We start from the raw sequence: 139,042 nt of genomic DNA, 5'->3' as shown, positions 1-139,042 counted from the left end.
CCTTCCTTTCCTCTACACTCTCAACTACGAAGCTCATATAACTGGTGCACCCATCGCTAGACCGCTCTTCTTCTCGTTCCCTGACTACAAAGAGTGTTACGGCAACAGCAGACAGTTCTTGCTTGGAAGCAGCTTCATGATATCCCCTGTTCTTGAAAAAGGCAAAACAGAGGTAGAAGCATTGTTCCCACCAGGTTCTTGGTACCACATGTTCGACATGACTCAAGCAGTTGTGTCCAAGAACGGGAAGCGTGTAACTCTCTCAGCTCCTTTGAACTTCGTGAACGTTCATCTTTACCAAAACACTATATTACCAATGCAACAAGGAGGGTTGATTTCCAAAGACGCCAGAACAACACCGTTTAGCCTCGTCATCACTTTCCCTGCAGGAGCTTCTGAAGGTTACGCCACTGGGAAGCTTTATCTAGACGAAGACGAGCTTCCGGAGATGAAGCTAGGAAACGGACAGTCCACGTACGTTGACTTCTACGCTTCTGTCGGAAACGGGACTGTGAAAATGTGGTCGCAAGTTAAAGAAGGGAAGTATGCGTTGAGCAAAGGATGGGTGATTGAGAGAGTGAGTGTTTTGGGACTTAAAGGAACAGGACAAGCTACTGATATTCAAATCAACGGTCGTCCAGTGACGGAGAAGATTGTGGTAAGCTCAAAGGAGCATGCTTACGTGATTGGTTTGGAAGATGAAGAAGAGGAGAACAAGAGTGTGATGGTTGAGGTTGCTGGACTTGAGATGTTGGTTGGTAAGGACTTCAACATGTCCTGGAAGATGGGTATGCATTAATTTACATGTGAGAGTTTGGTAAATTATTGGAGGAGGAGAATGAAGATTATATTTAAGAAAAAAAGTATGCTTATTCTTCTTTTACATTTTCGGATTAAAAAAAAAAAAAAGAATAGAGGTTTGGTTTTTTAGATTGTGTCTGTCTCTTTTTTATTAGAAGTTGTTTTTAGTCTGAATAAAAATTGGAAGCATAAGTATTATTATTATCTTTGGCCTTTGACAATAGCTTAAGTTAGGTTTGTGATTATATCCTGACAATGGATAAGCTTTTGTGAATTCCCAAAAATATATCAGACTTGAGAGGACCATATATGTTTTTCTGACGACATATACAAAATCGATGCACAGAGAAATTGGGACTTTCGAAAAAGTCATGATTTCATATGGTTTGTGAATTGTTTTCACACCTTTCAACAAGGTTTGGGCTTTAACGTTAGGGTCAAACAACAACACTCGTATACTTATGGAGTTTCAGGACCGGACAACAACTAATTCGGATCCATAAAACACATCTAACAATAATACTATTACTTGATCGTACAAGGCTTTGTTATATTACTGATCACTGATAGAATTAGGTGATCAGACTTACTGATCGTCAGACTAACACTTTCCACAGTAACTGTGAGATAATAACTTGACAACAATATTATTATATGTATCTCAACATTTACTACTCCATGTCCACAATTTATCTGTCGAAATTGCATATTGTGTAACCAACTCAACTCACCATTAAATGTCGTATAGTTATGTTCTAATTCTTGTATCCTTGTGTCATCATCATGTTGATATGTTCTTACACATTTCGTTCGCTTAAATCTTCGTACCTAAGGAAGGATGACGCAATCGCTTGAATATGTCATGTAACGGTCGAATGAGAAGGTTTTTCTCATACCCAACCATTGGCTAACATAAAGTAGCATACTAGCATAAATTATTAAACTTGTCGCCCTCTTGATGGTCTATGTCCTTATCAGAAAAACACATGCTAAAATCTTGTAATAAAAACAACAGAATCTAACAAAAAGTTAGGCGAAGATCTATGAGACTCTCTCTCTCAACTAATTCCAAAAAGCCTAGGTGAAAAGTCCAGCCCACAACAAAGCCTCTACGACTTTTAATATTCTCATTTGCTCATCACACACACACACACACACACATGGATCAATAATTTTATCATACTACTGTTTGCACCCTTTTGACAAGTCGTTATTGTAATTAAACTTAGGTATTAGTTTAAATTTCTGTAGCTAAAGAAGAAGTGAGAGACTGTACATAGTCATGGTTAGAGAGGTGGGGGAAAGAAGTTTCCACTGCTACTCTCCAACAACTTTTGTGAAATCTATCATCATCAAACTTGTCGGCTTTATACTTCACACACTTCGTTTATTATTGTTATAGCTCTGTCAAAAATGTTCACAATTATTTTACACACACTATTTGATAGGTAATATCGTAACGAATTATAAACCTAGGCAAAGTAGTATGAATAATAATACTGTTAAAACATATTTTTGTTAATAATATAAGGTTGTTTCGGAGTTTTGACCACATTTCACATCATATCAGAAAAAGAAAATGGTAAAAAAATGAAATTAGTAAGAAATTGGTGTAAACGTTGGGAAACGAGCTAAGAGAAGAAGAAACAGAGAGACCCATCGCACAAGACAAAAGGACACGTGGCGGGGGTTGATGACGTGGCAGGAGATGAGAGATGGTTAGGTGTGGCTTAACAGTTTTTGGGCGGGGAAATTGATAATGGCGGGAAAAAAAAAGAAAAAGGAAGAGAGTACAGAGGACAAAGAGTGGACCGGCGGTGTGTGCTTCGAGCCACGCGCCACCGTTTACGTGCCCCCACTTTTACCTTCTTCGTCCTTTTTTTTATTTATAATATTGTTTTATTTTTCTTTCGTATAATAGAAAATTTCATTAAAGTAAAAATTTAAATTATTAGTATAAGTTAACCGACTAATCATTTTGTTTATTTTGTTTATTATGGTCTTTATGCAAAGCAGCCGCCGACCTTTACACCAAAACCAAACCGCCGTTTAGTATGGGGCTTTTTGTGATCGCTACTTTGTAACATTTTGTATATTTTCAGCCTTCGTTTTGTATTCAGTTGATTGGTACCGTTGTTATAGTGAACACATACTAAGATGAATACTAATATTTTATTAGTTATCGATGTACTAATGAAATTAAAAAGCTAATTTACGGTTACAGAAATCTATAAATTTTTGTTTGTGATATTATTTTATATCAAATATTAATTTATAGAGGTTATAAAAAATCTAGAAAAACGAAAAGTCTCAACAACGAAAACTTGTTTTTCACAAAAAGAAAAAATCTGATTGCTTTGAAAATTTATAATGATAATTTGTATTTTAATAAAATTTGGAGACGGCTAAAATCCTAATACTTTTTTTTTGTTTTTTTAACATGAAAACTGCTTATTCTTACAAATGAAATCATGGATTTTGTGCAAGTGTGTTGTATATGAACAAGTGTTAAGTTGATGATACTTTTTAATTTTATTTTTTGATATCGGTGATAGTTCTTTCAAATAACAATCGTGGTGATGCATTAAAATGTCGTTTTTAGCGTTTTCACAAAAGATTCAATGAAAATCATATTGAGTTTGAAACAATGTTTTATACATAGCTAACACACTTCACATAGAAAAGAGAAGTTCAAAATTTCTTACGGTCGGAAATCAAAAAGCCAAACACAAATAAAGTTATTTTCTTGATTCGACGTAATTTGAAAGGAAAATTATGGTACGTACGTGCAGAATGTGCAGTGTGTTCCAGAGATGAGTGATTACTACTAAGCTAATTAAAGAAATTATCTGGCAATTTTAAAAATCAATTAGCTTTTGCTTAATTAAGACTAAATTACTACAAATAGAGAGTTGTTGATCATGAATGCATGCACTGACCTAACACATCTTTAATTAAAAAAAAAAAAACGTCTTATCACACACCCAAAAGAACATTCAATTTCGTAACGTGACAACCAAAAAAAAAAAAAAAAACATTTGCTAACATGATGCATGTTATAATAAAAAATATTAATAGATTTGGATTTTGGAATGAATAGTACACTTTTTATGGAGGTCACGTGATAGTACAGTGCAAAGGACCATTACAGAACCCTTTCTGTCCTCTGCGAACTTGGCAGGTGGCGATGAGTCCATGTTTCTTCTTCTTACGTGCTTCTCACATGCCATAGCCATACACACTTAGATTCTCTCTTTACTAATCTTTTTAATATAGAGATTTGCTAGTTATTATTATATAGGGTCATGTTCGTGGCCCTCATTAAATTTTGTCACACATCTAGATAGATACATACATCGTTAAGAAATTTGCAAGTCTTAATGATAAATACAATAAGATAAAACAAAAAAAATGAATTATTCATCTTTAAGTCGTATTAAAATTAAACGGATTTTTAGTTTTTTTTTTCCTTTCAAAAACCGATATGAAATCGATCAAAATTTGACATCTATTTTATCAAAAATCGAATTGAATAGTTATAATTTCTTTACCCAATTATCTAAATCCAAAACTTTGAATCAAATATATACAAAAAGTGAATACCATAATCTAACTCGAGTTTTATCGTGGATTTCTTAAATGTTTATTCGCCTTAGTACAAATACCGAATAAAAAATGAAAGAACCCCAATTTTTACAATAAATTTGATAAGATAAAAGGTTAACTTCATCTTTAATCATTGGTTATATAATACGAATGAAAAATAGACTATTAGGTTTTTGCATATTCACAAATACATTCTTCTTTTGTAAGTTCTTCTTATCTTCCTGATTTCACTATCACTTTTACCAAAGAATAAAAAGGTATTATGATTACTGTTATGAGGTTAATTGTGTATGATTGATGATAGTACTACTAAAACTCGCTTTTAGTAAGCTTGAAGCAAAACATAGGAAGGATCTTTTTATCGTACACGTGTCGCATGTGTCATAAACATTCTTTGCTAAATCTAATACCAAAGTTTACTATTTAAAATTAAGCAGTTTCGTTCCACACCTCCATTTGAGAGATAAACTATATGATGCTGTTCCTTAAAATTGACAGCTTTGTTGATTTATTTATTTTTTAACTTCTGATACGTTTGTTCCACGACCACTTCACTACTTTGTTTAGAAGATTTAACAATTCTCACTATATTGAAGTATATACTAATTATAGTGAGTGAAAGTCAAGACTCATATCATGCATTATTTCTGAATTTATATTTTTATAACAACGCTCAAGATTCTCTAATTTTGGAATTTCAATCTCAATTTTATGATTTTTTTTCATTTAACTCCGTAACATTTTTTACATAAAAATAAACCCTTTTCATAAGTCTCAATTCCTAGTAGTGGACACTAACGTGAGATGCTTGTTCTTAGACTACTACAACTTGGTTAAGCTCAAAATAATTTAAAATTCAACCAGAATCTAAAACTAAATATGGAACTATTTTTTATTCAGTTTTATAAAATGTAAAAATCTAGTAGATTACCCCCATTTTTATAATTTATATATATAATAAAAATTTAGAATGAGACATTATTCCAAATGTAGTTAAGATTCCATACCAAAACTGAAAGATTTGAAGATATATATCCAAATAAGTTTACACACAAAAAGATATTTACCCAAATAAGCTCACATATATAATAATAAAAAATTATAGAAAAATTCAAAACACTAAAAATGTAAAATTTGTTTATTAGTAGTATATAAAAAAAAAGAGAGTGAGAAACACGCGCTAGGATTCTTAGGCAGGACATGATAGATGCATGAGTAAGAAAGAGGGAGGGAGAGAGAGAGTCATGCGCCATTAATGTTTTTTTTTCTTTTTTGTCCCTACTTCTTTCCCACCATGCCAGCTCATAATAATCTTTATATTTGCATTTTAATCATACTTTTATATTTATATGTCTCCCCAAATGAGAAAATTATTATTTTATTTATAATTATTTAATACTCCAGGAAAAAATATGTAACGCAAAAAAAATTAAAGTCAAAAGCAGCCACTAACAGTAGTAGTCTGTATCAATTAGTACTCTTATTTATGTTTAAGTTTATAGAAACCGAAGATTTAATTTTATACATTGAATCTTTTTAATTTAGTTGGGTCAAATATTAAATGTAATTTTTGCTATAAATTAGGAATAACTTGCAAAGGAAGGTTATTATTTTATTTATTTCTTTCCTAGTTTTTAGTTATTTTGTTTTTTAATACTAACATTTTACTGGCTGTTACAATATTTTATATTCCTTATAAGTCGGTCTTCTCTTTTGACCGTCATTGAAAAAAGGGAAATGAATCAGTAAATCAAGAATATAAAGAGCGTGAAAGTTATCATTTTTATTCACAGAAGAGAAAAAAAATTAAAGTGAGAAAGATAGAGAGAGAGAATCAGAAGAAACACACACCAACAAGGTTAGATCACTTTCATCTTCTTCCTCTTCTTCTTCTTCTTCTTTGTGATTTGTTTATTGTTCTAGAGATTTGCGTCGTCTCTCTGGTGTATTTTGTAAAAACCAAAGCTTTTGTTTTTTTTTAATTATATAATTTTTTTTTTGTAACAACACTTGTTTACTGTTTTTTCCTCTGTGAAATTTGGTCACGGATCCTTTGTTTCTTTTTTATATACTCTTTAAGAGAAAAAATAATCTCATCCCCAGGTTTCTTACCCATCTATCTATCTATCTTTCTCTCTTGTCTCTAGGGTTCTGGGTTTTAGCTGTTTGGGTTTTATTTGGTTTCTCACTTTCTCTTGTCTGTCTCTTTGTCTTTTTTTTTTTCTTGAAGAACAGGGTAAAGGAAGAAGAGTTTGGTTTTTTTGGAGGTTTTGATTAAATCGGAGTAATCAACCAACAAAAAGGCGTTTATAACGCTTTGATTTATGTCGGCTGGGTTTGAATCGACTGTGATTTTGTCTTTGATTCATCTCTCTTCTCCGATTTATTCATCATCATCATCTTCTTCAACGCCATCGTCTTCTTTGAAATCTGGTCTGCTCAACGCTCTTCACTTCTGCTCTAAGCAGAGGCTTGTTCTCCAGACTCCTTCTCTTTCCATGCGCTTAAGACCCAAAAGGTTTCATCTTTTTCTCTTTTTATCTTTCACTCCTTTTCTCATCTTCCGTTTTTGTATCTCCCGATCTGAGATTTTATTGCTTTGTTTTGATTACAGGACTTGTTCTGGTGTTGAAGTCTTTGGGGGTTTTCACATAAAGCAGCAAAAATTTTCTTTTTTCATAGTTCGCTGAGAGTTTTGAGTTTTTGATTCACAAAAAGTTTTGACCTTTTGAGTGATTTTTTTGTTCGTTCTGTTTTCTTGGGTATATTGAGGAGTGGGGTATAAACAATGGTTGAGGTTAGAAAAGATCAGTCTTTGAGTGGTACTACTAGTGTGGAGATGAAGAAGAAACAAAAGAGGAACACTTTATCATCCCTTCCTCAAGAAACCCAACCTTTGAGAAAAGTCCGTATCATTGTCAATGATCCTTATGCTACTGATGATTCCTCTAGCGATGAGGAAGAGCTTAAGGTTCCTAAGGTTCGGAAAGTGAAGCGTATTGTTCGTGAGATTAACTTCCCGTCTATGGTAGTTTCTGAGCAGCCTTCTGAGAGTTCTTCTCAGGACAGTACTAAAACTGTTAGCAAGAAAGCTGCGTCAGCTACTCCTGCTTGTCCTATGGTGTTGACTAAGAAGCCTGTTGGTGTTAGGCAGAGGAAATGGGGGAAATGGGCTGCTGAGATTAGGCATCCCATCTCTAAAAATAGGATTTGGTTGGGTACTTTTGATACTCTTGAAGATGCTGCTAAGGCTTATGATGTTAAGAAGATTGAGTTTGAAGCACTTGCGGCTTCCGTCTCTGTTTCTGGAAATGCGTCGACTAAACCTGCTGTTTCTTCATCTGAGACGAGTCAATGCTCTCGTTCTTCACCTGTTGCTCCTGTTGAGCAAGATGAAACTTCAGCTTCAGCTCTCACTAGTGTCAACACAACTGTTGAAGTCTCTAAAGAAGTGACCACTGCTCCAACTCCAAACGCTGCTGCTGGGGGAAACAAGGATCTGCTGTTCGACTTCGACTTCACTGATCTACAAATCCCTGATCTTGGTTTCTTTGCGGATGGTCCAAATGGGAACGACCTTGACTTTGATTGTTTACTCAATGATGATCAGTTTGATGGCTTTGGCTTGCTTGATGACATTCAAGGATTCGAAGATGATGGTCCAAGCGAATTGCCGGATTTCGACTTTGCGGATGTTGAAGAGCTAGCTGATTCTAGTTTCGGTTTTCTCGATCAACTCGCCCCTCTCAACATTGGTTGCCCATTAAAAAGTTTTGCAGCTTCATAGGATACTTACTTCAATGTTTTCAAGTGAGAAGAGTCTTTCTTTTTCATCATTTTTTTTCTAATTCGTTTTTATGTTTTAGTATTCAAGACATACAAAAGTGTGTGTTCCGGAGAGTGGTAAGATCTTAAGACATAAGGCCGGGTTTTGCAATTAGGAGTGAGTTTATTTTCTAATGATGTTTTGCTGATTCTGTGTTTTTTTCGGTCTCTCTTCTTCACTTTGGGTTTTTCCATTGTGCTTTTTAGAGCCGTCCAAAGTTGAAGAAAGAGTTTGATAATTTCCATTATCAGTTTTTAATTACATCGTTCTCTTTTTGTTAATGATGAACACAAACGTTATTAATGAAACGAAGTTCTTATTTATAAATCTTGATATTTGACATAGTTGTTATCGCTTTGTCTTCCTTCAATTTAATCCATCTATACCAGTTGGGAGTTAGATTCTGACGTGTTGCGATTCTAAAGAATCTGATGGAAAATGACAAATGCATGAATTTGGTATGGTCACTGTTTCTCTGCTGATTCGCCGCATCATCACAAAAAACCCATTTATATAAATTTGATTAGTCTTACATTATTGTTCTGTTTAAAGAAAGGTTGAATAGTAAGTGAGTAGTGAAGGAGAGTGGGGGAATTAAAGAAGAGAAGACACGGAAGTGGCAACAAGTCAGAGGAGTTTGGTTTTGTCAGGTTTTTTGCTTATTAACTTCCAAATATATATTTTTTATACCACAGCTGTATCGCATTTTGGAATTTAATTATATAAAAAAGAGGTTGGTGATTGGGAATAAGGAAAAGTCAAAGGAGGAGTGTAGTAGTATACTTTTGTATGGTATTACTGTATTAGTAACACTCTCTCCCACTACTTTGTGGTTGCACATGCTCTTGTGATATCTTTTTCTGTACGTGCGGTCGGTCAAGCATGTCTAGAGCACGTGAGATTACTATAAGAACGAGAGGTTGAATTGCACATGAAAGTAGAGGATCTTGTGATAAAGCTTTCAATATAGTATAATGAACCCAAGTGCGAGAGATTGTATTATTTTTTTAGTATAAGACTTATAAGTCACTACCTTTCTGTTGAGGTCTTTTAACCATGTTGGTCATGTATTAGGTTTCCGGCTAGAAGAGAGCCCATTTGCTTGATTTTTAAGCAATTCGCAATGTCTCTCTCATGTTTATTGCTTGATCTTAAATGTCCTATGCAAGTTAGATGACTCAATGTATTAACTTGATTATAGCATTTTTCATGTATAATTAATTGAATGAAGATGTTCAGCTGTGAGGCTGTGTCGGGTGTAGATAGCCAAATAAGAATAATGAGACCAAGTGTTGATGAGATGCTGTCCTGAGCTTGTGTGAGTTGTATTAAGTAAAAAACACTTGTAAGTGTATTTAAAGAATTTCTACTAAAATCCTTTTTGTGAATCTCTTGTCACAAAAGTAGTATTACTGCATCATTTTTGCTACTTGGATCATTTGGCTAATGCTTAAAAGTTCAAGATTAGAACAATTAGTTGATCAAAACCAGCTTATTACTAGAAGCAGAAATTAAAAACCAGTTACTCTTCTACATCGATTCCATGAATCCACAATATATATATATATATATATATGGAAAGCTATATATTCAGAGCAAACCCTTCTTCTGAAAACTGATGATACAGTCATCAAACATCTCAGGTAGTGACTTGAAGGAACCAAATCCCAACTCATGTATCTTCTTTGTGTCCATACTATGTGGAATATTATCCCCTTCTTTGTTACTACACCTGCAAGAAAACACAAAGAATCAATCAACCAACCAACCAAATGATGAAATCTTGTTAAGTCTAATGAGAGTGAGAATCAATACTTGTTCTCAAATGGGTAATTAGGATACTTGTTTCTCATCAACTCAATGATCTCAGACCAATGAGCAACGGAGCTCGAACATATGATTCTCCCTGATGCTTTAGGCTCTTCCATAGCCAATACATGTGAAGCAACCACATCATCTATATGCACAAACCCGACCGTGAAATTCGGGTACTCTCCAGCAAGACCCTTGGCAATGGCAAGAATCATAAGAAGAGTACTTGTTGGTTTTGGTCCAAGCAATGGACCAACCACAAAGGAAGGATTCACAACTACCAAGTCTAATCCTTTCTCTTCAGCTATCCTCCAAGCCTCTTTCTCACCTAGAGTCTTTGCATATCCATACCAAAGCTGTGCATCAACCAAAATCAATGATCATCCTTTATCAATTTCACCAAAGTCATAACAGAAACCATATCTAAGCAGACTAAAAGATAACACTAAAAGATAACAAGTGTTATCTCACATTGAAGCGTTTGCAGTATTCAGGATCACTCCAATGAGACTCATTGAGAGGAGAAGCTTCAGTGGCATCAAAACGATACCGTATCGAAGAGCAAGAAGAAGTAAGAACAATCCTTTTCAATGTGGCTTTGGACTTAGCACAAGAGCTCATCACATTTGTTGTACCCTTTATAATTGGATCAACCAATGTCTCTTGAATGTTATGATCCTGTGGAACAAGAACAGGAGAAGCTGTGTGGAATACTCCATCAACACCATTCACTGCTTCATCAAAGCTTCCTTCAACAGTTAGATCAGCTTGAAAGATCTTTAGCCTCTGTTTTGCTCCTTGAAATTCCCATAAAAATCCAACCTTTTCTTCATCACCTTCAACATCAATTCAAATCAAATCATATTAGAACCAAGAAACCAAAGGTGGAGACTTTGAATGTAAATGCGTGAGAAAAAATCGGGGACTTACGAGGGTTTCGAACAGTGGTCCGAACGGTGTGACCGAGTTCGAGTAGTGATTTGATGATGTAAGAAGCAATGAAACCGGTTCCTCCCGTTACCAAGTACTCTGGCATCGTTGTCTCTGCTACGAAATTTTGATTTTTCAAATTGCAGAGAGATGTGATTAGGTTTAATAATAGTAATCTTTGTGGATAGAAAAGAAGAGTTGGTGATTCATCACATTCGTGCTCTCAAATTCACGTTAGTGAAATGACAGTTATTCGTATAATATCAAGAAGACAAAGAAGTGCCGTTCAATGTGATCTGGACCAAAATATGACTTTAGACTGTTAAGTGGAAGATGACTTTTGTAAAGGCCCATTGGGCTTCATGGGGTTCGATACTCATTTTCGCAATTTAGAGGTCCATGCGTTTGTGATGACTGATGAGTATCCCAATATATAGTCGTTACTGTCAAATAGTTTTGCATTAAGATTTGAAACAATAACATAATCCAATTTCTTTACAAAATTTAACAGCTCTACTTAAATAATCTAACTTTAAGATTAATTAAATTGATCGAGGTACGGTTTACTATTCTTGTCCGATTTATCGATATATAAATATATTTATGAATTAATATATTATAATGACCGTGTTATTATTAATTTATCATTTGTAGAAGTGAATTATGAATAGCAAATTTACAAATATAAAAATGATTTTTTTGTTCAAAGGAGATCGTCCTAATAAAAGCTAGGAATGGGGGAAATAAAATTAAAGCAAAAGGACAAAAATTAAAAGTGTAGGTCTATTTTCAATACTCATTTGCATAATTGATATTTGAAAACAGCATACAGTAACAATATGATAGGGAGATTTCTGTTCCAATATAGTCACAAATATATTATTATTAATAAAATCAAAATCAAAATTAATAGAAAGATATATAGTTGGGAAGATGTCCTTAATGATAAATCTTATCAAATACAGTACACTAGAAACCCTTTAATTTTTTTTTTTAAGTAGAACTCAATAATATCTAACACGTCATTTCATCAATTGCAACTTAAACTATTTTTGTTTTCTATATAGAACAAACGAAAAATCACCACTATTATCAAATGAAAAATACTTGGGTTCACTCCTAAAGGTTTAATTGTTTTGTTTCCCATAAACTTTGAAGAATGATATAAAATCCTTTGTGTGACTAAAAAAACAAATTCCCTTACAGGTTGAGATCACATAATTAAAGAAACTAATTTCACAGAACTAAAGTAATTTCCTTATAGGTTGTGTTGTATGATAAACAAACCAAAAGCAGCTTGTCAAGTCAAGTGTTGAGGAGAATTGTGAAGTTTACCATGACAAAAATACAAGAATAATGTGCAAGAAACAAATTTATATTGCATGCGGACACATATATAGCATTACAATAAAATTTTCTACAATAAATACAAAATATCAAAATAGTTGAGAGTTGCAACGGATTCCTACAATCAGAAAATTTTGTTCAAGAAACACACACATGATTATAAACATTTATGTATTTTTGTTAAACGTCTTAATAGGTGGTTGGCCGCTGGTTGGTCCGACTATACGTGTATTGATTTTTATGACATCACATTGTCTTTGTGGAGGGACCGTTGTATTTTACTTTGTTGTAAGGCCATGGGCAACGCCGTATCTATCTTTCGTCCTTCACCTTACAACATTTAAAAGAAAATGATAAATACATAATAAACGAAGGACCGTTCTCTCAAACGAGACAAATAATGGCCGTCCTTCGGGCCACATGGCAGGCGTTTATTGGTTGTTGGTTTAGTGAAGGGAAAAAAAATTTGGGGTCTGTTCGTGTTTCAGTTTTTCTCCGCAAAACGCAGACGCATCCAAAATCAAAACTGCTTCCTCTCTTCTTCTCTCTCTCTCTCTCTGATCGATTTTTTGGGTTTTTCCGATCATTCAACGGTAATCTCCGCCGTTTATTTCATCAGCGGAGGAGGATCTAATCTCCGTCGTGATTACGAAATTGACTTAAGAATTTGTAGGTTGATTTTTTTGTTTACTTGTGTATTTTTTTATTCTTCTTCTCCCTCTTCTATGAGGTTTTGTTAATTCATTTTGTATCCATTAGAATTGATCGCTTAATTCATAACATGAATAAAATCATAATTAGTTTCTTCCGTATCTGAGTTTGTTTTCGATATGCTCTTCTCTTCCATGTGTTCCATTTTGATCTGTGTATATTTCGTTATACGAATCTCATATCTTATTTGGATTGTGTTTTTTTCGGTGTGCTTACTATGATCTGTTTCTGCAGGGTTTATTTTCGGTGTGCTGATCAATCTTGTTGCTCTGATCCTGAAGTAATCAGTATAATCAAGAACTCAGAAGCAGATAATACAATTGAGGAGACTTTGGTAGATGAATCTGTGATATACCTTGAAGAGAGGGCAAACATATATGAGGATGAAATCAATCTGGTTGCTTTGATTCTGATGTCATCGATATGACCAAGAACTCAGAAGCAAATAACAGAATCGAGGAGACTTTGGTAGATGACTCTGTGAAAGAGATCCAAGAGAAGGAAGACAAAGATGAAGAGGAAGATGAAGGTGCTGATCAAACTAGTTATTTTATCTCAGAAGTTATCGATATGACAAAGAACACAACAGCTGGTAATGCTACTGAGGATAAAGATGATGTTGGTAAAGATACATTAAAGGATAAAGCTGAAGACTGCAAAGAGAAGTCTCAAGACCAGACTGAAGTTATGTTGATGACAAAAGAAAACACAAAGGTTCCATTTAACCGTACAAGAAAACCCTGCAACCAAGAAGAGCCAGAGTCTACCATTTCATGGACAATCATCAAATGTAAGAAACCCGTTGCAGAGACCGAGGATTTAAGAGCATTCAATCCAAGAGAACCCAATTACCTTCCAATTACAGTGGAGGAGGATCCTGAAAAGGTGGACCTCAAGCATCAAGACATAGATGAGAGGAGAAGCATTTGAGTCTGTTTTAGTTCTTTATTTTTGAGTCTGTTTTAGTTCTTTTCTTAAATATTTCCACTCCACCAACATGATCAAAGATGGAAAAGCATTTGTAGTATGATTATATTTATTTGTTGTATAAAGCTTGCTAGTTTTCATTATCTCTTCTCGTTGTTGACTAGATATAGTGGCCAAGTCAATTTTAAGTAGGATGTTTATGACCATCTCAAACTTGGCACCAGGAATAAACTTGTTGTATTTGTCTGTATAAAGTGATATGATTCTTGTTTTGATACACAATGTCACGGATAAAGCTTGTCACAACTCCACGGGTAAGAATATTGCTCCACCAAACCTTAAAACTTTTGTCTATATATATGCAAGCGAGTAGAGAAGCCATTCCTTACAACTTCAACTCAATTTCATAATAACATTTTTCAAAAGTTTTGTTCTTCCTACCACTTTTAATGTCTTTATTGTATGTTTTATCTTTTTTATGTTTTTATAACTTTCTAATTTTTTTTTTTCCATTCTTAATATGTTATAAATTAATCTAATATTTCAAATGTTTTTACTTATAAATTAAAATAAATTAAATAAAAATATAAAAAATTGGTGGTTTTTCCGTGGGACGAATTACGTAGGACACCAATGCTCGTACCAAAATATTTAACATTTGTCCCTTGCAAAAAAAATTGATAAAAAAATATTGGGACCAAGGAATGGGTCCTTGCAATGCCCATGCCCTTAGGAATTACATTGGAGGACTATGTTTGATATATACATGTATTGCAATTTCATTGCTAATTTGAACTAGCTAGGGAGGTCGGTTGATAGAACAAAATGTGTTAACTAGAGAGGTCTGGCTTTAGTGATCATCTACACATAATTTAGAAATTGATTAGTAAAATTTGTTGATCAAGGTTTGATTCATCCAACTTGGGAGTGTGCTGAAGAATCCATGACAATACACGATCAAGGTTTTGCCATGGAAGAAGACCGGCTCACAAAGCAAACCAACCCAAACTTAAGCATCCTTTACACAACAATCATTAATCTTACAATATCTTTTTAACTAATGCATAATTTGTATTTCAATATTATTTAACTAACATGTATATTATGGATCACTATAAAAATGGTGTACGTGGCTAATTAATGGAATAGTGACACACTATACTCATATTAAATGTACATGTCAATCTTGTGAATAGTTCCAAACTAAAACTTCTTCATCAAATTTTGTTGGCATTAATTAATGATATTATTGTGGAACTTGAAACTTCAACCATGTTCATTCTTTAGTTTAGAAACATACCCTTTTACTATATCATGCAGGTTTATTAGCTTTACGAGTATTTTATTAGGTCTCGGTTTATATATAAGGAGCTTACAATCTTATTCAAGCATGGAATAAAATTTCTGTCTGGCAAAAAGAATCATATATAGCAGTAAAAGATTTGGACTTTATTTGAGGTTTTGGTGGGGATTGTGTTCTATATGTGAAACCATAGGATCTCAAGATTTGTCTTCTTTTAGTTTACAAGTCAAACATAGTAACTACTGTTTGATTTTCTCATGCTCTTTTTCGAATTTGCATGGATCTCAAGATTTGTCTTCTTGCACTTTCCAAGTCAAACATCGTAACAACTGTTTGATTTCCCCTCGTGTATTCCCTCTTTCGAATGACACTATTGGACCCAACTAGAAGAACTTCATATATTAATTACTCAAGTTTAAAAGATTAATTTGGTAATTCACAGTCGTATTTTGATGACATTTCTTTTTCTTTGTTTACATTTATAGTGAACTATAGAGTTTAATACTCCATTTTAGCTGTTGACGATTAATTAACCATGCAAAATGAAAAGACTGATTGCGATTGTACATAAGAAAACACATGCAACTATGTAACCTATGCTGTCTCTGATTTTCACGCTACCTGCCACGTACATGGGTGATAGGTCCAAACTCACAAGTAACTTTACGTACAGTCAATTCATCTTTTTGGGTATAAACGTACATTTTTTTTTGGTTTTTAAAAGTATATTTTCTTTTACCTTTAAAGAAAGCATTTCAAGAACGGACTTGCTAATTCTTTCATCTATGGAACTAGACCGAGCTAACGCAAAAAAAAATAAGATAAACATAGACAATTTGATGACAATGTTTTTCTTGGATAAAACATTATTTAGGGGTGTGGACACAAGGCAATATATATGCTTTTTATGATATATTTGCTATTTGTATCACTTTGCTTTGCACTTCAAGATTACTTTAAATACATACTTGTGAATGTCTAACTTATGTTACTGCCTTGATAACGACCGATTTTGTTTTTTCTCTAGAAGCAAATATTAAGTAACATGTACGAGTGACAAGTACTAAGTATTTATGTCCACCCATAGTAACAGTACTATATGACGCCTACCGGGGGCAACGTGAACGTGATCATCAAATCAAAGTAGTTACCAAACGCTTTTGATCGATCTCTGATAAAAAAAACCAAAAAAAGCTGACACGTCTTTGCTCTTTTCAATTTATTTCCCTCACAACAACAAAGTTCTTGAGATATGAAAATTTTTTATATATCAAAAGAGAAACAGTCCTTGTCATTTGCTACCATCACTTGCTTTTGTCTAGTTACAACTGGAAATCGAAGAGAAATTTGTATTACTCACAAAACATTTTTATTTCCTTCCTCTCATACTAATAAAAAAAAATTGACAAAAGAAAAATTAAATAGATAGGAAAAGCAAAGCAAGAGCGTTGGGTGACGTTGGTCTCTTCATTAACTTCTCTCATCTACCACCTTTCTCTGTTCGCCTTTATATCCTTCACCTTCCCTCTCTCTTCTTCATTAAACTCATCTTCGAAAAAACCCTAATCACATTTTGCAAAAACAGTAACACGATTATACATTAAAAACTCTCTCCCGAAGATGCCTGATCAGGCACCTATGCCAGAGTTCTCTAGCTCGGTGAAGCTCAAGTACGTGAAACTTGGTTACCAATACTTGGTTAATCATTTCTTGAGTTTTCTTTTGATCCCGATCATGGCTATCGTCGCCGTTGAGCTTCTTCGGATGGGTCCTGAAGAGATCCTTAACGTTTGGAATTCGCTCGAGTTTGACCTAGTTCAGGTTCTATGTTCTTCCTTCTTTGTCATCTTCATCTCCACTGTTTACTTCATGTCCAAGCCACGTACCATCTACCTCGTTGACTATTCTTGTTACAAGCCACCTGTCACGTGCCGTGTCCCTTTTGCAACTTTCATGGAACACTCTCGTTTGATCCTCAAGGACAAGCCTAAGAGCGTTGAGTTCCAAATGAGAATACTCGAACGTTCTGGTCTTGGTGAAGAGACTTGTCTCCCTCCGGCTATTCATTATATACCTCCAACACCAACCATGGACGCTGCTAGAAGTGAGGCTCAGATGGTTATATTCACGGCCATGGACGATCTCTTTGAGAAAACTGGTCTTAAACCTAAAGACGTGGACATCCTCATCGTTAATTGCTCTCTCTTCTCTCCCACGCCATCTCTCTCAGCTATGGTCATCAACAAGTATAAGCTTAGGAGCAACATCAAGAGCTTTAATCTTTCCGGGATGGGTTGCAGCGCGGGCTTGATCTCAGTCGATCTAGCCCGAGACTTGCTCCAAGTTCACCCCAATTCAAATGCAATCATCGTCAGCACTGAGATCATAACTCCTAATTACTATCAAGGAAACGAGAGAGCCATGTTGTTACCAAATTGCCTCTTCCGCATGGGGGCAGCCGCCATACTCATGTCAAACCGCCGCTCTGACCGGTGGCGAGCCAAGTACAAGCTATCCCACCTCGTCCGTACCCACCGCGGCGCTGACGACAAGTCTTTCTTCTGTGTCTACGAACAAGAAGACAGAGAAGGACACGTTGGCATCAACTTGTCTAAAGATCTAATGGCCATCGCCGGTGAAGCCCTCAAGGCTAATATCACCACAATAGGTAATATTAATGAGACAGATCATATTGTGTCACATTCATACCATAGCAATGATATAAACGGTGAAATAAATATTGAGGTGTGGGCGTACAACTATCATTGGTCGGCTCGGTTTGACATAAATTTCTATTTTAAATAAAAGAATAGTCATAACTTTATATAATTTAGTAGTATATGGTTAAGTGTACTTTCTTGGTATATGTCTCGTTTCTATGAAAGTTTAGGTTACTCGAGTCGGTTGCATTAAATTCTATTTGTTCGGTAGAAATTTTTATAGTAAAAGTTTGGTTTGGCTTAAGTTTTAAGGTATTATGGTACGGTTGGGTTTGATAAATGAACTGTGGTTTGAACAGGTCCTTTGGTCCTACCGGCGTCAGAACAACTCCTCTTCCTCTTGTCCCTAATAGGACGTAAGATCTTCAACCCGAAACTGAAACCGTACATACCGGATTTCAAACTAGCCTTCGAACACTTCTGCATCCACGCTGGAGGTAGAGCAGTGATCGACGAGCTCCAGAAGAATCTACAGCTATCAGGAGAACACGTTGAGGCATCAAGAATGACACTGCATCGTTTTGGTAACACTTCGTCGTCATCGTTGTGGTACGAGCTTAGCTACATCGAGGCTAAAGGGAGAATGAGGAGAGGTGATAGAGTTTGGCAGATTGCGTTCGGGAGTGGTTTTAAGTGTAACTCTGCCGTGTGGAAGTGTAACCGTACGATTAAGACACCTAAGGATGGACCGTGGTCTGATTGTATCGACCGTTACCCTGTCTTTATCCCTGAAGTTGTCAAACTCTAAACTGAACGGTTTTAAGTTAATGGGTTTGGTTTTGTGTTACGGTTTAGGTTGATGAGATGGTCTTCTCGGGATTTGGGTTAAGAGGGGATTGAGAAATGAAAGTAAGAGGAGAAGAAAAAGCAAAGCAAAGCATAAATGTTTGTATTCAATTGCTCTGCATATACTTTAAAATCTCTGCTTTTCATTTGGGGTATTTTTTAGTTTCTTGTGCTGTAATTAATAACTTTGTGGTGTATCAAATAAGAAGAATATTTTCTCTGTTTTATAATTTATTTTAATTCCGAGGATATGTTTCTTTGTTTTCATCGCTCTGTTCTCCATATTTGCTTATTCCATCTGATTTGGTGTTTACTATATTCAAAGTCAATAGTGTGAAACTTGCTAGTTGATTTTGTGTGGTGTTACTGTTACTAAAAGATTGTGAATGTATTGTTGTCATGAATTTTTGTGATACATGTAGGATTCTGAGTCGTCTGTAGAAAAATTCCTTGTGCAAGTGTTGCATGAAGTTGACATGTTAAGTGGTGCATAATTCATGCTTTATTAATACTTAAAAATAAACATTGAATTATTTGAATATATTTTCCAACACAGCCACAAAAATGTATTGGGCCTATAATAATAAGTGAGCCTGAAATTTCCAGCTTATGGCCTTAGTCTGAAGTCTGAACTACTTCGACAGAGATTTGACCTTCGAACCAACGCATCAATATATGGTCTCTCTTGCACATCTTTGTCACACGACAAACAAAAAAGGTAAAAGAACACTATATATTATATAATATCATCTCTTTTTATGAAATAAGAAAAAGTATAATAAGATTGATATATAAAATGACGAATTTGAACCCCAAAACAAAAAAAAAAATTGACGAAAATATAATAAACTTAAACAAAAATTATATGATATATATAGCCGAGAATAAATCTAGTAGCATGGGAGAAAGAGGTTTTAATTTACATTTTAAGAGCACCGTCACATTTTAATTCTCTCTAGTGTTGCAACTTTTACAATAATTATACTATGTAAATATGTAATCATCATGTTGTTCTAAAAGAATCAAGACACGTGATTTTAAGTTATAATGAAGTTGAAAATTAATTTCGTTTTTAATTTGAAGAGAATTTACAATGTATATAAATCACACTGAAAATGAACCACGGCTGTGTGCAATCATTTTTCTGCTTTTTAGTTTTGAGAGTAAAGATTTCGAACACAATTCTAATCAATACTATGAATGATACATACTATATGGTTTCCTAGATAAGACAAAAGTTTAAGGTTAATGATCTCTTATCGATATAAATCAATGATCAGTCTCCAAAATCTTAGTTCTTACAAATGCCGAAAACAAATGCAAACATCATTTTCCAAGTACACGAATAGTGCCAAGAGTGGTACATGTTGTCCATCGAACCTCTTATCTTCTCAAGAAAAAGGTTGATGCCTTTGTTTTTGAAATTTTCTGCATATTGATGTGGTCCATACGTACACCATAGTTATCCATTATATCTTTTAACCAAACGTTTTCGGGTATCTCTAGTTCTCCATCTGTGTTTTGGGTTTAATTGATGATACAAGTAAACTAGTATACGAGATGTATATCTAGTTAGGAACGATGAAACATATAGTAACTAATAAGACTATTGTGAATTTAAAGGATTCTTTTCCCTATATGTGTCGTAAAAATATACACTAAAGATTTCAATACAACTTCATTTTATATGGATATGTATAAAGCTTTTAAAAGAAAGAAGATTAACATGTAGATGTAGATATATCAAAACTTAAAAACCGACATAACCAATCAAGATCTCGCTTTCTCCAAAATCACGAGGATGATTACACACTGTTTAACTTTTCCATGGAAAATCCCAGAGTTATAGCAAAAAAAACGAAAAGTAACAAAATCCAAAAATAATGAGTGACTTGGCCAGCGAAAACGACTAGTGGACCATAAAGATATCCATCTGATTAAGAACTTAGCCAATCAAAACACTAAGAAGAGGATCAACTTGTAGAACTCGGCCAATCAAAGTCGAGATAAGACCTCTCCATGGCCCTCATGGGGTACAAGCGACCAAAAAGTGCATACTTTTTTTTTTTAACCTTTAATTACACTCAAGAAACAAGAAAAAAGATCACATCGTGTAGGACATGTACTAGCTTACAATGCCTCTAAACTTAGCCCTTCACTGCCTCATAAAAGAAAATGTAGTCTCTCTCTTTTTCTAACCACTTCTCGAAAACTGAAACCTTTGTAGAGGGAACTCATAGTTCGATAAAAACATTCTTTTTGTAACTGAGACTTGGCAACTTGTTTTTGCTCCAAAGTGTAGCTTCTTGTCGTTGATGGTGATAAGTATATAAGACGATGAAAAGTTTGGCTAGTGCGGTCGGAGGGAAGACGGCGAGGGCATGTGATAGTTGCGTGAAGAGGCGGGCACGTTGGTATTGCGCAGCTGACGATGCTTTCCTTTGCCATGGTTGTGATGGTTCGGTCCACTCTGCGAACCCTCTTGCTCGTAGACACGAGAGGGTCCGTTTGAAATCGGCTAGCTCTGGAAAGCATCGCCATGTCCCTACTTCCCCGCCGCCTACGTGGCATCAGGGATTTACACGTAAAGCTCGGACCCCGCGCGGAGGCAAGAAGAGCCACACGATGGTTTTTCATGATTTTGTGCCGGAGATGAGCACGGAGGATCAGGCGGAGAGCTACGAGGTTGAAGGGCAGCTCATCTTTGAGGTGCCAGTGATGAACCCGATGGTTGAGGAGCAATGCTTTAACGAGTCCGTGGAGACAAAGATCGAGTTTCCGATGAGGCCCGTATGTTTCAAGAGCAGCGACGAAGAAGACGAGGACAACGCTGAGAGTTGTCTGAATGGTTTATTCCCAACCGACATAGAACTGGCTCAGTTCACTGCTGACGTGGAGACTCTCCTTGGTGGAGGGGCAGAGCGAGACTTTCAACCCACGGGTGAGCTAGGGTTAGGTGAGATGATGAAGATCGAAAAAGAAGAGGTGGAGGAAGAAGAAGGAGTCGCCACAAGGGATATGTGTGATCTTGATGAAGTTGATGAGACTTCTCCATTTGAAATAAGCTTTGATTACGAGTCCGCATCCAAGACCAGCACAAACGAAGAAGAAGAAGAAGATGAAAAAGAAGACGTGATGAAGAATGTTATGGACATGGGAGTGAATGAGATGAGTGGTAAGATTAAGGAAGAGAACAAGGAGAAGGCTCTTATGCTTAGATTGAACTACGAATCGGTGATTTCAACTTGGGGAGGACAAGGGATCCCATGGACTGCTCAACAACCATCTGAAATAGACCTCGACATGGTTTGTTGTCCAACCGATTCCATGGTATGTCTACCTTGCTTTGTCCTTTTATTACTATTCAATATTGGTAAAAGAAGAAAGAATTGTCTCTAATCAACAAAACTTGTTTGTCTTGTGGATATTTAAGGGTGAAAGTGGAGTAGATCAAGCTCATCATTACAACCACTTTCGTGGCCTAGGGTTACGCATGGGAGAAGCTCATGGTGATGGGGGAAGAGAGGCTAGGGTTTCAAGATACCGAGAGAAAAGGAGGACGAGGTTGTTCTCCAAGAAGATAAGGTATGAGGTACGTAAGCTTAACGCAGAGAAGAGGCCTCGAATGAAAGGAAGGTTCGTGAAGAGATCTTCAGTTGTTGCTGCTCACTAAAGAACTTGATTCATTATGGAATTTTAATTCATATGCTCTCTTTTTTGCTTTTTTTTTTTGCTGCTAGTTTTTGGTGATAGTTGTTAGCTTTCTTTTTACTGCATTGATAGAGATTTTTGCACGTTTTGTGAGCTACATATGTACATATTTATATATATCACCAAAAAAATTTGATTTCCTTGTAAGCATTGATCTATAGTATAGTTTATATACCGTGAATTTTGGTTGCTGGCTGTTACTAATATGCTGTCACCAAAACATAACATATGGGATTGTCACAAATATCCTACTGAAATATCTAAAAAGCATTAGTATTTTAGTTTTATTTCAATGATAAATATTAATATATTTGTCGGCAGTCAGACCAATGAATCCGACGACTCCAAAATCTTCTCAAAATATCACATTAAGAAAATTTCATTTAACATAGAATATAACAATAAATCGAATTGTTGCTATGGAAAACACTGATCGGGAGATATCTCTATCAAGTTATTTGAAGAGTTCCATAGAAGACTTGGCTTGGAAAAGTAACGATTATAAGAAAAAGAAAAAATTGATAAGATGAAATCATGTATATAATTTGTGTGGTGTTTTTTATTTTCTGAATTTATTGGGTTATAGAATATAACACATATTGGACATTCAAAACCATCTACATTAATTTTTCTTGTTTTTTTCTTTGTTTGTTTTACAAAAACACTCATTTTCATTTTTCATGTGTAATTGCACAAAATAGCCTAATATTCAAAATATATATGTATGCAAAACCAACAAAAATGTCTTAAAGCAACAGTTATTTGTCAACACTAAGAAGAAAATATCCTTCAATATCTTCGGTAGGAACAAGCCCTTGGATATATTAATGGTGACAATTTTGAATTTAGAAAAAGAAGTTAAAGGATTTGTGTATTAGCCTGTGTGGTCCTTCTTCATAAGTCATATATACGATTTGAGTTGCTTCCGAGGTGGTTTAAAGTGGTACACAGAAATTACTCAAAAATATGATATCATTTAGTCCTCCATAACAACTTACCATATTTATTGATAGAAACCGGTTAGAGATTCTAGACCGAAACTCATACATTCCTTTAGCTCCGAAATCAAAGTATGTTATATGGTCTCGTCCAAGCGTTACTCGAACCAGCGATCTCTAAGTTTTTGCCAGAAATCTTTACCAATTAAGCTAGCAATTGGTCAATTAATGTATGTTATTATCTTAATTTATGTATCTATTTCTTTTTATTATTTGAACAACATATATAAACACATATTTTACTCCCTTTATTCCTAAGAATATAATTTTAAAAACTAGGTTTTTGTCCATAATAATTCAGCAAAATTAGATATTTTCAATGAATAGTCCTTGCTGAATTATTATTGGTTCATTTTTATGAGAAAATGTTGAATTTGAAAAAGTATTTCACTTATAAATTATAACTAAAGTAGAAGATAACCCAGCAGAATAATTTTTTTTTGTTTCATTTTGTTTTATAAATTATTATTACAATGTATTAAAATTTTCAGTGTTTTCATAAATTTATCATTCGACATTCGAAGAATAAAAGAAATTCAAGGAATTATACATTTGTTGTGTATTAAATATATTATATACTATTGGTGGTTTGAATTGAATTGGCTATGCAACCTGTCAAATGAATACAGATTTAATTAAATAATGGTATATTTGTACTTCAAATAATCTCAAAATTCTCAATTTCATGAAGAACACAACTTTTAGAAACACATACGCTCAAAAAGTCACTAGCAGGGATATCAACAATTCTTTTAGCTAGGCGTTGATACTTCGTTCAAATATACCATAACCTCACATAAAAGCCAAATTTATACACTTTTAAACCAGTAGACCAAGTTTGATTTGCTTTTCCTTTTTTTTTTTACTCCTCTTATATAATAGAAAGTGAAATTATTCAATTAAAAAGACAGAATTATGATAATAACGCTATCTATTTTGTCTTTGCAAAGCTTAGCCAAGTCTGAGCTCTAAGCCAACCTCGTTGATATCGACTTGAACTTGATCATCAAACCCAACATTCGAAGAACTTTGATTAAATGGAGCAGCTTCCCCTCGAACCTCCACAGTCTCCAACGTGAAGTGACCATAGCCATGCGTAGCACCAGAACTTGGGAATTGCCACGTGTCGTGACTACATTCGCCTAGTTGGTTCACGGACTCAGCAAGGCGTTTGAACCGGCCAGTTTGTGTCTTGCTCTTGTTAGCGTTAGCACGTGTAGCCAAACCCTCCGAACTGTCGCCGCCGGGTGCTGGATCTTTGGCCACGTGGCGTATGTCGTAAGTCCTGTGTGGAGGAATGATCTGGTTCGACGCAGATGCACTTGGAAGAGGTGTGTGAGTTATGGGTAAGCCATTGAGTACGGCGTCAACGGCTGCCTGACATTGGGCCCAGTTCCCAGTCCACATCAAACCCACCGAACCATCCACAGGGTTCACGATCCGACCACACGCCTCGTACAGAAGGGACCTAAATATTGCTACAAAACACAATGAAGGTTTTGTAATCAAATCCGCAAAAATTGAAAAAAAAAAAAAATGTAAATTACAGTGATGTGATGTGTGTGTCTGTGCATGTAAGACTTTTGTGACAGAACCTAAAACACTCATTTCAGATCCTTGTTTGATACTCTGTTACCAAATCTTGTAGATCTCTCGTAATCCAAGATACATTATAACTTTTCAGTACTACATACTCGCTAGATAACTCAATGGACCGATGTATAAAAGAGAGAATTGTCTTTCAGAGTTTACCGGGACGAAGGTGGTCAGGACCGGACTCGATGAGGTTAAGAAGACCGGCTCGGCCATAGAACTTGGCAAGGAAGAGTGTAGCATTGGCTTGGGAGTCTGCGGATTTGATCCATTGAAGACATGGTCTTATGGTGCAATCTTGGTTGCAACCTTTGCGTAAGACTCTACACCCATTGCAGCTGATTCTCATTTTATTCCCCCTTTATATGTTTACAAGTGACATATACACGTATGGTTGCGTGTTTATGCTCCGAAGTGAAACTCAAGGAAGTTGTGAACAATCTGAATTTATAAGGAAGAAGTTACTCATGACTCATGACACATCATAAGTAAATGAGCTGGTTATTTTTTTTTCTTCAACTTTTGCGTTTCTTGGAGAAAGTGGTGGAAATAAAAACTGGTGCAGTCCAGGCTTTTATGGTTTTAAAATTAAAAACAAAATACATTTAAGATTATTACTGTGATTTTTTTTTTTTTTTGTGTTGAGTTCTCAAAAGATAAAAAAGAAAAGGCCAAGAAATGAGGGAGAAGGAGGAGGTTGTGTGTTTCAGTGAAGTTGGCATTTTGTTTTGGCAAAAGTTGGGGAGAGTCCTTCTTCGGGAATACCAACTTCTCTCTCTCTCTCTCACACACTTTTTTTTCTTCTTCTTTTGGATTTGCCATCCATGCATTCCAATATTACGACACTTACCACTAGCTCAACTTTAAACCTATACTAGTAAAGTAGTAATTAATTACGTCTCACCCAATCAAAGCCTCACTCTTCTTTAACGCTCGTTACTCAATCCTCATCATATTATCATTAATTTCATGGACTCATGACTCTATATGCAATGCAAGCTAATTTTGAAACTCAAAGTAAAGCAAAAGCAAAAAGAAGAGGTTAAAAGACAACAAAATAAGAAATGAAAACGTGAGGGTGGTTACGTAATTGAGAGTTAGCCAGAGAGGGTTCAGAGGAGGGGGTGGAGATACGAGGAAACTTTGGAGATGAAAAGTGGGAGACATGCACGAGAACCACCCCAGAGATGATATACCGACAAAACAACCAAAACCAAAACAAAATCTTACAGTTTTAAAAATGGTTTCTGAAACAAACAAAAGAAAAATGTGGCACACGGGAAACAAAAACTACTCACAATGCCTCTTTTTTTACTCCAGGTTTTAGGGAGATTTTGGGCCGTAAAAATACAGTATTTTAGCATGTAAAGACAATTTAAGTATGCGTTGTTAATAGTAATGACTTTGAATTTAAATTTATGTTTTTTATTGCAAAACAAATTACGATACAAACGTTTTACAGCTTTGCTTTTTAAGAAGAAAACAAACATCACAAGGCACCTGTCCAAAAATGTGTCACTCGTTTTGATGGTTATTGGCTCTTACAATTCTATTTCAAGATTCCTTGAATTTTCTGAAAAATGTTAATTTACAAAAATGTTTAAATATATTAGCACCTTTCTACGTCATTCATAACATTTCAAACTATAAGTAAGGATTTTGTTGTTGTTACATATTAGTCCACGTCCGAATCCACTACGTACTATGAGGTGACGGAGATTGATTAAAGCCCGACTGTGATTGATTATGTACGCATATTCAATTTTGACGTTAGAAAATAAGATTGTCATTGCCATTTCATTAAACTGATTTATTTTATTTTATTTAGGCATTAAAAATGTTAAGTACACTTACAAAATCATGTTCGAGCTACATTCCTATATACTCCATCTGTTAATAGAAAATATATGTTTTAGAACTTTCAGTTTTTCACGCACAAGTTTTTTTTGTAAAGAACAAAGTAATTCTTACATTTTTATATTAATTTAATGATATTAAGTTATTAACTAATCTTAATTCTACTTTCTTCCACTCTCTAGTGACAGATCAAAGTAGTCATAATAATATTGATTTGAGCGAAAAAATGTAAACCAAAAATAGTGACGTGCGATGAATAATAACTTTAAAATATATACAATATTAATTATACGGTAAACTTCTATAAATTAATAATATTAGGCTTATGATATTGTATTAACAGTATAAAAATGAAATATTCTATTAGTTTTTCTTTAATACAAGTAATCTACGTCAGAACATCATTTTATGTGGAAAAAACATATAAACAAAGGAAATTAGCTGAATGCCTTTGGGTATAGTTTGGGTAATTAGTTGTATTTTAAACTATAATACCAAGTTCGTTGTATGACTAAATATTGTATACCGTATAAGTGTAAATGCGATCATTTACACGAGATTATAAATTATATTTTTTTTTGTAAAAATAATTAAATATTTTAATGCTATATGCCTTTATAATCATAATTTTCTCGTAATAATCATAGAAAATGTATGATGGATAACATTTATGTACAAGTTTTTAACTAAATAATTAATAGTTATTGAACGAATATTTTCATCCCATAAAAGAAAATAATATAATAAGTTATTTACGTTTTTCTTGTTTGTGTTTCTTCAAGATTCTCTAAATAAAACGGCACTATTTTCTTACATCATTCAGGCGTAACGTAAATTTTATTTTATTATTCTGACATCAAACGTAACGTAATTACTTTAAATCAAACGGGTGAAAACGACAAAAAGATACACCTTTAACTATTTACTAAACATGCTTCTTTACAAGAAAAGAAACACCAATTGTTAAATTTTCTAAAAATTAAAAGACATTATTTTTGTTTATATTTTTCAAAAGAAAAATGGGCAGTACATATATGTGACAGTGTAATATTACCTCTGTTTACATTACTACAATTTAAATCGCACCATTTTATATAATGGGCTTGAAGTTCTAGTCGGCCCTATGCTTTCACATTTTTTTTTCTACATAAATTACTGGTCAGAAAACAAGTTTGATTGTTATCTCATTACTTGGTTACAAAAAGTTAAAAACAGTTGAAAAATGAATTACAAGGCGTTAGATATACATGTTTTTGGAATTTCTAATATCGAATTGTATAAGTATAGATACACATAGAACACTATGTCGCACGATTATACGAATTTAATTTTTTTTATTAGAATACTTAAAATTTCCAGCTTAGTTAATTACTAAACTCATTTTCCGGTTACGAAGACACCATGCAAAAAAAATCGGAGATTCGACTCTATAACTAGAATCAGTAAAACAAAATAAAATAAAAAGTGAGATGCCTTACAAACTCTGGTAACACCTTAGATTTAATAATGTGATATGCTCTTACAAGTGGATCTTACTTGTCTTTTTATATATGATATGGTCTGGTGGTAGCAGTACTAGTAAGTAGTAATGTACAAGTGGCCTTTTTGCACTTTTGAATCTTTGATTGAGCCGTTATAAATATGCAACTTGTTTTTCAGTTATATAAACTGGGCGACACAACACAACACAAGTAGCCTATTAAATATCAAAACTCATGGAAAGGTCGGCATTATAATCCAAAGTGTTGGATAGGTCCACTATATTGCATGGTTGGTCCTCGTATTTATATATCGGAAAAGTTCAAAACAAAGGAGGAATGTCGATTTGTGACAATCCAACAGTACGATAGTAAACATTATAATCAAGCGAACTTCTTGTTATGTTTTTCGTTTTTTTTGTTTTCTGTCAAAAATTTCACTTTTGAATCTTTGATTGCACTTTTGAATCTTTCTGCAAGTGTAACGTTGCAGAAAAATTTCGAAAATATTTAACATCGATCGTTACAAAAAAATATCTTAAAAACGTATAACTTTTTATCTAAAGGAAATAAGTCGACGGACTCTCACAAACATCAAGTTTTTGCTAAAAAAACTTAAAACTTTGATTTGAGAATTTATATAGAGCATGCAGGTCCATTCTAGATTCCCATTAGAAACATTAAGCATATAGTCCATCGCATGCAGGTCCATTCTAGATTCCCTTCCTAAGCATTTAACATTCCCCACTAGTATATATCGACATCTCAATATTTTGAATTTTTAACCATATAGTTTGAGAGGCAACCAATTAAGTTAGATCAATGTAATCACGTGTTGCTCATAACTAATGGTGAGAAGTATAATGTAGGTTGATGGGATGTTTTAAAAGTGTGCCCGAGATGCAATTCACAATGTTTGAATTGATATTTTTTAAAAACTTCATATTACAAAATAAAAATAAGAAAATACGTACAGAAGAAAAATCTTAAGACGTAGATTGATTGGGTAGAAACAAAAGTTGACTCACATTAACAAGTAAACGATACAGAAGATGAAGATAACATGAAGCCAAAAAATGAGATTAGGAGCTGATCAAGTGACAGTTTTGAAAATTTGGTTTTTCTGCATAAGCACCCAAAATGAAATTTTGGTATTTTGCTTTCAACTGCAACGTTACACTTGCATAAAGCCCCAAAACCTTTTTTTGTATTTTATTTTATCAATCGGAAAGTTACACTTGTAAAGGTTATCCACAAAAGGTACAAAGTGTATGACACTCATAAAGAAGAGGACAAATGAGAGAACCTGTTTTTTTAAAGATAAAAATAAAATACATGGCTTAAAATGGTATACATGAGTTTAGACCCGAATTAGAGATAATTTAGTTTATAAATGGTTTTGTATGGTCGCAATGAGATCCACAATTTCAGGTAATTTTAAAGTGGGAACCATTTTAAACTAATGTACATAATCTGCTAATATGGGAAAGAAGAAGTTCGGGACTCTCTCGTGACCTTGGTGGGATCCTTGTGCTGAATTAAGAGTAGGTAAAATTTAATTAATTTGGAAGAGACTCTTTAACTCAATTTGTCTCTTTTTCTTTCTTTTTTTTTGTATGTGTAACAAAAAAAAATTTCTTGGTTTTAGATAGTTCAATGATGACCATTTTCCTATACTCTCTTAGTAATCCCATTGAAAAGAGAAAAAAAAAAACTATTCACATGGTCTATTATCACATCTTGTTTCGAATTGTACCAACTCGAGTATAGCTGAATTATACGGACCCAAACATAACAAAACTACTTAGCATGTTGGATATGACTTTTTTGACTTGTATCTAATAACCCAAACCACACGGCAACCAAATTTTAGTTGCGCATATCAGAACCATCGCAACATTCATTTGACTTGGACGGTTGTGTCGACCCGGTTAAACAAACAACTTCATGGTCATTATTGATAGGCATTATATTTTGGAATTTCGCATATCAGAATCAATCTTCAGACAAGCTAAGGCACACGTACGGCGAATATAAGATTCTATGCAACTAAAAGTATTATTAAGATATGAACATATATAGTTTTAAAAACGGACCATCTCATTATAGATTAACCTCCTTAGAGGAGTAACCAAAAGGAATTATAAATCCGATTATTGGTTTTTTAAAAAGGTAAGGAGTAAGGACTAATGACTATGAGGAGTGAGTTAGATTTTGGATGTTCCAAATATCATCGTCCCAAACAACATCATTAAACAAAACACCATAGTTTCTTCCTACGAACTCAACGTCCCAAAAAGGCAACCACACGGAGCTCCACGTCATCTCCTCCACCGCTCCGGCCCCCCAACATTGCTCCTCCTCAGCCGTGGCTGCAGCCGCTTCTGCGGCAATAGCAACCTCCATGGCAGCAGCAGCCAATGAGTGATCATCATTGTCTTCTTTTTCCTCCATATCTTGTCTCTGTCTCTTCATATCTAGTAAAGTGTTGGTTTGTGATTGGTGTTGATCTTAAAGATGAAGAGTGAAGACAAGAGGATTATTTATAAGGGAGATAGGAGGTAGAGGAAGTGGTTAGTGGAAGAAGACATATATGTGAGGAGTTGGGATATAGAGAGAGACGTGAAGATTTGTTTTTGAATTGTCTTACCGACATAGGTTTCACGTAAACTCAGTTGCCTTACGTCACACTCACAACATCTGTCTGCTTCCTTTTGCCCTACGTGTCCTCCTTTTTCTTTTATTCATCTCTCTACTCCAAATATCTTGTGCAGCTGTTAAACCAAAATATCTGGAGATATTTAATATACGGTACATAGGCAAAATCACATATATATTTACATAATAACTTAGTCGACTTCTTGAAAGAATAAAAATATATATACTTAGTCAACTTTTGAAAATCATCAAAGTGATCACAAGTCAACGATATGATTCGATATGTGACTTAATTAGTTGATTAATTGTTATCATATCATATAAAGAAAAGCATGATGCATGCTATAGTTAGCTAATTCTTCATTTACTTAAATTGTTACAAAGAATAATTTGGTCGACAGACAAAGATAAGTCCAAAAATAGAAAGATATATATAAAGTAGAGAGATTAAGAGTGTTTGAAGAAAAGAATATAGTCATTGACTTGGCCATATGTATTGTATACATCCTTATCTCCTAGTGCATAGCGTGCGCCGCGGGACAATAGAAGACGTAGAGTCAAGGTAGCCGTGATAGTGGCTAAACTGCTAAGTGAACACGAACATATAAGTACGCCCTTTGTAAAGTTACGTTGTACTACATACACTATGTGACTAAACCAAACATGATTATGATCTTGCCGAAGGATATTAATTAAAAAAGCGACTAATTAATATTAATGGCCACATTCTCTAAAATAGTAGTGGTATTATTTTAAACGAATTATATTTAGTAGTCGTAGGTGGAATTGTTAACAAAGTGCCTAGATAATAGTACTTGTTTTCAAAAGTTAGTTTATATGATTGAGTTGGAATCCAATGACCTTCAAGACTTTGAAACTTAGTGTCGACGGCGTTTTTTTGTTAGGTTGAGATCCATCCACGTCTTATTTGGTGCCTACTTCTCACGCCATATCCTCTGTGCTTATATTTATAATTTTATTTGGTTTTAGGCGTTTAGCTAAATTAGTTTGTAGTAGTTGGTAATATACTTTTATAGCACATCATCGACATATTTTTAGTCTTGGAGAGATCATCTGGACTTTCCTTTTTCGTGACGGCAGGAGATCATCTTTGTCTAAGTAAATATTATTTCTCACATTTTAGAGTATATTTTTAAGATTAATATTGGTAAATTCAAAACTGAAAAAATTAAATTGATCCAAACCAAATTAAACCAATATGAAACAGAAAAATATTTGTTATTTTTTTGTTCAGCAATAGTATAATATTATATCAAATATTTTAAATAATATTTTGGTTTTATAGTTTCAATTTTCAAAAACTCAGTCAAATTGATATTTGAGTTGGATAATATATGAATTATCCGTATAATCCGATTTTATAATTAAACATGTATAATTATTAATTATTAGTGTGTATGTGGTAAAGAAACATGAGATAGTCTATTATTTTCACATATATCAATTTGGTATAAATTTTATTTTATATTAATATATATTTTTTCTTATTTTACTTAATTGTAAAATCAAATTTTATTTGTTTATACTTTTCTTAAATACATACAAATTTTAAATTTTATTTGTTTATAAATCTCCAAATTTATTTAGTTTTATACCATACAGATTTTACGAATTATTCATGTTTAAATCAAACTAAAAACGAATAAATCTAAAATAAACGGTTTAAAATATAAATTTACCAAATAGTGTAAACTCCGAAAATTTCCAAACCGCAGAGAATGCAATCCAAAAACTCTAATTGAACATTCTTTATCAGTATAGTAAAACAACCTTTACTGTATTATCTTTTTCTGTCGACAACCTTTTATTTAACGATAGGTCTAGAATCGATAGGGATGTCTTTCATGTACATGTTGTGTTCTTTTCTTCCTAGTGGGGGTGTAACTACCCAAAATGGATCAGAAGAAAAAAACAATTTCTAAATACAAAATAATAATAAACATAACGTGAAAGAAAAAAAAAACAAATTTGTGTATTTTAGGACTAGGAAAGGGTCAAGTTGAATTGTGTGTGGGCTTCGGAAGAGGCAAGTGGCAGCAATTTTGGACCTTCCCTTCGTCTACTTTGATTTGCTTCTTCTCCTCTCAGTCGCCATCAAAGGCCATCTCCACGCCACGTTTTTGTTTTGCCGATGGGGTTTAAGTTCAATTATTGCTTTTTTTTAATAAATGGCCGATAAAGTTTTGAGTTGGACTGTTTTGAAGCTTTTGTTTAGGTACTCAAAACATGTAATATAGTTTAGGTTTTTGTCCACTAAACTTCTACCTAATTAAGTATAATTTTTCTCTAGACAGTTTAATTACCTTTTCGCGTTTGGATCATATATAAAACTAAACAAATTGTAGCATTAGAGATAAATACATGGTCGGATCCGAGTCATACTCGTATCAATTAACATAGTCATGCATTAGGGATAAACATAAAGTACGTACATGTATGCGTTTCATGAAGTAGAATTATATTATATGAATTGAATACTCAGCAAATAATGAATTGGGTTGATGCCGGCTTAATATTTTATCGGCCTATCTCCAAAACATTATCCAAACACTTGAAGCAAATTTAGAATTCAATTTTGTGCAGAGCATTAAAAGAATCAATATCAAATAAAAACTAAAACTTGCGTATAGCTGACAAGAACAGTATCATCGTGAAAACCATTAATGCTTGTGTTTGCTACAAATCTCCACCACCAACATATGAATCCTTCTTTCTGTGTGTGCGTATCATTATCTATCTACCAGCTCATGCACGATTAATAGATTTTGTGTAAATTTGACGCATTTATGTCAAAGACCAAGCACGATTTTTAATGGCCTGTTTTAAATGGGCCACGGATAAATCTATTAATAATATATAATTTGGAATCTTATCTAATGGCCAACGTAGACTTTAGGCCCATATAGTTAAGTGTCATTTCTATCAAAACGATTCAATCATAACAACATTTTGCCAACTTTTACAAGATTTAATGGCGAAGAATCGATGGATTAAATTTGTGACACACGAATACACACAATCAGGGGCGGACCCAGGAAAAATATTAAATGGGTGCAAAGCAGATGAGACTTGAACCCATGACCTCAGACACCTCATGTGGGCACTTTAACCATTTTGACACTTATAACTTTAATTTTAATAAAAAAAATTTAGTTTTTAATAGGTTGCTGGGTGCAACTGCCCCCACCATCTTCTATATGGGTCCGCCCCTGCACACAATGGTCTAATTTGTGAAACTTCTTGTAAAATGATTTGATAGATTTTGTATTTATCTACTTACCTTTATATATAGGACTGTTTAGAAAAATTTCATGGAATTGTTTGAGTTATTTTATAGTTTGGGTAAATATCAATCTAGTTTCTAATTTTTTAAGAGGCTATATATATAGAATAATAAAAAATAAAGTCTAGAGAGTTGTTTGTTCACAATTTTGAAAGGATGTGTGTGTAATTGTGATGCTATTAGAAAATGATAAAAGAGAGATCATTAAAGAAGAGGGAGACAAATGTCATGTGAGAATGAATGAAGTGTTGTTGCACAATTCACGAAACCAAAAAACTACTTCCTCTTTCCTAGTGACCGACCCTTTCTCTCGTTGGTCAGTTTTCTCGGCGCTCCACATTTTTTTCGCTATGTATTGTATCCTTTCGACTCTCCCAAACTTTATAGTTTAAAAAAAAAAACATATTACTATATGTTTATATTTTATTTAAATAAATGCATGTCTTTTCTTTGTCAAACTTTAATTTAGCAATATACTAATTATAATATGCAAATATTATTTTTGACGACATGTGTGTAATGTACAATGTAGAGTAGAGTCATAGAGATCAAATATCTATAAAGTTTGAACTCTCGCTTTGTGTTTCCTTTATTTTATCTTATTTTATACGAAACTCTTGCTTTGTGCTATTTGACTGCGATATTTTTCAATATTTTTTTTTGTATTTTAGATTTTTTTTTTGATATTTTGTATCATACTTTCTTTGTTTTCTTTAATCACATTAGGATAGACAGACAAGAAGTGGATGGAGTTCTGAAATCATCGGATCAAGATCCAAATAAAACGACCGCCTATGTTTGGTGTTAACTAGATTTGCAGATTCTAAAACATCCACTCTTGGTACTCTTGAATTAGGATCAGGAAAAGTATATGAAACGATCTTTTTCTTAAGAAAACAATTATTATATAGAGACTCTCGTTGAAGAAGTTTCTAACACATACATAGTTATGCTTCAATATTGGAAGTTAAAAAAACTTTGCAATGGGGTTTTGAGAGAATAAATACCATATGTTGTGATTTTGTGGTCCGTGGACTAATCTATACTTTGTAAGGATCTTTAACCGGAACATTTTATTTAATCGTTCTAAAAATAGTAACACACTTAAAAAATAATCCTTTTCCAAGCGAAGACAGTTAATTACTTAATTATGTAACTAAACTAAATTACTTTTCGAGTTATAAATAGATAAATAATGTGTATTAAAAAGAAGAAAAAAGAATATAAAAAAAAGAAGAAGAAAAAAAAAAAAAAGAGATGGGAGAGCAGTAGAAGCAGAGTTGTCAGACTTTCTCAGATCTGACGATATTCTTGTTAACCCAAAAAGCTTTGAAGATGCTGAAAGACACCCTCATGTTCTTCTCTCTCTCTTATTTCATTATCTTTTTATTATAATTTTTTTAAATAATTTTTAAAACCCACAACTTTATATCTTATCACGAATATATTCACACATTTCTTCACTTACTTTTAACAGTTTCTCAAGTTTTTATAATTCTCCAAATTTTTACTAACGAAGAATGTAACCGAGTTTTGATATATTAGATTTTTTCTTATAAACCAGCTTATAGATATTTTCGAATCGAGTCTCTCCAAAGTTTGTGTAACACATGGCACTGTTCAGTTCACAGCTTTTTTGCTCATTACATCATCTCTTTCCGAAACAAGAACAAGATTCGCTGCCTTTCAAAGTAAAAAAAAAAAATATTACTTATCATTTCAATTTCTTCTTTTTGTACAAATTTTTTTTGTTTCCCTCTCATCTTCGAAACCGACTCTCAAAATAAACAAACTAATACCCAAAATACCCTTCTTCTTTCTTCTATGTCTCAAGACTCTCTCTGATCAGGTCCAAACCTCTTCTTTACTTTACACAAATAAACCATACAAAGAAACCTGAACCTTACTTCCCTTACCTAAAACTTTTTATTTGTTCCTCTCCTTAATACTTACAAAATATGACACCATTTTTAAAGAACACTACAAACTTGCTCCGTAACCTATTTACACTCTTTGACAAAAACAAAAAAAAAGAAAAAGATGGAAGCAAACTCCAAAAGATGATTCGATCTCTCTTACTCTTCTTCCCCTTTAGAAAAGACTCCACACATCTCAATCTCCTTAAAACACTTCTATATACGACGCACTAATTTTGTTGTTTTTCGTGAGTTAATTCAAAAGAGTATGTATGAAACCCTTTTCTAAGGGTTTTTTTTTCTTTTCTCAAAGGGTTTTTCCTAAGCCAAGGCAGGGATAGAGCAGTTTCTGCTGTCCCTGTCAAGACAATCAAACCCTTCAACCCTAACCGCTGGGCTGTTACCAAAATTGCCTCTAACACACCCTCCTCCTTTCCTCCCAGAGGATGAAGAAGGGGATGACGGAGGTAAGCCCACCGGAGGCGAAGAAGAGACAAGCACGATGTCATCTCTGAATCGAGCATCCTGTGTTAATGGGTTAGCTACTCTGCTCGGCGGCGACCCACATAAAAACGGGGACGGCGAGTCTAGTACCTGCGTATGAACTTGTTCTGTACCATAACCATCCTATAAACAAAACAAACCAAACACACATCATTATCAGTTCTTGATTTTGACTAAATCATGGTTTAAAGAAAGGACACATATTAAAGAGATGACCCACACTATGTGCTGTAAGGAGTTAACTCGAAAACGTCTTATTCCTAAAAGTTTTCGACAAAGTCCTTAATACACAAAAACAAACATCACATGTTTTTAATAATCCAAGAATCGTACACGATTGATTGATTACTCTTTATTTTTTTTTATATATATGAAAAGATAAAATAACATTTTCAAGAAACCGACTTGCTACTGATTTTTATTTGGTTTCGTTTCTTGATTGAAGATGATCCTTTACCAAGAACGTAACCAAAGTTTTTCTTTTCTGATAAACAAATCTCACCTACCAAAAAACAAACACCTCAAAAAAAAAAAGAAAAAAAAATCACATAAACAAAAATACAACAAAGGAGAAGGAAACGAATACAAACCTTTGTGAGTATGATATCTAAGATATCAGTCTCTGCTTTGGATTCACATAGCTCCAATTGATGACTGAAAACACCAAATTCCACAAAAACTCAGTCAAAATTGAATTAATCAGATATTTTTTTGAAAAGTGGATTTGAATATAAAGCAAAACCTGAAGAAACATCGGAGAGATCGAGAAGGATGGTGGTGGTGGTAATTGTTACGGATACCAATACGACGTGGTTTAGGGCAAACGACGGTGGTTTGATCTCTTTCAACAACTGAAACGGAGCTTCTCAAATCTCCACCAGCAGCGAAAGCGTTTGGTTGAACGGCAAAGTGATTCATCGTTTCTTCGATTTTTTTATTCAAAACTCCAAAAATTAAAATTAATTATAAAACCTGTTTCAACATGAAATTGTTTTTTTTGAGATTAGATCTACGCAAACAAATACAAGATCTGAATCTAAATCACGAAATCGACAACAGATCCGTCAATTTTGGTGAAAACACGAAAGCCTAATTTCACAGATCTGAAGGATTTAAGATGCGAAAACTCGAAATATGTAAGATTCGTGTTCAATTCATACCTTAAGCTTTAACTGTACAGCTTGTGGAAGGAAGGTGAAGAAGCTATGGCGGCGAAAAGAGCGAGGGAGGGGGGAGAGAGAGAGCTAGATGAACATAGATTTAGAATTATAGAGAGAGAGAGAGAGAGAAGAGGATGGTGATGAAAGGTGTGAGAGGAGAAGAGAGCGTGAAGTGTGTGGTAGTGTGTGTTGTTGTTGTTGATGGTTAGGCCAAAGAGAGACGACGAGAGAAGAGGACATAGCTGAGGTCCCTTTGTTCATTTATAGGGCCATTCCATTTTTATTTTTTTTTCTCATTTTAAAAATATTTTGATTTTTTTTTTTAATTATTATATTGAAATAAATATCAAGGAGAAAAATGAGATTAGGTATATGGCAAGAGACCTTAGCTTATTTTGCTGGATATGTCATGGTTTTATTTATTTATTTATTTTCCTTAATTTTGTTTCTATTTAAAATCAGATTTTGCTGTAGTATTTTATAGTAAGGAAATATTATGATAAATATGGAATTTTTAGTTTTAGGTAGCTTATTTTGCTGGATATGTCATGGTTTTATTTATTTATTTATTTTCCTTAATTTTGTTTCTATTTAAAATCAGATTTTGCTGTAGTATTTTATAGTAAGGAAATATTATGATAAACATGGAATTTTTAGTTTTAGGTATGAATAGATTAGCATATGGTAGGTTTACTATTTTTGTTAAGTTTTTGTTACTGAAGTTTTAAATGCTTGTAAGTGTAACGCATGAAACGGACTAATTATATTATTTATAGATGAAACAGACTAATATATTTATAGAGTAAATTATTTTTATTTTACTATTTATCAATCATATAAAATAGTATGTTATGAAATAAAATAAAATATTTTAATAATATATAAAAGTGATTTGTTTTGGGGTTTTCTAGTATTTAACTAGTATAAGTTATGTCATTTCTACAATTATTTAATTTAACTTTAATGTAAAATTATAAGTACCAGAATAATATATATTTAATTAAGTTATAATCATGTGGTGAAAACATAATATATTTTTAATGACGACAATAAAAATTCAAAAACATGATAGTCAGAAACTGCGTTTGAGTTTGACACCGTTCCGTGAAAGCAATGTAAAAGTAAGTTAGATAAATCTGCGTTTCATCATCGTTGTTTTTGATTAGACTGATGTATTATTGTTTGATTTGTTGTGGTTCGTGAATCTTTCATAACGGATGAATGATAGATGGATACAATGAGAAATTGAATTGAAGTATTGAACCAAAACAAACCGAAAATGTACCGAACCAAGATAAAGCAACGATCCACCCAATTCGTGAAAGTTATTAATTGACCAGACACATACAGTAGTAGCCCAAACCCTGTACCAAGCTATCAATATAAATGTGTTAGGTCACAAATGATTATATAAAAATATATAATATGCACTGCACATTTAGCAGAACTATGGGGAGTCTATTATGGTTTATACATGGCTTGGGAGCGAGGGATCACGCGTCTTGAGCTAGAAGTAGACTCAGAAATAGTTGTTGGTTTTCTTAAGACAGGGATAAGTGATTCTCATCCGCTGTCCTTCATAATACGTTTGTGCTATGGCTTCATCTAAAGGGACTGAATATTCCGTATTTCACACGTGTATAGGGAAGCTAACCGTCTTGCGTATGGGTTAGCGAACTATGCGTTTTATTTACCTTTAGGCTTTTCTTTTTTTAATGCTGTTCCGCCGGATTTGGCGTCATTGTTAAACGAGGATGTTGTTGGTTAGCCTCGGCCAAGAAACGTTATTGTATGACTTTTTTAATTTTTAATAAAATATAAGGAGGGCACTAACTCTCGTCAATTTACCAAAAAAAAAAATATGAATGCTAAATAATAATCAATAGAAAACATTTCGTTCTTGTTGTGTATATAACAATGGGTAGCATTCAGAAATTTCGATAAATGAAAATACTGGTAAATACTTATAACAAAATTATAAATTTAATATACTTAAATTTTGTACTTAATATTTATTCCTAATAACATAACCGAAAAAATATACATGTTTATTAAAAAAAAATCATAAATCTATGAGATCTGAGTAAGAAAAAAAAAAAAAGGAGGTCAGAGTCAGATCTATTAAATAAGCAACGTGTCATTCGATAACTCAATCTAAAAAACATACTTAAGTCATCATAATTCATAAACTACCGCATTCTTTGGAAAACAATCATATTATATCATTGCCATGTGAATACTCTTTTTAATTATTATTAAAAAAACATTTTAGATCTTTGTTTTGCTTTGTGTAAGAATTATATATTAAAAATAAAATAAAAAAGATTTTAAAACTACTAAACAAAAGCTCCCACTATCTTTACATTTCCTCATTCACTCCCTAATGTCCCACCACTAAAAAAAATCAATTAAAGTATTGCCATAAAAATCAGAAAAAAATATTTTAATTATTTACACTTACAGTAGATCTTAAGAAACTTATTATTATTATTTTCCTGTCACACAAACTTATTTAATATATTTCATAAAGTATTTATTTAAATTTTGTTATCATCTCTTACCCACGTTCATGCGGTCCCCTTGCTCCCGTGAGAAATCTCATCGGTATAAGCGATCTTCTCCATATAAAAATATATATATATATTGTAATAATTATTTTCTTTAATGTTTCTTTATTTTTTGTGTTTTTTTTTTTAATTACAGAAATATCTCTTAACCAAAATAGAAAAAATATCAGAGAGAGAGAGAGAGAGAGAGCTGGACCGCCTTAAACGCAAAAAAATAATGCTTTGCTTTAATCACACGCGATCTAGTCTAGCAAACTACTCTCAATCGCTAAAAAGATAAGACACGTGTACGGTAGCAAAAGTCTTGTTTGGACTTAGTTCACATGATTTGTGTTTTTTGTTTCCGTGTGTGTTCGTTCCTTTTCTAGCGTTTCGCAATCCACGTTTAGAAGTTACCGTTGATAGATTCGTTTTCGATTTTTTACTTGAACTTGTTCTTTTCTTTTTATCTTTTTGTGGGAGACTGAAAAGTTTTGCAAATAAGAGAATTTAGTTCTTCTACTAATCAATCTATATAAATCTTCTGATTTTAAGTAGATTGGTGAAAATTATCCGTTTCGATTCTGTGCGAATAATATTTGTCTAAAGTGCAACAAATCACATATACCGATTTCGATACTGTTCTAATTTGTATGCTATAAATAATAGCAAGTAACTAATTCATGAATTCGTAACGTCTATTTACAAGATCTAGAATATTATCGAATAAACTTTTGTTTATATATATTTTATACATAGAAAATCTAAGAAAAAAATTACACAATTTTCCCAATAAACTTTTGATATATATTTTCTGTTGTCAAACAAGAAACAAAAAAATTGATAAATTTACTGAAAAGTTAATAAATAAGAAAAATAGAAAAAGGTTATATACTAGAGTTTTAAGTGAGAAATCTTATGTAGCAACAAGTTGTCCCTTTTGGCTTCATAGGATTTTGAAAGTGTAAGGCTTTGTTTCGTCCACACTTTTTCTCCAAATTTTTTGGGCTTTTCTTTGGTAGATAAGTGATATATTCTGTATGATATCTCAAACACTAATCTATCTCCACTTTGGCTTTAACAAGGTTTGGTTTGTAAATTGTAATGGGTTAATTACTTCTTCATCTAACAATACTTAAGAATTAAACAAAACTTTTTACAACTAATATATTAGCTAATTGTAATTGATGTATTATAATCTGCCCATCTGACGCGGCACTTTGTCAAGTGTATACCTGTTTAAAGGACCAACCATTCGTTATTTAAACACAAAAAAAAAAGTATTAATATTTTGGGTTTTATAAAACTCAATTTTTTATGTAATGAATCTCGTCAGCGTATATTGTCTCTTTGATTTATGGGACCTCCATTGCTATCACAATGTATAAATCATACACAAAATCCACTTGATGAGAGCATATCAGACTTTTCTAAATATACCCCTCTCTCTCGTACACATACTTTTCCAAAAGATACGTTAACACAGAGAGCATAATCCAAAGAGACAAAAAAAACAAAAGGTCCCATAATTTCTGATTGAATTGACCCCTCAAAATAACATCATTCATAGTATTTTTTCCCTTTTATCTAAGTAGCCCATTGGGCTTGCAATACCGAGGATCAAAGTGTAACCCATATAGATGGGCTTCTAATGTTTCGTGGTTTGTGAAGTTATAAACGCTTAGAACCTTTGTTTATTCAAGTTATATAAAAGTTGAATGATTTTGACATTTTGTAATCACATACGAACTAAACATTTGTGTCGAAGAAGAACCGTGGTTTAGAGTTTATGTTCTCAAATAACGAAATCACGTACACTAGAACCATGCTTGAGTTGAGTTGTTAGATATCACCAATTGGTATTATATGTACTATAAATATATATATGATCAATTGTGAGTGTTTTGTGAATCATGAATTTTATACTCATCTAACCATCCTCTAACATCCTTTTAGTTCCCTTGAATTTGACATTGTACTTGGCATAATGAAAGTTGGGTTTTAATTGACATAGAAATGGCCCATTTACTGAGACGGGCTTAGGACTTTCTTGTAAAAACTCAACAAATGTTCACCATAATTGTTGCATTGTACATGTAAGAAGAACTCAGAAGCTGTGTCATAAGGAAAAAAAAATCTTAATGGAATGTAATGGGCACGAAATATTCAAATAGTAATCCAAAATACATTTCTTTTAAAAACACATATATGTTAAATGTTCTTTGTTCTATGTTTTAGTTAAAGTGTTTGTTTGATGTTTCATTACCTCCGTAGAAAATAAGTTAAGTGACTATATGTTCAAACTTTCTGTTACCTCCGTACGTAGTAGCAATGGAACAAAAATGGCTTATCACTTAGCAATAAATAGATTTCGTTAATTAAAGATAATTTAATTGGTCAGTTTAGGTGATAAAAGGTCAGCTAATTATATTGAACGGTTTCATCTGTAGTATTGTGTGGTTAGCTCTCTTTTTTTGGCACTGATTCGATCACTGACTAGTGCATTACTATCTTCGTCTGTTAACTTTTGTGTGGTGTACAACATATTCTTCACACACAAGCAGGTTTTTTTTATATTACGAGTTATGACAAGGATGATACAGAACAAATTAATAATTATGCTCCTACCATTTGAAGTATCAATAATATACAACAAAAATAAGTGTCTTCTTCATCTCTCAACCATTACAAAATAAAAAAATAAAATAAAAAAAAGTTAAAGGTTAAAAAGAAAAACAAAGAGGGAGAGATTAGAAGTCGTAGCTTACTAGCCGTGACAGTCTTGGAGTAGTAGTGTGGTCCTTCTCTCACCTGATCCCCCCTTCTCTCTCTCTTTCCTACTCATAACTTATGCAAATTCATAAAAATGCAAAAAAAAAAGAATTATGGTTCTTTGGAGCCTCCTCATCATCATTATCGTTTTTAATTTAATGATCAGTCGTATTTTCGTATATATTTTGGGATACTGAAACAAGTAATTGATCATCTTACCTAGGATGGAAGTTTTTGACCATGTCACAATTCATATGTTACAAATATCGACTTATCTCTACTCTTTATAGACGTTTGACCCCAAAAAGTATCTGTTTATGCATAGATATTAATCAATACTAAAATCCTTAAGAACTAATTAGTACCATCTTATGATTGCATAAGTTATGATTAATACATAAGTAAAGTCGATCTAACTAGCTAAATGACCAAAATCACGACAAAGAAAATATGTTCGTAGCTCGCGTCGACTATGATTGAAGGTTCGGTCGCGTTGGTTTTGATTTGATGAACTCGAAACTAACAATCTCTGTCTTGTCACAACTCATGGAGTCATAACTTGCTTATTGTACAAGGCCGTGAAATAACGGTGTTAGGCTTGACTTTATATAAACAACATATTCCTTTTTATTATGTAGGTCGGCCACGACTCACGAGCATATATACACTTTTTTTTGGGGGTTTTGAAGTTTTTGACCTTCAACTTCAAGCCACTTGGCACGTGACACACACGCTTCCGTGGCCGTGAATTGTAAAATTTGAGCATCTCATCTGTCCAAGTAGAGAAGAGAGAAATATATGTACATATTACACGGGCACTAGTTTATTGCTTCATATATACTAATTAGTTAGCATCGCCATGCACACAATCGAATGGTCACAAACGAAACAGTTTATAGATATTGGATGAGGAAAGTACATGTTATAGATCTTACGTTAGTTCTGCAAGATATGTCCAAAGTAGAAATAGCATGTGGTAATATGATTATCCCAATGTTTTACTTTTGATTGAATTACATTATATTAATTGGGGATCATTTACGAACCACGTAATATTGAGTATATAAAAACAAGTAATGGGAAGATAAAGATAACAGACGACATGCATATCTAACTTAAGATCACAAAGGACCCTAATAATTAGTTATGTGATAGCAACACTTGCATGTCCCATTTGCAAAACCCTAGGGTACAAAAAACAATTTTGATTGTAAATTTTTATTTGATGTGGATGCCCCCAGGAGAGGCCTAGCCATAGCATTACATTGCATCTACATATGGGGGACCATTACTAGCTAGCAATTTATACACAAATATTTATTGTAAAACTTCTCAAAACGTATTGTTCAAAACAGCAGGACCATAGAACTAGCCATGTATCGGATTGTCCTTAAAAGTATAAAATCTATTCTCTTTTAGTTACTTGGTTCTTTCCTCTCTATGCTTAAGTGAGGATCACAAGTTCATCAAGGACCATCTTGTAGCTGCAAACTATTCATGAAAGATTCTTTATCAAGAGACAATGATTCGCTAGATGTGTCTTTCCACATTTAATTCATTGTTCAAAAAGTACTACTCTTGTTTTCTTATTTTAGAAGCCTAATATTTTAATTAAATTTAAACCTAATTTAACCACAACGTTTTTCATATTCTTTGTATTTTTATTCTAATATAAGCGCATCTTCAACTTACCTAATGTTTCTTTCCATTGTTTGTGCAATTTTGAGGTTGATTTCATGAGAGCCAGTCTTCATAACTTTTTCCACATTTTCTATATGTCTATAGTTAATAACATATATAGTCATTTTGTCCAACAATAGGGAAAAAACTAGTGGAAGTGCTCAATAAATAACATAATCCTTAACCTGAAAAATATCATAAATCGATCTAAAGTTTCAAAGATACATTTTCTATCCAAAGTTCGAATTTACAAGTCCGACTAACTTAACTAGTTTAAAGGAATCTCCTATAACTTTTTTTTCTTGATTTCTATAAAGATATATGTATACACAACTAAAAGATCCAAACTCATTGATTCTTTTTGAAAAAAGAGTTCTTAAGAGTTTGTCTTCTTTAACATGAATTAATTGTACAGTAATAGGGTTCTAGGGTAGTAGCCCTAGCATCTCCTTTCACTCAGGAAATGTCCCTATCATCTCTCTCTTTCATCACACACACACACACACATACATGCACACACACACACACACAAACTCAAACACAAACACGTTCTCTCTGGTTTAATTAAACACCCCCTTAAACCTACATGACCAAACCTCATCTTTTTAAAGGTCACGAGACCCACTTTGTTAATTTAGTTTCCACACGCAGAGAGAGAAACAGAGAAAGATAGAGAGAGATGGGAGGGAGGGTTTGTGGCAGATAAACTGATAGAAAACTTTCGAACCTCTCTTATTTAACTTTTACTACTCTCTACGTTTTATTTTTTCTCTCTTCCTTTTGTGGTGCCGCCTCCAACTGAAAGTCTTCTAAAATATATTCTCAATTATTCTAGCTCTTCGGGAGAAGTCTTATCTCACGCCAATCTCACTATGTACCCCACAAGATCACTTTCTTAGTTCTATCTTCCCTTAATACTTTCCCTAATCTTTATACTTACACTTTCTTTAATGAAATATTCTTACAGGAGGCATGAGGAGAATTACTTAGACCTCAACAATCTTCCTGATGATTTCTCTAAAGATGGCAATAAACAAGCCCACGAGGAAGGTTCCTCCTCTGGTATGCATACCATAAAACCCTAAAAAGATTGTTTTACTTAACTACAACTTTATTAAGACTATACTAGTATTAGTGTGTTAATGGTAGTGTTAAGTAATGTGAGGTTTGTATATTGTTGGTCCTTAGGTCAAAGAAAGAAGAAAGGGAGTAAAGAAGGGAAAGATGAGAGTGGGAAGGTGTACGAATGTCGATTTTGTTCACTCAAGTTCTGCAAATCCCAAGCTCTTGGTGGCCACATGAATCGCCACCGACAAGGCATGTCCATTTATATACATATATTACTCTCTCCTTCAACCTCTTTCAAACTTTCATATAATCCAGATTTCATACCCACACTTTTTTTAGTTCGTCCAAATAAACCCCTCTTTGTCTTTTGATATAAATGATTGACGTCACATCCATACGCTTTGACTACAACTAAACAAGAGTAGATGTATCTAATCGCATTTAAGACTAAACATTGGTTTTTGATGTCCTTGTCTCGATGAACTTATTAAAGAGAGGGAGACCGAGACATTGAATCAAGCTCGTCAACTGGTCTACCGTAACGATACCATAACCCCACCTGGAATTTCACCTTTTGGGTAATTTACTTTCCTCTTAAACTTCAAAGTTATATAACATCTAAGTTACAAAATGTACTTAGTATACATTATTTTCTTGTAAAAATTATTGGCAGCTATCATACTACAGATCCAACGATGTACCGGTCGGTTTACTCATCACCAATGCTATACCCTGGAAGCTCCTCAACAAACTTAGTGCCTCAACCGCCGATGCCGCCGCCACCGCCATATCCATACTCTTCAAACCAATACTCTCCTCATCACAACCACTTCAGCGACTACTACTTAAACCCATCTTTCCGAGGGAGCAGAAGCATCTCTCCAAACCCTAATCTCCCCGCCACCACCACCGTTAACTACATGGCCGATAGTCCTGTGGAACCGAGCTACACTTGTGTTGGTGCACCCGTTGGTCCGACCGGTTTTCCTAACCGTGAATCAGCCAGCGTCCGTTCGCCGCTCGAACCGCCACTAGGTCATGATGGTGACGCTTCACGGCAGCGTTTAGATCACTCTCTTAGGTTCCGCATCAACCGTTTCCAAGATCATCACTCGCTCTGAAATTTTAATAGTTTCCCTCTGCTTTTTTTTTTCCTTTTTTTAATTAGTATTTCTTGTTGTCTTGTTTTGTAGTTTTGTTTGGTTTTATGTAAAAGTGGGATCAAGAATTGTCTAAACGCCATTGATCCTACATGTGTTATAATCATAATGACCCGCTTGCTGTTTTTTTATTGGTCTAGTTGAAATATCTCTGTTTAATCTCAAACGGGTTTTGTTTTATGTTTATTATTGATTATTGTAGTGCGATGATGTAAATACAAAACTGAAAAATTATCGTACTGATCAATCGCAGATGCAACATGATGTTAAATGAATTCATTTAAGAGTTTAAAGTGTTAACATAGTTAGAAGATGAGAGGGACTAATCATGAAGATGTGTACTATTGGATATAAATTAAAAGGTAAACGTTTAACAAAGTTTCCATTTATGGATACACAATGGAAGTGATTACTATAAGCAAAATATAAAGCATTTGCAATATTAGAGAACAACGAGAGGACAGAGGAACCGGACAAATGGGTCAGAGAGAGAGAGAGAGATTGTGTTGATAATATATGAAACAATGTGTAGTGAGATTGGTAACAGCCTTTATCTGAGTTCATCTAGAACTCTCAGCTACTTTGGCCTGAAGCTAGCTGTGAGGATTGGGGATTGGAGGGAATTGGTCTATGGGTTTTGGTGTTTGGTTGTTCAAATAAAATTAAAAAAGGACATTTTTAATATATCTACATATAAAGTTATATGAAAAGAAGTAACTAGATCCAGATGGAGACCGTTAGATGCAAGCTGAATTCCCCTAACTAGTAAAACTTCCCCTTTGCATTTTCAGCTTCACTCTAGCTAGTTTCTTTCAACTACTACTTTCATATATTTCTCTTTATTGAAAGGAAAAAAAATAAAAATTAGCTCGACTCGACCAATATTTACACCCCACTTTACATGCCACATATTTATTTGTTATCCATATAGTTATTACTTTCGAATATTATTTTACATGACCACTTTACATGCTAATTTATTTATCTATTGGTAACATAGAGAAAATAGAGTTTTTTTTTGGTGGAAAGATATAAAATTATTGGGACTCTTTTTTTTTTACTACAATTTTTGTGAGTTAAAATTGTGTATATAGTCCCCTTTTTTTTTGGCTCATGTGCACGAGTTTGCAAATCGTTTGAAGAAATATATATTTTCAATTATTTTATGTTGGATAATTATAAAAGCATATAATATGTGGTCAGGGTGATATATGCTTACACTGGAGAGGCAATGGCCTCGAGCATATCTATGGTTCCTTCCTATTAATTCTGACCTTGAATTATAACTACACATAGATACATACTAACATACATATATGTAAAGAGGATGATCATATATAGCTAGGTGAGGTGGCCGAATCTCTAACTTGATCTGCATTGATATGACATGTTTATATTGGTTTTCTGATGTCATGGGTTAGCTCGTACGAGCACTGGCCTATCGTAGAAGCATATGTAAGTACACTTATACACATGCAATGGAAACGACAGAGATGAGTTTTTAGTTCCAAGCAACGTGTTCTGAGTACGAATCACTGTCTATGTATATGTATGTCACTGATACATATACTACGCGTAGTACTACTACTATACATGAAATTTTCATATATATGGCTATTTACCTATGGTCATTTCATATACAATATATATTGTAAGTTTGTAACGTCATCATGTGAATGGTGTGAATAGAAACCATTCAGTCTCGAACGATTCACGAATTATAATGAGTCATGGGACCAATTTTTTTTTTATCACTCTAGTAAAACATAGTTCGATAATGGAGTTATAAAGCTGGATGTGGTTTGAGATGGAAAGGATCACATTAATAAGCCCCCCAAAAGTTTAAAATATTTGTCTCGCTATATATAGTTAACCCAAACCGGTCTATCAGTAGCCCGACCTGATTGGACATTTTTCTTATGTAGCTTCGGCCGATCCTACTTCTGATTTTGTTTTATTTTATTATTATATGGTTTGGTTTTTGTGAGTTTATTCTCTCGGGTGATGTCAACTCAAAAGTATGTTACGTTGACCACATAACTTAAAATTGATATACTATAATTATATATTGGACGAAAGAGCTGTGAATAGTTTCCACCGCAGCGCCGTATAACAAGGCACCTATTACACTTTTAGGTTGTCATATTGAAATGCTTGAGACTTTTGAGTGAAGATTGCAATATAAAGTTTTGAATATATATAACATAACATAAAAGCTGTATACTGTACGTATTTCCTAAATAAAACTGTCAATATATATCTCAACTACTTTTCAACTACACCATAATGAATCAATTAGAAATATAATTACAGATAAACATTTCCTAATATTAGTATATAACTGGTGAAGATTAAAAAACATTAGAAGATTGAAATGGTAGGGTGACAAAATTGGAAAAAAAAGAAAAGAAAATAGAAAGATATAAAAGAAACTTAGAAGCACGAACGAAAGATGTGAACAAGTCACGGTTAAGACAAAGAAAAAAAAAAGAGAGAGAGAGAGAGAGAGAGAAAGCAATGTGAAGACAACTTTAACTAATTACAAATCTTTCGTATCGCCGCTACAAGCCAACACCACACACGTAGAGACAGATCCGTCAAGCAAAAACGTTTTCGTCCCGTACCTTTCTTCCGATTTATCTCGGGATTCTACGTCCGTTATATATCCGACCATCCACATCTCTATCATCTACATACACAAAACATGCTTATAATACGGTATTGTATAGAGATAAATACATCAGATTTTTTGTATGTATAGAAGTAGGAATGATACATGCCTAGTGTGTCTAAGACAGATAGGCTCAGAACTACACTAAAAATGTTGCAGCTAACTGTTATATAGCAATCAATCTACACTGCCTGCCATCGATTCAAAGAAAGAAAAAGAAAAAAAACACTCTGGACCGTCGTGCACTCCAAGAAGCAGAAGAATGTTTAAAGTTGCTGCTGCTGCTGCCTTAATATTTGTTTTCTCATTTGCATTTACATTACATGCATGCTCTTAACTCTTTTATTCATTTTTTACATTGTTCATATATCATTTCTCTTATCTCTTACATGTTCATATATACTTCATTAATTACGAAAATCTTTTGCTGGAAACTAGTGTAGAAGTTTTATATATAGTCACGTGGGGACATGATCTTAACTTGCAGTTTGAATATTTATTGATTTTATTTTTTTATTTTTCATAACTATCTTTGAGTTATAGTTGAAATTTTAAAAACACCGAGTTGTTGTTATCATTGTGAGTAAAAATATTTTTGTTGTAACTCGAAATTTTGTATCTTTCTGCTTCTACTGAAGCTAGGAATATAGAACTCTAGTAGGTGCTAGGTTATATGTCTGTATAATATATCTATGCGTATAACATATCTAAATAGCTAATATATATCTATGTATAATAATTTTGGGAATACATATATATCTAAATAGCTAATATATATCTATGTATAAAAACAATTAAAAAAATACTCAATTAGAAAATAATCATATAACTTTGTAAAATGATGATAAAGTATTAATACAAAAAGTCGTAGCGGTGATTTATTGATATAAGTTGCAGTAATAATGTTATTTACTTTGTAGCTATGATGAAAATAGTAAAAGAGAGATTTGCCATTTTGATATCTGAAACAGTTATTATAATAGACCTATACTGACTAGCCTTAGCCGCATGCAACCATGCTACTAGCTCTACTTACCAATGAACTAGCCTCATTGTTTTTATTCTGTCTCATTTGTTTTCTTCTGAACCATACACAGAAAAAACTCTCGTAATACCAATTTGTATATACGTACCAATATAATACACTAATAAATGAATCAAGTAACAAGGCCTGGGTTGAAAAATTCTCATTATTAAGGGCCTCAATATTCATACGAATGGGCTTTAACTAACATCGACTGATATGTTTTGTGAAACTGCCCTCGAAGGCCAGGCCTTAGAGAAGATAAGTATGATTTTTAACTTCATCGGGCCTCCTTCTCCTTTCCTCCTTCTCCTAAACTTATCTTCTCTATCGCTCAAAAAGGTTTAGTAATAGTGTCTTTGCGGTTTTTGCCTTTTAATCTACAAATATTTGTATATGTGCTTTGATGAACAAAAGCTAGTTGAATCTATGTTTAGAGTGAATAAGGACAAGTTTTGGATAACATACACATTGAGTTTTGGATAACATACACATTAGTGTTTGATCTTTGTTCTTGTTGTTGATGGAAACTATCTTGATGGGTTCTAGATTTGCTTTCTTTTGTTTGGTGAATTTGAAGTCTAAATATAATATATTTATTCATGCTGCGTGGAAAGTCGATTATCATTTTATTATGATCTAATAATAATTCAGTTTGTCAGGTTGTCTCCGAATTGGTCATTATGGGTTTAATGATTGTTTTCTTGCGTCACATATCAGAAAATTCATGTTTATTTTATGCTGTTTTGTTATTACATTTGACTTATGTACACATAATTTTAGAACGAGTAGGCTGTATTCAGACGCAACCAAATCGAGATCAGTTTTTTTTTTTTTTATTGATTACATGACGTTCTAGATCGAATTAAAGTTTTGTTTACAATGAATCAATAATAGTATGTGGCAACTTATTCCCTCTGTCTTTTTGTCTTCTTCTAAATATGATGTTTGAAGCTTAATTTATTTCGAACATTTTCTCGTGCTTCACATGTTAATATCCTTGAAAACTATACTTCGAGATTTCGTCAAGAAGCTCTGGATTGTCAGCCACTTTTAACATATTTTAACTATGAATACTGTATTTGTTGTACATGAGCCAATCAGCCAATCACATTTGTTATTTAATTGGCTTATATGGTATATTAATTTACTTGTGAATTTGATCATACAATAGATTCTTGAGACAAGATATACACAATTAAAGCAAGACCCACTAAAATCATTTCTTGCTGGAGATGTTGTTGATCATGATAGCTAGCCTAAACGTATATTTGCTATGTTTTCATTTGAGCAAAACAGTTTGCAACTAATGTAAAATGTGACTTGGACAAGAAACTAAAGACGATTTTATCACCAAGACAAGTTGCTACCGACAAAAAAATTTCTAAAGATAGAACATAAAGCATTTTCAAACATTCTTTCTAAAAACAAATACTGGAATGTGACTTTCTTTTACATTATGATCAATTCTTCGCAATATAAAGTTAAAATAAATAAAAATAGTGGGTTTTTTCTTGAATTAAATATCAACTAAAATTCAAAACTCTTACTTCTAACATTGACCCATACAAATTTTAATATAAAATCACAATAGAAAACAACAAATTAAGTCCCCGGGTTTCATGTTCTACCGTTCAAAGTAAAAGTAATAACACTCTCTTCTTTAAATATCTTTCACGACTTCTCAACCTCATCTTTCTCTTTCTCCGTTTACAATATGAGGCAAGTCAAGATCGATCTCTGGCTAGAGAAGAAGGAGGACAAAGAGAAAGAGAAATACCCAAAAAACAAAAAACACAACAAGCTGATACATCTCACTCTCCTTATCTCCTCCACAGTTTGTTTCCTCTTCTTAATTCTCCACTTCCCCATCACAACAGAGTTCAAAGTCTCACTCCCACGCAAATGCAACCAAAACTTCACCGTCTACGTGTACGATCTTCCCAAGGAGTTCAACATCGGCCTACTCCAAAACTGCCGGCACTTGAACATCTACACCAACATGTGCCCTCATGTCTCCAACAACGGTCTCGGTCAGCCTCTCCACCGCGGTGGAAGAACGTCATGGTTCGCTACTCACCAGTTCATAGCCGAGATGATCTTCCACGCGCGTGTGGAGAACCACCCTTGCCGCACGTGGAATCCACACAATGCGGATATCTTCTACGTCCCTTTCTACGGTGGCCTCTACGCTTCAAGCGTGTTCCGAGAGCAGAACCTTACCAAACGCGACGAGCTAGCCGTCAGACTAGTCGACTACATTAGTGGTCAACGGTGGTGGAGGAGAAGCAACGGTCGCGACCACTTCTTGGCCATAGGTAGGACAGCTTGGGACTTCATGCGCTCCCCCGACACTGATTTTGGAGCAAACATCCTCATGCAAATGCCACGTGTCATGAACATGTCGGTGCTGACCGTAGAGAGGCAGCCTTGGAAAGGTGACAATCACTTCGGTATACCGTATCCTTCTTATTTCCACCCGTACACGTCAGCAGAGATGGTGACGTGGCAAGACAAGATGAGAAGAGTCGAGAGACCAAACTTGTTTAGTTTTGTCGGTGGGCCGAGGAAAGGGTTGGAGAAAGCCGCCATTAGAGACGAGCTGATCAGACAATGCGCCGATTCAAGCCACTGTGAGCTTCTCAAGTGTGAAAATGGAGGGTCCAGGTTTTTCATTTACTCTCTTTTTCTTAATTTTTCTTACACGTTTTCGCAATTGAATACAGCCACCACAATTTTTATATTGGAGGGGTCCAAAAGTCATAAACATTACTATTTAATTTTTATTGACAACTACTACTGCCACATTTGGTTACTTTTATTACTTTACATTCTCATTGGTTAACAGTAGTAACACTCTCTCAACTAATTTGACTAAGAGTTGTAACAATAATTCAAATAGGAGACTTGGTTGTTGAACTATCTTGATTCTTGAGTGTTATATGTATCCAATTTTTGTCGTTATGAGGAAATGTTGTAACCTTAACTATTTTTGCTTAATGTAGGTGCCATGACCCAATGAACGTATTAGGAGTAATGACTCGGTCACGGTTTTGTCTACAAGCACCAGGGGACTCATTCACGCGTAGATCAACATTTGATTCGATGTTAGCTGGGTGCATACCGGTGTTTTTTTCACCACACACTATGTATACACAGTACATGTGGTATCTTCCAGACGATAAAAGGAGTTACTCAGTGTTCATGGACGAAATTAACAGCACTCAAATAGAACAAGAGCTGTTAAGTATCTCGGATAGTGAGGTTGCTCGAATGCGGGAAACAGTCATCGGTTTGGTCCCGAGCATGACTTATGCGCATCCAAACGCTACTAACTATGATTTGCCAGATGCGGTTGATGTAGCTTTAGAGGCATTAGCTAAGCAAGCAAGGGCCAAGGCTATGGTTTCCTTGTAATTGCCATATACTTTTTTTCTGCTTTCCATATGTAATTAATCCCAAAGAATTAATAAAGAATTATAATTTTCATCTACATCACCTTCTTGACTGCCACTGTGGGATCTGTGTGACAGTCTGACAGATTGTGAATTTTTCTGCGGCTCTATGAAGTCTCAACTTGTCTATGATTTAAAACATTCCCTTATGTATTTGACTCAACAACTGACCTTAGCAATCACATTTTAGGACACGTCACATTACAAGTTAAATTGCGATTTTAGGACACGATTGGCCACCGTAGCCAATCACATTGTAGTCAGCCAAGATCCACGGTGAACAAAAACATCAAAGAGGAAATGAGTAGTAGAGTTTACTATAGAGCTACTACAATCAATTACAAATATTTGAGATTGTAACTATTGGACAATTCGCAGAAATAGCCCATGACTATTTTATAGGGCTCAAGCCCAATTTAGAATAAAAGATAATATATGAATACAAAGTATGTATTTAGGCATCTCACCAAAAAAAAAAAAAAACCACACAAGTATTTGGGCCTTCTACATAAAATGCTTATTTGGACCAAGAAAACCAAATAGTACTAATCTATTATTATGACAAAAAAAAGAAAAAGTACTAATCTGTAATCAAATAACATTATGCAATAGCAAATTATAATTTCATTAGTTTTTTTTAGTAATTTATATACTCAAAGTGAATGTTTTAATAAATTCTTCAGTACAACTATAAGATAATTTTGATGTTGAGTTAACAAAGTTCGATATCAAAACACTGATATTTTTTATATGAATCATCGAAACTTGCTAATAACATAAATACGATTACGAAATAACCGATATTGATACAAATCAATGTAGTTTTCAGATATTTGCAGCCAATTCATATGTTTATTAGAAGTGATTTTTTCCTCCACCAAAATTCACTAAGAATTATGAGAATACGGTGCTTAGTGTTTACTGTTTAGTTGAGTTGAGCATATAGGGGAATTATTAATTAAAACTACGTTGTACTTTTTTTGTTTGAGTCTCAATACGGTTTTGTTTAGGGACACGCGTGTGGGAGAGGCAGAGCTAGCATGACAGCATGTGGATGCTCAAATTTGCAGAGAAGTTTAAACTAATTTATTTAATACTATATTATAAAATTGTTAATTTCACAATTTTGATGGACATCATCATAATGTTGTGTTTCCCTTGTAAACATTTGAAGAATATATAATTCGAGTTTTGTTTTCTCTGATCTTTTTTACTACGTCACGACTTAGGTACCTAAACCTCGTTCTCAGATAAACTACAAAACCCGACATATCGTTCCATTCAACTTAATTTATACTACTATACATTGCAGCATGTCGTATGTAGATGGTAGTCATGGTACTATATCATAGTATTATCTATATTGAAGCACCTTGTCGTTTATTCGATCAGCGTGCAGCAAAAGTTTGGTGGACTTCACAAAAGATAGTCGTCATGCTGTTTTCAATAAACTAAACTTGATTAGTGTTTTGGAATACAACTTAATTACCGTCAAGTTTAAGTTTATAACTTGGTCTCATCATCACCACCAAATATCGACGTATACGTATTATATAGGTGAATTGTATCACATGTTGAGTTTGTTAATCGACTTCAACCGGTTTGGTCAACATAGATAGGGGTTGAAACTGAGTGATTCTGTCCCCTCCCCGACAAAGTTTTAAACTAATCTAAGGCGTTCATGATCATATTGTGGATGACCATTTCACTAAGCAATTTATTGTTTATGCATATATATTGTGGTGCATGCATAGTTCGGGAAGATAATTTTGGTCACATAAAATATCTAGCTAGTCTTTAAGAAAAACAAATTAGAAGTAAAATTTTCTAAAATTTGATTTGGACGTATACTAGTGTTTGTTGAATATGAAACCGATAAATCTCTTTGTCGAAATAAAACTTACCTATATATTCTTTTCCCTTTTTTGACTTGGAAATTAAAGTCAGCTATATTACTATTCTGTTTAATTATATAATTCGATTTATATATCTATATCAGTTGGCTGACTATTTTAATATACGCAATGATTATTCTATAAGTTCATCAGTTCAAGCGGTACACTTTCCCTTGGACGTATAGTGTTTAACTATTATTAAAACGAAGTTAAGGACTAATTAAATTAATATATGTTCCATAAGAGACAAGACCTACGGCACTTGGATCATGATTAGAGCAACAGGTTAACATTAATCAGATACAGACACAATACAGGTCCGGATGATGAATGAACCGTTGAGTTGTGCAGAAGCCAAGTGGTGGCTTTGTCTAATTTTTTTCTTTGTCATTTATTTCACATTATTCTTCAAATTTTCTAATTTATTATAAGGATTCTTTTCTGATAATTAATTTCTCACCATAAGTCTCTAATAATTAATAAAAAGCTAGCTAATTATAATCCAACGGCGGAAAGAGTTTCTCTAAGAAAAATATTATCATTAGTTTTATATCATTTACATTATAATTGAATCTTATTTTAAATAAAGTTTATACGTGCATATCCATAATACGTACGAACGTACGTCCTTCAAAATTGTTTTTTTTTTTTTTCAAACTCTCTCGTGATTATTAACTTATATATATATTCATGTATAAGACCATCAATACATACCCGAGTAGATCTAGACACGCATGTGTGCATACAATTGTAATTTATGTATCAATTTGAATCGATGACATAAAGAAGACCCAGTTTGGACCATTATTTTCATATATCATCTAACGAGAAACATTTTGAATCTTAGTCTAGTTGTATTTAGTGTCGGTTTATATCTTATAATAATTGATGATAATGTGGGTGAAAGCGAAAGTTTTTTAGTTAGTTAAATAAAATGGATAAGAAGACCTGATTAGCGTTAACAAATATTATAATTTCCTGTATTGGATTAGAGAAGCCATTGACTTTGCATAAACATTGGTATACAATTTATAAATTTATGTATACTTAATACTTAATCCACACAAGGAGTAGCTAGCTAGATGGATAGCATACATCAACATCATAAGCCTACGACCGAAAACCAAAGGAACCATCTTGCTTCAACGTAAGCACGTATAAATTAATCAGGTTTAGGTCTTTCGTTGCATAGAATAAGCTTCATAACGAATTTCGCAGAAAGAGGCCGTTCAAATGTGTGGTGCGTACGTAACTATCAAGAAGAAGAAAAAAAAAATGTGTAAAACGCATTCTTAGAAGTGGACTAGTAGGAGACAAAAAAAGAAGTGGACTAGTCATATTTTGGTCCGAAGTAGAGGAGATCAAAAATATCGTAAAAAGATGAATTGTATAGTACGTACGTAGTAGGAGGAATACAACAACATGCAGTTCAAGTGTTTTTTTAACGTGTTTATAGTTTTATATATGAGGTATGTTGGCATATGTTATTGTGGTAAAAGTCCATATTGATCATCTTACTATATATACATACATATCAAATTCTGAAAAAAAACTATTAAGAAACGTTAGCAAATAAGACAATGACGGATCCATCGAATGCGAATGTGCATTTTGATGTTATTTTTGAAGAAGAACTAAGCACAAGTTAGAATTGATTAGTCATGTGAAATGATTTAAATTTATTTAACTAACATAGCAACTTGAAGTATATTTGTGTTGGTCAAATCTTACACTTAATAGTCTATCGACGAAAAATGTAATATTACCAAAGTGAGAGATAGAAAGACTTAATGGCTAATGCCATAATCACAAAGAGCGTTACACGATTAATACAAAGGTGGGAAACGGGAAGATTAAGATATCTGATTTCTTTCTTTTTTCAACTCTCACAAACTAATACTCAAATAACGTAACCTCCATGGACCATGATGTCATGTACTTGTACTAAAATCCACTTGGTAAACTCGTTTTCGTGTTTACGAAAATCTTGACTTAAATTACTCCATTTCATCATAAACCCAATTGTTTAACCTTCTATTCCGGATCTCAAACATACACATTCGATTGCTTGTAAGTAGATACTCCTATATGAAGATTTATAGGTGCGTTGTATGTATGTAAGTGTAACCCTCGCAAATAGCAATAAGCCAATAAATCAGAATCATCCCCACGCGTCTCTCTTTTGCCACACCCCTTCTTCACTTTTTTTTGCTCTCCCATTCTCCTTATACACACTTCCAAGGGACACGTGGCTTTAACATTTCATATGGCGTTTTTTTTTAATTTATTCGAGAAACCCAAAGCTATAATAATTCCTCTTTTGCCATATGGATGATTTATCTATTTTTATCAGTAAATATCGAGCTTCGTTTTTTGTCTTTTCTTTCCTATTTTCAATGTTAAAAAGAAAAAACACATTTGTGTGTTACAACAAAACAATGATGAAAACACACATTGGAACCACAACAAAACAAAAAAACAAAAATTAACTCATTTTTTTAATTTATTTTTCCCTCAGAAAAAAACAAACTTCGTATATAAACCTGAAAACAGTGATGTTTTTATTTTTTTCTCTTCATCGGTATGTCTTTGTTAATCTCTAGGTTATACTTATATCCTCACGTCTATAGATATAAACAAATGGTACTTTAAAAATCCAAAAAAAAAAAAGAAAAAAAAAACTCTCTCTTGTTGTTGTTAATCATGCAAGTATGCTACTCCAACAATTTCTATCTCAAAATTTCATTGATTTATTTCTTCTCCTCTAAAACCCTCTCCAAACCCACAAGTAGTGGTGATACATTACAGGTCAGCCACCTCCATTGAAGTGAAGCTCTCTCTCACCCAACAAAGAGAGAAAGAGAGAGAGATTTGTATAGTGTGTGTGTGGTGCATCGTTACAAAAACACAACAGAACCGTACGAAACCTTCAGATTTTTTTTTGTCTCTTTCCGTGTTGTTGTTTGCTAATGACAGAACTCAACTTCCTCCTTCCAACAATCTCCGATCGTCTCATCGCCGCCACCACGACAACGTCACCGTCGTTCTCATCATCATCACATTCTTCTTCCTCTCTCATCTCTTTCACGAAACGGAGACGAAAACACCAACCTTTAGTATCATCATCATCCATACGCATGGAGCAGTACTACTCACCGCAAAAGAATCGAAAAGACAAAGTCGTCGTCATTTTAGGAGCAACCGGCGCCGGAAAATCGAAACTTTCCGTCGATCTCGCCACTCGTTTCCCTTCAGAGATCATAAACTCAGATAAAATCCAAGTCTACGAAGGTTTAGAGATCACAACGAATCAGATTACGTTACAAGACCGTCGCGGCGTCCCTCACCATCTCCTCGGTTACCTCAACCCCGAACACGGCGAACTCACCGCCGCGGAGTTTCGCTCCGCCGCTTCAAACGCCGTCTCTGACATAACATCTCGTCAAAAGCTCCCGATCATCGCCGGTGGATCTAACTCTTTCATCCACGCACTCTTGGCTCAACGATTCGACCCAAAGATCGATCCTTTCTCATCCGGGTCGGGTCTAATCACCTCCGATTTGCGTTACGAGTGTCGCTTCATCTGGGTCGATGTATCGGAGATCGTGCTCTACGAGTACCTCCTCAAACGGGTCGACGAGATGATGGATTCGGGTATGTTCGAAGAGCTGTCCGGGTTTTACGACCCGGTTAAATCCGGTTTAACACCCCGGTTTGGTATCCGGAAAGCTATAGGCGTACCGGAGTTCGACGGTTACTTCAAAGAGTATCCACCGGAGACGATAAAGTGGGATGATGATGATGGTTTGAGAAAAGCGGCGTACGATAAGGCGGTGGATGATATAAAAAGGAACACGTGGACGTTAGCGAAGAGACAGATAAAGAAGATAGAGATGCTAAAAGACGCCGGGTGGGAGATAGAGAGAGTTGATGCAACGGCGTCGTTTAAAGAGGTTATGAAAATGAGTTCGTCGTCGGAGAAGTGGAGAGAGGTTTGGGAAGAGCAAGTGTTGGAGCCAAGCGTAAAGATTGTGAAGCGGCTGTTGGTGGAAGATTAGGTTTTTTTTTTTTTTGTTTCCAGCCATTTTACAGCTCATTTTTTTTGGGAAACTACTAATATTTTTGGTCATGTAATAAAAACGAAAATGAAAGAAGAAAAAAAAAAGAACATTTTTTGTTGTTGTTTTGTTGGGAAAACATGATACATATGATCTCCTTCTCCGCCATTTTTGGTACTTAAAAACCCCTCAATTGATGGGAAAATTTTATTAGAAAAGTTAATTGTTTTTTTCTTTTGTGTAAAGTGTACAATTTTTTCAAAAAGTTTTGATCTTTTAAGAAAATTAGGAAGCTTTTTGTTTGTTGTTGTAGTATGCAGAAATGTTGTGTTGCGTATAGAGAAGAAAGCAAACGGCATGGGGAGAGAGTGATGTTTTTTTTTTTGCAATTAGCGTCGGAACAAAAAAGACCTTTTTTGTGTTATTGTCATTGTGGTGGAGGCTCAACCTCAATCAGTCTTAAACCAGCTTAATTACCAATCTTGAGTGTTTAGTAGTATAAGATTATAACAACTTGATCTTCAGTGAGTTGTTATTGTAATTTATATAGTATTAGTGGTCATCATATGTACAAAAGAGAACTTAAAATGAGTAACATGTATGACATTACAATAATTTAAGTAAACATGTTTTATAATTGGTATTCTATACCATGTTGTGTTTCTCTATATTAATAAAAAAGGGTTAGCTCCATACTTAACTACACTTCTTAACATATCTAATTTATAAAAATGATACCGTAATTTTGAACTATTTCAGAAGTTAAACATAAAATGTGGCTTACATGATCGTCGCCTTTGTTGGATTCTTAATTAACCGGTGGTTTAAGTTAGGAGGCCAACACATAATTCGTCTAATTAAAAACGAGTCATTCTACATTTTATGATGCTTGATCGTTAATGTATGTAATTCGAGTTATTCTTTCAAAGTTTTTGTGTTTTAATTTGGTTTATGTTTACTTTTTGGGTTATCTAGATTTGCAGACAGAGTTTTGCAACCTGAGCCGCAAGGAGGTTTTTAGATTCAGACAGCCCCACGAACTTACTTGAAGTCAGGATATGACAACTAATACTAATCAAAACGAAATCCTCCAAAATCTTAAAAGACAATCTTACATAGATTTTATTCGACTAGTTATTTTCAATGATCTCTGTAATGATTTGTTTGGACTTTTAAAGTTTTTGGTCCAAGTTATTATAAAAGTATTTTTTAGGTTCAATTAAGTCTTCATCATAACAGACATAACGAGCTGATATGGATTCTTCTATAACTTCCACACGATATTTTGTTCCACATCTAGTTAGCCGTGGATCTACAAGCTCTCGTCACAAGATATATATATTGATTCTTGAGTTTTAAGTGCATGCACCACGTATAAACAATTCGTACTTAAAAAAATAAGATCTATAGAACAGACTTTGTAATATAAAAAAAAGATCACTGTTAGTTAGCAAAAAAAAAAAAAAATCATTGTTCGTGAATACTACACGTGGTTTATGACCATGAACTTAAACTCGACATACTTTTGTGTTCGATTATATAATCGTGTGTTCCTTCGTTTGTGATGACTTTAAAAAACATGTTCATCAATCATCATCCCTAAGATTAGTTCGGATGGTTAACAAAACTTGGATATATAGTCAATGTTATATGTAAATATGTGCACTGCAATACAAAGTGAAATAACAATAATATTTTCTATCGATCTCGCTATCACTCATTTATTATTCTCTCGTAGTTCTCATGACCATTGTTCTTTGCAGTTTCAAAAAGGCGTCATAATTTGTGACAGTACTTGTTGTTGATCAGAAACCAAAGACAATAATATTGGCACGTAAACTGTAAGCTAGACTGGAGGGGGTTGCTATCAAAACTTTTTCACCATTGGATAGGTCTTAGTCAACAAGCGCTTTGAATGCAATTATTTCTTTCATTCCAATCTAAGGAATGATGTATACATATGTACCTAGCTAGCTAACTCATAGATACCTCTTCTCTCGTGTATACTTGGATTGTTAGATTGTGTATTGTCCGTAGTGTAAATTTACAAGTGGTCCCTTTCTCGCATATATTGGATACATATATATATTTCAATTGACAACACACACAAACATGCACATATATACATATATTATTTTTGTTATCTAAAATTTTATAAATCACTAGATTTTTTTGTTTACAAAAAAAAAAAAAGATATATGCTGCTGAATAAGATATAAAACTTTTTGAAAAAGGAAATCGAAAATTTTAAGAAGTTGAATGCGAGACAAATTTAAAGTTTAAACTAGCATGCGGAAATGTAAACATATCGTTGATCACTGCGTTAAGCGAATAGAGAGATTAATTCTTTTAAATGTATATATATGTTTTAAAAATTATAGTGTGTTTACTGATTTCGATGAGAAAAATTACTGCCCTGAGATATAGAGGATTTTTTTGTGACATCTTTAGTTTCACTCATCCCAAATATGGTAAAATGAACTTTAGAACACATATATTGCGTAATGGCATTTTAACATTTTCTCCAATTTCCAAACATGGGCATGTTGTGTAATGTATATTAGCTAAACGATCCATGCATGAAGCAAAGTTTTATACTTGATTGTTTTCTTTGCACTTAGTAACATAAAATAGACCGGAGCCAACGTGGCCGAACGCTTAGGATTGTTTGTATTTTCAATCCTCCATAGTTTAAATGCCCGGATCTATGGAACTACATAGTATACATATATATATATATATATATATATATATATATATATATATATATTTTTTTTTTTTTTTTTTTTGTGAAGGAACAAAGAGAAAATATATCTGTACAATTAAATATAAGGTTTGATGACATTGATTGGTATGCTTGATGATCTCGCCATATTACTAGCCCGAATCAGATTTGAAAGGAAGCTTCTCTTTAATCCCCCAAATTTGTCTAAATGCATGCAAATGACAGCTTTACATCAATTTCAAACATATAATTATCAAGTTCTATCAGATTATTCGCTCTTTGTTCATATACATTAATAAGGTCTACGATCAAGGTACGGGCTTCTTTGTACCCTTTTTTTTTTGTTTCCTATCATTCTTGTGTCCTTCTATTTATATATACAAATATTATTTGTACATTTCTGCATGTTTTATAAAGTCAAACTTTAAAAGGCAGAAGACTTGTGACAAAAAAAGGTCAAATGATGTAAAAAAAAACTGATAAAAGTCAAACTTTGAGCACATGTTACATTAAGGGTGCTTTTTTTTTTTGTTAACTTAATTCATCGTCAACAAAAGTCCTCAAGTTAATTAAGAAGTTTTTTACTTGTTTTTTTTTCTTTTTCTTGAAATTGTGTACTAATTTTGAGTTTGCATTCGTTGATAACAAACTGGTTAATTTCACTGTATCGAGCAATATTTTCTGAATGATAAAGACTTTGCAATTTGGATGGTATGTTGACTCTCCATCATCATATGCTTGCTTAATAATCTTAATCCCAATTTTAATAGAGAGAAAATATTATGAGAAAAATTTAACTGGAAAATTGTTGATTGTTGAAGACTTGAAGTGATATTTTCCAAGAGAATTATGTGAATTATAAGATAATCCAGCATACAGTCATATGAGGTTTATTTTGGGTGCTAGACTAACTGATGAGGTTTATTCTCAGCCGTCAGAGTAGTATAGAGTAGTTGTATACTACGGTAGAAAATAAACATTATGATTATAGAGATGAAATATGCAGTTATTCCCCAAAACAGTACACATAAATCAAAATATATAATATATTCCATCCCAAAAAAATCAAAATATATAAAATTTAGGTACTAGTGCTGGCGATAGATAATTTTCCTCTTAAATGATATTTTGAAATGATCAAAACTCACTCGTGAAATGACATATTAAACCAACCGTTTTTATATTAGCGCAACGTTAAAAATTTTGATTAGGAGCACTAGTGTTCTAAGACATAATAATTTTCATACTTTTCACACAAAAAAATTATATCGTTCTTTTGGACAATTTGGTTTATGGATCTAATATAATAGTCTTATTTTCATCATTAGTTGAAATAGAGGACATAAAAGACAAAAATCATAACGACTACAACGAAGCATCATGTTGAAAGTATTCGTGTCCACAAGATTAGGGCTTCTCATTACCTATTTGCAATATTTTTTTTTCCTTTGATAAAAGGATTTTCAATGTAAGAAAAAATAAGGCCTATAATTTTATTTTCAGCTCATCTATGTATCTCTTCTCTTGTACATCGTGAAACAAGAAACTGACATGCGTGATCATATATACTCCTCTTGGCCAAAGGAAAATGCTGTTGCTTGAAGCAAGTAGAAACAGTTTAGGAAATACATATTAAAATTACAAGAAAATGTAAGTATTAATTAAGGGACAACGAACAGACAAAAAAAAACCAAAGAGGAAAATAAAACAGTAGATGGGAGAGATCCGAGGTCTGTAAGAAGTATTTATCAAGAATTGAATCGTTCCTTCATGTAATAGTTTATTAGATTTTTTCTTTCCCGAAGCACAATAATTTTGGTTCCATTAAATATGACAGTGGTGCCTAAACAACAGTAGCACAGTTAGATCCAAATGTTAGCTTCAATGATCAATGATGCAGCAAATAGTGCGCGTGCGGTGTGTTTGCGCGTGATCCTATAATCCCGAGGTCTCAGCTTTTCCAATTTTATAATTCTACATTGCATGCACTCTTAAGTTTTGGCTTGTTTTAGTTGCTGCTCTTTTGATTTTAGGCTTCAAACCGTACAAGTATGTTTACTGGGCTCATGTTTGGGCTTACCAGGATTACTAATAGCATCTGGACCATTTTAGAAAAATTTCTAGTTAGAAATAGAGAACCCATTGAAAATGAAATATACAAGTCCATTATGCATGTGCAACTAGTATGGGTCCAAATGTTGCGTATTTTGGATTCTTGACGCTTACAGTGATTGGTGGCTCAATGAAAAGGATGTTGCCATGGTTGAAGCATGTTAAAAGAGCAAGAAGAACAACTAGTGAAGATAATCTTTGAAGATATCGAGGTTAAACTCTTCATCTTGTTTTGAGATATCTGAGTATACTTGTTAGTCTTTGCGTATATTTAGTTTGATATTAGCTGCAAGTCTTAGACTCATTCCTTTTTTAAACCATTGAAGTCACACTATGTGTCATCAGCCTCTTGAACCAACACAAATCGAGGCAATGAAGGCTGAATTGGCTTCTTTTCTCAACAGAATATGTTATATGAATTTAAATCCAAATAATAGTGGATTTGGATTTATAAAGAGAAAAATCACTAATTACGTTATGAAAAATAATAATTAAGTTATATAAAAATCACTAATTAAGTTATGAAGAATGAAAAGAAAAAGGGAGAATAACACTTACACCCAGGAAGAAAAAAAGGTTGACTTTTGTGTAAGTCTTGTTATTCCACAACAACTATTTTAGTTTTAGTAGTGGAAATATTAATTAGTAATTAACAAAAAGGCCTTTGACTTTTTGATAAACAATTAGTGTTTTACAAGTGGTGTTCGAATTCTCATGGCACATGTATTATATACATCATACTTGTATTTAATTAGGAAACTGTGTGGATTTACCCCTCCTTAATTATTACAAATAGCCATTGAACATACCTTCTTGATTTTGAAATTAATAAAAACAGATGTACACATCGGCCGATTAGAACAGAAGTCAAACTCTGTCTAAACTCTTTTAAGATTTACATTCTCCAATTGGAAAAATAAATGAATCAGCTGTTGTTGATATGTTTTCCACAGGTTCGTATATTATAAAGAAAGTGATTAACAAAACAATGTCAATGTTATACACTAATAATCACTATAATACCTAACAATTTGGGGAAAACAAAGTTAAATTAATGATTTCAGCTGCCTGTAAATGGGTTTAATTTTTTAAAAAACAAGACGATAGTTTTGAACATTTAAAAAAAAACTCCTTATTACGTATAAGGAAAGAAGTACATGAAGGATGTTTCAACAATCTCCTTCAGCCAACCTTGCATGGTCATTGTTCACATAATCACAGCCAGTAATATTCAAAGATGAACAAAAATTAAGAATTATTTACCAAAATAATATTAACAATCCTTTTGGAAACTATTGAATAAGCAGAATATACCTGAGCCATGTCTACTATTCAAACACAACAACAGTTCTAGTTCTAAATTCAAAACTCTCAACGTAATGTTTAAAGTCAACGGTCAGAATCGTTGGCTTCGATATAATAAGACGTATTTTTATATATATAACCAAACTTACACGCAAATGTATAATATATATTTCTACATATACCAAAGATCTCCTTTTCATTTTCAAAACCTTCCTTGAATCTTTTCATTCTCCAATCTCTTGAGATATATTAGTAACCATGATTCCTACAAGATGCAATGAGATCAACGGCTCACGTCCTCCGTCGCTAAAACTAGCCGGAGGATCTCACACCATCAAGAAAACGACGACGTTGTGTAAGTCTCAGCCACGGCCACATGGACGGACAGGTCCGGTGATCATCTACGCGCACTCTCCGAAAGTGATCCACACGCGAGCCGAGGACTTCATGGCTTTGGTTCAGAGGCTCACGGGTTTAGAGGATATTATTAGACGGAACGCTAACGACGTCAGCGAATCATCATCTGGTGTGACGGAAGAAGTTAACGTAGGTGATGATGACACGGCGGCACAACGAAAAAAGCTAGCTGATATGCCATTGTTCACACCGAGCTCGATGACTTTGTTTGGTTCTCCAACTCAACTTCTTTACATGTCTCCGAACGGGACCGGTTCGTTTTCACCTTCGCTATTTAAGTTCAAATAAGACTTTTGAAAATAGTACTTCTTTGTGATATCGTTTTGTATGTGTTACTTTGGTTTGTTCATTCGTTTGTTTTTAAGTTCTTTTACTTAGTCGTAATTAGTTGGTGTAAATGTCACTTATGACATAAACCAAGAAAGAAATGTCACTTAGTTACTGTATTTAATTTGATTTAAAACGCAACAGGGCAGGTTCTCAAATACTTTTGTAATATATCAACAAGAATCTTTCCATGAATCAGATTGATTGATGACATAAATCGATAAATAAGTTTTGTATTAGTAAAATATAAAATGTACATGTAACTTAGAAATTGGAAGCAATAGAACTAGTGGTAGTTCCGATTTATTTTGATCTTCTTGTTAATTTTTCAATCTATTTTTTTTTTTCAAATACTTCTGTTACCAAAATATAGTACGATGTCACATTATTAATATTGGTACAGAATTATCTACCGCTCATCTATAAATAACTATCAAATAATCTGGCTTTGTTAAGATAATTTTTTTTATATGTGGGTTAAATTTGGATGGTATTTAATAGACAATGGTCCAAAAATATTCACGTCCAATAAAAACTATTTCCAAATAAATTTAGTTTTCAAGCTGTGTACAAATTTCTCGTTATTTTAAAAAAAAAATTAGAATGATAACGTTAGTAGATGACATTGTAGTTAGTGAATGTGGGGACGCCGTGAGTTGATGTTCTTATAGCACATCTATGACCAAGTTTAATTGCAAATTAAATTAGCAATTAACTTTTCTATATATGTAACGGTTTGAGAATCGTAGAGAGTCAACATGTTGTTTAAGAAGCTTCCATTTTGATGATGAACCCTACACTTAAAGTTTCTATTGTGACCTTCATATAGCAAAATTAGTTAAATTATACTCCAGTTTACTGTATAATTTGATATACATTTCGTTTTTGTTTATACAAATGTTATGTGAATGATATGTTCACTTCAATAAATTGATAGGTTATCCAAAATTGTTGGCAAATATAAATTGTAATGCGTATAGGGCCTTCTTGTTGAGCCCACATGACTAACTAAATACAAATCACTATAGATCCTAGGCCCGTTATTAACGCATCATTTAATTAATTTTGTTTTATTTGTATCGAAATATAAATCCCACTACGAATGTCTTTTTCCCACTAAATGTGATTGTGTTATGGATTTATTTGTAGAGAGTTTCACAGCTGTTTCACTATTTGGTTAGTGTCCCATATTTGATTGAATCGGTTGATACTTTTCAATTTTGGTTTCGACCGATCACCACTATATATATATATATGATCATGAAACAAAAACAAAGTCTAAAGTAAAAGAAACTTTATATATTATAATTTAGCAAATACGTTTAGTTCCTTTCATCTATAGTCACCACCTACTTACAATGATTCTAGTATTTGTCTTCTTTTTTTCTTATCCCACAAATCTATATCTCTACTTTTTTCTTAGTGACACTACGTTTTCGGAAGATTTACATACCAATATATAAATCCAATCTCTCTTCAAATCCTCAATGAATCTTGACTAATAAGTAAATACATGGTCTACCTACATGCAATAATATTCCAAACAAGAAAATTTATCAAGAAGAAAGAGACAAGAGTTACTTAAGGAGATGGAGAATAACAATGTTAAGCCTTTTAACTTGGTCAACTAGTTGGCCATCTATCCAATCCAGTTTCTTTATCATTGTTGCTAATTTTAAACATAATACTACTATCTTAAATCTGAATCACATTTGCTTTACAAAGATGGTGATATTACTTAGACTTTTCTTTTATATGATTTTAAAAGCAATTAGGGTGTAACTAAAATGTAAAACTAAAGCCTTATTTTTGCTAAATGCTTGAAGAGAGAGTTGTGTTGCGTGAAAATGTGAACCACACGAATAGAAGAAACATGATTTCCCGAAATCAAAGAACTGTTCATATCAATCCGGTCAAAAAGTCTCTCGCAAATAACTGTTTTCACTTGCCTAATGCAGTATTTTGATTAACACGTTTCTGTCTTTACGAATAAAATCAAAGTCGTATACTTCGATGATTTTGACAAACTTAATCGTATTGAAGAAAAATTACGAGAATATATTTTACATGTCTTCATTTTCATTATTATTAACTATATAAATTTTATTTAAAAGATTGTTGTATAAAAGTCTACAAAGAGTTTCGAGTTTCGACTGATGAGGCATGAGATTTATCCGAAAGAACACTTTGATATGATATCTCTCGTGTGACATCTCCACCAAGAACATTACAGTTAAGATGATAAAAAGCAGTACATGTCTCATTCCATTATGATCTTGTGCTCTGTTAGTTCGGTTGAGAGCATCAGTACCTTGACGAGATTTTATTAGATTAATCAAATTATTATTTTGTTGACTATACGAAACCTAAATATAGCTATGATTTTTTTAAATAACTAATTCACATTTCCCTGTCATAATATATCTCTAAAACGACTATTTTCATTAAAAAAATGAATTGAATTATTAAATAAATAAAATACAATTTTCTATTTTTTTAAAACTCTGATTGGGTTAATTTTTTAAGTTTCGGTTTCATTGGTACTAATATAATTTTTTTTTCGTTCTTTTTTGTGGTTTCTGACATTTCTGTCCTATATTCTAATCTCATCACACCAAACTCGAAACCGGCCAACATTGGCTAGTGGCTACGCATAGAGCCAGATAACAAGTGAACCAGTAGTAACCGACCAAACACACTTTTATTAATTAATCTTGAGGCTGATGTTTATTCAATGAATCGAACTCCAAAGCAAAGCAAACAGACAAATTTTTATTTACAAAATGTTTCAATCGTTTCTCGTTTTACACTTTTTTGGATTTTTGAATCTTTCAAACTTTTTTAAGACAAAACCAAAACCGTCCCACCACTTCTTTAACACATCCTTCTCGTCAACCGAATCAATCTCACCATCATCAGCCCGAGATAACGACGTCAGCGACGTCCCACCATGTCTTACCCTCACTCTCCGTCGTCAACACACCGTTAAACTTCCTCAAATCCCCGACGGCGATTTCTCCGGTCACATCATCCCTCACGTAAACTTTCTCCACTCCACCAGCATCAACTCCGATAATATTCCCTAACAACCTCCCCGGCTGCCTCCACTCCGCCAACAACGCCGGCATCTTGAACCCGGCGCGTGGATCACACGCCTTCACTTTAACACCGTCGACACCTTTCTTCTCCGCGGCCAAAAAAACCGGCGACGACGAGGCTGCTAAGCTACAATTCTTGAGAAACGTCGCCACAACATTCTCGTTATCCTCATCATCACCACCACCAACATCTAAATGATCCCAAAGCTTCACAACACCACTCGAACCAATCCCACCAAGATCAGGCCACGAGAACAAATCTCCAAAACTACCACTACACCTCTGCCGCATCCACGTACAATTACCACTCTGCCCCTCGTCGTAATCAGATCCTCTCACGCGGAAACCTCCGTTGACCCGTCGTCTCTCGCTAAAGATCGAGTCAACATCTTCATCCTCATCCTCATCCTCATCTTCTTGATCCTCTTCCTCTTCTTCTTCATCGTCCGACGAAGCCGCAGAAGAACAAGAAACATCGGAATCGCTGTCGTAATCATCAAAAAGAGTTGGGGAAGAGACAGAGACATCTATGTTTTTTCTTAACCTAACAACTAAACTATTGAGTTTACTAACAAAGTTTGTGAAATAAGCTAGAAACGCAATAATCAAAGCTCCCCATTTCCAAAACCCGTAAGCTTGGTGTAGCTTACCGATTCCGGAAACAGCAACAGATCGAGAAAGAAACGAAGGATCGTTAATCGAGTTTATACCAACAACTTCGAAATCCCTAATCCTATTTATCACCGGCACCTCCATTATAGGGTTTGCTTCTTTTTTTTTTTTTTTGGTTTATGAGATAAAAGAAAAAAAAAAAGTTTTGAGAGAGAGAAAGAGAAGAGATTAGAGAGGAGGATGCAAGAGGCTTTGAGCAAAGTCTTTAAAAAGACCAAAGTGAAGAGTTTAAAGGAGTAACCACACGTGTCGGAGATCTAGTGGGTTAATATGAGAGTTTTATGGTAACACGTAGGATAAAAGAAAGAGAGAGATAAGATACAATCACAATGAGTCAGCTTTCTGACAGATGTATTCTCTGTGTCTGTAACTATCTCACAACCACAATAAATAATAATGGATAAAGTAAAATAGTAATTTTTTTTGGCTGTTATTATTATTATTTATCGGTTTATCATAAATATTTTTATGAGTGGGTTTGAACGACCTACCACAAATATATTGCTTTATTTTGTTGTTTGTTTTGTTTCACAATTATTGAAATAAGGTTTGGATTTGAGGCGTCCAAAATAATTGTGTTGGTGGTTACTTTATGTAGCGGAATCATTGATGAGAAAAGATTGTTTTTTTTTTTTTTCGTTTTTTTTGGTTTTTAAGAATAATAATATAGACAACTCATAGCCAGTTTTTACTAATTAATATGACAACTCATAATATACTTTGCACAAAAAAATAAAATAAAATAATATACTACATTTGTTTTTGGTAGATTTACATTAATTTTCTTGTTATTCAAAGGAAAATTTGATATAGTTATTCAAGGATTTTATTACTTTAATTGTTTTTTACAGATAAATGAATTTTGACTATGATTTTCCACAGAATTAAAAAAATACTTCTTTCAATGGATTTTATCTTCAAGTTTGGGGTTGAATTTACAAATTCTGGCTGTATAATTCTGTTTAGGAAACTTAGTTTATGTATTTTATGAAATATTGACTCTTAAAATCGCAAAATATGGAAAGGTGCTAGAAGGACTCATATGGACCAGAATTGTGACAGTTTGCAATTGTAGGAACAAAGACATGTTCACCACAGAGTTTATGCCACGTGTAATCTCCTGAATGAAGCAGCAGCAAGAAAAAATAATTTCGCATTAATAAGGAAGGCTTTAGATTCTCACCAGAATGACCTGGAGTTTAGATTTGGTCTAAATATCAGATTCACAATAAACGTATATCTGAGGTTAGATGCACGCCACGGTTTACGTATCCGAGAAGGCAATAGTCAGATTGAAACTTACTAGAAGATCAGGTTTATCAAACCGGTTACGTTTTCGATTTTTGCTCTAAAACAACTTGTGTGGTGTTGTTTTGTGTTGTGTTCTACAATAAAAGTCTTCGAAGCAAATCTAAACTTGGTTTTGCTTTCTTGGTGAAATTTGGCACTTTTCACGGTTTGTGGTAGATATATAGTTATTTAGCTTAAATCAAATCATTTTAATGCGTATGCCAAAGATTAAATTAAGCCATGTGTTTTAAGATTCCTTTTATATTTCTTGGAAAAAAAGATTAAGTACTTCAAGTTAAAATGTTGGATGATGTTATCACAATGATGTGATGATGATGATGGTGATTGTGATTATTATGCATGAAATTGAAAGGTTAGGAAGCTGTGAACAGTGAAAGTGCAAGCAGTCTTCCATTGGAAATTATTAGAATATGTAAAATGATTACATGATTTGGATAGGAAAAGATCAAATAATTAACTAATGGTTTTAAAGCAAAGCTGATTTGACAGCCGGAAAAAAAATTAGAATAAATTATCAAATTAAAAAAAAAAAAATCAGAGTTGGGCCAAAAAGAGGCTTTAACTACAACGATCCAATTTGTTTACTTATTTAGCCCAAAAAAAACTAACTCTGTAAATACTAAATAGACCAACATAGCCTAAATCAACACCAAGGCCCGGTGTACATGGATGATGTTGTATCAGATGTTAAGCTAACTTGCTTTGACAACAAAACTGTTGAAGCTTCAGTAAATACTTTTCTAAGATGAACTCCAAAACATGTCTCTAAAACTGGACTAAAATGCAATAATTGCAATGTCAAACGGTAAAAGTGATCTCAAAAGGACGAGAGGCATTAAACCACAAAGTGTATATTTCACTAATCTCTGGATAAAGCATAAACCAAATTGATCCTCATCTTTATGCTTGCTAGTAAAATAAGGTAATCCTCTAGAAGTACCCACTTTGAGAGCTCTACGCCGGTTGGAACTTTTTCAACCTCAAATGTTCTAAAGGCTTAGGCCAGTGCAACACATCGTAAGGTTCTTCCAGCCAGCTGAAGGAGAGAAAACATACGAATCAACTCTTCCACTCATAGGTGTAAAACTGTAGTGAAACTGTTCATTTGAGTCTTACTCTAAACATGGAGTGAACGCATATTTATAAACACAAAACACACCTGATTTAATGTTAGTGTTCCAGTTTTATCGCTACAAATAATGGTGGCAGATCCCATTGTCTCACAAGAAGATAGCTTCTGCACCTGCACATCAACTTTTGGTAGAAAGGATAACACCATTTCCATCTGCCACTTTACAGCCAGACATTAGGAATGGGTCCTTGTTAGTCTTTGTTAACCTAGCAAGAAAAGGGAAGCCACTATTAGGAGTTATACCAAAGCCGGAAGAGAAAGTCAACAATTTCACTATAATAGGAAACAAGAAAACACACCATTTTGCTAAACTCACTAACCTCTGTTTTTTCTTAAATTCCAAGTGCTAAAGGCGGTACTGCAGCAGCCATCAAAGGGAGATCACAGAAAGCATCCTGAGAGAATCCTCTGTGATGAAAAACAAACAAAAACGAAACCAACAGATCATATGAGAGAGTGAGCAAGGAAAATAAAATTAACACAGGGTAGATAATAACAAACGTGCATATTCATACTAGAAACCATAAATGGTCTTGCGTCTTAGCAAGTCATCATCATCATCATCTCCACTGATGCCTTTCTCTGGTATTCCTGAGCAAATTTGACAATCCTTGAGGCTGATGTATACAACAAAAAACATGCATACCAAAGTTAGCTAGAGACAAGAGATAAAAAAGAATAACCAGAGATATATAAGAAAAACATACACACTCCATATTGCTGCTTGTTGATGTGATCCTTGACAACATTATCATGAAAAACTGTTCAGAAGTGAACTCCCAGCCGGAGTTGGCTGTTGGAAGACCATTATAAGAAACCAAGCATTCATTCACATATGAAACAACAACAATTTCTAGCAGATAAATTATATGTTGTGTTGTCACAATGATAGTACATATCAATTACAACATAAACTAGAATAAGGCGGTTAATTAAACTTACCAATTTCTCTTGGAGCTCAACCTTTGCATTAACCCCATTCTGACATTCATCCATGAAAGCCACGTTCAACATCTCAGTACAAAATTGATCATCAGGTATCAACCACAAGACCTAAAAAACGAGACAAAAAAAAAAAGATTCAGAGAAAATGAAAAATGTATGGCTCACCATCTGACAGAGAAAATGAAAAATAATAGAAACTTGATTACCCTGATAATAGCCTAGCGGCAGCGCGATAGGCAGCCATGGCTTGGTCACCCTCCTCTTGGGCGGCAAAAGAATTACCAAAACCTATCCAAGCAAGAGAATCTGGAAACACACAACAAAACACATCAAGAGAGTCCAGAAGACACAATAAGACACAGAACAGAGGTAATTGTGGTTGTGACATTGAAGTAATTTGAGAAGTAGAACAGAGGTAAAGAAGGGAGCATTTCATATTAAAAAAAAAAACCACCATCACAAGCATGATAGAAGATGAGAAACCAACAAAGATATAAGGCAAGAGACCAATTAGTTACCTGATGATTCTCTCTTATAGAACCTCGACTATCTATAACAAACGACATGGTATTAGGCTTGAAACGTAGATGCTAGCTCACTAGGAAGATCAGAGACATCAGACATTACTGTTAACCTGAAAAATTCAATAACAAGGCAAAAATTCAGTAACATGGCAAAACGCACCATGACAAGTATGATGTAGCATCAGATATATAGCATGAGAAACCAACAGATATATAGGGAAATAGACCAGTTAGTAACCAGATTTTCTCTCTTCAGACCCTTTCACACAGTAATCTCGGTGCCTCGATGGTCTGCATCAAACAGACATATGTATTTAATTTCACTTATATAGAAAGAAAAGAAAAAAAATTTGGTTAAGAGGAAGAACACTACCTTTAGATGTAGCGCAGAGAAGACAACGATCCATCAGAAGTTCTGATTCAGAACCATCACCAACCGAGCAAAGCATCCTCCATAATCTAAAATAACAAATCCAAGAGGTAAAAAATCACATGGACATAAGAATATGATCAAACACTAGAAATAGGTGCAGCATGATAGATACATAGAGAAAAGGGGAATGAGACCAGTTAGTAACCTGTTCATTTATCTTAAAAAACGTCAATTATTTATACCATGTCCAGCCTTGTGCATCAGAGGAGCTCAAACTTGGAAAACCTAAGAGACATACAAAAATGACATTGAAAACAAAAAACCTAAAAACCTATTCAGGTTTAGCTAAAATCCCAATGCACATAAACATGGACATTTAGGCTAACATATCAAAACAAAACTTCCAATTCCATGATCCAATCCATATACAGTACACAGATAATGACTTTTGTAGAAAGAAACAAGACAACCCTACGGAAAAGTGATTAGCATTTAAACCATAGATTCTAAAATCAGAAAGAGAAAAAATAGATAAGGGGGATGAACACTAATCACATCATACCTCACCAAGAATAGCAAATCTCAGAAAGTCATTAGGGGAAAAAGAAGATGTAGCACAAAGAACCTACCTAAACAGATGATGATATAAGAGAATATAGGATTCAACAGAGCAATCCTAATGCCTGGACGACGATCTGCATCAAAGAGAGAAAAATGATTTTAGCTTATGAACAACAGAGGGCAGCACAAAAACACAGATCCAGTTTAGAAACCAAATAGTAAATTCATAAGAGAGAACAAAGTAGAGAAAACGAGTGACAAAATTTTTGAAAACAAAAACAACAAAATAACGATTGATCACTGCATCATCTACCACAATATACAACAACAGAACAGATAGATAAGTAAAACTAAGATTTGTAAATCAAACCGTATGAGTGAATATTCAGAAGCAGGGAGTGATGATTGGATCATAAATTCGCTTCCATAACACCTACAAGACAAAGAAATTAACTTAAGGAACCAAAAACCTGACATAGTTGTGCTGCAAGTAAACCAAAACAATTAGAATGAGAATGTGTATTCATATTCAAAGCACCATGAAAAGTGTGAAATTCATTCCTCTAGTAACCACTGAAATCATGATTCTAGAAGCATAGGAAATAATAGTTTACCTGGCATCTGAGTAGATCCCGAGCTTAAGGCCCTTGCTGTGAACATAATCCATAGGCGTTTTAATACCCAAAGGGAAAGTTGACTTCTTTGGCACCAGACATCCCTGCAAAACAGATTTGAGAAACATAACATCAAGCAGAACTGCAAAACAAGAAATGAAACCAGGAATCACAAAGAAGTGTTTAATACCTCGTTGTTGCGAGCAATTTCAACCCATCAATCATCTTGAGGAACAAAATCAAGAATTCATTTCTGTGAAGAAAAATATAAACTCATAAATCAAATAAAACTGTTATATCATATTACCTTGGCATCATCAAACTTATGCCATGTCTCAGTAGCTGACCTCACATAATGACCAAGGGATGCTATATTCCAAAGATGCTTCACAATGGCATAGAGATGGTATTTTGTAGAAACCTATGGAAACAAAATAATAACCAGTTTAAGATGTCAAGACATGACAATGTCAAGATTATTTTATGGAACCACAAGGTCACTTACTTGGGAATCTTTGTAACTGCTCATGAAGGAAGCAAGTCCAACTCCAAAGGGAACTCAACAGGTTTGGATATCTTCTATATTAAAAAGGAGAAAAAACGTACTCAGCTGCTGTTCGAAGTAGCTAACTGTTCCAAAAAATTCACAAACTAATAAGAACGAAATGAATAAACGAAGAATGGTCACAGAGGAGTTACCTGTAAGACCTTTGGCAAGTTTAGTATCTCAGCAAGTTGTGTAGCTATAGCCAACACAAGTTGTTCCGGAAACAAGTGTGACGAGAAGCCCTCTTTGATGATGAAATCTAAAAGACTAAAACCCTGAAAAATATATATAAAATAAAATAAAATTTATTAACATAGAGAAAAGATGATCGAACAAGAAAAAAAACATACGTAGCGTATTACTTTGTCATCATGTTGTAATGATTAAATGTAGTCTTCCCCAATAACCACGTCGGTCCATAAGCAAGCTGCAAACTGAAATAATCATCAAAACAAAAGCGACAAGTAAGTAATAACTTTAGAAACCAAAGTAGAGAAAACGAGTGACAAAATTCACAATCTATATCAACAAAAGGACAAGTAAATCAAACCGTATGAGTGAAAATAACTAGTTACTAGTATTATTTCAAAGTTTTTTTCTATTTCCTTTTTCCTATTTTATATTTTAATTAGGTGTTGGGCCGAATCGTGGGCCTTGAACGTGGTCTTAATGGACTGCAATATCTAGCGATATTCCTAAACAAAACGTCGTCGTTTGAATTTAGCGTCTTTTTCATTTCTCGAGCTTTCGTCTTCGTCTTCCAATTTCCAGTTATCTTCCCTCCAGTCCTTCTCCATCGGAGCTCGTCGTCGCCGGCTCACTGTAAATCGCTGCCTTCGTTGAATCAACATCTCAAGGTGTGTATGTAACAATGGTAGTAATTTTCCATGATTTTTTGTTCTCCTTTTTCAAATTAGTTTATAGCGGTCCACGTTTTGGTTTCTGTACCCTAGGAAGCTTCTTCACATGCGTAAAACATCATGGACGCGAACAATACCTTCGATTCTGTAATCTTCACTCTCTTCTTCCTTTCTCATCCGCAATTTTGTCATCTCCATTGTTTACCCTCTGTTTTCATGGAATTAGGATCTGATTCACGCCATTTTCAAACACATTTGGGCCCGAAGATTTCGCGGTACAGATAGTGTTAACTTAAATTCGCTTATTTTGATCTTCTCTGTTTGATTTTCTATCCTCAATTGCGATACAGAAAGGGAGAGAAGCGATGCCATTGATGCTACGGAAGCTGAGGTATTATTATCAATGTTGTAGTTTGTTCACTAGATCCTGTAACAGCTATGATCTTCGATATGTTGATGCATTACATTTAGTTGCAGGTTGCCCTGGGAACAACCAAGAAGAACAGACTTGCTTCTGGTAACCTTGTTTATAATTCCTTTTGTCATGTAAATTGGGAGATGAGACATGGATGCTTATGAGTATTGGTTCTTGTAGCCAACGCAAATGCTTTAAAGCTCAGCTGTGAACTTCTCAAGAGTTTTGTCTCAGGTCAAGTATCCATCCATGTTTGCATTTTTAGATACTACTCAATCTTCTCCTTAACTAAAGGATCTTAATGGCCTAATGGGCATTGGCAGAGGCTGTGCAGCGCGCTGCTATAATCGCTGAAGCTGAAGGAATGGACAAGATTGAAGCTACTCATTTAGAGAGGATTCTTCCCCAGCTTCTTTTGGACTTTTAAAAGGTATGTATGATTGATTATAGCACATGCTTGTCCCTGCATCTTTTTATTTTTTATCCTTCGTTTTATTTTGCTTCTGTTTACGTCGATGTAGATGAACTGGTAAGAGTGAAATCTTGTTTCTTCTTCTCCTTTGTCTAAATGTACTCAACGCTTAGATCATGGCATGTGTTCTTCTAGCATTGATCTTTTCCTTTGTTAGAAATATATGAATATTAGCAGGTATTATTAAGTTCTTCTGAGTATCATACTACTTATTTGTTTTAAGGCTAGGCTAATGTGGTAGTATATGGTAACGAGATATATTTCACTTTGATCTGGATATATGCTCTATGTGCTTCAGAGCTCATCCCAATGCTATCACCCGTAACACACCAAAATACTCTGAAATGTAAGAATAAATCTTACCCATCGACGATCTTCTGCTGTTAGAGATTTTTCTTTTCTTGATCGTATAAGGTTGACCTAAAGCAGAAGAGCGAGATGTAGGAATCTTCTTACGATATGAAAGAGCAATTTGTTTAGCCTTAGGAGCTGCAGAAACAGCAAGCACAATATAAGAGCTCGTCTAAACGGAGGATACATAAGCTTTCTTAGTATCATCCACTGGTTTACTGTAATCAAAACTTGAGCAATCAATGAACTAATAGCAAATACATAGTACCTTACTACCTTTGCGTTTTGGAGATAAGTCTTGATTTTGCACAGGCACATATGCAGCTGGATACAAATTAGGATCTTCCTGGACAGAGGTCTCAGCAAATGAGTTATCCGCCTTAGGTGTGACTCGAAATCATCACGCTTGTAAGAATCACCATCACTGTTTGTTGAATGACACACTTTGTTCACCTGACTTTTACGAAACCCTTAAAATCACATTTTTATTTTTTTTTAATATCAGAAGTGCAATTTTTTTATATATTTATTTATAGAATAATTTACACTATGTTCCTTTCTTTTCTTCTTAGAACTTGTTGTCACCAATATTCCAAAGTTTCTGAATCTCAATAATTCATTCTTTTCTTGAACATCAAATCTCCAAAATTCCTCAAACTTGCCCTTTTTCTCCTTCAAATCTCTAGTGAGACTACCACTGCTGTCTCATTCCAAACACAGTAACACGACAAGAATTCTAATACAAATCTATGACCAAAAAACAACACCTGTCTTTTTTTTTTTTTTTTTTTTTTTTTTTTGTCGTCAACAACACCTGTCTATCAAGTCTCATCAAGTCTCACACTATTTCTTTCTCATTTCATTCAAAAAATTGGGTAAAAAACCAATAGCAAATGATTCTTCTTCTATGCGCATTGAGGAAAAAAAAGAAAGTAAAAGAGCAAAAACAACATGAGAAAAAGCAAAAGGAATCGAATAAATTAAACACTTTATCTTTTTCAAAATCTCATTCAATAATGACACAATTTGGGATTTTCATTGGAAACTGTGTCCTTACGGTCCACAAAAATTCCAATTCAAAGCACACACTTTCGAGACAAAGACTTGCTTCAAAAGAATCAAAAGGACATTTATTTAACAAGTGTCCCCAAGTTTTGGATCCTTTTATATGAACCTCACTTGAAAGCAAAGTTTCCAATCGCCACATTTCCAAATCCTATGGCTACGTTGCAAAGATTCAAGTTCTTGGGGACACAGTGCGGAGTGGCTGTACAGAGCCCTACACGAAGCCCGAGTCCGAGGACAAGTCCTTTGGTGCAGCTTCGACGCAAAAAGACAACCTTAAAGATGCTTTTGAGTCTTGCATCACCGAGCCGCCGAGAGCAGCAGCCGTTGATTCATCATAGTCACAAGGATGTAGCTGGACGCAAACTTAGAGACTTATTTGTCTCTTCGTCTTCTGGAGAGAAAGAAGAAGAAGAAGAAGAGGTGGAGTTAGAGGAGAGACGTAAAGGGAAAACAAAAGAAGAAGTTCTTGCAGCCATGGCAGCTAAATTGAATGCAGCTGCTAGTTTACAAAGTGAGTCCACCGATGCAGCACCTGCTTGGTTTGGGTTCAGCAAGCGGCTTCTTCAGCGATCTTGGCGGCCTAAGCTTGGTACTATTCCCGAGTAATGTTACCAATTTTCTTCTCTTTTATTATGTGACTTTGGAAACAATTAGTTTCCCATATGAATGAATAGATTTGTTACTTCTCAGAGTTGGTATCTTTCTGTTTAAATCCTTAATAAAGATGAACAAGATTTCACCTATTTGTTTCCTAAGGGGATGGGGAACTACTGATTTTACCAATGTGAGTCTAAGTTTTTCGTACCCAAGTCTTTGTGTTCTTCTTCATTCTCTGTTTTATCCGTTAACGAGACTACATGTAGAGAAACCTATGCATCATCTCATAGCTTGTAAATGTAATAAAGACTACATGTAGACTACATGTCATTGGTCGTGTTGAAGCATGAACCTAACAACTTGAAATGTTTACATAAGAGCATTGTGTAATTATGATCAAGAAGTGTGATGGAGAAAGCAGGGGAAACAGAGGAAGGGAAGAGGCCATTACTTAAGATAATGAAGAGGGCACCACAACATTCCTGAGGATTAACTTGTTGTCCAGACTTGTATTAACTGAGAGAACTCCACAACTAACTATGATTAGAAACTAGTGAGATTATGAAACAAATAAGATCATGGAGAGATCATTGCTTAGTTACTTTCAGCATGTTGCATATATTACGTGATCTTTTCTTATGGTTTGTAACATGTTTTACTCCTACCAAAGAAGGCAAATCGCCACACTGTTCCAGAACATTAGGAGCTGCGGCTCTTGAAAGTCCAGCTTCATTGGAATCCATTGATCTTTTGAGGTGAGAGACTTATCCATTGATCTTTTGAGGTGGAGCAAAACTTACCATCGATCTTGTAATGACATTTGACAACCCGGCACAAAAGTATATTTTTAGTTGCAAAAGATGTGGTCTTGTGGAAAGATCCAACACCATGTTCATAAGTAAACTTTTTCTCGTCCTCTTTGAACCTTGATATTGACCCTTATCAGTAGAATGCTCTAAGCTAGATAAGTTTTTTTATCTTTTTTTCTAGGGTAAGATTTAAGGCGTTAAAAAAAAAAGAAAACACCTGACCAAGTAATTCAGAATTTTCTGACGTAGAGGAAAGCCTCGTTGTTCGTTTACGATGACGACGAGGATCACATTTCACAACACACATGACACATCCCAAGAAGAAAGTGTAACCACTCTCGCCGCTCCTAAAATATTTTTATCAGCGACAAATTTTACACTAGTCCTCTAAAACTAAGCCCAATGTCCCGTGAGAACGTTGTCGTTTAACTGAATTTATGTACTTAACAATACAATTATACAAATACTAAAAACAGAAACTTACAAAGATTGTTTTTTTTTTTAAGGGTTAAGATTGTTTTTCCCCCCTTAATTCATCTTTTCTTCTGCCAATTTTATTTTCCTTATTTGGAAACTCAAATTTGTATAAAGTAATTTCAAACTAAAATTATATTTTGATGCAAAATCAAATAATCAGTTTATTATAAGCACTCCAATGAACTGGAAATAAATTATGTAATCAAAATGTTCAAAACCTCAAACTTCCAATGTTATCTTCCATCTACATTATAAAAAAATATACACTTTTTACATTAATTAAGTCATACATTAGATGGCATATTATACTTAGGAAAAATAATATAACAGTTGACTCTTGAAATTCTATTATGTTTCACATTATTGATTTCATACTACTATCAAGTATTGGCAAACAATAAGTTAAAAATACATAAATCCTTATATTGTAAACACTTACTTTGAACCAAAAAGATTAGGGAGCAGCAACGAATATGGATTAGTTTAAATGGGAAAAAAATAAAAATGAAATTGCTAATAAGAATCTATGTCACCAATCATAGCCTGAATGTGGGGTTTTTGTGACAGCTTGCTTTCTCACATTTGGTCAAGCGTTTAGCCAATTTCTCACCGGCACAAGTACTTAAACAAACATATCATCATCATTGTATTTTACTATATTTCTCTCTTAATCTAATCCATTTTGTCTTATAACAAAAACCAAACTTGTTTCATGTTTGGTACAAAGGAAGATGTTGAGAAACCGCCTTGTGTTCTTCTCCTCCTCCTCCTCTTCTTCTTCTTCTTCTACTACTCATTAAAGTTGCAATCTTTTTTTTTTCTTCTTCCTGGATTCTTGTTTGTAACCTACCTATAATTCTGGGTATTTTCTTATTCAGATTCTCCTTAAAGTTCTCCTTTTTTGTCCTTAGAAAAATCCCATCTTTTTTCTCTTTCCTTGTGGATTTGGATGATTGGTTTTGATTTTACAGTTCATTTCTAGTCACCATTACGCGTTTCTTTCTTCTTCCGTGTCGACCTTTACTTCTGACTTTGGAGATTCTTTAATACTTTCTTCCTTCTCTTTACCCTTTTTCTCTGTTTGTCTCAATCAGATCTGTACTTGTTGTCGTCGAAACAGAGAAGGAGGAGGAAGAAGAAGAAGAAGAACATCGAAGCAATCACTAAGTTAGTTTCTCTTCTCCTGGAGTAGTTTAAAAATAGATACTTTCTTATACTAAATGATTCAGATTTGCTCTTCTTCAATGTAATTTGCAGGTAAAGTTTGTATCTTGGGTTGCTTTTGGGGTTTCTTGGTTACAAATTCATGACTTCTTGGGTCAGAAAGATTGGTTTTAGTAAAGGGTTATAAGATTTTTTGAGAGCACAAAGGGTTAATTCGGAAGCTGCTGTAATGGCGTCTAGAGAAGGAAAGAGGCGTAATCATAATCATCATCATGATGAGAAGCTTGTGCCTCTTGCTGCTTTGATTAGTAGAGAGACGAAAGCTGCTAAGATGGAGAAACCGATTGTGAGATTTGGACAAGCTGCTCAATCTAGGAAAGGAGAAGATTATGTCTTGATCAAGACTGATAGTTTGCGAGTTCCTTCCAATTCTTCAACTGCGTTCTCTGTCTTTGCGGTATATATACTTCAGATACATGATCGTAATAGCTTATGAAATGTTACTCCTTTTCGCAACTAGACTCTTGAATTGAGTATTCTTGAGTAGCAGGACCATAGAAATGCAGATTAAGTCTTGGAACCTCACTGTTTGATTGTTCAACTAGATGACTTTGTATGGATAAGTTCCTACTGATGCACCTACCCTGTCCATGTCGTTTGTTTGACTGTATATAGTTTTATGTTGCCTTTGCCCATCTGTTAGGTATTTGATGGGCACAATGGGAAAGCTGCAGCGGTTTTTACAAGGGAGAATCTGTTGGATCATGTTATTAGTGCTCTTCCCAGTGGGCTTAGCCGTGATGAATGGCTTCACGCCTTACCCCGTGCATTAGTTTCTGGATTCGTGAAGACTGATAAGGAGTTTCAGAGCAGAGGTATGTTTTCTAGATATCATCACTTCCACTTTTGGTTTGTCTTTACTTGTGGCTGATGTGTAGTTTATTCCTCTCTTGATACTAGGAGAAACTTCTGGAACAACAGCCACATTTGTGATAGTAGATGGATGGACTGTGACCGTTGCATGTGTTGGAGACTCTCGCTGCATCTTGGATACTAAGGGTGGTTCAGTTTCCAACCTTACTGTGGATCACAGGCTTGAAGATAATACAGAAGAGTATGTACCTGAAATAAGGAATCTTTCTAAATTTTTTGTTTTTGGGATTGTAAAGCAGAATCTAAATCTAAACCCTTATATTATGATTCAGGAGGGAACGGGTTACTGCTAGTGGTGGAGAAGTTGGCAGGCTAAGCATTGTTGGAGGCGTTGAGGTGTGTTGTATTAAAACTCTGTATTTCCCATTTAAGCAGCTTACTTTTTAGTTTTGAGCCTTGAAAAAAACTATTGAATTCTGCAGATTGGTCCTCTACGGTGTTGGCCCGGAGGTCTCTGCCTTTCAAGGTCTATCGGAGATATGGATGTCGGGGAGTTCATAGTTCCAGTTCCCTTTGTAAAGCAAGTGAAGGTATATATATCTTCGAATGTTTTCTTACAGATTTGTCTCGTCATTTAAAAACAAACTCTCACACTGTTCTTCACAATTGGTATATGTATATAAAGCTATCAAATCTCGGCGGGAGGCTTATTATCGCGTCAGATGGCATATGGGATGCTCTCTCCTCAGAAGCCGCTGCGAAAACTTGCCGCGGATTATCCGCTGAACTTGCTGCTAGACAAGTAGTTAAGGTAATTTAATATGGGTAACACAGTTTCAAATTGTGTAACCTTTTTGCTTGTAAAGAAGTGAACTAAAGAGTCTTGAGGTTTCTGTTGCAGGAAGCATTGAGAAAGAGGGGACTTAAGGATGACACTACGTGCGTTGTGGTCGACATAATCCCACCCGACAACTTCCAAGAACCACCGCCTTCTCCTCCTAAGAAACACAACAACTTTTTTAAATCTTTGCTGTTCAGAAAGAAATCAAACTCATCTAACAAACTCTCCAAGAAACTCTCTAGTGTTGGTATCGTGGAAGAGCTCTTCGAAGAAGGCTCTGCAATGCTCGATGAAAGGTCACTCCTTTTTCTCCCCCTAAAAATAAAAGTCTTTTGGAAGTTATCTTACGTTTTGCGACCTATCTAACAACTTTGATGCTATTTCTTGCAGGTTAGGATCAGGTGATTGTTCTAAGGAATCAACAACAGGAGGAGGGATATTCACATGTGCGATCTGCCAACTAGACTTGGCACCAAGCGATGGGATATCAGTCCACGCGGGTTCGATCTTCTCAACAAGTCTAAAACCGTGGCAAGGACCGTTCTTATGCACAGACTGTCGTGACAAAAAGGACGCGATGGAAGGGAAACGCCCAAGCGGAGTTAAAGTCATCTAAAGAATGAAAGATGGTATCTCTGCTTCTCCTCACACAAACACACACAGACTCTCTATTCGTTCATTATAATTCTTTCTTCGTTGGTTCTTTTTTATTACACTCCATTCGATTAATAAAAAGTTTAGTAGACCTGCTGTGAATCGGGGGTTCATTATAGTGAGTTTGGATTGATTTGGTATACGATGTGAAAAAAGCTTGTCTTCATACTTAAAACAAAAACAAAATATATGAAAAAGTTTGGATAAACAAAAGCTCAAATGTCGTCTCTCTTTGCCCATTCTTTAAGAACGAATGATTTGGATTAGGTCATACTATATCTGATTGGACTCAAATCAAAGATGTTTGTTCCAAAACCTCCAAAGCAGAGATTGGCATGGATCAACGACCATTGCGTAAGGGATGGTCGTAATGTGGAGCCTAGGGAAGACACGAGATTGGTATGATTTTTTGATTCAAATGTACTAACTTGTAGTAGTAGGGACCTTATACCCTTTAAAGCATACGCTCCAATTTGTTCTCCTTTTGGCATATTTTTACTTGTTACTCAATCAAAACTTGGTTTTTAGTAAATAAAAGCCAAAAGATTATTCCAATTGCTTTTCTTTTTTCTTTCTTTCTTTCCATAACATATTTTGATATAAATTAAAAGTGTCATGAAATTATGGGACTTTACATTTTCATTATATTTTGAAACAACTTTGAAAAAACAGATCATGAAATTATGGCGCTTATACATATATCTTTATTGTTTTATTTATTACTAAACGGAAAGCTTTAAAGCTTTGAATGATAATGTACGATGCAAACGCGGAAAAAATATAGTGCGGTTCTAATAGTAACAAAAATATAAATGCATATATCTTTGTTACTAACCACACCACACTGTCCAGTTCTATTTTTATTTGGAGCCTAATCTGAATAATGGAATTTGTAAGGTTGCCACAATTATGTATGATGGTGGGGAACAATTTTGCATGAAACAAGCAAAGACATTGTTGAAGCCAAAAAAAGCTCAGCTTCTTCTGATTTATTATGACAAAAGCCAAAAAAGCTGCTGATACATCAATAATCATAAAAAGGAAAGCCCCACAATTTTCTCTTTATTTACCAGATTATCTCCTAATAAGGCAAAAAGAAAAAATATTTCTGTATAAAGAACTGAGATTTTGGGAATTTGTAAGATTTGATTGACAGAGAATTTAATTTTTTGGTTTTACAAACAAAGTAATTATGAGAGCATTAATCTTCTTCACATGTAGAGAGTTTAACACGTGAGAATCATAGTCACGCGTGTGAACATACCCAACTAATTTATTACTTTACCGTTACGGGGAAAATCAAAACCCTTTGACTAAACTATATAAACCCTTTGGTCAAATCTAAAGCAAGATCGTACGGTCCAGGTTTCATCACATACAGTAAAATATCAGAGAAGGGTACATTAGTCATTTTAGGTTAAGTTTACGTTACTGTTTGCGTTAATTACGAACCTATACCACTCTGTTCTGTCTTGAAGTCCTCAACGCTCGTTTCTATTCTCTCTCACTTTTTTCTTGTCTCTCTTCTCTGTCTCTGCACACAACAATGGCCAAAAGCTCTTTCTTCAATACACATTTGCTTCTCTCTCTTCTCCATCTCTGTATCATTTCCTCTTCTTCAAGCTCTGACTCAGAAGCTCTCTTGAACTTCAAACTCACCGCTGATTCCACCGGAAAACTCAACTCATGGAACACTACAACAAAACCATGCCAATGGACCGGAGTCACCTGCAACAACAACCGAGTCACACGGCTAATCCTCGAAGACATCGGACTCACTGGGTCAATCTCGCCACTCACTTCACTCACTTCACTCAGAGTTCTCAGTCTCAAACATAACAACCTCTCTGGTCCAATCCCAAACCTCTCGAACCTCACTGCTTTAAAGCTTCTATTTTTATCACACAACCAATTCTCCGGTGACTTCCCTACTTCAATCACTTCACTCACTCGTCTCTACCGTCTTGATCTTTCTTTCAACAACTTCTCCGGCGAGGTTCCACCGGATTTAACCGATTTAACCCATCTCCTCACTCTCCGGTTAGAGTCAAACCGGTTCTCCGGTCAAATACCGAACTTAACCCTCTCCGATTTACAAGACTTCAACGTCTCCGGTAACAACTTCAACGGTCAGATACCAAATTCGTTGTCTCAATTCCCTGAATCAGTCTTTACACAAAACCCATCTCTCTGTGGACCTCCATTGCTAAAATGTAGCAAACTCTCTAGTGACCCGACTAAACCGGGTCGACCCGATGAAGCAAAGGCTTCACCTTTATCCAACCCTGAAACCGTACCTTCATCACCAACCTCAATTCACTCCGGCGGCGACAAAAGCAACACATCAAGAATCAGTACTGTCTCACTCGTAGCCATCATCCTCGGAGACTTCATTATCTTAAGCTTCGTCTCTCTCCTTCTCTACTACTGTTTCTGGAGACAGTACGCAGTGAACAAGAAGAAACACTCAAAGGTTCTTGAAGGAGAGAAGATAGTCTACTCATCAAGTCCTTACCCAACATCAGCACAAAACAACAACAACAACCAGAATCAACAAGGTGGTGACAAGGGCAAAATGGTATTTTTCGAAGGAACTAGACGTTTTGAGCTAGAAGATCTTCTCAGAGCATCGGCTGAGATGTTAGGGAAAGGAGGATACGGGACGGCGTACAAAGCCGTGCTTGAAGATGGCAATGAGGTTGCTGTGAAGCGGCTTAAAGACGCAGTGACTGTAGCCGGAAAGAAAGAGTTTGAGCAACAGATGGAGGTTTTAGGAAGGCTTCGTCATACTAATCTTGTGAGCTTGAAAGCTTATTACTTTGCTAGAGAAGAGAAGCTTCTTGTCTATGATTACATGCCTAATGGTAGTCTCTACTGGCTTCTCCATGGTACGTTGTCATTTTTGATTCATTCCTTTTACTAATTAGTTTGCTTATTAGGTTAATGTTTCTTAGTTTCTATATGAGGAGAAAGAAACTATGGAACTTGGTTACATAGAGTAGTCGCCAAAAGTCATAAGAGTAGTAGGGTTTAAATCTTTTGGAGTTAGTGAGAATGAGATATCATATTTTTATATGTTTGAAAAACTGTTGAAATATCATTTTCATGAGATATTTGTTATTACTATGTTGTAGATAATGAGAAATTTAAGTCTGTTTTGGATAGACACTACCATTGGCAACAAGTTGGACAAATAAAGTTCTGATCTGTCTCATTTAAATCGATCTTTATGGGAACTTTATTCGTTTTTTGTTTAGTTTCTTGTGTTTTGTCCTTACCTAACCATTTGTTTATGACTTTATTCATTGTTTTTAGTAACTAATAAAGTGACTAATTACATTTTTTTTTGAGGTAGAGTGGCAAATTTGTAATGTTGTTGTTTTGCTTGGGTTTTGGACAGGTAACCGTGGACCGGGTAGGTCTCCGTTGGACTGGACCACGCGCCTTAAGATTGCGGCTGGGGCGGCGCGTGGCTTAGCTTTCATCCATGGTTCTTGTAAAACCATGAAGCTTGCACACGGTGATATCAAATCCACCAATGTACTACTTGACAGATCAGGCAATGCTCGTGTTTCTGATTTCGGGCTATCTATCTTCGCGCCATCGTTAAGCGTCGCTAAATCCAACGGCTACCGTGCGCCGGAGCTGATGGATGGCCGAAAACATACCCAAAAATCTGATGTTTACTCCTTTGGAGTGCTTCTTTTGGAGATACTTACCGGAAAATGTCCTAATATGGTTGAAACTGGTCACTCAGGCGGTGCGGGTGGGGCAGTGGATTTACCGAGATGGGTACAATCGGTTGTGAGGGAAGAGTGGACGGCTGAAGTGTTTGATTTGGAGCTGATGAGGTATAAGGATATAGAGGAAGAGATGGTGGGGTTGCTACAGATTGCTATGGCTTGCACTGCGGTTGCGGCTGATCACCGTCCGAAGATGGGTCATGTTGTGAAGTTGATAGAGGACATACGTGGTGGTGGCTCTGAGGCATCGCCGGGCAATGATGGGATCAATTCTGCGGTGGACTCGCCATGCTTGTCCGAGGACACGTGCGGTGGGACTACTAGTCAGTAGTAAGATTTGTTTACTACAAAAATGTAAATCACGTGCCTAGCTAGAATCTCAGCTTTTATCATTCTTCTAGAGTAGTAGACTTTGGTTTTTGTTTGTTTCGTTTTAGTTTGTAATATGATAATTATGTGAGTCTCTCACTAGTGTTTTTGGATTAGGGGTAAACAAAAATTTCAATACTATTCTGATAGTCCCGTTTCACACGCTTAGCTATCGTGCCTTTAGGCTTTAGTTATCATGTGGAACATAATTTATGGTAAAAAAAAGTATCGAGATTTGGGCACCAAGTATAATATTTATATGGTTTTCTAGTTTGTATAAACATTGCTCTAGTGTCTTGCAAATACCTTATTACGCTCAAACTAGAATGTTTCCGAGAATTTCTTGGAATTATCGGATATTTTGGAGTGGATTTTTAAGTTATGATCTTGAGAACAGTATTGTAATCTTTGGAAATGTTTCAATCTCCCTTATTGATTTGAATGAAATTTTTTATTTATAGAATGTACCTTTCCTATTTTGGATACCATTTCACTGAATCTAAATGGGTCAATTTTATATATTTCAACGATCATCTACACCAATCATCACCCTAGTCTAGGTATTAACTAAGGACGTGCATGCATACTCTAGAAAGCCGGGGCCTGAATGAAAGGGAACTCCCACAAGAAATGCCTTAAAGTCCGGTCCATTATTCTAATCTCTCTCGGACGATAGAAACTAGAAATGACTTTATAGAGTTATGTGGCAAGCATGTGCGCATGTTATCGTATAGTATGTAACATTGTTGCATAGACTAGTAATAGAGTTTACACGATAGTCAACTAAATAAACGTAAAATATCTAACATATGTAGTCGTTGAAGCTTGTTTTCGTCGGCTGATTTTACGGAATTAGCAAAAAGAAAAGTTTGATGGAATGTTTAGAGATGAATATCACCTAAAATAAATTTTTTTTTTAAACTCCTCATTTACGAATAATCAAAAGATTAATTATACAATAATATCACGGTGAAGAATATTGAAAAATAAAAATAATAAATGAAAGAAGAATAGTAAATAATCAGAAATGTAAAACAATACGTGAGAACCTGAGCAACCGGTCTAGAGCAGTAGGCAAGAACTTGCGAGCAAATAGATAACACATATTCGTCTTTTCTCCATTGTATAGACACTCACCACCACTCCTAAGGTTCTCCATGAACTCCGCAGTCACCTCGTGTCTAATAAACCGGTTCGGGTGAGGGCCACCTTTGGACCAGTCGACCCACGTGAGTGTCCGGTTCGAATTGCGCCGGTTCAGGTTTGTTTTGATGTTGAGGAGTGTAGGGATGTAATGTTCATCCGCGTAGCAACCATGGTGACAGTAACTGTAAAAGAGAGGCCAATAGATTCTATCGGAGATGACTTCTAGGGCCATGGCACGGTCCATCTCGAACCATTGGGAGCCTTTACGCCAGTGGTGTAACTGAACATGTGGCTGCATTAGAGGGCTGTATCGGCCACGTCCAACTCCACCAAGTTGGTCATAAGACTCAACGTGAGTTTGAGTTGAGTTCATGAGGTAAGAGTAAACGGTAGTGAAGTTGAAAAGAGGTATGCATGATTCAGAAAGAAGTACGAATCGTTCGTTTGATATGTCTAATAAAGCATTTGCTAGTAATCTTTGTTCTGCTTCCACCATATTCACGTATCCCCAATCCACTCTCTGCATTATTATAATAGTAAAATTAGAAACCCGTATGGAAAATTATAATATTTGTGATAAATCTTCGGAAATAGTGCTTTTACAAGTAACGCTACACGTTGCAATGATTCTCATAAAAGTGCAAAGTTAATTTGATGACGCCATGTTCCATATTAAGAAATCAAACTAAGTTTGACTACAAAAGAAAGATCCAAATACATGAGTAGCATAAATTTCTAAAAATCCGACTAGTGTACGTACACGTACATGATCACCTAAAATAAAACTATATTCAAACAACCGCGTGTAAGAATGGACCAAGAGAAGTAAAAGTAAAAGAGTCGCCATCGACTGAAACAAGATTAAAAGTCTAAATTGTTAACCACCTTTATGTAGATATTTCCTTATTAAGAAGTTCTAAAAGAGACACACAAAGCCGTCGTCAACAAAAGTCACATCGTAAGAAGAATCCTCTCAACTTGAGAAAGTCATGGTGGGAAATAATTAAGACACATGCGTTTGTGCTAACTAGAAACACATACAGGTACATGAGTATGTGTCTCTACTACTCGTCGGCAAAAGCGATATGTTAAACGAATGAAGCTAGAAACCATGCAATAACTATAACCAAATATAAAAAACGAAACCATGCAAGTTATTGTATTATAATATATGTTAGCACTAGGCACCGACGGACCACAAAAAATTGCTTGATTAAAGGTATTATAATTTATTTAACAAAAAGCAAATCGTATTGTTCAAGATAATTTACATTCCCTTTACAATTCCTTATCAATTTTATTCTTTTTAGTATGAGATTTTTGTTTGATAATTACTCAATCACATGAGTCAGAGCATGTTTATAACACAAGAGCACACATTTCTCGAAAAATCGAAATATGTAAAGAATATTTTTGACATCAAAAACTCCATTAATTACTAAATGTAAAATGTATACGATTTTTGGTTTCAATTTCTAGTTTTGAAATATGGACACTATTTTGTTGTATGTTAGGACAAAGGAGAGGTCAACTTAACGTTTTGATATTGTTTTACAGGACTAGTGAACTCAAAAGAGTAATAAATTTCATATTCCAAAAAATAAAACTCATAAAAGAAATTATTATATTGGAAATTGTAGGGAGCTGACCTTGCTTGGAACGTGGCGGCCTTGGAAGACTGAATCTTCAGGATCGGACTGGTTGTAAGAAGGGTATGAATGAACATAGATGCTGAAAAGGCCTTCATGCCCGCGAAAGAACCTGTCCCATAGACGAGCTAAAGGCAAATGACCCTTTGTCATGAACATGAAAGCAACCTTTGGTGTTCGAGGAAAAGGGTAATTCTTGATCTTGGGTGCCATTGAAGCTCTCCAAAGAAGCTCTTCGTCTTCCATGTCGTGCATAAGCTTCTCTGGTGGCTTAATAAAGCGTTCCAGCCCATCTTTCTCGGGCTGAGAAGGTGGAGGAGGAGGAGGAAGGGGGAGAGTAGGAGAAGGAGGAAGAGAGGAGACGACGAAGAGCTGAGAGATGCGTTGGATGCTTAGTGAAGACGTAGAAGAGAAGTCTTGTAGAGAGGAATGGAGAAGTATGCCAATGATTATGCCACAACAGAGGATAAGAGAATAAGAGAGGAGATTGAGAAAGTGATGGTATTGAGCATTGAGAAGCTTTGTTGTTCTAGATGGTGTTGAGGAAGACAATGATGAGTTTGGGTTCTTCATCGAGAGAGAGACAGAGAGAATTGTGTGCTTAGCTTGTGTTGATGTTCCAAAAGAGGAGTGAATGTAATCAACAAAGTTTGAATGAAGAAGGAGCTAGAGACAAGTTCTTTGCTTTAAGGGCAAGAGATACGATACCGCTTTTTCAAGTGGAGAAATTTTCAATATATATTTTTTGTTGTTGTTATTGAGTTCTCTTTATCTTTTGGGTCAAATTAAAATATAAAATTTTGGGGTTGAAATGTGGAATTTTCTTGTCGTCGAGAAAAAGAAAGAACTTTATATAAGATGTAAATAGGCAACGGTGGAATCTAATACAAAAACTGAATTTGGCAGCTTTTCATGCATAATTGATGGTGAATTTTAATTTCTAACATTTTCAAAATTGGTCAATTGGTAGAATAGCTGAAATTTAGTGACTATCTCTAAATTTAATTAGCTAATATCCCTAAAACTTTGGAATATACAAATAATTTTCTTAATTTCATCAAAAATACATTTAATCTGAAAAATAAATCTTACGCGTGACTGACTTTTCTGTAAATCAAAATGAAAATGAAAATCATTAAATATGTATTTAATATTTAACGAAAACCAATGAAAAAAAACGTCAATATCTATGTTGAGTGAAATTCTATTTTCTTACAATATTCAATGAAAAATAAATGCTAATCCGCCAATTCAAATAAGTTTAGGGAAAATATAGCTGGAAAATTTAAAGATAAAAACATAAATAAATCGACGTTTTATTTTCCATTTTATTTAGTAACGTTTCAACATTTTTAATTTCTCACAATAAAATGGTGTGTTACCATTTGCGACCACACATATTTTTTTTTATCTACCATGGTAAGATCAAGGTTTTGTCACAGATTATGTTTGTAAAAACCTTGATAATATTGTAAAATAACTAAAAATATTTGTGTTTTATTGGTCGACCATACGGTTTTGTCTTCCGTTCGCAGTCGCAGCCATAGACCATAGTATAGAGGGGCTTGTGTGCCACAAAGTTTCAGCCATCATTAGTCTTCGTCTAGTCTGACGGTTCTCAACTGATTCAAGAATAAAAATAAAACTAAGATTAGAGAAATATTATATCAAAGATTAATTTCGTTTTCAGGAAAAAAAGGAACAAAATCTTAATTACCCCAAAGAGAATGAAATTTCCAACTATGCGTAATGACTTCCCCGAGATTAATGCCACGTGTTGCACAATTATTCATCTCTTCATCATATACAACTTTTACACGTAAACTTGACCAATTAGTTTCATTTTCAATATTTAGTGCAACAAATTCCTATTATTATTTCAGTTTAGAATTCTCAAGGTTGACTTCCATATACAATATACATAATTCATAATTGAGTTTATAGAATTATATAGTTATGCATTTTGTGTTTATAGTTAAATTTGAATACTTTATATGACTTGTATTTATGAATATCGCTAGTTTGCTTTTTCCATCCATGTAACAGTTTTATACCGTTTAAGGGGTGTAATGTTCTTCATAGGAGTTGGTTATCATGTCATATAAAATTGCATACAAAAAATGTCGAGTATATGAAATTTTCATCTTTATTCTAAACGTTCTAATTTAGTGTTTTATTTATTATAATAGCAATCTGACCAAATCCTATATCTTAAGCCGCGTCATTTCATTCTAGTAATAGTTTACTTCCAACATTTATAACAAATCCCGACTTTGTTTTAACTTGTGCATGGTGCTAATTAAGTTTCCATAGAGTATTGTTTTCATGGCGATCTCATTTTGTTATATAAAATGTAATTGTTGCAAACGTTAAGCAATTTAAACTAGGACGTTTTTTTATGCATCGGTCACATTAACATATTATGGGTATATAACACGTAAAAGCGAGAAACTTAAACTTGCGACAAAAGAAAACTACTAATATATAGCGAAACTACAAATAGAACATTCAAATCCCCCATTAGTCTACTTTTCTCCCATCAATTCTAAAGTAAACTAATATTGATGTAAAAAGATTTAATGATAGTGAAAGATTAAAAATATTTAATGTAATCACCTCATTTCAACTAGTAAATGAGATCCATATATCCTCTCTTTGAAACCTTGAAATACAGAAACAAGAATTCTCTTAAACGTGTATCTCTAGTTGAAAATGGCGATCCGAAAGAACCAAAACTCAACATCATTGTCCTATGCATCGGCGTGATAGTTGCTGTCATTGTTCATTCTTGTCTACAAGCCTCCTTATCATTGCCTTCTTTGCTAAATCATCCAAAGCGTCTCCCAACTAGTCCTTGTAACCCCTTCTCCTTCTCCCCCTCCTTCATCTCAGGAAAAATCGGATCAAAATGTTTCTGAAGCCACCGGAGAAAACATCAACCACGATATGGAAGATGATGAGCTTCTTTGGAGAGCTTCACAAGATCCCAAGATCATAGATTACACTTGTCTCCTAGAATCCCAAAGGTTGCTTTCATGTTCTTGACTTGGGGACCTTTACCTTTGGCTCCTCTATGAGAAAGGTTCTTTCGAGGATATGAAGGTCTATAAATCATTATGATATAATTATTTCTTATGATAATTTCTTAATCAAATCTATGGCATAAACTTGTTATTTCTTGTATACTAATCTTATTATTATAAAATAAAATTGAACACTTAAATATCAGTCTAATAACGTCGTTATTTATAAACGCACGTAGAGGTGGATTGGGCAAACCCAAACATGGTAGAAGCAGAACGAAGGTTACTAGCAAATGCTTTATTAGACATCAACAACGAACGTTTCATTCTTCTCTCCGAATCATGCATCCCTCTTTTCAACTTCACCTCTGTTTACTCCTTCCTCATTGACTCCACTCAAACCCACGTTGACACCTACGAACTCTCCATTGGTCGTGTCCGCTACGAGCCTACGACCGCCGCATGTATCGTCACATCCACATGCACCACTAGCGCAAACGCTCACAGTGGTTCGAGTTAGACCGAGCCATGGCCCTAGTGATCGTCTCCGACACGTTCTACTGGTTAATGTTCAAAGCTTACTCTCGTTGTCCTTATGAGCACTATATATCCCGACGCTAGTAAACATGAGTCCGAGCCTCGATCAATAGAGATTGTTTGGTGAGTCTGAGGTGAATATGGAGTTGTTAAAGTGGGCGAGTGGCTAAAGGACGAAGAGTGTTAAGTTATATGATGATGACTTGTGTTGTGCATAATTAAAGACCATTGACATGATTCTTCTTTCTAGTTGTTTTGGCTTAACTAAAACATTTTAAGAAAATTATGAGTTGAAAAATAAACTTTGGCCTCTGTAAACCACATTTTTTTTGTTTTCACCATATTCTAATATTCCATTCTCATCCCAAATCAATAGTAAAGATTTTGAATGACCTAAGTTTGAATCATTTATCGTATTCATATATTTTTGGTCGTCTTCTATCACTAACAACAACGTTAATAAAGCTAAAGTATAAAACATGCATAGTAGTCACATGCATGTCAATTATCCATGTAACATAAACTTGTAATTTTTTTAATTTCAGTAATATAATTTTGGAAAATTTAAGTTACTACTATACCACAAATAATGTATATATCAAACCACTTGTAATTATTAATGTAATTAATCTTGTTATTATACAATTACTATATGTAATGTCCACTGGAATAACAAAAAATATATAAAAAATCAGTAAAAAAGAGATGTGAAATTAGCAATTTCCATTTTTCAGAAATTAAAGTTTCCAATTAAGTCGTAATATGTTGACAAAAAAAGGAAACTTTTGAAAAATCAACGAGTTATGTATTGTTTTTTTTTTATATTCTTTTTAAAAATCTTCTTTTGTTTTCATTATGAAAATTACGTCATCCGAAATAAAAAAATAAATAAAACAGATTTATTTTGTTTGGTCCTTTGTATTTTTTTGTTTGTTTGGGGACTTCTCTCCTTTGAAACCCTTTTGTTTCGTAAGCTTTTCTTCTCGATCTTCTTCCCCAATTCGCTCTTATTTGGTGAGCTTCTTAAGATCCCTCGTTTCTGGTTTCTTTCGCTCATCGTTTCTTTCAGAGTTTCAAACCCCTCGATTCAAGTTACCTGAATACGTCTTGGATCTGCAAACTTCCGTTTGAATTTCGAGACATCTGTGGTTGAGGCGGAAGATTTGGGTCGGCGGAGGATGAGTGCGAAGAAAGTGGAAGGTACGTCGGCTCCGGCGAATCGACGGGATCCGTACGAGGTTCTTTGTGTATCAAAGGACGCAAACGATCAGGAAATCAAATCCGCTTATAGAAAATTAGCTCTCAAGTAAGCTAAGTGATAGCAAATATATGTGTGTTTGTTATCAGACCTATAAGATTTATCTTATTTGATTTCGCTTCAATTTCATGGTTTTTGTGTGCAATTGATTTCTTAGGGTTTCTGGTTTTGTTATATTGGGAATCTGAGATTGGTCCTATTTTGAATCCTCATGTGTAGATTTCGTAATGAATTGAGAGAGGATGGTGTGTGTAGTTCATTCGTTTCACTGACTTTGATATGTTAAGAATCTCTATTGTCATGCTTTTGACTTTGTTTAGAAGATGCTTATTCTTTACTGGATCCCAAACTATTGATAGGTATCATCCGGATAAGAATGCGAATAATCCCGATGCTTCTGAACTTTTTAAGGAGGTTGCATTTTCGTATAGCATTTTGTCTGACCCAGAAAAGAGAAGACACTATGACAATGCAGGGTTTGAGGTATAAAATTGTATCTTTTTCGGTTTTTAGTAATGTGATACACATTCTTGTAGCTTCAGTAAGAGTTGTTTTATGATGTTTAGGCCCTTGATGCTGATGGAATGGACATGGAAATTGACTTGTCAAACCTTGGGACTGTAAATACCATGTTTGCAGCATTGTTCAGGTCGAGTTGGTTTCCCTTTTTCTTTCTTTCTCCAGAGCTCTTAAGAAAGGAATCTGTTTCAAATCCTTTATATTGACCTTTTATAAACCTCATAATTGTTAACTTCAGTAAACTAGGTGTGCCTATCAAAACTACTGTATCTGCCAATGTTCTTGAAGAGGCTATGAATGGAACTGTTACAGTTAGACCCCTTCCTATTGGAACGTCAGTTAGTGGAAAGGTGTGAACTCAACTCAGATTACACGATTATCTTCTTATCTCATTTCATCCTGTATTTGGAATTGAAAGTTATCAAATTTCTTATATCAGGTTGAGAAGCAATGCGCTCATTTTTTTGGAGTTACAATAAGTGAGCAACAAGCTGAATCAGGGGTCGTAGTTAGAGTAACTTCAACAGCACAAAGTAAATTTAAGGTATTACTGGAATGCCATTTTTGACCATCCTGATAATGTTTAGTGTATTTAGTGCATGCTCCTTGTCCTTGGCCACTAATTTGTAAGCTGTTTCACCTAATTAACGCTATGACTAACTTATAAAATTTTCCATCTTCAGTTACTTTATTTTGAGCAAGATTCAAGTGGCGGCTATGGACTGGCACTGCAGGTATAAATCATTTCTCTTTGTATTAAAAGAATATTGGTCTTAGTTTTACACCATTACTGAAAAGATATAGTTTTGCTAGTTCTTAAGAAAGCTTTTCCATTTCTCTCATGGTGATTCCATGACATCATTAAACGTCTATTTGTTATCTCAGGAAGAGAGTGAGAAAACAGGCAAGGTGACATCAGCTGGCATGTATTTCTTACATTTTCAAGTGTACAGAATGGATTCGACTGTCAATGCGGTATGAAAATTATGAGCTCTGTTCCTTTCATATGTAGCTGACATCTTAAAGTATGCAGAGGTATTAAAGCAATCCACATTGTGGTTATTGCGCAGTTAGCTGCAGCCAAAGACCCTGAATCTGCTTTCTTCAAGCGACTGGAAGGTCTTCAACCTTGTGAGGTTTCGGAACTGAAAGCTGGCACACATATATTTGCAGTTTATGGTATGAGTTATTTCGTTATTTACGATAGCTGGAGATTTTTTGAGACTGTAGTTTAACATGTCTCTAGCTGCTTTTCAGGTGATAACTTCTTTAAGACTGCATCCTACACGATTGAGGCACTCTGTGCCAAGACATATGAGGACACAACAGAGAAGTTGAAGGAGATTGAAGCTCAAATCTTAAGAAAGAGAAATGAGTTGCGGCAGTTTGAAACAGAGTACCGAAAAGTAAATTTCTAGTAGTTGAGAGCTCAGTCAGTATTTTAGGGAGACATGTAACCTGATAATTTTCTAAATTCTTTTGCAAGGCATTGGCGCGGTTTCAAGAAGTTACCACCAGATACACACAGGAGAAACAAACTGTACGTTTGATGAATCTCTTTTCTCTATATGAAAATTTTATTCCTCACTGCATTTTCTACTTTGAGAGATATTATTTTTGTGAACCTCTTGCACATGTATATATTACTTTTTACCATTCTAAAAGTGTTTGGTTTGTGGTGAAGGTTGATGAACTGCTAAAGCAACGGGATACAATCCATTCGACCTTCTCTGTTGTGAAGACACCAAGCAGCAACAACTTGAGCAATGGAAGTAGTAGCAAAACTCATGGAGAGGAATCGAAAGGTGGCGATGGGGATAGTCCAGGAGAAGAAGGCGGAACAGAGAGTAAAGACAAAGCAAAGAGGAAATGGTTCAACTTGAACCTAAAAGGATCTGATAAGAAGCTTGGTTGACCCAGAAGGCTGATTTGTTGTGAGTCATTTGGTATTTTGTTCATTCGTTAGACAGAAGTGATTCAGTGATTGTTCATCACTGAGTCGCTCTATGTAGGCATATATATATTCATGGGAATGGTTTGAGATATTGGGCGAGAGAGAGATGCAAAAAGCTCTCTTTGAATGGGAAGTGTTTTGATTTTGTATGAATATGCTTTCATCAATTCATTGTTTGTTATATTTATTATATAAAACAGAATTCTCATTGTCACGGTGGGTTGATGATATTACTCAAGATTCAAATTGAAAAACGCCTGACTTGCTTCAGTTTCTTATGTATTAAAACTACTGTGTCTGCCAATGTTCTTGAAGAGGCTATGAATGGAACTATTATAGTTATAGTCCTCTTCTGACTGGTACATCAGTTAGTGGGAAGGTGAGAGATTTCAGATTACACCACTTTCTTGAAGAAACCGTAGTAGCAGCAAAGCTCAGGCGGACCAGAGAGTAAAGACAGTTCCAAGACAAATTGGTTCAACTTGAACCTCATAGGATCTGATCATAAAAAGCTTGATGGACCAAAAAGTGTGTTTTGTTCATTCATTCTATTGTGGTTCTAGGGAAAATATATATGTTCATCGGAATGGTCCATAAGCTCCATAAACTCTTTTGTTGTAGAAGGGTTGTTGTGGTCAGAGGAAAGTAGCCTATTCACTTTGGGTTGGGCCATATATATCGGTTAGAAGAATATGAGATTTTTGATTCGGGCCCTTGACTAGAACATTGGACAAGTTAACAACAATACTTTCCCTAAAGAAAAACAAAAAACTACAATTAAAGACACTCGATCAATTTTTTTTTTGGAATACAGTATTTGGTTTTGGTATTAGTGATGGACAAATGGATTGATCGTGAAGCTATAAGTATGTTTAATATGATTCTAAAACTTTAGTCTCTATGCGTATGGTAGAAGTTACATGGCCTTTTCCTTATAATGAAAGTATTTTTTTAAAAAGTGATTTTGAAATGTCAAATGACTAGATTTCAACTTAAACATCGTCAATATGTGTAGTAAGGGGATGTCAAATTATATAAAACTCAACGCACAAAGTAGAGTGATTATTGGCTTATGTTAACATTAATTATTAATATCTCAAAAGGTCGACTAATAAAAAAGATAAACTTGTTTTGACTTTTGAAGCCTTTTGGACTAAAACAACAATGTGATTGAGTTTTGTGTTAGTGCGGTTTAGAGAGGTTGATACGAGAGAATAGTTTAAACATGTTTTAGTAATTGAATAAACTTTAAATCAAAGTGAACTAAGAAGAATTAGTACAAGACATTAAACTCAATGACATTTAATAACAGAAGAGAGTGATCAATCGACCAAGCATCTTAGCACTAGACTGACACAGTTCAGGCAACTAGTTCGACCACATGATTTCAGAGAATATTAAAAGTAATTCAATTATTTGTGCCGGCGGCTAACGAAATGGCTATTGGTAGGATTCATGGTACTAATCAATAACTTGTAGTAGATGTGTTTTTTTGCTTCTCATCTTTGGGATCATAATTAACTTTATTTAAAAGAGAAAATTATAATTATAAGTTTACTTTTAAATAGCCAGTAACTTTAAAAATCATATGTTATCAAAAAAGTAGTAATCAAATTGATACAACCATCATTTTTTTATAAGTGATGAAATCAGTCTGACATACACACTTGTGACTTTGTTTACCTCTTCGTCTTACGCAAAACCTAAGAAAATTCTCTTTTTATAAAAAAGTCTTTAAAGAAATATATATCAGCTTTACATGGTTGCTTCCTCGATGTGAGGCATAAAATGTGGCTGTTTATTTTATATCTGGAAATCACGGATCGATATGGCACCGTCTATGCAAAGGCAACTATATATATTTTTGATCATATGAATTGTTTACTAGCAAATGCTAAACCACATGCATCACGGCTTTATCAGAGAACATTGCAGAAATGTCTAGTAAAGTAAGTAAAGACTTGGATCATATGATTAATATTAAAAAACCATTATTGTTGTTCGACATCGTATTAGATCTATAACTGGAGTATTTGCATGACCAAAACATATAGTTAAAGGATTTGTATATTAGTATCACTATCTTTATCTAACATGCATTATGCATAGTGTTTTTCTAAAAAGGAATTTTTAATCACAAGAGGTCCATTTTTTCACATTATACAATGTTATTTTACACGTTAAAAAATCATTTAAAATTTCAGTTTCATCCTTCACTAATACACAATATCATTTTTATCGATCAATACACTAAAAAAAAAAGATAAATCAGAAAACTGTAACAAATATTTACCTTGAGAATTTAAAATGATATTTATTGTGAAATAAAATTTAAACTCTAATACCACTTTTAATCTAAAACGAAGGTAGCATTTTAAATTTTCAACTTTATTTGGGAATATTAAGTTAGCACTTGGCATTGAGAAGTTAATATGTCTTAATGCAACCACTTGACGTGTCCCACTTGGATTAATGTGTAACCTAAAGCCCTTCTGCTTTAAGAAAAGTGGGAAAATAAGTGTAATTAAAGATTTAATTAGCTACATTAGGTGTCACTTGGAGTTCATAATGGGACTTTGTGATGAATCATCACACCCCACCATCTTTGTCTGGCTTACATAAAAAATACTTAAGAAGATATCCGTTAAAGGAGATTTAGACTTGAAAACCCAAATGTCTAATTTTGGTTTTTTCCTTTTTCTTTTCAAAAACTGAAAAGTCGACTTCTACTCTTCCTGATGTGTGGGTTATAGACTAAATTAATCGCACTTGTGAGCCAAAAGCTACATTATATTTTTATAATTACCCCTTTTGTGTGGGAGCTAGCTAGTACTTTATTTTTTTTATGCATTAGTTTAGTTTATGCTAAACCCCATTGGTTGTATTAACCCTGCTAATCAAAATTTGGTGGGCCATTAATTTGATCTTGGAGATCTTATAATGATAAAATATATATATAACATCATATCTAATCAAAATTGATAGACTTGACATTGGTACCTAAATGGTGCTAGACAAGAGCATTGAGATATAGACAGCTGGTAGTTCTATTCGTCAAATAATAACACTTTTGCCGGGACATGTAAGAAGAAGAGATAATAAAAATGTAATTATGAGTTTAATCAAAAGAGAGATTAAACACCACTATATATTTCAGATTGTCAAACTTATTGGCTTATTGGTTGTCATCAATTTTTGTATTTTCTAAAATTATTCCACGAGTTGGGATGTCGCCATTTCTTTTGGAAAATTCTGTTTAAACCCATTATTAGTCATGTGGTAAGATTTTTTCAATGGAATCGCATAATCGTGAAAAAAGAAAAGAAAAAGAAGACAATATGCTTTCATCTCATTTTCTTGTTTTTAAACTGTTATTCATAATTAAGTATATACTGTATTATTTATTCCAAGTGCTTAAGTCTCGACCTAAAGTAGTTTTATTTTCTTAGGTCATATCTTAATATAAAGTTGATTTGTGAAGTAATCTAAACAATGCAAAAAGTTAAGCCATGAATCATAGGCCAAATTATTGTATTGTGTGGGCAGTTGCTGGTGAAACCAGTTCTCAAACTGCCTAAGACTCAAGATTAGTAAGTCTTGTCTCCCATCCTAAGAAGATATATGCAAGTTTGCTTTTAAAAATCTAGAAACTAGAACCAACATGGCTTAAGGTTCCTAACTTCCTATACTCCCTAAGAGAATAAAATAGAAGAAGAATCAGAAAAAATAATAATATCAGTTTTATGAAAAAAGGTAGCAAGAGATAGAGAATATGGATCCATAATCACATGCGTAATCCTTCATTAGTGGAGAAAACTTACGTGCCTATGTCCACTCACTTCCTCACATTTCACAACCTTTCTCATTCCTCTTTTTTCCCTTCTTCACTTTAAAAGTTTCCAAACTTGCTCCCTCTCTTATGTTGGCAGGACCTAAAAACCAATATCGTTCAAATCGGTATACGAAAATAAAATCGGTTTTAAAGTGAGATTCAATTTGAAATAACATATACTTCTCGTTATCTTAAAAAACGTATAAGGATCTTATAAATTTCCTTACTCATTATCAATTAACCTTAAATTTAATACCTACAAAAATTTAGATATTAGTTACACTTACAAACAATGATTTAGTAAATACTTTAACATAAGTACTTAGCTAGTTTTGGCTTATGATAAAACAAAGAATGAGAACTTAATGAAAATGTCAAGTTCAGGTAAAAAAAATGACTTAGACCATCTCCAATGGTTAGAACCATGGGAGGGTGCTTATTCATTTTTTTGCATTAATTTTTTAAAAATAAATTTATAAGTAGCCCTTAGTCTTTGCTTAAAGAGTTAATTAGACAACAAAGCTTATGAAAAGTGCTTGATTTGTATTAAATATAATGCAATAAATATAGGCAATGTCTTAAGCTTCCCATTAAGCAATGCCAATGGAGTTGATCTTATATGTCTGGTCCCCCCACAAGAAAAAAAAAACCTATGACATACATTTGAACACTTAGATTATTAATTTTAGGATAGGCCAATCCTTGTTTTCCCTAGTCATAGGATAGGCCAATCTTTATTTATTTTTCTGTCATAGGATAGACCTATCTATCATGATTGTATGTGTTTTTTTAAGTAAAAATCCATGGTCCATACACACATTATTAGCGTCCTTGAGTTCGCACTAGAAAGGAACATATAAATTACTCGATGCACAAAACATATTATTAACGAAAGTCAAAAACAAAGTTTCATTGGATCCGCTAAAGATAAAAAAGCAGAACGTTAATTGCATGTTGTGCATCTTTTTTTGCTTTTAGTTATAACATGATTATAATCATACACCAGAAACAAGTGACAATTTTAGATTATTTTAGGTCTTCTCTATTCGAAGTATAACATGTGTATTGCGTATCGAGGAGCGTATGAATTCTTCGTAATCAACTCTCACATTTATCCAAAAGATCCATTATATAAGTTTATGTTTATACAGAAAATATTAGGTCTAATCTACAAAATTTGGAGTATAGAAATATTATTTGATTATATTTAAATGTGTTTAGGCAAAATTTGACGTTTGACAAAAATAGAATAAATGTTTTAGCAAACCCACCGAGCCGAATTCTATGATCATGTGCTCCATCTCCATTAAAAGAGAGATCTCAAGAGATTTAAAAAAATAAAATGATAATTTAAAGCATATCTTCCACACACTTCTGATTGAACTTTATAATATCATTTCATATCACACCATATGTATCCCAAATCATTTCGATAAGGCTGCAGTGTGGAATTTTCCTAGATGAATACTGTAAACAAGTAATTTATGTAAACACCAGTGATTTGTATATATAATGTAATACCATGAAACTATGTTGATTAAAATAAAGATTATCTGTGAAAATACATATAAAGATTCGTTTGGTAATCCCGTATTAATGTGTATGAAATATAACATTGTCGTAGTAATTAATCATAAAAGCCATATGAAAAACAATACAAAAGAAATTACTTTTAGATGTTTTGTACTCCTACATTTATGTTTTACTGTGTTTGTTGATTTATGTAACATTTGTCTTATAAAAAAACTTTTAACGTCGTTACTAACCGGATCGAAAAAATTACATTAGTCTTTGAAGTATTTGCTATAATTTATTTTATTTATAGTTAATTTATTCACATGTCGATATTTCATATTTCAATTGTAAGCTATTTAAGCTATTGCTTAGGTGAGAAAGAAATTAAAAGAAGATACAAGGAAACAACCAAGGAAAACGAATTATGTAGATTCTCGTGGAAGATATATAATTAAAAGAGAGACAAGATGGGACATTTCTCCAGCCCCAAACAAAGACTTTAGTTTATATCAGGGTTTTACACAATTATTAAGTTTTTTTTGGTACAAAGAAAAAGCCTTAATCAAATCAGAAACCACCCAATTAACTTTTGATTGAGTTAGTAAGATTCGCAGATCTCTGTGATCCATCATCTATAACATAATTATATCTCTAAGTATGATAATTAATATAGGAAAAAAGTGATTATGTCCGTGTGTGTGTGTATGTGTATGTGAATGTTGACGTCAATCACGCAAACATACTCGTGAAACAAGTGTTGGTCACTTGGCACGTAATTCGTGGGGAACATGTTAACATCTGAGACTTTATCTTGGTCCTTCTTTTCTTTTCTTTCTCCTTAACAAACCCCACTTTTAACTAGTTTTCTTTTCACATTACTTACTTAGAGCTTTGTCTTCAAATCCACTAAGCTATCTCTTTGCTTATTCAGATATATTAAACTGAACATTCTTTCAAAATCTTGATTTCAAAATTGTGATACATGTTTGACTTGATATTCTAAGTACTATGGTTGAATTTGTCTAAATATTATACGTCACTTGTAACGTGATGGTTTGTGTAAGTGTCCTTGCATCATTTAAATCTGCATAAAACATAGTTATAGGAAAATAAAAATATACATGGCCAAAATATATATAATTTGTACCAAATAACATAAGTTTTATGTCTTAATTAAAATGATTGATAATACACAAGAGTGCCACACTAACAAAACTCACTTTTGAATACAATCCAAATTATATATGATTAGTTAAAATAATCGTGTTGACTTTTGAATACAATCCAAATTATATATGATTAGTTAAAATAATCGTGTTGACTTATTTTACCTTAGAACTATTAAAAGTATATATGGTTACATGTAAACATAATTTTCTTAATAGTCATAATTAAAGACAACCTTACATAAAGTAATAATGTATCCATAAAATTTGAAGTTAATTTGACTTTGATAAATATTTATTGAGATCGTATCTGAAAAATAGATACGCACGATAATGCGACGGGGACACGTGGGACATAAAGAAGTGAGATGTGGGACTTTTGTTCTTTTACATATTTTCTTTTTTCTTCACATCTTCAATAGATTCTCATGTTTCTTTCTCACACAGTTTCAAACTTTTTGGCTTCTCGGTCACTTCAGATCACATCTCATACTCACATTACCATATGCTTTGTTTGTTTTTTTCTTTTTTTCTTTCTTTCCAATACACAATACTATATGAGATAACATTGGCATTGCATCTACTTCGTCTTGACTTTACTGATCACTTTCCGTCTGTCGGCATCTTTTTTTGCTTTGTAATAATAATTTTTTTGGGTGAAATCTAAATCAGCAATAAAAAAAATGAAACTAAAAGCAAATTGTTTAGGTGGTTCATGAAAAATCATCATAAATTATTATCAAAGATAAGTAATCTTATTTTTTATAATAAATATTAGTTTTTTTTGGTATAGTCGACTGAATCTTAATATATTAAAGTGGACATATATTTTCGCATGTTGAGTATAAACATTTTGATATATTACTGGAATTATTTATCATATTATAATTTTTGCTACGCTTGAAATAATTTCCAAAAGTTTATGATATATATATATATATATATATATATATATATATTTTGGTATCAAATATCCAAATGTCTTTTGATTCGATAATCCTAACCGGAAAACGTGATAATTTCTTACTTCGCATGCATATATTCCATGTGCAAGGCTCGTTTTGTCTTATTTGTATGTGTGCATAAGTTTAAATGTTTGCGAGACGATTGAATTTACTGCATGTGGAATATAATACTGAAAATTACCATAATTATACGTAGGATGTTATTCCAACTTAGCTCTAGGTTTTTTTTTTTTTTTTTTTTACATTTATATCATAAAACTTTTTCATACAAAAACTAAAAATTTAGCTCTAGGTATCACGGGTAACTCTTGATTAGACTGTCCTATTGTGTTTGTAGGTTACTATTAAACTGATGTTATAGTCTACGGTACATCTAATTTGGTCTTTCTTGGAAGCAATAGGTATTTTGATAATCTTCCGAGGTTTTCCACTTTCCTCTGATCCATATTGTTGATCTTGGATTGTTGTGCTTTTGAGATATATCCATTGGCTTAGTTTTTTTCCTTTGTCCATCTAAGGGTGGTTTAATTATTTCTTTCACCTTTTGGTTGAACGAGAACTTTGAATTTTCAAGATGAAAAGCTTATGTATAGTTTATAAGATCTAGTCGGATAGATGTAAATATAGGAAAGTGAAGTAAATATCTGTCCAGATATAACATTTTCTACACATATATAATAGCATATACTCATGCTAAAGCTTTATATGTGCATATGCCGGCATACAATATTAAGTGATGACAAATGAAAACTTATTTTCTAGATTTAGGCATATGTGATGACATATTTGTTTTTGTTGTATGTACGTGATTATGTTATTTGACCGATGACATAAGGAAGAATTATTTGGTAGATTAAGAAGATCATTCAAACGTAAAGGAGATGAATAAAAAAACAATGGGGAAAAAAAACATTATTCAATTAAGACATAAGTATTAAACTTGAATGAAAATGATATGTTTGCCATGACAATGAACAAGCATGTGTGATACCAAAAAAAAGAAGAAGGAATAAGCCTGTGTCACAATCGTATAAATTTGTTTCAAAATGCACTTTTAATTATCAGTATGCTTTGGAATTAAATATACTTTGATACAAAATTTCCAAATTACAAGTTACGACCATGAATTTAAGGTTACAATAAGTCTGCATTAGAGCAAAAACTTGTTATGCAGGAAATTCGTATTAGATGTATAATCAATAATAATATTTCTCGAATGTGATAATCAAGTATGCGGAAAACTCTACATAAAAAAATCTCCAAAATTTAGTCTTTCCATCACACCAAAATATGGTTAAAAATTTGGAAACAAAATTGACGGAAAAAGCAAAAATATGAATAAAAGTTTTTTTTTGTCGCAATAATTTTTTTTAATAGAATTATTGAACATATTTTTAAAAAATAATTGGTGGTATAGTTCGTCTGAATATAAATAGTTTTTCTTTGTAATTTTACCAAAAAAAAAAGTAGTTTTTCTTTATAAAAAACTTTAATTCTACATCAAAAACATAGAGATTACTTTTTTATAAAATCATTTTCCAAACAGTGTACATATATGTTCATCGTAATTATTCTCTCTAACTTATTAGAATCACATTTAAAAGAAAAAGTAGGTGGAAACATATGAATTTTCCCGAAGAGAACAAGTAAGAATGAACACAAAAAAAGTGGAGCCGAACTTGAAACTTTCCCTTCACATGAAATTAAAGGAGACAGATGAAATCCAATAGGGTCCCCTAATAATCCATGTCGTCTCGGTTCGTGTGTTCCTCAAACTCCCACTTTCACTACTCTCTTCTCTTTTTTTCTTTCTTTCTTGGGATGTCCGAAAAATTAAAAAAAAACAAGAAAACAAAAACCAAAGTTAATCAACCAAACAAAACAAAACAAAACAAAAACAATCTCTCATATATTTCCACACACAACACACACTTGCACAGTGTCTCCCATGTTACTGTTCCAAGTCCACACACATCTCTCTGCCCCCCCCTTTATATATAAATTTATATGCCCCCTCTTCCTCACTCATCATCAAACCCCTCTTCTCTTATTATCTCTCTCTCTCTCTTTCTTTAAAGACTTGCATATTCTAATAATGGAGGAGCTAGATTTTAGTTCTAAAACAACTACTTCTCGTTTAAAGCTATTTGGATTCAGTGTTGATGGAGAAGAAGATTTCTCCGATCAATCAGTCAAAACAAACCAATCTTCCATATCACCTGAACGTGGCGAGTTTCCGGCGGGTTCTTCCGGAAGAAGTGGCGGCGGTGGTGCAAGAAGCCGAGGAGGAGGAGGAGGAGGAGAGCGTAAGTACGAGTGTCAGTACTGTTGTAGAGAGTTTGGTAACTCGCAAGCTTTGGGAGGTCACCAAAACGCACACAAGAAAGAGCGTCAACAGCTTAAACGCGCTCAGCTTCAAGCTACAAGAAACGCAGCCGCGAGTTACTCAAACGCTGCATCAGCGTCGTCTCACTTCTTACGGAACCCTATAGTCTCTGCCTTTGCTCCTCCGCCTCATCTCTTACCATCATCTTCTTCCGCCGTGTCTCCTCAGCCTATGGCAGGTCCTTGGATGTATCTTCCACGTGTCTCTCCTTCTCAGCTCCAGGTGTCACATGGTTGCGTGATCCAAGATAGTTCCGGTGGTGGTGGTGCGGGTGCGGGTGGGTTCTCGTACGAGTATGGTGGAGTTCGTGAGTCTGGGTTTGGGATTGTTGGGTCTCAGATGAGACACGTTCAGGCCCATGGGCCGAGACCATCGGTGAATGGGTTTTCAAGAGAAGTGGGAACTACGTTCGATGATGGTTTAGGGTTGGATTTGCATCTCAGTCTTGCACCAGCTGGTCATTGACATTTTCTTTTTAAGCTCTTGTATATTTTCTACATTTTTAATTAATTTATTTATTTTTAGTCTTTATTTTAACATTTTAGTGAATTTTAAATGCCAGTAATTTGTTTGTTAATTAGTAAAATATTTAGATTCCATATATGTTTCCTACCCAAAAAAAAAAAAGTAAGTCTCAAAATGGTTAACCAATTCCTAAACAAAATGTTCATGAGAAGGTTATTATTGTTCTGGAATGTTGAGACTCTAAAAAACCAAAATAAACAATAGGACATCAGACTATATAATATAAAAAATATAAACGTTAAGCGTTAGGACATAACTCATAAGTTGTGTCAGGTGTACTGTAATAGAATGTATAAAAACAAACAAAATAATCATTCCACTATTCAGATCTCTTTTAGATCTTAATTTTACTGAAATCTCAAAAAAAAAAGTTATTATAGTGGCCAAATATATGATTCAAAGGTGAGTATAAAAACTATTTTTCACAAGCTTGCAGCAAAACTAAGCTCAAAATTTAGGCAAAAGGGGCACGTTACGTTATATAACCTTTTGAAAAAGCCTAGCACATGGAAATTTGTATCGTGTAGTAATTAAGTACGTACGGTTTTAGTCAGATTCGGGCATGTTCTTGTTAGTCGATTACCAAATCTTAATTAGAAGTAAAATTTGGTTATAATTAAATTTTGTCGATTACCCAATTTGGTTAGAATTAAAATTACTAGTCCAACACAATTTGGTTAGAATAATTTGTCACTGAACCGTTTTTCCAATTATGGGCACTTTCTATGATTCAACTCAAAGTTATCAAAGTCAATTCCTCTATATATCTTCTTAAGTTTACTCCCTCTTGCATGAGAACATACATGTACAAATTAATTAGCAAGTAGTAACGGCTATGAAAAAAAGATGTAGAGTTACTCTCTTTTGGCTAATAATATTGTATTTTTGTGAGCTACAAATTTTGCCAATCACGGAATTAAAAAAAACGCGAATCGAAGTATAAGACTTATACATATACCACAAGTTGTGTGTGTTGGTATGAGTCGTCGAATAATACTATTTTTTTAAAAGTGATACGTTTGTTCGAAATAAAATATTAGGCAAATAATACATATGTTAAAAATTTAAGGCATATAGAAGCACTTATATAATGGAGGAATCTTGCACTAAGTTTATGCTAACATTTTTTAATTTTACGTATGTACGAATGTGAATGTGTATTACCAAAACAAGAACAATTGTTTAATAACACAATGGCTTAATTGGAGTAACATACATAAATAAATGTATATGTCACAAGCTGTAGGAAGAATCCCCGGGGTATCCGAATTTTGAAATAATAAAAATCATTCTAGTCTACTACTATATGATATATTTAATATGTAGAGGGTAGACCAGCGCATTTTCGTGTTTAAAACATATGAAATGGGATCCTAGTCACCATGAGCCAATAAAATATGTGTAGGACACAAAGTATATTTTGTTTTAGATCTTTTGTAATGCAATTGGCACGTATATTTACGTCCCTGTCTCTGTTTATATAGTATATGATGGGCATAGATGTGATTGGTATTGGGGCAGCTGGGCATTAAGATAATTGTGCTCAAACTAAAAAGTTTAGGAAGTAGTTTTATGGACATTGACTGGTTAGTGACTTAGAGGATGCAATGGGATACAATTTAAATTCGGTATCATAAGTTTTTGGTGCCCCAAGTTCAATCCCTTTTGAGACTGAAAGGCATTTTGTAAATCAAAATAGACTACAGAGGTTGGTTCCAAGTACTAATGGAGATTATAGTATCAAAAGTTGTTTTAACATGTTGAAAGTCTAAAGATGACCTCGTGTATGGTGTTTAGGGGTTTAAATCAATGGATAAAGGCCTTTTATAAGATAACAATATGCAAGCAAACAATGATTCAAGATATTGACTTAAATAATATCTAGGTCATAAAACACTTAATGCAAATTCACTTGGTTTTTTCAGCTTTAACTGAGTCTGTTGGTCTAAAAACGTCGTCTAGGTAATTCTCTCGTGCAATTGTATATGTAATGCAAATTGTTTCTACCAATAGTGCGATGTTCCAGCAATTTCTCCCTTATACTTGTGACTAGCTCAGCGTTAGAGGTCAAATAGGTTCTCATTAGATAGAGATAAATTTATATCAAATTTTTTTCAATATAATGCAATATTTTGAGAAACGATTATAGTGATTATGGCAAATGTTCACTTCTTTTTCTCTATATTTATGACATTGTTTTCTATAAAAATTTTACATACACAATCACTCATCATGCATGCGTACGTATCCACATACCGTCCTCTCTTTTTTACGTACACAAACAACATATCTCTGAGCTGTATTTAACATCATATATATATATATATATAGAACTCAATTAATATGATAATGTTGTCACAAAGTTTTTTGGATGGATAAATTTTACAAAAGATTTTTTTTTTGATAATATTGTCATCAAAAGTGCTAATCCAATAAACCCACATGACCTTTTCCCCAATTAAAACGAAAAACAAATTATGAATGTGCATGTATTTATTTAAATGTGCTAATGCTTTGTTACTATCGGCCCACATCTCATCCGCATCATTGACAAACCTATTCGTATAACCGCGCTTAGTTTCATCCTGAAAACATTGTTCTACTCTGAGCTATGTCTTTAAATTTTTTGTGTATTTCTATTTAAGCTTTTTTTTTCTTTGTTTTACTAAATGAATCAAATAAACTTTACACTGAAAATTAACAATAATAAGTGTATAATTTGTATGAAGGAAAAAAAAAGGTGGATATGTAAAAGGAACCCTTATTGGAGGGAAAGTTTTATCATAGACGCAAAACGTGCTCTTTCGCTGAACCATGTGTCCTTTTTAAGGAATCATCAAAGTCCTTATCACACCATCAATCATGCAATATATATACCCTAATCTAAAAGACACCGCACTATATATTATAACTCTTGAGGGTACGTGACTCTTATTTATGCTTTTGCTTTTACCAGTCTGACAATTACACATTATACATTGCATATAATCTCATTGTCGTAAAATATCAAAAACATTGGATCTTCATCAATAATGTATCATGCATGCACATATGCATCCCCACTGAATGCATAAACACGAAAATAATAGATAATAATGGTTTCTACTTTATTATACACTTAGCCTGCAGTAGATAGTAGTCTTGATGACTTTTAACCTGGCGATGACAGATTCTCTGGTAACACCGTAACAGTTGTTTGTATGGTCCTTATCATGCATTTTGCAGTCGGATCAGTGGTGGAACTACGTTATAGGTAGGTTGGGCACGTGCCCTACACTGATTTTTATTTTGTATTGAATAACTCTACACAATAGTTTCATATTAGTTCATTTGGTAATGTTTACATGTAGATAATATGAGAGGTGGGGTGTTCTAACCTTTCATGTGGACTATTTTTACCTTTTTACTTCATATTTTTATCATATGGTATACTAATGTAGTATTCATTATTAGGTATATTTAATATGTGCCATTGGTTAATAAGTCTCCTGGATCCGCCACTGAGTCGGATTGTAGAGCAAACACAATTACTACAAGAAATTACAAGAAATTTCTCTTACTAGTTAAAAGGTTTGTTCACATTAATGAGAAAAACATAACATTGTTGTATTTATATCAAAAATTATGAAAGCATATTTTTTGTTTAATTTGTATTTGTATTTTTTTTGATAAAATTTAGTTCCTAAATGATGTTTCATAAAGAATGAAAATATTGGATTAGCGGAAGCAAGCGTCAGGCTGTTGTGTTGGTAGAAGTTCGTTGTATTTATTTATTTTTGACATTGTTGGTACAAGTTCTTTAACACATGTTTTGTTTCGGTTTCCCTTCTCTAACAAACCAAGACAACAATTGTTAGTTTCGGAGTAATGTGGAGATAGGGTAGTGGTTAAAGTACATTGTGGTAGGTTAGGGACAAAGCACTAAGATGAAAAATTCAGATTCCATCTAAGAAACACGATAGGGCTTACGTGGAAAGTGATTGAAAGCAGGACAACCCTTAGGGTTTGGCTTTTGTTTGACGTGAAATATGGAAAGAGAAGATAGATGCGTTGGATGTGTGTCGAAGCCTCGTTGGTTCCATGTAAGTTTATGGCTTAAGTATATCCAAAGAAAGTTCCTTTCTCTTTTTAACGTTTTTTGCAATGTAGTTACAATTATGATGTCGATGGATCAATTCTATATAGGATAAGAATAAAAGTACTAGATCTTGTCGGGGATACGCCTTTTAATTTTCCCTCTTTTATTTAAGATTCTCGTTAGTTAGAAAAATTGAAAACAAATGAGGAAGTTACATGTACATTGATAAACAAATGAGAAAGTTACAAGTTCTATATGTGTATACGAAACAACCTAAATACATACGTTCTATGGATTTGAATAGAACATGCTCTTAGAATTTAGATTGATGTACTGGCCTATTAACTAAACTTTAAATAGTGGCCCTTCATGTATAAATAACATAATTGAGGTACAAGAACATTTCTTGGTTGAGTTTGAAAACACTGATTGCTTGTAGTATATAGGCACAATCCAAAGAAGAATCTATAACTTTAAACTCACATGGAGTGGGACGTAAAATGTTTGCTAATTTTAGAGTTCATAGCTTAAGTAGTTGGTCCACATAAAGATATCTTTTGGGAAGCGAAGTGGCATGAGGACCCAAAAAAACTAAAAACAAAAGTGCACGTATGTACTTGGTCAATACATACATAACAATATACTGATACTGTCACTTATGAAGACACTAATTGAAGTGGACTAGCGTACGATACTGTCCTACCAGTTTCAGAACACTTTACGAAGCCAAAGTAGTAAAAAGACATGTCTTCCTCTTGTCGATCTCTCATTCGTTGCTTCAACAACTCTCCCTTTATCTTTCTCCTCGTATAAATGTTTATCTAACCTGCGTATAATAATATATAGACTGCACCATGCGAACATGCAATAAATGGACAGCCCAATAGAGTCCACAACCTTGAAAATTTTAGACGACGTGAACATCGACGGCCCAAGAGGGATTCATTTTCAAAGAAGTGAACATCAAATTCAAACAGGGCCCAATTAGACGAAAAGCCCAATGTTTACTTCCTTTTGGTGTTTACAAGAGCCTCTAATTCTAAATTCCATATAATCATCAATCCACCAAGCAAGAAGTGATAAAACTGATATTGTAAACTGATAGAATCAGAGATACTCAAATACAGAGTGAAGAAATAAATGAGTCTCCAAGGTCTCAAATATATGATGCAAAGACAAATTAACAAAGAGAAAATATAATATTCCAAAATTCAAAAAAGTAAACAAAGTTTGGTCAATCAAGCAAATTCCCGCGCCTGCATCCTCATCTCATCGTAGAACTTTTCAATGAATCTCTCAGCCTTCAGATCAATCGAATCATCCTCGCTAAAGTAATCCAACGGCTGCGGAAGCTCCCTTGCAGGAGAAGCAACTCCGAGGGCATAATGGAAAGGCTCCATATCCATCCAACTTTGCGTTATTGTATCATCGTTCCAGCCAATGCACCGAGAAAGAAACAATAGCTCGTAAATGCGTTTAAGACTCGATCTAGATACCCGAATTCGCTTCCTACAACAACGGATAAGCGATGTACGTGAAGGCGAGAATTGATACTCTTGGAGAAACTTATAGTTGTAGTGCTGAAGGAGTTTGACTCTTTTGGATGATCTTCTTCGTTTTATGGGAATGAGCTTGAGTCTAGGGATGGCTGGTCTTCTCAAGATCGATACTTTTAGTAGTTTCGTGACCCTTTGGAAAATAGGTCTTCTTCTTTGAGACATTTTGACATAAAAGAGTACTTTAGAGTTTAGTTCTTGGAAAGGACATCAATGTTCAAGATTTATAAAAGATGAAAAGTTTTTGAGTTTTTTAGATCTAAGCAGGAGCGCCAAGCCAAGCTGTTAAAGTCATGGTCGGTTCGGTTGTCTACTTTTTTCAATTATTTGTATGTATAGTAAGTAGCCGTTGGAGGTTCCTTTTCAATATAGTTTATACTTTTCTAACAAAATGTAATATTTAAAGTTACCTTTTCATATAGGTTTGAAGTGGCAAACAATGTTCTTTGCTGCTGACACATATATTCTGAAGATGTATCAATTACCCTTTGTATAATCTTAGTAATAAGTTCGAATTTGTTACACACAAATATTTTTTTCGTGGCATATAAGGGAAAAGAATGAATTTTCACAAGTTCTTATATTTTAATTAAGGATTTGTAAAACAAAAACTTTGATTTAGGATAAATAGAGTTTAAGTCTAAACTAAAATAGTGGTTACGTCAGATTGAGATAAATAAAGTTTACAAACTGAAGCAAAGCTTGATTCGTGGTTGTGACGGTGGATGATATGCCACTTTAAGCTAAAAAAGGTTTGGTTCAGAAAAGTATGGCTGTGATTTCTTTCTTTTAACCAATTTTACGTACCATAGATCCATAGCTTCACAAGAGCTTCACAATCTTTATGTCGTGGACCGAGCTGCCTGAAACTAATTAATATATATATTCTTTCATAGTTTAGCCAAATATCGTAATGTCATATATAATTATTTTAGGATGTAATCTTAGTTTTATTGATCTTAACATTAAACCCAAAAAAGAAAGAAAAATTATTCTTATTGCTCAATGTATCTTAGTCTCATAGACCAAGTTAGAAATATGGGTTTGATCCTACAAGCCAATCAATGTTAGCGGTAACAACTACATGTCACTTGAATTTCTGCTGACTGAAAACTGGACACCGTTATTATTTGAAGTGTTTAGATGATTAAAGTGCTTTCTAATCTCTGATTATAAATCATATCAGATAATTCCTCTAATTAGTTTTCTCTAGTGTTTTTTCAAGTATTTATTTGTTTTCCTTTATATTACTTGAAAACGAATACTTGAAAAATTAAGTATTTTTCTCTAATATTTTTCACGTATTTGTTTTTCTCAAATGTTTTAATCAAGGCTTTGTTGACCCCGTTTGTCAAAGTGAAGCAATTGACACATCATTGCATTTCCTTCCCGAAGAGCTCGAAAGTGAAGGAAAAATATTGCAATGCGAAAATGCTCATTAATTTGCTGAAAATAATTGACTTACAACTTCAAAAAATCATCTTTACAAATTAATAAACATATTAAGATATGGTTGAAATATGTTCATTTATCGGACAACATCATACCATGGTTTAAATTTATTGATAATCAGTTATATAGAAACAAAATCTCAATGTTGAAACATGAACACAAAATTTATAAAAATTGGTATAAAAGAGTTTACATTAAAATTAAAAGACATTTGATTAAAATTCAAATACCTATCAAAATCGAAATATGTCAACTCATCTACTCGTATTTAAGATTATGTTATCTTATTTATAAACAAAGAATTCTTAAAAGTAAATAACTTGAACAAAAATCCATATTCAACATATTAAAAACCTTTGACTAGAATAATAAAATGAAATCTTTCTAATTTACTCTATATGACTATTTACATTTCCTAAAATCGATCTTTAATTATCCTTTATTTAACTTTTAAAATGATTTAAAATGTAAATTCATATATTCGTGAGGATAGTTTAGGTATAAGTGACAATTTTATATTAAAATATATATAAACAAACCTGGAAAAAAAATATTTTATTATAGTTTCTCCACAAGTACGTATTAAAAAAAAACTTAACTCTTTAAACGAGTTATAGATTCTACAAAGATTGTGCAATGAGTTAAGATCTACGGATACAATCACAATTCAAAAACAATCGAACGGTTATAATCCATTCCCATCACTTAAACCGACATCTCTCAAACCCGGGAAAATAATTCACTCACAGCGTATTTTAGCAAAAACTGTACACATAATTTATAATTTACCAAACTACCCTTCAATATTAAAAACGGAACTTCGTATATAAACAAACTCTTCCTCCGTTTCTCTCAAAAGCGACAGACAGAGAAGAAAAGAAAAAAAAAAAAAAAAAAATCTAAACGAAGAAGACGAAGACGAAAGAGAAGGTTTAGGTTTAATGGCGACGACGGGAGGACATGAGAGATCGAAGACTCTTTCGAATTTCTCGTTACCGAACTTATGGGGCACTCGAAGACAACTACGGTGTATGAAGGTCGGTGATGATTCCGACGGCGGTGGTGGTGGTGGTTCAAGCTCCGGCGGTGATCAACGACTCCGACGCCGATCTTCGAATTCCGAATTCGATCATCGGAATCGACGGTTTCAGGTCGATGAATCGTCTGAGAGAGAAGGAATCGAAGAGTTTAGGGAGAAGATTATGTTAGATCTTAGAAACGTTGCTGATAAGATGACCGAATCGATTTTTAGGGAGCAAGTCCTCGGAGAAGAAGACGAAGAAGAGAAAGAGCCGGAGATGGAGAGGGAGGAGTCTCCGGCGGAGAGAGAGGTTTCGCCGCCGGGAGCGTTGGGAGCGACGGTGGAGGTACGGCCGTGGAATTTGAGGAAGAGGAGAGCTGCTTGTAAAGCTCCGATTCCGAGGATTGATTCGAATCAGAGTAAGGGGTTAGGGATTGAGGAGAAGAAACGAGTGAAGGATTCGGTTACGGGAGATCGGATGAGATTGTTGTATACTTTGTCTAAGAAAGAGATTGAAGAAGATTATATCAAGATTACGGGGCAACGACCACCGCGCAGGCCGAAGAAACGATCAAGAACCGTTCAGAAACAGATCGATGTATATGTCGAAAAATTCGATTCTTTTTTGTATTGATTTCGTTGGTTGGTATGTGAAAGTGTTTATACTGATTTTGGGTTTGTTTGTTGCAGATGTTGAATCCAGCTTGTTATATTACTGAAGTTACTGAAGATCTTTACAATGTTCCAGACCAAGCTGAGAGGGGAAAGGTATGATCTTGTTTTCTTGATTTGTATTTTGTAAACCAAATCATGTGTGTTTGGCTAAATTTGTGATTACTGATTGATTCTGCAGAGGTGATGATGATGATGGGGTTGCAGGAAGTTCTCTCGTAGGCTAATTTGCTGACTTGTGGAATGGCTTGAAGCTTGTGAATTTGGTCTTTTTTTAGTGTTTCTTTTAATTATTCTTTGTTTAGTTTTGGGTTTCTTCGGTCTGTTCATTGGCTGAGAAAATAACCTGTACAAAGATATGGGAACAAAAAGTAGGTTCTGTTTCATTAGAATTTAGAACATACTCTTTTGTTTTTTTCAGTAAGGCAGCAAAGAAAAGCCAAATATTAATCAATAATAGGATTCACATTTTTACCAAATCTTTTGCTTTTGTGTTGTGATCTAAGCTCAAAGATTTATACTGTTGTTGAGTGTCGTTTCTCATTCCTTGTTTTTATATCGTTCGCCTATCGATGATTTGCCCTTTTCGACGTTCTACCTATCGACGATCGATTACTAGCCTGTTCAGAATCAAACTGCGCGGAATCGCCTTTTCTCTTGGAACAACTTTTGTGTGTATTCTTACTTAGTTTGGGTGTCTATGTATAGTAGAAGGTGCAGCAAATTTGGCAAGAGCGTGTACCAAAGTGTCAATGAACCAAATGTCAATAATACAATTCAAGGCGGGTGTGCTTATTATATATACACAAAGAGTGGACTAATTGATTCCGTGTGGTGGCATTCGTTTTTCCCGCGTTGGATTGTTTCACTCAGTGTGACTCGGTCTCTACCGGTTTGCTATTTTCGGTCTGGTTCAATTTCTTTAACCAATGGCTACTGTCAGGTCAACTAGTAAGACTCTTAATTTTATGTGTTAAGAGTATTTTTTTTTTTAATAATTAAAACTTAACAGTGTGAGACTATAATTTTTTTTATAGATTATTTTAGTTAACTAAATGGCTATGGTAAACATTATTTTAAAAACTTAACTTTATGTTCATATTGCCGATATTTTTTAAAAACACTAAATACAAAAATACTATTCTTCTTTTTTTTGGTTATTGATAGAACGTTCAAAACTTTCAAAAACTATAATCAGCTTCTTAGAAAGGATCAACCAACACATGAATAATATATATAGATAAACCAATCAATTTAAAAAAAATTTAAATTGTTATCTTAGGATTCGAGATAAAAAATTTTAAAATGCACTTGGAGTATATCTCTGATATTAGAAGATGTATAGATTTCAGCCTACAATCTCTTACGTAACAAAACAAAATGTGAAGTCACAAAGAATAACTTGTTTGGAATGTTTGGTAAATTTGGTATTTTTAGATACCATAGAGAATTTCAATAGTCTATATTTGAAAATAAATCTTATCAGCCACACTATATTATTTATTTTTTCCGAGTTTCCCATTTTGCGGTTTTATTAAACATATGTGATCTTAAATATACATATGAATATATAACCCCTTTTAGACATCTAATTGATTGTATATAAATTAAATTTTTTTATATGAAAAATCTTGTAATATTTTACCAAAACAGATTCAAAAAGGTAAATTTGATTGTGATAGATAAGCAAAAATTAATCACTTCTTAAAAATATATATGAGACTTTCTTGACCAAAAAAAATACATAAATGAGATTTTGTATTTCCTATATTAACCTTTGCCTATCACTGTTATATAAAATAAGATAATTTCGGCGGCCAGATTAGGGCGAACACTTTCTTCTCCTGTTTGTTTTCGTTGATCCAATGTAATTTCAGGCCCAAGCCCAATTAGTATATACCTCATGGTTTCTTAAAAAATACTACGATTAACAATTTTTTACACACCATTATAATTCTATAAACCTAGAATGATATGCCTAATATTTTCATGTTAATGATTTTAATAAAGTGATAATACACCGCGGATTAATGATATTTCGAATTTCTATTAATTTCTATCCAAACTCGTCTCATCATATAACCCGTCCCAAAGTAATTTAAATGTTTTCTAAGTCCAAAAGTTCAATAATTAAAAAGAATAAGTTTAAATCATATCAATAACAATATTAATTGAAAGTTTAAGTTTATAAGATAATGTAAATTAATCAATTGATTACTAATTCTACATACTCTCTACGCGTTAACAAAAAATTGTCATTTTTGACATGTTTCACATAAATTAATAAAACTATATAATAAATTTCTACAGTACCATTCATAAATACAAATTAAAGAAACCATGGGTAGAATTTTGGGACTAACCTCATGTCTAAGTTTACAAGTTTGTTTACCAAGGTAAAACATTTTGTATGGCAATTTAGTTGTTAATCATTTTGACATATTTAACGTATGAAATATCATATGTCACCGATGTGTATGTAAAAGGGTAAACTTATCAAGAATATTTTTATACAATTAAACTATAATTTATAAGCTGACTCGTATAACTAATTACTTAATTACCGAACCCAAGTCTAACGAAGCCTATCATCCCAACTCTATTGCGACCTCTCGAGCGACGTAAAATGCCAGTCAAAGTCAACCACGACGATTTCATGTATATATATGTATCTTATCTTTTAATCATCAAGCTATCACCACGACGACCCATTTTTTTATTTCTTTACATATTTTTATCTTATTTTCATTTACGCGTTATACAAAACTAATCTTATGATATGACCACAAAGATCCAACATCAACTTGAATCAACGAAGAAGGCGTTCCTATGCTTCTGCTACGCCTCCTAGTTTGTGAATTATTCTTGTTTTTTGGTTTTTGAAATCACAGACAAAACCCACATGCTGTCTAATCTTCACATGTGCTGTCTATATTAATATTCCATCATTATACAACACAGTAAGAAAAAAATAAAAATAAATAATAAAGACATTTTTTGTTTGAACTTTTTTCCCCCTCTCCGGCCACAAAATTCCAAAAGATGTTTTTCATAATTTTGTCTTTGTGTTTGTCTTACCACTACAGAGAGATCCAATGCTGAAGAATCCGTCGGCGACGTTTGAGATGAACGTCGGAGGTGGGAAGTTCAGGACCGGACTGACTCGGATCCCACCGTTTCCGTTTCCGAAACTCTTTCTGCCTTGTGGCTTCGAGTGATAAGGGACTGAAGAAGCTGAGAGCGAAGCTGATCTTCTTAATGGAGACGTGTGTTTAGGAAGATTGTGATGAGTCTTGTGTGGGTGATTGGTTTCCTTGGGGAGTAAGCTAGGTTTAGGGTTTGGTGCAGAGCCTGTTGAGTGGCTTCTTGAGAGGAAATTAAGCGATCTGATCAGCCCTTTGCTGTTTTGGCTCTTGTCGTAGTTTTGACTTATGCTTCTCTTGAACTGCAAGAACAGTCCTCTTGGCTTGTCTTCGAAATCAGATTCAGGATTCAATAGAAGCTCTTTGAGTCTCATCTTTTTTTCTGGTGCTCTCGATGAGGAAGAAGAGGAAGAGGAAGAGGACGAAGATGATGATGAGAGAGAAGCAGATCTTTGAACACGGAAGGGTACTGGCTGTGGTAAATCTTTCTTGATCTGTACGGGAAGAATCTTGCCATCGGAGAAGAGTTCATCAGCCGGAGAAACTTCTTGAACAGAACAACTTGAGCCAAAGCAGAAATCGAACTCTGAACCTGATTCAAGAAGTGTTGAGTCTAATCTGACTTCACCGTCGTCCGTTGAGTCTATATCGTAGGAGAATGAGATTCTTGGACTAATTCCAGAACCAGAAGCCTCCGCACAACAAACGTCAATAGCCATAACCTCTCTTTCTCTTTCTCTTTATCTTACACACACACACTATATATCTCTCTCTAGCTCTCTCTCTATCTATGTATATACCTTCGTTTGATATCATTCAAGAGCCAAAGCCCGGGAAAAAAGAGTAAAGAAACCTTGAAGATTTGAAAAGGATGTTAAAGAATGGAGAAGATTTTGAAGTCAAAGAAGTGAAAGAACAAATGAAGATTCTCAAGTCAAAAATGGCAGCTTAACCTTTTCTTTATTTGTAAAATGTTCTTACGAACAAAGGGAGACAATAGGAGATGGAGGGACTAATCAGTTGTTGTAGTTTTTTCACAATAAAACAAAAAGAAAAAGAAAAGAGGAACAGCGAAAGCAAGATAAAGGAAGAGTGAAAGAAGAAAACAAAATAGTAAAAGTAATGTTGAGATTTCAATCTATTTGCCAAAATAAACCAATACAAAAAAAAGATATTTTACCCATTAATATTTGGACTAATAGGATATTTAGTACATTTTGAGAATTTAATTGGAGAAGTAATACATTTACTATTCAAAATTGGCAAAGTAATACATTTGTGAGATAGAGAATTTGAGAGATAGAAAAAGAAGGAGAAAAAAAATGACAAGGGAGGGCATTTTTTTTTTGTTTTCCGATTTTCGTTTTTTTTTTTGTTTTTTTTGTTTTTTTTTTTTTATTTTTTTAAATATTCTTACCCCAACATTCTAATAACTAAAAATTCTTGATTTTGTAATTTTTTTTCAAACTTTTTTTTGATTCACAAAAATCTATGTTTTTTTCTCAATAATTTGATATGCATTTTGCTTAGTATAGTTTAAATATATTTCATAAGTATATATTTTTTTGTACACTTTAGCATATGTACAGACGTATTTGTACAATTTAGTATATGTACAGACGTTTGTGTACACTTGATTAGATGTACAGAGTATATGTACAGACGTATTTGTACAATTTAGTATATGTACAGACGTTTGTGTACACTTGATTAGATGTACAGAGTATATGTACAGACGTATTTGTACAATTTAGTATATGTACAGACGTTTGTGTACACTTGATTAGATGTATAGAATACCCCGTACAGCTTGCTATATGTACGCATGTATAAAAAATTACACATTTTTATCTGTACAACTACTATGATATATGAATTTATGCATATTTATGTACATATTCGTACACTAATATGTTGTACGGATGTTATTGTGTAATATTTTTATTATTGTACAAATATATGTTTTTACACTTCTGTACATAAAATATGATGTACGAATTATATTATATAATCATTATATAATTATTCTAATAGCATACTTGTAAATAATATGTTTTTTGAGTGCTTAAAAGTCAATCAAATAGTAGCAAATAGTGATAATGTACTAGTTTCCTAATTGTAAATATAGTGATTGTACTAGTTCTATAATTAAGTTTCAAAAATGTACTATTTCTCCAACACACCCTTAATATTTTTGTCCTCGTTCTTAAAAAGATGCTTACTAAAGTTATGTTGATGTGTTTCAGCAGTTTATATAACATCAAACTATTGTTGATGTGTTCAGCATAATCCATATAAGACAAATGATAGTATATTATTACAATCAACTAACTTTAATTATTATCTTTAACTAACTGTTTAAGAATATGAAAGTTAATATATATAATCAAGAATATGAAAGTTAATATATATGATGCAAGTCGCACGAATACTCTTATCGGTGATCACTTTGAGGTCCTCGACTTGCACACACAATACATTAAAAAAAAAAAAAAACATTACATATTCGTCCAAATAAGTCTAGATTCATCACTCTTGTTCAGTCGGTTCGTAAATAAAGTTATTGTTTTCTCAAATACCAAACTTTTCATTATCATAGAGTGATAACATTCTAAAACAAAGAGAGGATTCATTTAAAAAAAAAAAATTTGAACTGTTGATTTTGCTAACGATTATTTCTTCTTTGGTAGTAGAATTTCAAGAAAAGTAATATTATATCGACCAAGTGATTCCTTCTGTTTATCTTTTAAGCTTTATGTTGGAAAAGGCATCTGATAATAGTGTTTGTATTTTGAATCTACATAGTACCAAACTTATTATTAAACCGACGGTATCCTTTGATTCATTGTACTTGATCATTGCCATATCTTATTTCTTAGATACAGTATTCTAATATACATATATTTCACTATCACATATGTCAGTAAAGGACAGTAGTAATATCCACTTAGATAAAACTGAACAACATGTTAATCAGCAATGCATGCATGTTTTCTAGTTTGAAACATTGCAGCTATAAAGTCGCTCAATCATCTGTAATAAAAATTGTATATACAGTATTATTTAAGATCGAAATGTTGATCTATAAACTAAGGTACATATATAAGTATTTAACTCTAAATCAATCGTAACTAGACCAATAATACTTTTACAACAATAGTATATTTATTGCTGGCGACATCGTTATACATAGTAAATGAATAGTCAGGAGATGTTTATGTGAATTAATTGAAGCCATTTGCTCTAATCATGTGAAGAGAATATATAGATCATCACGTACGTACGTGAGTATATATATACTAATCTTTAGAGCATGTGTGTTGTGGTTTGATCCGATCTCTAGCTCCTATAACGAACAAAGATCGATCTAGAGAAGCATCTTAGATTTTTGTTAATTTTCTTATATTGATTTTGGTAATTGATGAACGGTATAAATACGAACAAAGCTGAGACGTAGGTTCAATCATATCAATCGAGTCATGCAAACTCGTAAATTATTCTCTGTGTCTATGTTCTTTACTCTGTTTTCACAAATTCTATTTTAATTCTTGATCTAGTGCAGCTGAGAGTTTAATTCTCAAATTTTTAAGTATGTGCGCGTCTAAAAACTAATATTCCATAATCTATATATACACATATCTATATATTTTAATTCTTTTGCTGTCCATGTTAATTAACACCCACCACAATTGGCAAAATAATAGAAATAAAATCGAAAATTCTTTAAACATATTTCAAAACCTCTAATTCATAAAGAGTATTTCCTTTTATTTTCCAAACCCTTAAAAATCACAAACTGAAAAGTATTAAAAAAAACCACTCTCCTCCTCTTTCGTTCATCACACCGAAACCTTCTTATTCAATCTCCGGTGCTATCTTCAAAATTGTGAGTTCGTATTTGATTTACTTGTACCATCCTCTTCACCATCTCTAGGGTTACGTTCTTCCTCGTTTTAGTTTCCTCCTCTTCACCATCTCTCGCTGATCAGTCTCGTTTGCTTCCTCTTCACTTCTCTTCTCTCCATCAGTTATACCAACTCGGTAATTTAAAAATCCTGGATTTTATGTTGCATATAGATTCTTTTGATGTCTCAAGGTCAGGATGATATTTTTTTTTCACTTTTATTTTATTATGCTACTGAGTTGGCCTCTTGTAAAACCCTAGGGTGAAGACGATGAGTGTTAAAGAAGAAAACTCAGCAAACTCTAAGGAGCTTTTCCTAAAGATTGGTTTGGATGAGAAAACCGCAACCGACATCATCCGTTTCAAAGATAAAGCATCTGATCTCACCGACATCATCTACGAGGTTATCTTTTGTATCACTCTTATAAGTATCGCTATACCTAACTTGATCAGTTTGGTTCTATACTCCAACATATCTCCTTGAATTCTACTGACTTCTTAGGGTTTGTTTACAGGCTGGTGTGTCTGATGGGTGTGAAAAAACTACTGGGGATCTACTTTACTCTGTGAGTTCATCTAAATTAAACCCTAATTTAGAATTGATTCTTGTTAGCCAAGAATGGTGGCTGAAGTTTACTAATGGTACCAATTGATGTTTTGTTAGGTTGCAAATGGGTTTCCTAAAGATGCTCTTGTGCATCGTTCAGAGTTGATCAAATACATCATGTCCTCTAAGGTATGTTATCAGTTTACATGTTCTGTTCTTCTTCTATTTTTTGTCCCATAAAAACAATCTAAAACTTGTTTTGGTTGTCTTTTGTATTAATACTTATGCAGATTAAGTTATCATCTTATCAGCACAGATCGAAGCTGCATTTAAATATTTTAAGAATCTTGAGTCTAATGACTTCAACGTCAACGAATTTGAAGAAGTATGTGGTGTTGGTACGGTATCTTTTCGATGCAATCATGAGACAGGTGTTTGAAGTGACGAGTACGTGTTGATAGTTTCATTTATGTTATTGGAACAGGGGTTGATGTTTCAGCTGAAGATATTGAGAAAACTGTTTCTGACATCATTGAAGAGAACAAGAACACAATATTGCAGAACCGTTACCGAGAAGGTTAGTCTTTGGTCCAAGATATTTTTTCTCTTCTATTTGGTGGTTATTTCTTTGTTCTTTCACACACAAAGTGATGCATTTACGTTTTGTAGCTCGTAAATTATTGGGAGATGTCCGGAAAAAGTTGCCATGGGTAGATCCTAAGATTATAATTGTAAGCATATATTATGTTTCTTGGTTTAATTTGACAAAAATACCAATCTTGACATTACTGATTGAGATTCAAGTTTTAATAGAAAGTCATAGGTGAAAAATTGTGTGAAGTGCTTGGTGAGAAGACAGCAGCTGATAATGAGAAACCAGCAAAAAAGAAGGAGAAAAAAGAGAAGCCTGCTTCAGAGCCATCTGAAGAGGAGCTTAATCCATATTCTATATTCCCTCAGCCAGAACATAACAAAAGGGTAATGTATCACTTTGCCTTTAGTCTTTTGCACAACTACTTTACCATTTGTATTGTCTTTCTAAATACTTCCAAGTAGTCGTTGCATGAGAATATAAATAGAGACCATATATGTTTTGTATTACTTATAGGCTCTTATTGTGATGAAATGGAACAAAACTGCATTGTGAAACAAATAAAAGATATTTGGTAATTCTGTTGTAACCTTGTTATATTGTTTTCATCAGGTTCACACAGAGGTGCCTTTCAGTGACGGCTCTGTTCTCAGGTATAGCAATACTAGAGAACTTCTTGATAAGCATTTGAAGGAGACTGGAGGAAATGTTTACACCCGCTTCCCCCCTGAACCGAATGGGTATCTTCATATCGGACATGCTAAGGTAAGTCTATATGTAAATGAGGTTACTGTATTATGGATCATTATGTTGTATGCTTGGTAACACCAACATGTTAAATTATGTTTTAATTTTCAGGCTATGTTTGTAAATTTTGGTCTTGCAAAGGAGCGAGGTGGTTGTTGTTATCTACGGTATAGGAGCTAGTTCTTATAAGCTTTTAGTATATGATTCTAGTTTCTTCTATAAACACATTTGTTTACGATTCTTTTTCATGGTTCCTCAGGTTTGACGACACGAACCCTGATGCAGAAAGAAGAGAGTATATTGATCACATTGAAGAAATTGTTAAGTGGATGGGTTGGGAACCCTTTAAGGTATTATTATCATCTTATACTCAACATACATAAACTTAGTAGTTTTTTGTTTAGAGTTGTCTCACCCTTACCTTTTATTTATATCTTGTAGATTACATACACTAGTGATTATTTCCAAGAGTTGTATGAATTTGCAGTGAAGTTGATCGAGAGCGGCCACGCATATGTTGATCACCAGGTTTGAACAGAACAAAGTTTAAACTGATACTGGATTCTTCAGAATCAAACTAAACGCAGAACTGATTCTGATAGTATCTTGTTTTTTTTGTAATGTCAGACTAAAGAAGAGATCAAAGAGTACAGGGAGAAGAAACTGAACAGCCCTTGGAGAGACAGGCCTATAGAAGAATCTTTGAAACTCTTTGAAGAAATGAAACGTGGAAACATGAAAGAAGAGGAGGCTACCCTAAGAATGAAAATGGATATGCAGAATGATAATTGTAATATGTATGACCTTATTGCATATCGTATAAAGGTTAGTGAAAAAAGAAAAAACAGAGTTTTATGTCTTGTTGCATAATCAAGATTTTCATGTTTCTCTGTTTTTTTATTTTTGCAGCTTACGCCTCATCCGCATGCTGGTGACAAATGGTTTATCTACCCAAGTTATGATTATGCTCATTGCATTGTTGATTCTCTTGAGAACATAACACATTCAGTTAGTTTTCTTGATTCTTAAACTTATTCTATTAGTCTTATTAGATTTCTATAAAATATATTCTTATGTATATATGTTATGTAGCTCTGTACACTCGAATTTGAAACTCGTCGTGCTTCTTACTACTGGCTGTTACATTCTTTGGGACTCTACATGCCCCATGTGTGGGAATATTAACGGTTGAATATAACCAACACTGTGATGTCAAAGCGTAAGGTTGGTCAAAACTCAACCTGATCATACATTAACATCTAGAGAATCATGATTATTTATCAACTTGTTTCTGTTGTTGTAGTTGCATCACATTGTGAGAGACAATCATGTGAATGGTTGGGATGATCCGCGTCTGATGACACTTGCTGGTTTAAGACGGAGGGGTGTGACGCCAACCGCGATCAATGCTTTTATACGAGGACTTGGCATTACTAGAAGGTTCATTTCTGTGGTTAGCTGTTTTTGTTCACTAGAAATTTTGATTATGTTTTTGCTAATAAACCATCATATATTGTAGTGATGCTAGTATGATAAATGTGGATCGTCTTGAGTTTCATATTAAAGAGGAGTTAGGTAAAACCGCTCCCCGAACCATGGTGGTGATTAATCCTCTTAAGGTGGTCATCACCAATATGGAATCAGATAAAGTCATAGAGTTTGATGCACAAAGGTGGTACGATGGTCGTGACGACCCCTCAGTGTTTTACAAGGTGAGAAACTCTGTTTGGTAAGGACTTTTTTATCTATACACATAATGTGAAATGCCAATTCTAGTATAATGTTTTTGGTTTTGGTTCTTGATATAGGTTCCTTTCTCTAGAGTTGTATACATTGAACGAGATGATTTCCGAATGGTGGATTCAAAAGATTACTATGGGCTTGCCCCTGGTAAAACAGTTCAACTAAAGTAAATGCAACGCTACACATATAGACACATGCAGCTTTTCTTGAGTTACAAGAAAAAGATAAAAGATCATAATAAGATGGCTCATGTTTTTGCAGATATGCTTACCCTATCAAATGCATTGGTGTTGTTCGTGCTGTTTACAATGAAACTATTGTTGAGGTCCACGCAGAGTATGTTCGTGCTGACGAATCCACGCAGAAGAAACTAAAGGTTCTAATTATTTTAACAAACACAAGATCTTTTACCTTGTTTGGATTCGTCTTTATATTTTGAGTTTTATTTGGCAGGGATGTTTACATTGGGTTGCTGAACCTTCCCCTGGAAAAGAGCCATTGAAAGTCGAAATTCGCCTTTTCGATAAACTTTTTAACTCGCAGGTATGCAAATTTTCCTATGTTCTTTTCTTTCATTTTCTTGTTTAATTTATAGATCATTTAGCCAAGACTTGTCACCGTTTATATTGTCTTAAACAACAACAGAACCCATCAGAACTAGAGAATTGGCTCGACGACATCAACACAAACTCCAGAAAGGTTGTTTCAAATGCTTTTGCTGTACCAACCCTTAAAGAAGCTGTCCTTGGGGACAAATTCCAGTTCGAGAGGAAAGGTATATATATTGAAGCATCAAAAACATATATCCCAAAGTGTTTGTTTCCTTTTTTTGTTTATTGAAAACCAAAGAGCTTGAGATGAGTGCATTTTTCTTGAACAGGTTATTTTGCTGTTGACAAAGATTCTACACCGGACAAGCTAGTGTTCAACCGAACAGTCGAAATGAATAAGAGCTCCAGTAAAGCTCGCACACCCCCGGTCTAGAGGACAAATATATTTAACCTTTTTTTAAAGGGACATTGTAATATTTTCTTTAGGGTATTCGTTACATATTGATGATCACCAAACTTTTTGATTGTGTACTTAAAAGAAGTTGTTTAATTATAAAATATTAAGGAATAGGTCTTGATAAAAATAGTTGTAATATATTGGCTTGTTTTTTTTTTTGTTGAGAGAGTTTGTGAAAGTCTTTGGTCAAAATTTTTAGCTCGTCAACATTACGAACCATAACCATTGGATCTTCTCTGTGTCTCTCTATCTGCTATAGTGTGATGTTGATACTTACTGTCCTACAAAGTAGCCGAAAGCTTTTGTGGTAGAGAGACTAAAGAGAGTTTAGTCTTTTCACGCATGTGATTTTGATTGACTTCAAAAGATTGAAAGAGATTGTTGTATGTTACAGCTAGCTTTTCTTTTACCTCCATCGACATCATTCTCAATATTTATTATCTACCTCTACATTGCTCAAAAGTTTAATAATTGGTTCGACGAATGTGGAATTTATTGTGTAAATGGATATTCTATAGAGGGCACATGGAAATATTACTTGATTTAGGAAGGAATAAGGTGCCCTTTGCCATTGAGGTTTAAGGATAATGCTGCTGACGTTATTGTACTTCTTCACTAGGCTTTGATTCTATGCTCTCTACATGTGTATCAGTGCAGAAGTGCATATGGCATCAGTACTTATCTTTTTTATATTTTGTTATTCTTCCTTATGGCATCAGTATAATATTTTTTTCACATGATCAGGATAACTAGACTTAAAAAGAATATTTGTATCCCCAAAGTATCGGTTCAATACGAAAAAAAATAAAAGAAACTCTTGATTTTGCATATTACATATTACATATTCAAAATGCATCGTGGAGACCATATGAGCTACTAGCTGTTGATAGAATTGTGCACAAACGCACGTGCCAATATATAAGGTCTCAATACACAGTCGTCGACATGTGAGAATGAGATACGAGGTTACTTCACTGTACCGGAACATGAGAATTTGCTTCATGTCTTAGGTTTGACTAAAAACTCTGATTTTTTTTTTTGAATAGTTTATGATGGAAGTGAGGATTTTAATGTGTTTGAAGAAATGTGAACAAGATGAAACACGGAACAAGAAAATGAGCATGTATATATGCGTTATACGTGTAATGTGTGGTTGTAGAAATTGGTGCCAAAATAATACTGTTTGCTTTTAAAGAGATGGTCATAACTTTTGTTGTTGTAAACTTGTACATGTCTTGTTTCATGAACCAAACCAGCTTGTCTTGTTACGTTGGTGTCTCTTCTTAGACAATCATCTTGACTTTTGACTTTCGACTTTCTATACATACTAACTTGCCTAAGACTATCTCCAATGTACATACTAACATTAGTATACCATTCTACTTCATCATAGTTTGCTTGTCTTATCCAAAACACATAGTTTCTTCAACCAAAGGCAAGGCCATATGGTAAAATGAATGTGGTTATAATTAAGTTGGGAAAATATGGTTTTACTTATGGGATTAAGAATTCTAGTTATATATAGAGTTTTGTTTTTTGTTAACATAGTTATTGTAAATATAGAGCATTACAAAATTAAATTGTATAGATGCAAATGATTTGGCCGCAAGAATTATCTTCTTATTAAAACTGAAAAATCTATTGAAGCCAAAATCTATTGTATCCGTAGTTAATGAATATTTGACCTATACAGTAATGTTTCTTTTCAAATTGGGTCCATCTTATACATGTCTTTTCTAAAACATTATTGGCGTTTATCCACCAGCTTTGACATATAATGAGTGTGATTAGGTACATTTGAAGTAATATAATGGATTCGATAATAGATAGTAGTATTTTTCTTTGTTCTTACGATTATACACTTTCTGAATTACTAAATCTTTATGTGGAAAGATTCGTTCATTATTCGAAAAAAGTAACATGAAATATATGAAGTAGCATTTACATACAAAGTGAGTGTGATCTTTCGTTTATGACCTCTCAAAAGTGCATCAATGTTTGTTCCAACTTTTTAGTGGTACCTTTGGCTTTGGGGGTTCAAATCATTGTGGAGTTTCTATGTACTTGTGATAGGCTTTTTTGAAGTGACCTCCAATAATTCTATCCCATCAACAAGACTTCTCCAAAGCCACCTTTCTCTATCGTTTTAGTTGAACCTCTTTTTGGGATCAAATAACACTAAATAATTGATGATAGGTCCTTTCTCCTCTATTATCTTAAATAAAAGCATTGAGAATATATATATAGAGTTCTTTTAATTTTGATAAAACCCTTCGAATTATAGAGTGCAATCCATATATATGATTCTTTGATTCCACAAAAAAAAAAAAAAAAAAACGATTTATGTCCATCAATCAAGCCAAATCTTCTGTAATATCGTCAACGTTCTTCTAAAAGATCACATCAAATTTTGGTGAAGAGACATATGATTATGTCTCTATCCTCATCGTTTTAATATCTTAACTATAGTCCCTCAGAGCTATAGGTGATCCTCTCTCACTAAAATATATATCTCACAAAGGATTCAAGACAAGGGACTACCTTATCCTATTTAGTAATCCCAACCTTAGTCGTGTTTTAAACTTGATCTGATCAATTCATACAAATTTTCATGAATTCAAAGATTTCATTATATAACAAACTATTACTATTATAAATACTTATCCAAAGACTTTGATCATATACTAAAAAATGACAAATATATTAGTATTTGAGTACTTGTAACAAAGTTTTAAAAAAACTATAGTACTCCACTACTCCATATTAAATAAAGCCATGATGGTGGACTCCACCCTCTCATCTTCTTGACGACTTAATTACTCCCTAAACTGCCAAATGTCATCCATGTTCCACATGGGATCTTGTGTGACATCCTCGTACGTTGAATAACCATCCGCCACATGGCATTCCATTGAGATGTCCGAGTTTCCCAAGTAGTTCTCCATGCCAATAGGGACATATCCTCCCAGTTCTTGATCATTCCCTTGATGGAAACACATGGAGCTATCGATGATATTGGTGTTGTTATGATCCATAAAGTGTGGAACTGCCCATGTTGAAGTACTAGAACTGTCCATGTTGCTTAAGCTTAGGTTTTGACTCGAGAAATCTTTATCCTTTTGTATGGTACTACTCATCATGGAGTCTTGAGATTGAGAAGGAAGAAGAAGAGAGTTGTTGTTGTTGTTGCTTTGGGGACAACAATAAGTAGTAGTGGATGAGTTCTGCTCCATCTTCTCCATCAATCTTGGGACCCAAAAACTACGAACAGCGTCAAAGAACTTGTCACTGTTAGATTCGATGTTGAGTTGACGAGCTTGTTTCTGAACTCTTGTTCTCCAATAGTTCTTGATCTCGTTGTCCGTTCTTCCAGGTAAGTACTGTGCAATCTTGGACCACCTTATAGGATACAAATACTCATTTAAAAAAAAAAAACCAAAAACAAAAAAAAGACTCTTTGAGATATGATCAGATTTGAGAGTGACTCACTCACCTATTACCCCATTTAGAGTGAAGCTCAAGGATCAAAAGCTGTTCTTGAGGAGTTAGATTCCCTCTTCTGATGTCTGGTTTCAAGTAGTTTAACCATCTCAATCTACAACTTTTCCCGGTTCTCTTTAGTCCTGTTTTTCATAATTTTAAAGATAGAGCTTATAATAAAGTGATGAGAGAATCTAGCTACTTGTATAATAATCACTATCATGTATATATTTTGATTTTATTACCAGCACATTTGGCGACGTGATTCCAACGACCTTCACCGTTATGGAGAACGTAATTTGTGAGAAGAGTGTCTTCTTCAAGAGTCCAAGGCCCTCTTCTTAGCTCTACATCTTGGTGATCACTTTCTTTAATGAAGCTCTTCTTCTTCTTCATTGAGTTTTCCATCTTTACTTTTTAAATCTCTTCACACACTAATGCTTCTCTACTTTGTTTTGTGGGTTTTATTGTATCAGCTCTTATGCATGCATGAATGTACACATAGAGAGATATGAGAAGACTTTTAATGAGTGCTTTGGGAGGTGAAAGTGAATCCCACAGGTTCTTGGGAATATATAGAGACTCGTGGTATTGGAAAATGTTCTTACTTTAGCCATCAGCTTGCTTTTTTCCAATAAAAATTTAACTATCACACGTTTCCATATTTAATTAAAAACTCTTACTATTGGCTTCTCGTTCTCCTAATAATATCAGTTAATGATAAATCGATGAAAATCACACATCTTGTAATTTTAAAACAAAAACATGTTTGAAATTCTTAATTATAATTACATCTTTACTACAAGTTTCTCTACAAATAATTTTTTTGATCTACCATATATTAAAAATGCAAATATCTATATTTGGACTAGTCGAATCATGCGATAAAACCCTGGTCCAGATATACAATTCATGAGAAACATAGAATATATTCATACACAGTTTCATCAACTTTTTTATTTTTATTGTGACTATGAAACAGAAATGAAATGAAATTTTGGTGTTCACGTGTAAAAGAATATGGAACATAATTTAATTTGGAAGATGAAAGTACAATTTCGATTCTCAAATAAAATAAACTTATACAGAAAGAAAAAAGTTTACAATACTATTATTCTATGCCAAAGAACTCATCTTGATCTACTTCTATAATTGTCTTTACCCCAACTTTTGCCTTTATAATTTTATATATATTTGATATAATGTTCCTAGACCATCATAACATAATTATTGAGTATATAGTAAAAGAATCATACATATCCTGATTCGAGCCAAACAAAATATTACAAAAAACCTAATAAATGATTGTCCTATAAATTATTGATTAGAGAAAAATTGTTATGGAAACAAACAAAAAATTGGAACAAACACCCCAAATGCTTTAAATCTAAACTAGAAGTCTTAGCTAGTGGTCATGATTCATGAATTACTGTGGTCGATGCGTCACTATCCCACACATTTATAAAATGTAGATATTTGTGGATAGTTATGAGTTTAATTCATTATATTCTATGATTATGTTTACATTATAAAAAAAAATGAATTATATAAGTTGCAACTTTTGTGTAAATGGTAAAAAGCTAGAAGAAAATTTCTAGAAGCCAGCTAATTTATGCTGACTTCGTATTAGTATCATATATACACTTTCAAACTTTGAATATTCAAAGTTTCTTTCTTAGCTAAAACTAGTTTTCATTAGCTTATATACTATTTTTGCTAAGCAAATAGTATAATAATATTGGAAAAATAAGGAAGGGTCGTGTCGTTTTGTTCTACCGGCAAGTCAAAAATATGTCTATGTTCATGTATTTATAAAACCTTATGGTATTTTGCTAATAACTCTAGTTAACTGTTCAACTTCAACCCAATCTTTTTGAAGATGATGATAACTCCCAAAATCCAAAAGAGTTTCTAAATAAAGCCTAAAGACCAGGAAAAGGGAAAAATTAAAGTCGATTTTGACATTTGTGTCTTCATTATCATCTTATTAACAAACGATATTTTAATCATTCGTTTTGTATGTGTTATATTAGCTAGTAATGATCGACTCTGGCCGATTCTTAAGTCGGCAAAGATTTTAGTTTAACCAACATAAACTTTTTCTATCAAAGATGATTGCAAAAGTATATATCATAGTTACAAATCATGTAACTAAGGTTGATCTTGAGACCAAGTTGCTGCAATGCTGCTATATACTAGATTCTTGTTAAAGTGAGATTAGAGTTCACAGGGTTTAACAATACGAGTCATATATTGTGGATAATTGTAAACATAAAGTCTAAAGATAAGTTGGGACACAAAAAAAAGAACGAGTGTGTAACAAGTTTACATATCCTTTCCAAAATTATCCATCTCACTATCATAGTTTCCTTTTTAGAACAAGAGGATGAAATCAATACCTCATTCTGTGGATAAATTCTTAAGAGTTCAATAGTCTGCTTTTGCTTCATAAACAAGTTGCTGACTTTGTAATAATGTGTTAAGAGATACTAGATGGAGAGCGAGAAGTGAAGTACCCAACTTGATGTAATGTAATGGACTTTGAAATCGAAATGACAATTCAACTTTTTTTTTTTTTTTTTTGAAAATAGTTGTTGAGACTTTATTGAAATGATTGGGAACAAACTTGAAATCAGAGTAAGAGTTACAATGTAAGTCCTAGTATGGATAGTGATGGATCAAAATCTTAGCAGATAAAACAGAGACATGTATGGATAGTGTACCCTGAGAGACCACCAGGCTTTGTGTACTCACTTGCTCACAAGAGAGTAAAACCAATTCACTCATCTGAAGGAAGCAGGCATTCATCGACCATCTCCACGAGGTTTGGATTCTCTAGTGCAGCTGCGACACGTTCTTTGTCGTTAAGTTGTTTATTCACTGCATTTTAAAGACCAAGAAACCAGACATCATGTCTCAAAGAAGTACACTTGTATAAGTGGTGCAAACAACATACGGATCCATTCATAGAGTATTTTTCATTTGCTACTGTGAGGATCAACTGTAACGTATTTCATTGGCAACAAAGGTTAATTTAAACCAAAACATGCATACTAAAGACAGCTGGAACGGTATAAAAAATGACATACCTGCATCCTCTGTTGCATGACTACCAGGTGCTACCCTTATATCAATCTGAAAAATATAGAGCCGTTTCAGAACATTGAGGCACATCAAACATTGTGTGTGTGTGCTTCAAAGCAGTCGTAGTGACTATATGGACGAGGCTAAAGCAATATTCCCTTAGCAAGTATCAGAAGAGTTACTGAGGAATTAAACAAAAAAGGTCTTTGCCTCACATATCTGAGGAGATATGTGTCGCTGAATGTTTATTTAGTGCGATTATTCATGAATGCCAAAATATTCTTTCCTTAATCATGTTCAAACTACTCTCAGTATTGCGCAGGGCAGAAAAAGGGCTCAGAAGAACATCTTGACAATGCTCAAAATACGCAAGAAAAGAGAACCAGAGAACTAAAGAACACGATTTTCACCAAATGTTGCTAACTTTTATAATGTTCAACCCACTTTCAGTAAATGCATAAATCAGAGAAAGGGATCAGAAGATCATATTAACAATGCTCAAAAGACGTAGGAAAAGAGAACAGGGGAATCTAAGATATGAGCTATTCAGAAAGATTGTACCTTGTATCGAGCTGGAAGGCTTCGTAGAAGTTTCACGCGAACACAAAGACCGATAATGGTTGCCATGCTACAATGTTCCACAGTTGGCGTAAACGTAACCCTGAAAAGGAATGGCAATAGCTCAGCAAATTGGCTCAGGGTAAAACTAAAATCCATACAAAAGGTTCAATCCCAACGTTTACCTAACATAGCTGTTCTCATCATCCACTTCAACTGAGTCTTCTGTGACAACTCTGAGATCTTCCAGAGAATTAGGATGCTCTGGATCTTTGATATCTCTTATATGATGTGTAGATTGTTAAGGAAAAAAAACAGAGATGATCCCAATATCTTTCTACTATTATCAACATACGAGAACAAAAGCTTCTGATAAAGAAGCAAGCTTCAAGCTAAGTGGCATGTACAAGTTGTTCCAAAACCTAAGCCTACACTAGCTACTGCTAATCTCAGGTCCTAAAAACAAACATACAAAATCAAGCTTGGCAATATAAGAAAACTTGATAAGGAAAGAGTGTTCAAAGTGCAAAACGAAAAAAAAAAGGATATCAAAAATCTCAAGTTGATCAATTGGCTCAGGTGTAAACTCATCTGTATTGCTTGAATCAGATCGGAGACGCCTCTCTTTCTTCGGGTAAATGATTGGGTTCTCGTTAATCAACCCAGACACCATTTTCTTCTTCTCCCTACCAAAACTTGATCCAATTAGTACAACGAGATACACAGAGACTCGTCTATGAATCAACAACAACCAAAAAAAAATCAAAGCTTTTCCAATTGGGAATCAAAAACCCTAGAACAAAAAAAAAACCCTAATTTCAGAAAGCAGCGAATTAAAGAAAGAACAAAAACCAAAGAAGAAGACATACCCGAGTTCAAAATCAATCAATCAGTAAAGTTTGAAGCTTTAATTTTGGTAAGAGAGAGGCAAAAAGTTTCAATTTTGGCAAAGTTGTAAGAAGAAGCTTAACTTACAGGAAAAATAAAATCTGAGAGATAGGTCAAACAAACCCAGTTATAGGCTTACGAGTAACCTAGTCGCCAATAGGAACCGCGCGAGATGGAGCTGATGATGATGAATTGATGATGGTGGTGCTACTTTATTATTCTTTTCTTTTATTTTTTTCCAGTCATAAAATTTTGAAAGTCACCATTTTTACATCTCAGCACTATTTTTGTCTATAAATATAATTTTAATAACAGTAAAATATTGTAGGCATATATAACAGTAAAATATCTATAAATTAATAATCTCTATAAATTAATAAAAAATTTCAGACTAATGTAATTTAGACATATTTCAATATAATAAAATTATATTTTTGTAATATATAATTCCAATAATACTA

General features: G+C 33.8%; 27 protein-coding genes and 1 pseudogene across 33 annotated transcripts in view; 18 read left to right on the top strand and 10 right to left on the bottom strand.

Moving 5' to 3' along the window:
• Positions 1–1,007, top strand: part of LOC17894865 (alpha-xylosidase 1) — a 3,889-nt gene extending 2,882 nt beyond the window's left edge. Inside the window, exon 3 of the mRNA XM_006300538.2 lies at positions 1–1,007. This exon is cut by the window's left edge and continues 1,072 nt beyond it. Coding sequence (XP_006300600.1) covers positions 1–799 — 799 coding nt within the window. The 3' untranslated portion in view covers positions 800–1,007.
• Positions 1,008–6,170: 5,163 nt separating this feature from the next.
• LOC17896163 (ethylene-responsive transcription factor ERF118) lies at positions 6,171–8,245 on the top strand. 2 transcript variants are annotated; one of them, XM_023788251.1, is made up of 3 exons: positions 6,171–6,265; positions 6,643–6,925; positions 7,022–8,245. In XM_023788251.1, exon 3 carries the CDS (start codon positions 7,196–7,198, stop codon positions 8,192–8,194), a length of 999 nt encoding a protein of 332 aa, XP_023644019.1. In that variant the 5' UTR covers positions 6,171–6,265; positions 6,643–6,925; positions 7,022–7,195; the 3' UTR covers positions 8,195–8,245. The 2 variants fall into 2 exon arrangements, with proteins under 2 accessions (XP_023644019.1, XP_006301554.1); XM_006301492.2 differs by lacking the exon at positions 6,171–6,265 and having other exon boundaries at positions 6,328–6,925.
• Positions 8,246–9,706: 1,461 nt separating this feature from the next.
• LOC17894303 (tetraketide alpha-pyrone reductase 2) lies at positions 9,707–11,190 on the bottom strand. Its single transcript, XM_006300477.2, has 4 exons — positions 10,976–11,190; positions 10,517–10,881; positions 10,049–10,401; positions 9,707–9,965 (listed from the first exon to the last, which is right to left on the bottom strand). Exons 1-4 carry the CDS (start codon positions 11,079–11,081, stop codon positions 9,824–9,826), a joined length of 966 nt encoding a protein of 321 aa, XP_006300539.1. The 5' UTR covers positions 11,082–11,190; the 3' UTR covers positions 9,707–9,823.
• A 1,652-nt stretch (positions 11,191–12,842) lies between these two features.
• Positions 12,843–14,084, top strand: LOC111832055 (calmodulin binding protein PICBP-like). The gene is made up of 2 exons (XM_023788305.1): positions 12,843–12,991; positions 13,268–14,084. Exon 2 carries the CDS (start codon positions 13,457–13,459, stop codon positions 13,961–13,963), a length of 507 nt encoding a protein of 168 aa, XP_023644073.1. The 5' UTR covers positions 12,843–12,991; positions 13,268–13,456; the 3' UTR covers positions 13,964–14,084.
• Positions 14,085–16,800: 2,716 nt separating this feature from the next.
• On the top strand, positions 16,801–19,018 carry LOC17896546 (3-ketoacyl-CoA synthase 6). The gene is made up of 2 exons (XM_006302107.2): positions 16,801–17,931; positions 18,283–19,018. The coding sequence occupies exons 1-2, from the start codon at positions 16,884–16,886 to the stop codon at positions 18,729–18,731; spliced, it is 1,497 nt and encodes a 498-aa protein (XP_006302169.1). The 5' UTR covers positions 16,801–16,883; the 3' UTR covers positions 18,732–19,018.
• A 1,912-nt stretch (positions 19,019–20,930) lies between these two features.
• On the top strand, positions 20,931–22,627 carry LOC17896109 (zinc finger protein CONSTANS-LIKE 6). The gene is made up of 2 exons (XM_006302266.2): positions 20,931–22,099; positions 22,203–22,627. The coding sequence occupies exons 1-2, from the start codon at positions 21,107–21,109 to the stop codon at positions 22,440–22,442; spliced, it is 1,233 nt and encodes a 410-aa protein (XP_006302328.1). The 5' UTR covers positions 20,931–21,106; the 3' UTR covers positions 22,443–22,627.
• Positions 22,628–24,241: 1,614 nt separating this feature from the next.
• LOC17895375 (LOB domain-containing protein 42) lies at positions 24,242–25,581 on the bottom strand. Its single transcript, XM_006301853.2, has 2 exons — positions 25,231–25,581; positions 24,242–24,956 (listed from the first exon to the last, which is right to left on the bottom strand). Exons 1-2 carry the CDS (start codon positions 25,418–25,420, stop codon positions 24,430–24,432), a joined length of 717 nt encoding a protein of 238 aa, XP_006301915.1. The 5' UTR covers positions 25,421–25,581; the 3' UTR covers positions 24,242–24,429.
• Positions 25,582–30,445: 4,864 nt separating this feature from the next.
• LOC17896363 lies at positions 30,446–30,965 on the bottom strand. Its single transcript, XM_006302989.2, has one exon. The coding sequence runs from the start codon at positions 30,879–30,881 to the stop codon at positions 30,600–30,602; it is 282 nt and encodes a 93-aa protein (XP_006303051.1). The 5' UTR covers positions 30,882–30,965; the 3' UTR covers positions 30,446–30,599.
• A 5,094-nt stretch (positions 30,966–36,059) lies between these two features.
• Positions 36,060–38,155, bottom strand: LOC17895637. The gene is made up of 4 exons (XM_006302822.2): positions 37,949–38,155; positions 37,531–37,760; positions 37,379–37,442; positions 36,060–36,911 (listed from the first exon to the last, which is right to left on the bottom strand). Exons 2-4 carry the CDS (start codon positions 37,704–37,706, stop codon positions 36,606–36,608), a joined length of 546 nt encoding a protein of 181 aa, XP_006302884.1. The 5' UTR covers positions 37,707–37,760; positions 37,949–38,155; the 3' UTR covers positions 36,060–36,605.
• Positions 38,156–45,624: 7,469 nt separating this feature from the next.
• On the top strand, positions 45,625–47,298 carry LOC17895945 (zinc finger protein JAGGED). Its single transcript, XM_023788261.1, has 5 exons — positions 45,625–45,820; positions 45,914–46,008; positions 46,135–46,263; positions 46,508–46,592; positions 46,688–47,298. Coding segments are annotated over exons 1-5 (759 nt in total). The 5' UTR covers positions 45,625–45,818; the 3' UTR covers positions 47,136–47,298.
• Positions 47,299–52,454: 5,156 nt separating this feature from the next.
• Positions 52,455–54,362, top strand: LOC17895610 (probable xyloglucan galactosyltransferase GT17). The gene is made up of 2 exons (XM_006302187.2): positions 52,455–53,536; positions 53,875–54,362. The coding sequence occupies exons 1-2, from the start codon at positions 52,587–52,589 to the stop codon at positions 54,284–54,286; spliced, it is 1,362 nt and encodes a 453-aa protein (XP_006302249.1). The 5' UTR covers positions 52,455–52,586; the 3' UTR covers positions 54,287–54,362.
• A 4,534-nt stretch (positions 54,363–58,896) lies between these two features.
• On the top strand, positions 58,897–60,339 carry LOC17894591 (adenylate isopentenyltransferase 1, chloroplastic). Its single transcript, XM_006301372.2, has one exon. The coding sequence runs from the start codon at positions 59,189–59,191 to the stop codon at positions 60,275–60,277; it is 1,089 nt and encodes a 362-aa protein (XP_006301434.1). The 5' UTR covers positions 58,897–59,188; the 3' UTR covers positions 60,278–60,339.
• Positions 60,340–66,643: 6,304 nt separating this feature from the next.
• Positions 66,644–67,380, top strand: LOC17895660 (VQ motif-containing protein 8, chloroplastic). Its single transcript, XM_006301060.2, has one exon. It carries the CDS (start codon positions 66,678–66,680, stop codon positions 67,122–67,124), a length of 447 nt encoding a protein of 148 aa, XP_006301122.1. The 5' UTR covers positions 66,644–66,677; the 3' UTR covers positions 67,125–67,380.
• A 2,462-nt stretch (positions 67,381–69,842) lies between these two features.
• On the bottom strand, positions 69,843–71,100 carry LOC17895047. The gene has a single exon (XM_006302516.2). The coding sequence runs from the start codon at positions 71,015–71,017 to the stop codon at positions 70,079–70,081; it is 939 nt and encodes a 312-aa protein (XP_006302578.1). The 5' UTR covers positions 71,018–71,100; the 3' UTR covers positions 69,843–70,078.
• Positions 71,101–77,700: 6,600 nt separating this feature from the next.
• On the top strand, positions 77,701–79,561 carry LOC17894572 (protein MHF2 homolog). Of its 3 annotated transcripts, none has more exons than XM_006302977.2 (8): positions 77,701–77,797; positions 77,894–77,947; positions 78,027–78,075; positions 78,151–78,191; positions 78,278–78,317; positions 78,396–78,449; positions 78,539–78,645; positions 79,351–79,561. In XM_006302977.2, exons 2-7 carry the CDS (start codon positions 77,921–77,923, stop codon positions 78,640–78,642), a joined length of 315 nt encoding a protein of 104 aa, XP_006303039.1. In that variant the 5' UTR covers positions 77,701–77,797; positions 77,894–77,920; the 3' UTR covers positions 78,643–78,645; positions 79,351–79,561. The 3 variants fall into 3 exon arrangements, with proteins under 3 accessions (XP_006303039.1, XP_023643701.1, XP_023643700.1); XM_023787933.1 differs by having other exon boundaries at positions 78,272–78,317; positions 79,363–79,561; XM_023787932.1 differs by having other exon boundaries at positions 78,272–78,317.
• A 675-nt stretch (positions 79,562–80,236) lies between these two features.
• LOC17896173 lies at positions 80,237–80,847 on the top strand. The gene has a single exon (XM_006302902.2). It carries the CDS (start codon positions 80,257–80,259, stop codon positions 80,710–80,712), a length of 456 nt encoding a protein of 151 aa, XP_006302964.1. The 5' UTR covers positions 80,237–80,256; the 3' UTR covers positions 80,713–80,847.
• A 1,841-nt stretch (positions 80,848–82,688) lies between these two features.
• On the top strand, positions 82,689–85,676 carry LOC17894766 (probable protein phosphatase 2C 15). Its single transcript, XM_006302208.2, has 10 exons — positions 82,689–82,851; positions 83,084–83,156; positions 83,247–83,610; positions 83,857–84,028; positions 84,114–84,267; positions 84,359–84,422; positions 84,509–84,616; positions 84,712–84,837; positions 84,928–85,163; positions 85,258–85,676. Exons 3-10 carry the CDS (start codon positions 83,383–83,385, stop codon positions 85,481–85,483), a joined length of 1,314 nt encoding a protein of 437 aa, XP_006302270.1. The 5' UTR covers positions 82,689–82,851; positions 83,084–83,156; positions 83,247–83,382; the 3' UTR covers positions 85,484–85,676.
• A 1,329-nt stretch (positions 85,677–87,005) lies between these two features.
• Positions 87,006–89,799, top strand: LOC17896579 (probable leucine-rich repeat receptor-like protein kinase At1g68400). Its single transcript, XM_006300758.2, has 2 exons — positions 87,006–88,409; positions 88,922–89,799. The coding sequence occupies exons 1-2, from the start codon at positions 87,068–87,070 to the stop codon at positions 89,593–89,595; spliced, it is 2,016 nt and encodes a 671-aa protein (XP_006300820.1). The 5' UTR covers positions 87,006–87,067; the 3' UTR covers positions 89,596–89,799.
• A 749-nt stretch (positions 89,800–90,548) lies between these two features.
• On the bottom strand, positions 90,549–93,295 carry LOC17894607. Its single transcript, XM_006302279.2, has 2 exons — positions 92,429–93,295; positions 90,549–91,299 (listed from the first exon to the last, which is right to left on the bottom strand). The coding sequence occupies exons 1-2, from the start codon at positions 92,999–93,001 to the stop codon at positions 90,655–90,657; spliced, it is 1,218 nt and encodes a 405-aa protein (XP_006302341.1). The 5' UTR covers positions 93,002–93,295; the 3' UTR covers positions 90,549–90,654.
• A 1,766-nt stretch (positions 93,296–95,061) lies between these two features.
• Positions 95,062–96,101, top strand: LOC111832166 (annotated as a pseudogene).
• Positions 96,102–96,916: 815 nt separating this feature from the next.
• On the top strand, positions 96,917–99,949 carry LOC17895319 (chaperone protein dnaJ 15). Its single transcript, XM_006300433.2, has 11 exons — positions 96,917–97,294; positions 97,606–97,729; positions 97,813–97,895; positions 98,004–98,115; positions 98,205–98,309; positions 98,449–98,499; positions 98,651–98,740; positions 98,836–98,944; positions 99,023–99,171; positions 99,252–99,305; positions 99,450–99,949. Exons 1-11 carry the CDS (start codon positions 97,167–97,169, stop codon positions 99,678–99,680), a joined length of 1,236 nt encoding a protein of 411 aa, XP_006300495.1. The 5' UTR covers positions 96,917–97,166; the 3' UTR covers positions 99,681–99,949.
• A 9,298-nt stretch (positions 99,950–109,247) lies between these two features.
• On the top strand, positions 109,248–110,113 carry LOC17896617 (zinc finger protein GIS3). The gene has a single exon (XM_006301676.2). It carries the CDS (start codon positions 109,293–109,295, stop codon positions 110,046–110,048), a length of 756 nt encoding a protein of 251 aa, XP_006301738.1. The 5' UTR covers positions 109,248–109,292; the 3' UTR covers positions 110,049–110,113.
• Positions 110,114–115,263: 5,150 nt separating this feature from the next.
• On the bottom strand, positions 115,264–115,958 carry LOC17896266. The gene has a single exon (XM_006301193.2). The coding sequence runs from the start codon at positions 115,905–115,907 to the stop codon at positions 115,425–115,427; it is 483 nt and encodes a 160-aa protein (XP_006301255.1). The 5' UTR covers positions 115,908–115,958; the 3' UTR covers positions 115,264–115,424.
• Positions 115,959–118,062: 2,104 nt separating this feature from the next.
• Positions 118,063–119,369, top strand: LOC17894819. Its single transcript, XM_006302601.2, has 3 exons — positions 118,063–118,813; positions 118,906–118,983; positions 119,069–119,369. The coding sequence occupies exons 1-3, from the start codon at positions 118,136–118,138 to the stop codon at positions 119,072–119,074; spliced, it is 762 nt and encodes a 253-aa protein (XP_006302663.2). The 5' UTR covers positions 118,063–118,135; the 3' UTR covers positions 119,075–119,369.
• A 2,431-nt stretch (positions 119,370–121,800) lies between these two features.
• On the bottom strand, positions 121,801–123,032 carry LOC17896214 (vitellogenin). The gene has a single exon (XM_006300479.2). It carries the CDS (start codon positions 122,747–122,749, stop codon positions 121,937–121,939), a length of 813 nt encoding a protein of 270 aa, XP_006300541.1. The 5' UTR covers positions 122,750–123,032; the 3' UTR covers positions 121,801–121,936.
• Positions 123,033–126,205: 3,173 nt separating this feature from the next.
• LOC17895502 (glutamine--tRNA ligase, cytoplasmic) lies at positions 126,206–130,547 on the top strand. Its single transcript, XM_023788526.1, is given in 21 exon segments — positions 126,206–126,337; positions 126,450–126,500; positions 126,599–126,674; positions 126,778–126,879; positions 126,966–127,058; positions 127,151–127,212; positions 127,295–127,459; positions 127,686–127,838; positions 127,932–127,987; positions 128,080–128,170; positions 128,262–128,348; positions 128,448–128,645; positions 128,730–128,828; positions 128,913–129,044; positions 129,124–129,260; positions 129,340–129,532; positions 129,629–129,729; positions 129,825–129,939; positions 130,017–130,106; positions 130,209–130,338; positions 130,444–130,547. Coding segments are annotated over 21 exon segments (2,367 nt in total).
• Positions 130,548–133,243: 2,696 nt separating this feature from the next.
• Positions 133,244–134,576, bottom strand: LOC17895825 (transcription factor MYB62). The gene is made up of 3 exons (XM_006300958.2): positions 134,297–134,576; positions 134,065–134,194; positions 133,244–133,970 (listed from the first exon to the last, which is right to left on the bottom strand). Exons 1-3 carry the CDS (start codon positions 134,457–134,459, stop codon positions 133,388–133,390), a joined length of 876 nt encoding a protein of 291 aa, XP_006301020.1. The 5' UTR covers positions 134,460–134,576; the 3' UTR covers positions 133,244–133,387.
• Positions 134,577–136,645: 2,069 nt separating this feature from the next.
• LOC17895438 (protein AE7) lies at positions 136,646–138,810 on the bottom strand. Of its 4 annotated transcripts, none has more exons than XM_023788371.1 (6): positions 138,721–138,810; positions 138,243–138,379; positions 137,879–137,984; positions 137,697–137,796; positions 137,141–137,186; positions 136,646–136,931 (listed from the first exon to the last, which is right to left on the bottom strand). In XM_023788371.1, exons 2-6 carry the CDS (start codon positions 138,364–138,366, stop codon positions 136,831–136,833), a joined length of 477 nt encoding a protein of 158 aa, XP_023644139.1. In that variant the 5' UTR covers positions 138,367–138,379; positions 138,721–138,810; the 3' UTR covers positions 136,646–136,830. The 4 variants fall into 4 exon arrangements, with proteins under 4 accessions (XP_023644139.1, XP_023644137.1, XP_006302944.1 ...); XM_023788369.1 differs by having other exon boundaries at positions 138,705–138,805; XM_006302882.2 differs by having other exon boundaries at positions 138,669–138,782.
• Positions 138,811–139,042: the final 232 nt, after the last annotated feature.

This window comes from Capsella rubella, unplaced genomic scaffold (genome assembly GCF_000375325.1).
Source record: "Capsella rubella cultivar Monte Gargano unplaced genomic scaffold, Caprub1_0 scaffold_2, whole genome shotgun sequence".
Lineage (NCBI taxonomy): Eukaryota > Viridiplantae > Streptophyta > Magnoliopsida > Brassicales > Brassicaceae > Capsella > Capsella rubella.
Note: the sequence above shows the minus strand (reverse complement) of the source record. Positions and strands in the feature narration are given on the sequence as shown.

Bases quoted from the DNA above. Each gene is read 5' to 3' on its own strand.
- LOC17896163 (XM_023788251.1), top strand. From the start codon at position 7,196: ATGGTTGAGGTTAGAAAAGATCAGTCTTTGAGTGGTACTACTAGTGTG.
- LOC17894303 (XM_006300477.2), bottom strand. From the start codon at position 11,081: ATGCCAGAGTACTTGGTAACGGGAGGAACCGGTTTCATTGCTTCTTAC. The intron at 10,882-10,975 runs GTAAGTCCCCGA...TTGATGTTGAAG, and splicing joins GACCACTGTTCGAAACCCTC to GTGATGAAGAAAAGGTTGGA. The intron at 9,966-10,048 runs GTATTGATTCTC...GTTTTCTTGCAG, and splicing joins AATTACCCATTTGAGAACAA to GTGTAGTAACAAAGAAGGGG.
- LOC111832055 (XM_023788305.1), top strand. From the start codon at position 13,457: ATGACCAAGAACTCAGAAGCAAATAACAGAATCGAGGAGACTTTGGTA.
- LOC17896546 (XM_006302107.2), top strand. From the start codon at position 16,884: ATGCCTGATCAGGCACCTATGCCAGAGTTCTCTAGCTCGGTGAAGCTC. The intron at 17,932-18,282 runs GTAATATTAATG...TGGTTTGAACAG, and splicing joins GGCTAATATCACCACAATAG to GTCCTTTGGTCCTACCGGCG.
- LOC17896109 (XM_006302266.2), top strand. From the start codon at position 21,107: ATGAAAAGTTTGGCTAGTGCGGTCGGAGGGAAGACGGCGAGGGCATGT. The intron at 22,100-22,202 runs GTATGTCTACCT...TGGATATTTAAG, and splicing joins GTTGTCCAACCGATTCCATG to GGTGAAAGTGGAGTAGATCA.
- LOC17895375 (XM_006301853.2), bottom strand. From the start codon at position 25,420: ATGAGAATCAGCTGCAATGGGTGTAGAGTCTTACGCAAAGGTTGCAAC. The intron at 24,957-25,230 runs GTAAACTCTGAA...TGTGTTTTGTAG, and splicing joins TCCTGACCACCTTCGTCCCG to CAATATTTAGGTCCCTTCTG.
- LOC17896363 (XM_006302989.2), bottom strand. From the start codon at position 30,881: ATGAAGAGACAGAGACAAGATATGGAGGAAAAAGAAGACAATGATGAT.
- LOC17895637 (XM_006302822.2), bottom strand. From the start codon at position 37,706: ATGAATCACTTTGCCGTTCAACCAAACGCTTTCGCTGCTGGTGGAGAT. The intron at 37,443-37,530 runs GTTTTGCTTTAT...TGGTGTTTTCAG, and splicing joins TCTCTCCGATGTTTCTTCAG to TCATCAATTGGAGCTATGTG. The intron at 36,912-37,378 runs GTTTGTATTCGT...TTTTGTTTATAG, and splicing joins TAGATATCATACTCACAAAG to GATGGTTATGGTACAGAACA.
- LOC17895945 (XM_023788261.1), top strand. The intron at 46,009-46,134 runs GTATGCATACCA...GTTGGTCCTTAG, and splicing joins CGAGGAAGGTTCCTCCTCTG to GTCAAAGAAAGAAGAAAGGG. The intron at 46,593-46,687 runs GTAATTTACTTT...AATTATTGGCAG, and splicing joins CCTGGAATTTCACCTTTTGG to CTATCATACTACAGATCCAA.
- LOC17895610 (XM_006302187.2), top strand. From the start codon at position 52,587: ATGAGGCAAGTCAAGATCGATCTCTGGCTAGAGAAGAAGGAGGACAAA. The intron at 53,537-53,874 runs GTTTTTCATTTA...TGCTTAATGTAG, and splicing joins TGTGAAAATGGAGGGTCCAG to GTGCCATGACCCAATGAACG.
- LOC17894591 (XM_006301372.2), top strand. From the start codon at position 59,189: ATGACAGAACTCAACTTCCTCCTTCCAACAATCTCCGATCGTCTCATC.
- LOC17895660 (XM_006301060.2), top strand. From the start codon at position 66,678: ATGATTCCTACAAGATGCAATGAGATCAACGGCTCACGTCCTCCGTCG.
- LOC17895047 (XM_006302516.2), bottom strand. From the start codon at position 71,017: ATGGAGGTGCCGGTGATAAATAGGATTAGGGATTTCGAAGTTGTTGGT.
- LOC17894572 (XM_023787933.1), top strand. From the start codon at position 77,921: ATGGACGCGAACAATACCTTCGATTCT. The intron at 77,948-78,026 runs GTAATCTTCACT...TCATGGAATTAG, and splicing joins CGAACAATACCTTCGATTCT to GATCTGATTCACGCCATTTT. The intron at 78,450-78,538 runs GTCAAGTATCCA...GGGCATTGGCAG, and splicing joins TCTCAAGAGTTTTGTCTCAG to AGGCTGTGCAGCGCGCTGCT.
- LOC17896173 (XM_006302902.2), top strand. From the start codon at position 80,257: ATGGCTACGTTGCAAAGATTCAAGTTCTTGGGGACACAGTGCGGAGTG.
- LOC17894766 (XM_006302208.2), top strand. From the start codon at position 83,383: ATGGCGTCTAGAGAAGGAAAGAGGCGTAATCATAATCATCATCATGAT. The intron at 84,029-84,113 runs GTATGTTTTCTA...TCTTGATACTAG, and splicing joins TAAGGAGTTTCAGAGCAGAG to GAGAAACTTCTGGAACAACA. The intron at 84,423-84,508 runs GTGTGTTGTATT...TGAATTCTGCAG, and splicing joins GCATTGTTGGAGGCGTTGAG to ATTGGTCCTCTACGGTGTTG.
- LOC17896579 (XM_006300758.2), top strand. From the start codon at position 87,068: ATGGCCAAAAGCTCTTTCTTCAATACACATTTGCTTCTCTCTCTTCTC. The intron at 88,410-88,921 runs GTACGTTGTCAT...GGTTTTGGACAG, and splicing joins TCTCTACTGGCTTCTCCATG to GTAACCGTGGACCGGGTAGG.
- LOC17894607 (XM_006302279.2), bottom strand. From the start codon at position 93,001: ATGAAGAACCCAAACTCATCATTGTCTTCCTCAACACCATCTAGAACA. The intron at 91,300-92,428 runs GTCAGCTCCCTA...ATAATAATGCAG, and splicing joins GCCGCCACGTTCCAAGCAAG to AGAGTGGATTGGGGATACGT.
- LOC17895319 (XM_006300433.2), top strand. From the start codon at position 97,167: ATGAGTGCGAAGAAAGTGGAAGGTACGTCGGCTCCGGCGAATCGACGG. The intron at 97,295-97,605 runs GTAAGCTAAGTG...AACTATTGATAG, and splicing joins TATAGAAAATTAGCTCTCAA to GTATCATCCGGATAAGAATG. The intron at 98,310-98,448 runs GTATTACTGGAA...TTCCATCTTCAG, and splicing joins CAGCACAAAGTAAATTTAAG to TTACTTTATTTTGAGCAAGA.
- LOC17896617 (XM_006301676.2), top strand. From the start codon at position 109,293: ATGGAGGAGCTAGATTTTAGTTCTAAAACAACTACTTCTCGTTTAAAG.
- LOC17896266 (XM_006301193.2), bottom strand. From the start codon at position 115,907: ATGTCTCAAAGAAGAAGACCTATTTTCCAAAGGGTCACGAAACTACTA.
- LOC17894819 (XM_006302601.2), top strand. From the start codon at position 118,136: ATGGCGACGACGGGAGGACATGAGAGATCGAAGACTCTTTCGAATTTC. The intron at 118,814-118,905 runs GTATATGTCGAA...TGTTTGTTGCAG, and splicing joins CCGTTCAGAAACAGATCGAT to ATGTTGAATCCAGCTTGTTA.
- LOC17896214 (XM_006300479.2), bottom strand. From the start codon at position 122,749: ATGGCTATTGACGTTTGTTGTGCGGAGGCTTCTGGTTCTGGAATTAGT.
- LOC17895825 (XM_006300958.2), bottom strand. From the start codon at position 134,459: ATGGAAAACTCAATGAAGAAGAAGAAGAGCTTCATTAAAGAAAGTGAT. The intron at 134,195-134,296 runs GTAATAAAATCA...TATGAAAAACAG, and splicing joins TCACGTCGCCAAATGTGCTG to GACTAAAGAGAACCGGGAAA. The intron at 133,971-134,064 runs GTGAGTGAGTCA...GTATCCTATAAG, and splicing joins CACTCTAAATGGGGTAATAG to GTGGTCCAAGATTGCACAGT.
- LOC17895438 (XM_023788371.1), bottom strand. From the start codon at position 138,366: ATGGTGTCTGGGTTGATTAACGAGAACCCAATCATTTACCCGAAGAAA. The intron at 137,985-138,242 runs ATATCCTTTTTT...AACAATCTACAC, and splicing joins TGATCAACTTGAGATTTTTG to ATCATATAAGAGATATCAAA. The intron at 136,932-137,140 runs GTATGTCATTTT...TTTAAAATGCAG, and splicing joins TCATGCAACAGAGGATGCAG to TGAATAAACAACTTAACGAC.